Source organism: Medicago sativa, chromosome 3 (genome assembly GCF_051527215.1).
Source record: "Medicago sativa cultivar Bolivia chromosome 3, Bolivia_mono, whole genome shotgun sequence".
NCBI lineage: Eukaryota > Viridiplantae > Streptophyta > Magnoliopsida > Fabales > Fabaceae > Medicago > Medicago sativa.
In genome coordinates this window covers 30,491,387-30,619,398 of record NC_140751.1, presented here as the reverse complement: position 1 = coordinate 30,619,398, position 128,012 = coordinate 30,491,387, and the positions used below count along the sequence as shown (strand labels likewise).

The following is a 128,012-nucleotide window of genomic DNA, read 5'->3' as shown; positions in this document are numbered from 1 at the left end:
AGGGAAGGCTTTGAGGGGTGGAAAATATAAGGGAAAATGGAGAAATCTATCAAAATATTTAAAAGAATAGTTTTTTAGAGAATGATAAATTAATGCATATGATTACTATATTTTTAATTTTAAAAATAATATAACTACATAGATTAAATTTTAAGAATGCATATAAACCCTCCAAAACCCTCCACCAAAACAATTTTTCAGTTCACTCAAATGAGGAGGGTTCAGTATTATGAAGAAAAGTTAACCCTCAAAGCCCCCCCCCCCCCCCCCCCCCCCCCCCTCATTTTCCTCTATTTCTTCCACTTAATCATTCATTTTGTCCTAAGCCTTCCCATCCTTTCCCCTCAAAACTCACAAACAAATCCTAAGTTTCCATACCTTGCATGCTGCAACTAATTTGTTCCTCATACTCTCTTCATGTTCTCGTTCTTTGATTCAAATGGAATAAATCTCAAGTTTTTGGAACTAAAAATAAACTCTTTGTACTTATATAAAAAGAAAATAAGAAGAAACAAAACCAAGTATTAAAAAGGGTATTGGTATAAAATTGTCGAGCCATTAAAGCCATAAGCCCCTGCAACTTCCTTCCTCTGTACTGAATCTGGCCAATGCATTGTAGTGGTTCGTGTCTATGGCGACACCACAGGTGGTATCAAAATTTGAAATAGCATCAGAACCAACTGCTATAGAAGTCCAACCCATGAATGAACATGTTGACGATGAGCCGAAGAGTTCGACAAGCTTTCATCATGCTAAGCTGCCTTGCAATTCCTACACCTACAACTTGGTCCTCGTCATTCTCGTGGTGATGGCGTAAAGCACAACATGAAAGGTTGGGATAAACAATTAGCATTCAATTTTTTGAATCACATAATTACCCTTAACATGTCTTGTTTTTAAAAAGGAAAGATTGGGTATTTTTGTCCATAACAAAAAGTTGCAGAATGTTAAAACACGCCTTCATAAAAATAGGCAGATGTATTGTAGCATTGCCCTTATATATATCTACACATATATATTGCATCAAATTTATTATTTTGTCATGTCCATATAATATTAATAAATAATTAGAACTTATAGTTTGGATATAAAAAAACCGATTGAAATTAAAATGTATTAAATATGGTTGGATTAGTTTTTGTAAAAATCATTCATCCAAAATAGAGTTGAATTGCATGTACCTAAGCATTTTAACTTGACCTTGTAATCTTAACTATTAGTTTTAATATAGTGGTTAGAAAAGTCTCTCTCACACAAGTATATTATTTCCATTTGGTACATATGTATGTATGTATGTATGTGGCTTAGAGACAAAAGGAGAGGTAGAGAAAATATAGAAACCCTGTAATATTCTCAAAGAAATTTGTTATTATTTGAATGTTTTAATGCTTGAATTTTTTAATATGTCAAAACGCACTATGATGAGACTTATTTATACTACTTTAGTGAGGCTCCACATAGAAAGTTCTAAAAACATTTAATGTTACTACTTTATCACAAGAAATATCTATAGAAGCTAATATCTAGTTCATGTGCCTAGAAAGTTCTAGAGATGCTAAGATGCTCCTAATCACTATCAATTTATTTAGTTATATTCTCAAAAGTTCTTCAGCATCTTGAAAGTTCCATAATGTTCTATATTATTCTCCATCATTCTCCTCGGGTTGCAGGAGACTCGTCCTCGAGTCAAGATTTTATTCTTCGTCCTCAAGACAAAATTTGTAACCTTCTGACTTAGGATGAAATTAGCCATTCTTTAAAACATATCTTCAACTACCATTTTAGAATACTTATGTTGCCAAGTCCAAAGTATTCCAAGGACAAAATCACTGCCAAACTTTTCCCAAGGTGGCTTAGGAACTGGACGAAGCAGACATAACTTTGTTTTGTCCTTGAATGGTTTCTTTGCAAAAGAAAGTCCAAGTAGCTTGAATTCCTCTTTTCCATCATTGAATTTATTGACTGGTAGAGGTGCCAACTTGATTTCAATCACGTCTTTCACTAAAGTGCAGGTGTTGGCATAACCATTGTATAATACACGATGATCATATTGAGAGGGCCTCCAAGTATCCATAGAAATAGCATCACACCATAAATTTTCTTTATAATTATTACTAATGGAAAATGGGACAACGGAGTGTTGACATACTTTTACCTCATTATCCTTGTTGAGCTGTTGCAGCTTGTATGGACTTGGGTGCTCAATCGTTGGAAACTTGAACTTTCTGATATATATATATATATATATATATATATATTGATGCAACATTTTTACATATTTGTTATCGATAAAGACAGTACAAACTGTTCTGGACTGGTCAAAAGGATTACTGGCCCATTAACTTAGGCCCAATATCTTTCAAAGCCCAAACTCCACGTTTGCCATTATTGCTCACGACTTACCCCCTCTCCGCGAGGGGGGTGCACGAAGCAAACGAGACTGGTTCAAACGAACCCAACGTCTCTTTGCACGTTCTGCACGTTTCCCGCAATAAACTCTCCGGCGGTTACACTTCCCACGATTTCGTAACCGCCGGAGCCAGGTGTGCCTTTCCAACGGCTCTGCAGCTCTCCACCTCTATAAATAAGGGACTCATTGCAGTCCCCAAGGTAGAATTCTTTCTTCCTCTAAATCCCTCACTCTCTGATCTCTACTGACTTGAGCGTCGGAGTGCCTGCAGGTACACACCCCCCATCCGCTCCAAGAAGCATTCTGACGTATTCCACCACCGTCACAACCACCGCATTCAAAGCACCGGCAATCACCTTCTGATCAGGTACAATCAGTGGCGCCGTCTGTGGGAATATATAAAGCTCCCCCGTTTTTATAATCCTAAAAACCAAAGCTTTCCATAAAAATACAATGGCTGTCAACGGTGCCAAATCCCAGTTACGAAGTGAGGTGCGCATTCCTCAACAGGATGGCATGACATCTTCACCTTCACCTGTGGATACACCCAGGGAGGAACCAGCTCAAGTACTTCCTATCCAACAAAGGCCTCTGCTAGGACCCGGCCGTCCTACAGAGACACCAGAAGATGTTACTTCTACCGGCGTACTCATCGGTAACCTGATCCGCACGGTTCAACGACAGACGTCGTTAATCGAGGAACAGAACCACCGGCTAATGGATCTAGAACAAGCATGCCCAAATGTCCAAGCCCGACGATCTCTCTCCCCAATACGTAACAGAAGAGGAGAGAGCTTCAGCCGGTCACGTTCCAGATCCCCTAGACATTCGGCGAGCATCGGATCTCCAACCTACACCAGGAGGTCAACAAGAAGGTCCCCCCGACGGTCTCCGTCAAGGAGATCCCCTCCGAGACGGGCCCCATCGAGAAGATCCCCTCTACGCGGGTCTCCTCCCAGGAGATCTCCACCCAGGCGCAACGGACGTTCACGGTCGCCTTCCAGTTCGTTGGACACCCGCGATACCCGAACAAATCATAACGCTTACGGTCGGTTCACACGGTGTATCCGGGAAGCTCCTATCCCTTGCAGGCTGGAAAAACCGCCACAAATGGACTCATACGACGGGACTTCCGATCCGGATGAGCGCATCGAAAACATCGAAGCTGTTCTCACTTACCGGTCGGTGCGGGGCACCGTCAAATGCAAGCTTTTCGTCACCACCTTGAGGCGAGGAGCAGTCACGCGGTTCAAGAACTTGAGGAGAAACTCCATAGACTCCTGGAGTGACCTCTGCAACGAGTTCACCACCCATTTCACCGCGTCAAGAACGCAACCAAAAATGGTGGCTTCCCTCGAAGCCATCGTCCAAGGAAGAAGCGAACCTCTCCGAGACTACATCGAGAGGTTCAACAAAGAAGCTGTCCAGGTCCGAGGCGCAAATGAGACAATGAAGTTGTACCTCATTGCCAAGGGCCTACGGGACTAAACGGACGTGAAGAAAGCTGTCCTCCTGGATCGTCCAAGGACTCTCAACGAGTTCCTAGCGATCGCTAAGATCTACATCGCCTACGAATATGCTTTGTACGCGGACAGCCTCAACAAGGTCAGGAAGGAGGAACCTGCTGCTGAAACCTCCAAAAAGCCCTTCCACAAGAAAAAGAAGGAAGGCAAAGTTGCTCGCGAAAGCAAGAGGCCCAATGGCCACTTTATCGAGTACACTCCATTGGCTATGTCAAGGGAGAAAATCCTCGCTGAGATCGCTGTAGCCGATCTAGCAGAAGTCGGCATCAAACCGCCGAAGGCTCCATCTCAGGAGAGGAAAGGGGTCGACAAGACAAAATATTGTCGGTTCCACAAATGCCATGGACATACCACTGACGACTGCATCCATCTGAAGGATGCCATCGAACTCCTCATCCAGAGGGGACGGCTCAAACAGTACATCAAAAGTCCAGAAACAGAGCGGAAAGCTGTCGAGCTTGTCGGTGACGGTTCTGAGCACGGAAGGACCATCGCCATGTTCGTGGAACATCTCGGTGATTTTCCAGACAACGTGGAAATCATTCCCTACTCATGCACCTGGGAACAGTTCCCTACGGCCAACATTATCACCGGTGGAACGCTGAACATCTCCATGGGGAGCATGAAGAGGAAATTTCAGGAGCTCATGGACGTCAATTCCATGGCCCCCTCCCATCGTGGAGGAAGGCCACCTTTGGCGTTCTACGACTCTGAATTACCTGGTGGAGCTTCAAATTCTACCATCCCTTTGCTCGTGCGAGCATCGATGGCCAACACAGATGTTCGACGAGTCCTGATAGACACAGGGGCCTCATGCGACATCATGTACACCAGCCTGTTCAAAACTCTCCAACTAACGGAGAAGAACCTTTCTCCTTACGGATCATCCACCCAACGGGATGAACTCTACGGCTTCAACGAATCATCCACCCAACCATGGGGGTACGTGGAGCTACTGGTCTCTTACGGCGAAGCAGAGGCCAAGAAAACAATAAAGATCCCATTCTTGGTGATCGATTGCCCGTCTCTCTACAACTGCATTATAGGGAGAACGGGGCTCGCCCAACTAGGGGCCGCATGTTCACCCGCTCATATGAAGTTGAAATACCATGCGAAGGACGGCATCATCGCCTCACTCAGCGGAGACATCGAAGCTGTAAGAAGATCTTTCTTCCAAGCAAACAAAACCCAGAACTCGGTTTCCCAACCCAGCAAACCTGCTGAGGACAAAGGGAAAACTTCTGCGAGTACCCTGGACGCCAACTTGGTCGAACTTGACCCCAGGTTCACCAAGGAAGACTGGAAAGAGCAAAAAAGGGAGAAGAAGGATCCGCTCAACGTGAAACTTCTTTGATCTGTTCCAGATGGCGAGTTCGAGCTGGTCCCTTTTGGAGATGACCCCTTGAAGAACTTCCAGATTGGCAAGGATCTCCTAGAGCTTGGCAAGAACCAGCTGATCGCCTGCCTCAGAGAGAACGCTGACCTGTTCGCTTGGAGCGCAACGGACATGCCCGGAATCAACCCCAGCGTCGCCTGTCACCAACTGACAGTGGATCCTGGAGTTAGCGCTGTAGCCCAGCGTCGTAGGAAGCAGTCTCCTGAAAAGTCGGAGGCTGTAGAAAAAGTTGTAAAAGACCTCCTAGAGGAAAAGTTTATTTCTGAGGCCAAATACACTACCTGGCTGTCCAATGTTGTACTTGTCAAAAAATCTAATGGAAAATGGCGTATGTGTGTTGTAGACCAAGATTTTCGGGTGTCAAGCCATTGATTGGACTTGAACCTTCAATCTACCGGACTTGCTCGATTTTATTCTTGGGAAGGGAAAAAGAGATTGAAAAACCCTTTTTGGATCCGGGGGTTGGTTACGATTCGGGAAGGTGTTAGGCACCCGCGTCGTTCACGGTACTCCGTGAGAACCTCTTTCTAACTTTATTTTATTTGAAAAAATTATTGATTAAAGTATGAGTGAAAGAATGGAGGGAGAAGAAGTAGGAGTTTTGGTTATTTTTATTTGATTGATTTGAAAGGAATAAAGCCTCTGCCTACGTACCCTTAAAAGGGATCAAAACCACCGTAGTTCACTCTTAAAAAGTATTTTTGTGGGTTAGGTTGATTTTAATTATTTTTTGAAAATGATTTTGAGAAGGGTTGCGAGACCTCAAAGGTATAGAAGAATAAAATGGAAGTGAGGTTGTTTCATTTTATTTGCGAAAGGTAGTCTAAGTTTGATTAAAGTTCAATTAGGAATTTGATTAAGAAAATAAAGGGAAAACAACTTGGATTTGGATCCAAGGTTTATTAAGAAAAATAATTTGACTTTCACTTATTTGATTTTTGGAATGAAAAAAATTTTACTAAACTAACGGTAAATTGGCGTAACGATGCGAAAAGTAAAGCAAGCATGGATAAAATGGTGTAGTGTCGGTGCTTGTGTCGGTGTGTGCAATTACTAAGCTATTACATACCATTCCTAAATGCAAAGCCCACAACAAATTACATCATTCCCCTAATTATACACACTAAAAAATTATGGGGCTTTGCAATAGGAAAAACAAATGAATAGATACCGAAATTTAAAGCAAGCATGATTAAATGAGATATAGAGAAAGTTAAAGCATCAAATACTAAAATGCAATGCAATGATAAGGCATAAAATAAAGCAAGATGCATATGTGAGAAAATGCATAGGACATCAAAAAGAATGCATGACCTAAAGTTTTAAAGCCAAGAACACAAAAGAATAAAAATATGGAAACCAAAGTTTTAAAATAGATGAGACAATATTAAATAAAATGCATGAAAGAAATTTAGAATATGAAATTATGAAATGTAGTGAAAATATCAACAGTAAAAACAGTAAATAAAACGATAAAATAAACACATATATTTTTAGGAGTTTTTGGAGAAGTTTTGAATGAAACAGGGGTGTAAGTAACACAACAGAGGGGTTTCAGTAGTAAAAGAGTAGAGAAAATAAAGCTGGGCCTTCACTTGATCCATTGGCTTTGGATTTGATCCTGGCCTTTGGATATTCTGATCATAAGGCTAGGAAATGAATATGCACAGCAAGCAAATGACAAGTAAAACCACAGAATATATGGTGTGCTTCAGGAACCGTCAGATCCATCAGAATGATAGATCAAACGGTCCACAATAAAGGAACACGCACCCAATACATGAAAGCACACAGTAAAACATGAACAAGAGCCATCAGATTAAAGGAATATACTGATCTGAAGGTTAGGAGAGAAGGAGGAGAACCCAAAAGGGAACCGGTTCGGTTCAACTGAACCAAACCGGTTCGCTGTAGTTATAAAAGGCCATAAGGCCGGTTTTCTTTCATTTTTACTACTCCCCTCTCTCTCTACAACCATTCTAGTGAGAGAAGGTCTGCAATTATGCAGCCTTCTTCTCCGGCCAGTCCTCTTCCTCCGTCGCGGTGGTGCTCAGCCCAAACGGGCGGCGCCGCCGCGTCGGATTTTTTTTTTTTACCTTTTTCGAATTTCAAACACAGATCTGGACATCGTTTTTCACGTAGAGTTCAAATTCGTCCTTAGTTTTTTCAAAATCAAAGTAAAAATGTCCAGATCTATGTTTTAAATTCGGTTTCCAACTTGAAAATTTTTAAAATATTTAAAACAACAATTACAACTGCATAACCAGATGAGTGATACGAAGGAAACAGTTACCTCTTGTGAACGACCTAGCTTTGCAAAGAAAGAATTCAAGCTGCTGCTCCTCTCCTATATCCTTGCGAGATTCGTTTGTCCCTCTCCTCTTTGAGTTTGATTCGAAATTTGTGACTCTGAGTTCGGATTCGAATGGATCTGGAACGGATTGTTGGAGGTGATGTTTGGATGGTATGAATTCGGTTCAGATTTGAGTATTATTGCTTGTTTTAACTTGCTGGAAAAAGTTGATTCCTCATGTTCATATATTTTCGTGAGTTTTTGTGGTGTTATGATGTAGTTGGATTCGGATTTGAGAAGAAGAGTTGTTTTGAGTTGTTACTGGAAAAAATTGTTCTTAAGTGTTCATCAAGTTCATGATGAACTTCATGAGTTTTGTGATTTTTTTGAGTATTTGATTTGAAAATGGGAAGAGAGAGAGAATAGGATGTGTTTGTAATGAAATCTGCGCAGCTACAGTGTTATTGATTGGCCCCCCATTCTGACACTGAACAGTGACTTAAATAGCAAAAAGTAGGGCTAACCCTGACTCTGATGCAAAAGACAGTATTACCCTTAAAGTCTCTGATACAGGTGAACAGCAAGGCAAAAAGAGGATTGGAGAGCAAGTTTTAAAACTGAGCCAATAAGAGACTGCCACATGGTCACAAAGGGACCCAAGGACTTAACCAATACAAAACATAAAATAAATAATAAAAACAAAAGGAAAACAAAAGGAAGAGGTCACTCACGTGACCAGAAGAAAAAGAAATAAAATAATTAATAATAATAATAATAATAATAATAATAGTACTAAAGGTAATAATAATAGTAATAAAAAAAAATAATTAATAATAATAATAAAAGGATAACAAGAATGAAAACATCATCTTAAATGAGGTATTTTAAAATACCTCTCTGCCGAAATTTTGACTGAAATGTCTAAGATAACGCGGCGTTTTAACGCGCGAACAAAATTCTTTTAAAGCGGTTTAAAAGCTTCTTGAAGGAAATTAAAATAAAAATAGGACGCTAAACACTTAAAAAGAGCGCGTAAAATATTTTAAAAAAGCTGACGCGCAAAAGAAATAATTACACGAAACTTGGACAAAGAGAAATTCACTTGGAACTGTAAAATAAAGCTTCAAAAACAGGTTTAAAAGACGACTAAATGACTTTAAATAGTTAGAACGAGAAAAGAGTTTGACGTTTTAAAATACGACTAAAAAGAAATGACTGGTCCAAAATTGGAGTATGACAGATGCCCCTATTTAAGTTTCTTCGTCACGAAGATTTGAAAGAAGACTTTTAAATCGATGGGTCGAAGAGACTTAAATACTTAAATACACCACTTTTGGACCAGTCGAGATGCTAAGAGTGTAATGTTCATGAGTGTTATGGTATGCATGTGTACAATGTTATTATGAATGCAATGACGACGAACATATACTGACTGGGGGGAACAAACTGATAAATAACACTGGGGAGATAAAGCCTGTCTAATACTGACTGCCATGGTAAAGGCGAAAATGCGGCGAATAAAGCTTGTCTTTTATCAACTGGCGTGATAAAGACGAGAGTACCGAAGATAAAGCTTGGAATGGGCAATAAAGCTTAAGACGGAAAATAAAGCTTGAGACGGGAAGTAAAGCTTGTCCATTACCAACAGCCCGTAGTAAAGACGGAGATACAGAAGGTAAAGCTTGTCTATTACCAACTGACGCGGTAAAGACGAAAGTACAGATAATAAAGCTTGTCGGAATATAAAGCTGGAACAGACGGTAAAGCTTGGAAGATAAAGCTCAAACAGAAAATAAAGCTTAAGACAGGATGTAAAGCTTGAGACGGAGAATAAAGCTTAAGACGGAAAATAAAGCTTATGACGGAAAGTAAAGCTTGAGATGGAAAGTAAAGCTTATCAATTACCAACAACCCGTGGTAAACGATGACAATGCGGAAGATAAAGCTTGGACTGAAGATAAAGCTCAGACGGGAGATAAAGCTTGAGACTGAACATAAAGCTTGAGACAAAAGTAAAGCTTGAGGTGGAAAGTAAAGCTTATCAATTACCAATAGCCCTTGGTAAATGATGAAAATGCGGAAGATAAAGCTTGTCTACTACCAACTGCCGTGGTAAAGACGAAAATACTGATTAAAGCTTGTCTATTATCAACTGCCCGTGGTAGAGACGAAAGAACGGAAGATAAAGCTTGTCTATCAATAATACCGGAGTACTTTAAGCAGGGTACTGGGAAACTGATTAACATTGGTAAAATGATCATTTGATGTGACCTGCCACTTGAGCATAAATTGATTAGTTAACACCTTGGGATTGACATTTTTAAGTATTGGAGTAAAACATGAGAAAATAATGCAGTTATGCATGAATGATATTTGTATGCATGCTATCTATGCATGGATGAATGAATGCATATGAGACTTATATGACGATTTAACAGAAAGATTATCGAGACGAGCATGGGCAGGTCCAAAGAAAGTGGCCCGACATCACATAGCCAACACTTAGTAATCTTCATTGGGGATAACATTGCTGGGGATGAACCAAAATGAAAGCCGGGGTACCACCCTTCAAACAAATCAATGGCAGAAGTCGACATTTCTCAACTGCGGCACCTTCTCAAATTCATGCTCTACATAGTCATTGCTTTCTTTTGAATATTTTTCTTTCAAATCTTTTGAAATCCCTAACTTTTGCCTGGATCGCCCTTTCGGGTTTTCAATCCACCGGGAATATATTCTCTTTTTTATTTTCTATGTCCTTAATTTTTGCCTGGACCGCCCTTTCGGGTTCTCGATCCACCAGGATGCTCATTCTTGCCTAAGTCGCCCTTTCGGGTTTTCAACTTAGCGAGCTTTTCTTTTTTCTTTTTTTTTTTTTAGCAATGACTATGTCCAATTGTGGTATCCACCTGCTTTTAGATCGAATGTTGACACATGCTTCCATGATACATAATTGTAAAGATAATATGTTTGTCATTTTTTTATTTTTTTCAAAGAAAGCAAAAAAAAAATTTTTTAAAAATTTTTCAAAGTTTTTGTTTCAAGTACTAATATTAAAAACGGAAGAAATTTTGCACATAGAATAAACAAGAATTCCAAATAAAAGCACTGGCTCAAATTAATGTATTAGAAATGGTAACCGGCCAAAGGCATGGCACCATGGATTACAAAATTTGGAAAATGGTAATTAAAATATGGAAGATACATTGAACACAATAACCGCTATATTCCCTAACAACTTTGAAATCCACTGCTATGATGCTCTGATATCGGAGAAACTTCTGACAGCTAAGGTGCCCCAAGTGAGTGATGCTTATTCTGATGCAGTTACTTGTCATAAACCCTTAACTTTTGCATAGATCGCCCTTTCGGGTTTTCAATCTATCAGGGTAACTATATATATATATATATATATATATATATATATTTTTTTTTTTTTTTTTTTTTTTTTTTTAGAAACGACGATTTCATTAATAACCAAAAGTACTTGAAACAAAACATAAGGCCCTACAAAGTTTCACTTTCGTCTGGGGCAGGACGAAAGGAGTTTTCTTAAAGAAAAAAAACAAAAACAAAGACAAACATATTACTTAAAGCGAGGTATCACAGAAGGAACATCCACAGCGATCCAATTGCAGCAGACTCCCCCAGGTGTTACGAAGATAGGTGCCACCTCTTCAGATTGATCCTCAATGATCGCATTAGTCTCCGGTGGATCATTGATAAAACCAGCACTGTAAAAAGTACAACTAGTAGGGTTGAATGCCCCAGACTTGCTATTCGGGAAACCAATTCCCTCTTTGCGTTTGTTCTCGTGCAGCTCCACCAACTGACCCCACGCTTCAGTCTTGCCTTCTTGAATAACCCTTTGAGCATCCTTCAAAGAAGCCATACTAGTCTCAGCTTTCTTTGCACTCCCTTCAACGGAGAGACCTTGGAATGACGACCCCTCTGAGCTACTACCACCAATGTAAGAGAAAGCCGACAGATTACTGACCAACAAGGCCGTCTCACCACTTACGGTTATTAACTTTCCATGACTTATAAACTTTAGCTTCTGGTGGAGAGTGGATGTCACTGCCCCAGCATCATGGATCCAAGGCCGGCCAAGGAGGCAACTGAAAGAGGCCTGAATCTCCATAACTTGGAATTTAACTTCAAATTCATGTGGGCCCACTGAGATAGGCAACTTTATTTCCCCAAATACTGACCTTCTAGTTCCGTCAAATGCTCTCACCGTTACTGTGCTGGGCTGCAAGAGAGCTTTTGGATATGAAAGCTGGTCCAAAGTGGACTTAGGCATCACATTTAAAGCGGACCCAGTATCTATCAAGACGTTAGAGAGAGAATCTGATTTGCAGAGGACGGAGATAAGCAATGCCAGATTGTGATTCTTTCCTTCCGCTGGGAGGTCTTCGTCACTGAAGCTCAAATTGTTGCAGGCAGTCACATTCCCCACAATACTTTCAAATTGTCCCAGAGTCACATCATATTCCACATAGGCTTGATCCAGCACCTTCATCAAGGCATCTCTGTGGGCATCAGAGCTGGATAGGAGAGACATTATAGAGATTTTGGCAGGAGTTTGTAGCAACTGATCCACTACCTTATACTCGCTCCTCTTGATTAGTTTCAAGATCTCATCACTATCTTCATAGACAATCTCATTGGGCTGTCTGATAGTTTTACCCTTATCAAGATTTCGCTCTTTCACCGGTTCTTCGGCTGGAGCATTGACTTCTTTCTGATTAACAACCGGGAACACCCGTCCACTTCTCAAGATCTTGCTACTGCCCGCAATGTTGTCTACATGGACTGACGAATCAAGGGGTACCTTTTTTCCATCTTCCAGAATGGAGTATTCGTAGTTATACGGCACAGCTTTTTGGGATGAATAAGGCAACTGTTCTGGCGGGCAGATCACCAGGGGAGTACTGGCTGGTTTGGCACGATTGACCATTATCACAAGTGGCTCCCGAGTCTTGAAAACTGGAGTAACGACACAAACATTCTTATCTTTCTCCTTTCTAGTGACAACAAGTTCTTTCCTGTCCAGTAACCCCTGGACATCGTCCTGGACTTGCTTACACCCGCGAGAATCCACTGAACATACAACACAAGCCTCATGATTATGACTGAAGAGGGTGGCCTCACACATTTTTACATGGATCGGGACCAGAGGAGTCTTGATATCACTTGCATAGAGAACATAGTTGTCTCCTTGAATCATATTGACAGCAGGCCCATGTGGCGGCAGAGGGTTGTTTGGAACAACAGGGTCAGGGTTCGCGAAGGTTAGTTCCTTGTCATTGATTAACTTCTGGACCTCTTCTTTAAGGGCGCGACAATGTTCAATATCATGCCCCGGTGCCCCTTGATGGAATTCACAGGTGCGATCGGCACGGTACCAGGCTGGTAAAGGGTTTTGCATGCGGGGCTGAGGCCTAGTTTGCACCAAATTTCTGGCAAGGAGAGAAGGCAACAAATCCTTGTATGGCATAGGTATGGGAGGGAATTGATTTCTAGGAGGGCGAGGCTGCTGTTGAGCTTGAGGACGTTGTTGTTGTTGTTGTTGTGGTGAGGGTGGTGGAGGATAATATGGGTATGGGTAGAATGGTTGAGGATTGTATGGTTGGTAAGGTTGTTGGTATAATGGTGGATAGTATGGTGGAGGAGCTTGAGGACGTTGTTGTTGTTGAGGTGGGTTTTGTGGGGCTGGCGTTTGTGGTGCGATATTGGCGACATATGGGTAGTTTGGGTATACAGGCTGAGATCCGCCATGGGCCACCATGCCGACCTCTTGAGTGTTCTTCCTTGGATACCCATTTCCAAACTTTTTACCATTAGACGATCCACTTGATGAGCCACCTGAAGAACCATTCGATGAACCATTATCTTTAGCCACGTGTCCTTTCCGGGCCCACTCTTCGATACGCACCCCTGTATCCACCATGTCAGTGAACTTTTGCGAAGCACATGCCACCATCTTCTCTGAGTAAAAAGGGCTCAAAGTTTCATAGAATAAGTCAGACAACTCTCTTTCATTCAGAGCTGGGCGGATCTGAGCAGACTTCTGGATGAACCGCTGAGCATATTCCTTGAATGACTCCTTTTCTCCTTGTGTCATAGATTGCAGCTCTTTCCGATTAGGTGCCAGATAGGAGTTGTACTTATATTGCTGAAGGAAAGCGTCGGCCAGTTCCCCAAAAGTGGTAATACTCTTCAAATTCATATACCATGTATGCGCGGGGCCAGCCAAACTGTCCTCGAAACAGTAAATAAGCAAAGGTTCATTATCTCTATGAGCTGTCATTTTTCTCACATACGTGGTTAAATGCATTTGCGGGCAAGTTTCTCCTGTATACTTCTCAAACACCGGCGTCTTAAACTTAGGCGGTATTACCACATTTGGAACTAAGCAGAGATCATGCACACTTTGACCAAATACCTCCTTACCCTTGATACTCCTCAACTCTTTTTGTACTGCATCAAACTTCTCTTCCAAGTTACCCACTCGATCATCCCCCATTACACTACCAGAGTGATAAACCTGTTCTTCCTCTTGCTGGGTCGCATGGACAATAGGCCCTGCCTGAGTCATAGTAGCCTGAGGAATTGGCTGGCCAGGCTGAACAAATGGTGGTGATTGTTGACCATAAGGAAACGGCATTTCCGTAGCACCAGGACGAACACCGTCATTGATCATTTGTGGCATGCCCCATGGATAACCGGGCGGCATGTTGTATTGGGAAGCAACACCATGAGGACCAGGAGGACGGAAATTCTGGTTGTTCATATCATCAGATGAGAAACCCACCATGAGAGGCTGTGTAGGCCCAGCAGATGTAACAACAGCAGGTATCGGCTGTGAAGTACCATTAAGTGCAGCAGAAGCGACCACAGTAGGAGCTGGCTCGGAAACCGCTGCATGTTCTCTCTCAGTCATCAGGACTTCCATCATAAGTGCCATCTTCTCTAATTCGGCCTTGAGATTACTAACATCTGCTCTGAGCTGAATGTTTTCCTGTTCCGCATTTGCCATCTTCTTCTTAATGTAAGCCCTTGTGTGATGAATGCGAGTAGGCTTGTATTGAATTCGTCGGGCCACTTTCAATTACTGCGGCAGAAAAGGAGTGAAGTGTGAGACTTGATTTTGACACTTTTATGAATGCATATGATGCATGATATGCTAGATGCGAAAACGTGCAGTTTTTTTTATTTTATCGAAGGACTTATAGAAGTAATTTTGTAAACATAACAACTTAAAACATTACATTAATGATAGAAGAGTACTACAAGGTAATTCCCTTTCTAACAACCAAGCCAAGGGATAAACTTACAAATATAAAATACTACAAGATAATTCCCTTTCTAACAGCCAAGCCAAGGGATAGACTCCAAATATAAAACACTACAAGATAATTCCCTTTATAACAAACTGAGCCAAGGGATAGACTCCAAAATACATAAATAAAAGCTACAATGATATCATAAAAGACAAATGAGACACTCTCCAGCTCCTATTCCTCGGAATCTGAATCTGCTCCTGCGAAGAAATCCATACGCTCTTTGTTACTGATGTATGGTGCAAGCCTTGCACTTTGGGCTAAGATCTGGGAATTTTTCTTGATCAGCTGTTGCCCTTGCTTGAGATTCTTACTCTTCAGTCCTCTTATTTCTTCATCCCTTTCTTCCACCGTAACCATAGCTTCATCATACCTCCTCTTCCAAGTGGCAATCTCCCGATCCTTGTCATCCAACTGTTCCTGGTACTCCCCCAGAGTTTTGGAGGGTAAAGGTAAAGAGGATGATGGAATCGTTGCAGATACGAGCCTGGGTGCCTTGTAAGGCATTTTATTTATGATAGCTTTGCTGATAACCCACTGGATGTAAGATCCATGCATAAAATCATCCCTTTTCCCCAACTGATTTCTCTTGAGTCTGTGAATACTACGCCAAGCTTGTGCAAACTTCTTTCTTTGGTCCAGATGACCCTCCTCATTGCAGTAGAACTCATTGGTTAAAGCTAGGCTATTTGGTGCAGTTCTCATTGGGTACCCCAACTGACGCCGGGCAAGAATGGGATTGTAGCTAATTCCTCCCTCCATACCAATAAGAGGCACGTTGGGGTAATCACCACAACGGATGATGGCTGTCCCGTTGTCCCAGGTTGGATGGTACCAAACTATGTCAGATGATGTCAGGGCCATGATTTTCCTAGACCACGGGATATTTTCACGATTGGCTATGAAAGAGCGAGGTAAATGAGAGACAAACCATTTGTAGAGTAAGGGTGCACAGCACAGGATGGCTCCACGACCCTTACAAGTCCGGTCATGGATAGAATGGTAGGTATTAGCTAAAAGAGTAGGGACGGGGTTTTTGGTAAGAAAAATTTCAATGGCGCGACGGTCAACAAAGTCCGGAACGTTTGGGAAAAGCACAAGGCCGTAGATAAGCAGGGCTAGGATGGAGTAAAAGGCATAGTTGGCACCTGCTTCCTCGAAGATGAAAGCTTGATCATATAGGAAATCAGTAGAAAAGCCTGAGATACCCTTTTTCTCGATGAGGTTGTCTTTGATAACGGAGGGTTTGAGACGAAGGGCTTCAGCCATGGTTGAGAGTTTGGGCATAGGTTCCAAGCCACTAAAAGGTACCATGTCAAGAACAGGCAGACCAACCAAGTGAGAGTATTCTTCCAAAGAAGGGACAAGTTGGTAGTCTGGAAAAGTGAAGCAGTGACAATGAAGGTCGTAAAACTGGACCAAAGTTTCCAAGACCCCTTTCGTTGCATCTATCTTAAGGATATCGAGCAATTTCCCATGATGTTCTTGAAAATCATCCCGACTGGCTACCTTCAATCCTAGATCCCTTAGCTTAGACACGTCTGGTCTCTGAAAAGTGTAACACTTGGTTTTCCTTGTAGTAATTTCCATCTACGATGTTTACAAAAAATAATTAAATAAGTCCTTTGATTAAAATTTTGGTGATGGCAAAAGAGTTTTATGAATGAATGCATGCATGTATGATTATGCTAAAATACGGAGAATACATGGTAAGATACAATGTTGGAGCTTAAGGACAACAACGCTATTCGGTAAGGACTAAGGCTTCCAATTGCACAAGTAACAAAGGTTCTACCAAGTTCCCAGAGTTTTCAACCACTTACGAATTTTATCGGTTTACGAAATTACTCTCGTTCCAATATCGTCCGTAAGAAAGTCTCGTCTGAGTGTAGTATCGCGTATCAACTAAATCAAGATTGACTCAAGATTAGCCACCGCACTACGTCCTAAGAAGGCAAAGTGGGGTTAAAGGTAACTAAAAGTCCTCAACTTTTAGCGGTCACTTAAAAATAACATGTCGATCACGAATACTCATGTCAACATAGTATATCTCTAAGATCCCTAAGTTGAGTGGGGTTATCACATGTGCCACAACCAAAATTCACTCTTGGCAGGACACTATGATTATACCACCGTCCTATCCTAAAGTTCCTCTCAAGTCTGGGTCTTGGACTTGTCTCACCACTCACGTTAAAAATAAACAAGTAAACACGTATTTACAAGGTAAAAAGCACAAGTTAAAAGGAAGAAAGGTGGGCTTAACCCGCGTAGGATCCCCAGTGAAGTCGCCATTTTTGTAGACCAAGATTTTCGGGTGTCAAGCCATTGATTGGACTTGAACCTTCAATCTACCGGACTTGCTCGATTTTATTCTTGGGAAGGGAAAAAGAGATTGAAAAACCCTTTTTGGATCCGGGGGTTGGTTACGATTCGGGAAGGTGTTAGGCACCCGCGTCGTTCACGGTACTCCGTGAGAACCTCTTTCTAACTTTATTTTATTTGAAAAAATTATTGATTAAAGTATGAGTGAAAGAATGGAGGGAGAAGAAGTAGGAGTTTTGGTTATTTTTATTTGATTGATTTGAAAGGAATAAAGCCTCTGCCTACGTACCCTTAAAAGGGATCAAAACCACCGTAGTTCACTCTTAAAAAGTATTTTTGTGGGTTAGGTTGATTTTAATTATTTTTTGAAAATGATTTTGAGAAGGGTTGCGAGACCTCAAAGGTATAGAAGAATAAAATGGAAGTGAGGTTGTTTCATTTTATTTGCGAAAGGTAGTCTAAGTTTGATTAAAGTTCAATTAGGAATTTGATTAAGAAAATAAAGGGAAAACAACTTGGATTTGGATCCAAGGTTTATTAAGAAAAATAATTTGACTTTCACTTATTTGATTTTTGGAATGAAAAATTTTTTACTAAACTAACGGTAAATTGGCGTAACGATGCGAAAAGTAAAGCAAGCATGGATAAAATGGTGTAGTGTCGGTGCTTGTGTCGGTGTGTGCAATTACTAAGCTATTACATACCATTCCTAAATGCAAAGCCCACAACAAATTACATCATTCCCCTAATTATACACACTAAAAAATTATGGGGCTTTGCAATAGGAAAAACAAATGAATAGATACCGAAATTTAAAGCAAGCATGATTAAATGAGATATAGAGAAAGTTAAAGCATCAAATACTAAAATGCAATGCAATGATAAGGCATAAAATAAAGCAAGATGCATATGTGAGAAAATGCATAGGACATCAAAAAGAATGCATGACCTAAAGTTTTAAAGCCAAGAACACAAAAGAATAAAAATATGGAAACCAAAGTTTTAAAATAGATGAGACAATATTAAATAAAATGCATGAAAGAAATTTAGAATATGAAATTATGAAATGTAGTGAAAATATCAACAGTAAAAACAGTAAATAAAACGATAAAATAAACACATATATTTTTAGGAGTTTTTGGAGAAGTTTTGAATGAAACAGGGGTGTAAGTAACACAACAGAGGGGTTTCAGTAGTAAAAGAGTAGAGAAAATAAAGCTGGGCCTTCACTTGATCCATTGGCTTTGGATTTGATCCTGGCCTTTGGATATTCTGATCATAAGGCTAGGAAATGAATATGCACAGCAAGCAAATGACAAGTAAAACCACAGAATATATGGTGTGCTTCAGGAACCGTCAGATCCATCAGAATGATAGATCAAACGGTCCACAATAAAGGAACACGCACCCAATACATGAAAGCACACAGTAAAACATGAACAAGAGCCATCAGATTAAAGGAATATACTGATCTGAAGGTTAGGAGAGAAGGAGGAGAACCCAAAAGGGAACCGGTTCGGTTCAACTGAACCAAACCGGTTCGCTGTAGTTATAAAAGGCCATAAGGCCGGTTTTCTTTCATTTTTACTACTCCCCTCTCTCTCTACAACCATTCTAGTGAGAGAAGGTCTGCAATTATGCAGCCTTCTTCTCCGGCCAGTCCTCTTCCTCCGTCGCGGTGGTGCTCAGCCCAAACGGGCGGCGCCGCCGCGTCGGATTTTTTTTTTTTACCTTTTTCGAATTTCAAACACAGATCTGGACATCGTTTTTCACGTAGAGTTCAAATTCGTCCTTAGTTTTTTCAAAATCAAAGTAAAAATGTCCAGATCTATGTTTTAAATTCGGTTTCCAACTTGAAAATTTTTAAAATATTTAAAACAACAATTACAACTGCATAACCAGATGAGTGATACGAAGGAAACAGTTACCTCTTGTGAACGACCTAGCTTTGCAAAGAAAGAATTCAAGCTGCTGCTCCTCTCCTATATCCTTGCGAGATTCGTTTGTCCCTCTCCTCTTTGAGTTTGATTCGAAATTTGTGACTCTGAGTTCGGATTCGAATGGATCTGGAACGGATTGTTGGAGGTGATGTTTGGATGGTATGAATTCGGTTCAGATTTGAGTATTATTGCTTGTTTTAACTTGCTGGAAAAAGTTGATTCCTCATGTTCATATATTTTCGTGAGTTTTTGTGGTGTTATGATGTAGTTGGATTCGGATTTGAGAAGAAGAGTTGTTTTGAGTTGTTACTGGAAAAAATTGTTCTTAAGTGTTCATCAAGTTCATGATGAACTTCATGAGTTTTGTGATTTTTTTGAGTATTTGATTTGAAAATGGGAAGAGAGAGAGAATAGGATGTGTTTGTAATGAAATCTGCGCAGCTACAGTGTTATTGATTGGCCCCCCATTCTGACACTGAACAGTGACTTAAATAGCAAAAAGTAGGGCTAACCCTGACTCTGATGCAAAAGACAGTATTACCCTTAAAGTCTCTGATACAGGTGAACAGCAAGGCAAAAAGAGGATTGGAGAGCAAGTTTTAAAACTGAGCCAATAAGAGACTGCCACATGGTCACAAAGGGACCCAAGGACTTAACCAATACAAAACATAAAATAAATAATAAAAACAAAAGGAAAACAAAAGGAAGAGGTCACTCACGTGACCAGAAGAAAAAGAAATAAAATAATTAATAATAATAATAATAATAATAATAATAATAGTACTAAAGGTAATAATAATAGTAATAAAAAAAAATAATTAATAATAATAATAAAAGGATAACAAGAATGAAAACATCATCTTAAATGAGGTATTTTAAAATACCTCTCTGCCGAAATTTTGACTGAAATGTCTAAGATAACGCGGCGTTTTAACGCGCGAACAAAATTCTTTTAAAGCGGTTTAAGAACGAGCGAGGCGGAGATTTTGAATTAAAAGCTTCTTGAAGGAAATTAAAATAAAAATAGGACGCTAAACACTTAAAAAGAGCGCGTAAAATATTTTAAAAAAGCTGACGCGCAAAAGAAATAATTACACGAAACTTGGACAAAGAGAAATTCACTTGGAACTGTAAAATAAAGCTTCAAAAACAGGTTTAAAAGACGACTAAATGACTTTAAATAGTTAGAACGAGAAAAGAGTTTGACGTTTTAAAATACGACTAAAAAGAAATGACTGGTCCAAAATTGGAGTATGACATGTGTTGACTATACCGATCTTAATAGAGCCTGCCCTAAAGACGCATACCATCTTCCTAACATCCACAAACTCGTTGATAATTCCTCTGGCTCTAAACTTTTATCCTTCATGGACGCCTACTCATGGTACAATCAGATACCCATGGCTGAAGAAGATAAAATGAAAACAGCCTTCATGACCGAATCAGGGAACTATTACTACAACGTAATGCCCTTCGGTCTACGAAACGCAGGGGCTACTTATCAATGAATGATGAACAGAGTCTATGACAAGACACTTCTGGGCGACATTCTAGAGGTCTACATGGACGACATGATCGTAAAATCCCAACAAGAGGTGGATCATGCAGCCCATCTCAAAAGAGTGTTCGAACAAACTCGAAAATACAACATGAGACTCAACCCAGAAAAATGCACCTTTGGAGTCCAAGCGGGTAAGTTCCTCGGTTTCTATCTAACGGAAAGGGGAATCGAAGCGAACCCAGACAAATGCCGAGCATTTACTGAGCTCCCAACGCCCCACTCCAAGAAGTGCATCCAAACGCTCAACGGGATGTTGACCGCTCTCTAGGTTCGTGGCCAAATCCGCTCAACACGCGCTTCCTTTCTTCAAGCTCTTGAGGAAAGAAACGAAGTTCGAATGGACGGACGAGTGCGAGACCGCCCTGAAACATCTCAAAGAAACGCTCTCTGCGCCACCAGTGCTTTCGCGACCCGATCAAGGTGAAACACTATATCTGTACCTCTCCATTTCCTCTGACGCGGTAAGCGCCGTCCTCATCAGAGAAACGACGGAGGGGCAGAAACCGGTGTATTTCACCATCAAAGCGCTATTGGGGCCTGAAACAAGGTACCAGAGGATTGAGAAGGTAGCCCTCATACTCCTTACCGCAGCCAGAAGACTAAGGCAGTACTTCCTAGCACACACGGTGGTAGTCCGGACGGACCAACCCATCAGGCAGAACCTGGGTCGCCCAGACGTGGCCGGTCGGATGATGAAGTGGTCACTCGAGCTATCCGAGTTCGACATTCAGTACGAATACAGAAAGGCACCAAAGGCTCAGGTATTCGCCGACTTTCTCGCCGAGATGACTTTCCCAGCCGAGGAAAGTTCTGAGGAGTGGACCGTCTTCGTAGATGGGTCGTCCAACTCCAAGGGAAGCGGAGCTGGAATAATCATCGAAGACAACAAAGGTATCGTTGTCGAGATCTCCCTCGCTTTGTCTTTTCCTGTTACCAATAACACTGCAGAGTACAAAGCCGTCCTAGCTGGCTTACGAACCGCCAAAGACATGGGGACCAAAAGGGTGAAAATCTTTACCGACTCACAACTAGTGGCTTCTCAAGTCACAGGAGAGTTACAAGTAAAAGAAGATCACCTCCAAAAATACGTCCAGTTAGTACTAGAGAAAATGAAAGGATTCGAAGCCGTCAAAGTGACTCACGTTCCCCGCGAACAAAACACTCGGGCAGACATTCTTTCAAAACTCGCAAGTACGCGAACTGCAAACGGAAACAAAACAGTAATACAAGAGGTCCTTCGCGAGCCCAGCATCCAGAGCAGCGGACCTACACATCAAGAGATTAATTCGATCATCGGGATGGAAGACTGGAGAGGACCCATATCTCGATACATAGAGAATGGCGAACTCCCCACCAATCCACAAGAAAAAACAAGGTTGAAAAGAAGGGCCTGCTCATTCACTCTAGTAGAGGGAGCCTTGTACAAAAGAGGCTTCATCACTCCCTTGATCAAGTGCTTAGGGCCAAATGAGACCCAAGAAGTCCTTGCCGACATCCACAACGGCATCTGCAGACAACACCTTGGTGCAAAAGCTCTCGCAAAAAAGGTCCTAAGAGCAGGGTACTGCTGGCCTACCATGTTGAAAGATGCCCAAGACTACGTGAACCTATAAATACCAGCGACACGGGGACATGCACCTAGCACCTCCAGCTGAGCTAACATCCTTGGTCTCACCTTGGCCGTTCGCGTGGTGGGGCATAGACCTTTTGGGACCATTCCCCAAAGCCGCTGGGCAGCTAAAATATCTGGTCGTCACAATTGACTACTCGACCAAATGGATCAAAGTAGAACCTTTGGCCAAGATCATAGCCAAAAACATACTCCGCTTCTTCAAAAGAAACATATTAGCGAGGTTCGGAGTACCTGCATTAGTGATATCCGACAATGGTACACAGTTCACGGACCAACGATTCCAGGACTACCTATGGAATATCGGCATCAAGCAAAGCTTCACCTCCGCCGAACACCCTCAAGCCAATGGCCTCGCCGAGGCTGCAAACAGGGTCATTCTGCGAGGGATACGAAGGAGGCTAGACACGGCCAAAACTCAATGGGCTGAGGAGTTACACGCGGTCCTCTGGGCCTACAGAACCACTCCCCATTCCACAACTGGCAAGTCACCTTTTCGACTCACGTATGGGACAAAAGCGGTCTTGCCCATTGAGTTAACTGAACTCACATGGCGCACAGACTACATCACTGACTTCCCAGCCAACACAACAAATCTATATGAAGAGCTCGAATTCGTCGACGAAGTCAGAATCAGGGCGACCCTACGCGAAGCAGCGCTAAAACAAAAAATAGCTGCTAGACACAGCAAAAAGGTCATAAGAAGGGATTTCGAAGTGGGCGATCTCGTTCTCCGGCGAAACCAGAAGGACTCCGAAGAAGGGAAACTCGCCGCCAACTGGGACGGCCCCTTCAGGATCCGGATGAAGACCGGAACGGGAGCTTATGGACTCGAAGACCTTCATCAAAACGCAATTCCAAGGACTTAGAATGCAGAAAAACTCAAAATGTATTACACTTAGACGGCAAACAACGCCAATCCACTCTAATGTACATACTTAGTTCTACACAATGAACTCACCGCTCCTCGTCGAGCAAATAAAAGGAAGAGGAAAGTCGTGCCACTCCGAATCCAAAAAGAAAAAGCATGAGAAGAGTTTACACAACAAATTCTCTCACTCCTCAGTATGTACGCTTACCGCTGGGACACTACTGCTCGGCATGTTAGGTAGAACCCCAGCTCGCGATGGGTGTTCCACGCCTCGGTGTGTTGAACTTAGAAGAACTCTCTCGTTCATCCGATGTTACACGTCCATAACTTTGGACACACATTCAGATAAACAATCTCTTGGATGTGCAATATTTCTAACTAATACTCAACGTAAACAGTTAGAATCCTCCTGCCGAACTCTTCCTCGCAAAACTTTTCAAACAAAGTAAATTACTACCAAGGAGGAGAAAAAGCAAAACTTTGATTTCATCAAGTCAAAGAAACAAATGCTAAGCGGGCAGGCTAAAAATCTCCAGCCATTAAGTCACTTCGTCGAAATAATGACTGCGGGGGGTAGTCCACCCCGCCACAGCAAAACACACCTCGGCTTAAGGACTCCGTAAATCAAAGACGAACAAGTCCACAAGTTGAACAGATTGAGAGCATACAAATTATTGCACTATGCCAAAACACAAGATAGATAATTCGCTCTCAACAAAATACTTCAAACAGTATAAAAAGCCTCACACAACGAGCATTCCAATTCAAAACATCATACTTGAAAGTAAATCATGCATTTCAGAAACAAGTATAATTGAGAATAAAGCAATCATATTATAAAGATACTAAAACCACTAAGGGCGCACAATGTCATTACAAGATTTTGAAGAAGATATTAATTACAAGGCCTCATCAGGCCTGGGCGTCATCAACATGCCCGTCATCTTCCTCAGGATCAGAAGGCGGAACGATCACCCCGTCCTTCACCTCGCTAAGAAGGTGAATTCCTTCGACATTCAGCTCAATGCCAGGGTTGACCACCTTCAGCTGGGCCACTGCCCGATCAAAGCCAAGCCGGACGGCCTCCACCAAGCTTCCTTCCAGCTCACCAATCCTGTCCACAAGGCCGGCACACCGTAGGACAGCAAGGTCTTCTGGTTCATCCTCCCCCGGGAGGTCCGCCTTCTCCAAAATCTCCTCCAAGGAAACCTTCTGTAATATCCCGCCTGACAGTATCGGTATATTACCAACCGATCGTGTTAGAGGATTAATATTTCAGAAAGCAAGTTAATGGAAAAATATTTTCTGAGATGTCAGCTTTTTACGGGAAAAGTATTAGAGTCGTTTTAAAACACGCTTGAGGCAAGGGCATACTGGTAATTGCATGTGGAAAGGATATTTATTTGGTCTTACCCAAAAATATCTCATTTCCTCTTCACCTTTCTCTCTCTTAAGGTTGGCAAGAGCTTCCTTCTCCTTCTCTCTTCTTCCATCGATCCTTTCCCTCTTCACACCACATCAAGCATCAAATCTTCTTCTTCTTAGATCAAAGAAAAATTTTTAGTGTCTCTATCTTTCCACAAGAGATTGGTGACTTGGTTTGAGCTTATTTCCAATCCTTCCTTCTCTATAGAAAAGATTCAAGGTTAGGGTTCTAATGAAGAAGCTTTGGGTTGGATCAAAGATGATCAAGCAAGGATCATGAAGCCTTAGATTGCAAGAAAACATCAAGATGGAAAGGTTATGAACAAAAGAAGCAAGTGGTACAAGTTAGGGTTTTGGTTGCTTGGAAGCTTGGGATCTTTTCCAGCCTTGAATAAGTGAGTTCCATAGATAGTTTCCCACCCCTTTGGGATTATGATTATGTTCTTATAGAAAGTATGAAACTATGATCAATTCTAGGGTTTATGTATGAATAAATTACCCCTTTTTATGCCATGCACGCTAAACATGTTTATACTTGCCATATGAATGTTTTTAAAAGTTTTCTATGGCCTCTAGTGTCATACTATGCATATGGATGTTTGGTTTTGAGGTTTTGGGTCAAAAATACCATTTTTAAGTGTTCTGGACTGTCCTAACTTGCCACGGCGAGCTATTACTCGCCACGGCGAGCTAGAACTCCGAACAGGGGGTCCTGCTCGCCCCCAACTCGCAGCTGCGAGCTGCTGCTCGCCTCCCCAGCAAATCTACTCGCCATGGCGAGTAAGGCAGTGAGACACCTCACTGTTTTGCTTGCTTTTGGCTGGTGTGGGGATTCTCGAGGCGGTTTTCTCCGAGGTGTCTTTTTACGAATGTAAACCCCTCAATCTAAGGTCCTATATGATGATCTTTTAAAGAGTTTTTCATGAATGAAGCAAGTATTTAATATGGTTGGTAATGCATGGTATATGATAAGAATGATATGGCTAAATACAATATAAGTTGGGATAGTAAAATAATCCATAAGCAAGGGAAAACTAGAGCCTTGACATAGTTGTCGAGAACTAGCTAGATAGTAAGTATCCCTAGAGTGATAAGACGCGAAGTGTATTCTCTTCGCATATGATCAAGTATGATTTAGCAATCATGTAAGTTGTGGATTGATAGGTTAATCTCTCCACCATGATAAGTATGTACATGAACAAGTATAAGTTTACCGCTAATTGGATCGACTCAAGGGTCCGAGGTAATAAGTAAGCAAGTATGAATATGTTTAAGTATACGTACGACAAGACCATGACAAGTATAAGTAGGTGGCATGTCTCTTGCTATCCACATCAGGGGGATACAAGGGGTTCTCATTTTGAGAACGATTCAAGTCGTAAGGGACCCGCATGTCACCGAAACCGCAAGACTAAGTTTATAACCGCATGGCGGTGCTCGTGTCTCTTGTTATCCACGTCAGGGGGATACGGGAGGTTCTCGACCTAAGGGGAACGGTTCAAGCCGCAAGGGACCCGCACGACACCGAGGGAGTTCGATGTACGTACATCTATCATGTATGGGATTGTTCTCGGGGTTACTCCACCCGGGGCTCTCTGTAAAATGAATCAAGATAATAACTGTTTGTTCAACGCTAACATAATGAATGAACTTAGATACGATTATGTATGATATGATTATGATTATTTTCATGAATGAAAGCACATATGATTAAGTTAAGTACAAGAGCATGAGATGCTATAATACAAGTACAAGTTAAGTATAGGACAAGTAAAGTATATTACGCCGATGACGATCTTAGGTTTCCCCTAATCGTCCAGTTTAGAATCGTGCCATGATATGTTATGTCTAGGCCTCGATACGTAGAGCGTATTCTTGGCAATGCGGTCCTAGGTTCCCTCGGCCGCCATGACACGTATAGGAAGTGAAGCTTATAACAAGTGATATATGCCTATGACGGGTCTAACATGCACTACCGTCTAGGAAACATGACCACACACGTATAATCAACCGTCAGGTTGTAATGTAGACAAGTGGTGACCGTAGGTTTCGCCTGAGGTTACCTGTAGCCTAGGATTTAGGGGAACTCACTGAGACATTATGTCTCATCCCAATCCTTATTTGTTTCAGATAAACAGGTTGGATGGCAAGCTAGTAGCCGAACGGATGTTGCAACAAGTGATCGTTCGTACCCGCAGCAGGATGACATGATTTTCAAGGATGTATATATTATACTATAGAAAGGATGAGTTGTATATCGTGTACGAACGCATGATGTTGTAATTAATATTCATTCGAAAATTTTATTGTTGTATATACTTAATGTATCCAGTACTAAATTAAACGCACGTGCCAGACTTTCTAGATACGTCTGGTATGGGTGTAACATTTGGTATCAGAGCTGGTCGATTCAGACCGTGCCTTGGGTCATTAATGTTACAACTAAGGTAGTGGGACCATTGGGTTCTGGGTAAATGTTCTAGTTGTTGTTGTTAGTTGAGCCTGATCAACTCAATTTAACATTCGACGATTAGGATGGATGCCTGAGAGCTAAATAGGACCCTGGAGGAACGAAGTATGTGATGAAGTAGTTTGATCGTGCCAAAAGGTGGCCGATGAACTAATCAAGTAGAAGTGTGAATCCTCCGGGATGTAAGGCATGTTAAGAAGGAATGTTCCGACAATGTCGGGTAAGATGATAGTGATACTTAATGTACCTGTAAGCGAAGAAGTTGGATATATATATCTAATCATGACCGAAAGATTAGGTAAGAGTTGTTGTTGGAACGGGTTATGATATTCTGGAATGTCAGAACAAGGCTACAAGATAGTGAGAAGTCGACATATGATGACGGAGTCAGCAGGTTCTCAGGAATAGCAATATGTGAATGAAGTTGAGGACATGTATGCTCGGAAGGTTGCGTAAGTGGCAATGTAACGAGGTAAGTTATTCGTAGTAGAGGAAGTTAAGGATTCAAGAGAAAGTTTTATGTTATTAGGAGTAAGGCTTTGATTTCCGACGTGCCAAGAATTGTATCAAAAAAAAAATTGAGGATTGCCATGCATATGTTATAGAATATTTTACGATGATAGGAATGAATGATGTGCATTGTATACTTGAGAATAAGAATTTTATGCAATAAATGTTTTCTGAAAATAGAGTTGGAGAAGCTCACCAATAGCAAGCCTGGGACGAAACTTTCCGTTTTTATGAAATCTTCCATTTCGTTCCTATGGTTTGCAATGACTATTGGGGAGATGTCTTCACCATAATCTTTTATGTGACGAAAAATCTTTTATGACATCAAGTAACGAATGCATATCATATCCTAAGATTTCTAAGGAAAAGACATGGGCAACCATCAGTGAAATCGATACGGTTTAAGGTAGCTCTGGAAGTTAATGTGTTAAGAATCAAGAACGAGCCAAGATCAAGAGTATAGAAGTTCCGGTATCTAGAAGGAAAGTCACAGATGTTTATGCAAGAGGTATGAAGTAAGAAGATTAAGTGGTGCAAAGTTATGAGGAATCACAAGGTTCGCGGATTATGTGGAATTATGACATATCTCTCGAACCTATGTTTTGCTTAATTGACTTGCTAAGGCTCATTATGAAGTTGAACTATAAGATTTAAAGGATTTTAAAAAGAATTACACGTATGGGTGATTGAGGTTGATATTTTGAAAATTTACGAGATCTTCTAGGAACCGATTTGCTTCGACACTCGTAGAGCGGGCTAGACTTATTAGAGTCTAGTTTGATGGAACGTATGTGTTATCAACTCGTTCTATGATTTTAGAGCAACTTCCGGGGCCTAAACTCAATATATATTTATAAAGTTGAAAATTGTCAACGTCAATGACCCGTGCGTTAGTTTATGAAGTTTTCTTTAAAAAAAAATAAAAAATAAAAAATCAACGAGCAAGCATTGGTATGATTAAGCAAAATATAGTATGCGAGAATGCAAAGGTTAAATGTTTGAGAAAGATATGTTCAAGTACAAGACGAGTTTGTCAAATGAATTTAAGTTTGATCGGAAACAAGTTTAAAGTATGTATCTTTACCTAGGTAAGATGAGAAAGACAAGTGTCGCCATATATGAATGGGCTAGGATGCATGAATGATGATAATGGGAAATAGGTAAGGTTCAGAAGGTTACCTTTCGTGACTCAAGTAAAGAATCAAAGCATCAAGAATGATGATCGGTTTATGGAAAAGGTATTAACGCTCAAGCGATAACCGAATGAGATGATGTGGAGAATCAAGTTTAGTGTTCCGAAGAAGAGGAACAAGTTAAAGTCAAGAGGTCCAAGGATTTCCTATGGATATGTAAGTGGTATTAAGAGTATGTATATTAAAAGGGAAGAACCCATCTTTGAAGATTAACCATGTTAACATGAGAAAGAGAAGCAACTTTTGAGTGATGTGTAATGAGATACTTATTTTGTATGCAATACTTGTTGAGTGAAAACGATACTTGTTAAGATATGTCAAAGCATGGTTTTATATAATTTTTAAAGCTAAGATTGGTATTATGGAACTTGGGAACGATGCTTATTTTCAAACTCATGGAATTTTACATTTTCAAAACTGATGAGATACGTTTTAAGTAGACTGGCTTAAGATGAACAAACTTCAGGACCAATTTGTCGTGGACAAGTTTGGGCGAGTTGTTAAATCTTTTTCAAAATATAGAAACTCGTCCGGTGGTTCTGTGGTACCATTACAAATTCAGTTTTGGAAAATGATAAAATCTTTTCAGTCATGTATCTATTCGTTCCAAGAACCCGAATACCAAAGTTTAAGAAAATTTCTTCAAGAAAAATGCTAGAACACGTATCGTTATCATTCATCAAGAGGCAGCACTTGAAAGTGTGCGCATGTTATGGAAACGACAATGTTCGTATGAAGTCAATATCCTACAGGATACACGGAAGTGTGTTAAGAGTGTTGAAGTATGTGCAAGTGGAATTACTATAAAGTTCAAGAGCATGTGAACCACAATGTTGGTTATTAGATTGTCAGACGAAGTGGCAAGTTGATTTCATTCTTTCATGTCAAGCTATGTGAGTTGCTCATTAGTTCGGGTGCAATAAGATTGCAATGAGATAGGAAGATTTCTTAAGACTCGGAAAAAGATAAGTGATTCGTGGAATCTTCTATATGAGTAATGCAAGTAAGAGACATGTGTCTCAAGGTACAGTAAGATTATGTATTCAGGATAAGATGTATGTATGAAAAATTTCTTAATGTTACAAGTAAGCACTGCAGGGAAAACCTGGTCTCCGGTAGGATTCCAGTTAAAAGGCAAATCCTGAGTGTTCATGTTTATGATAAGATACCTTTGTGAGAGGTTTATGTTAAGCGGGTAAGATACGAGTCCGAGACAATACGTCTAGGTGTAGCAAAGTAAGTTCCAAATCATGGTGTACTAAGATGACTTCAAAGATTAAGTGATATTAAGATCAAGAAAGCTATGTGTTTATGTATCTGAATCAAGAAACAAGACGAAACACAAGCAACAATGAACTTCTTAAGAGTCTGTGTTTCAAATAGCTCAGACCATGGATGTTGAGTTTTTGTCATAATGATTGGTAGTCGATCACTAAATTTCGAGGACGAATTTTTTTTAAGGGGGTGGAATGTAATATCCCGCCTGACAGTATCGGTATATTACCAACCGATCGTGTCAGAGGATTAATATTTCAGAAAGCAAGTTAATGGAAAAATATTTTCTGAGATGTCAGCTTTTTACGGGAAAAGTATTAGAGTCGTTTTAAAACACGCTTGAGGCAAGGGCATAATGGTAATTGCATGTGGAAAGGATATTTATTTGGTTTTATCCAAAAATATCTCATTTCCTCTTCTGCTTTCTCTCTCTTAAGGTTGGCAAGAGCTTCCTTCTCCTTCTCTCTTCTTCCATCGATCCTTTCCCTCTTCACACCACATCATGCATCAAATCTTCTTCTTCATAGATCCAAGAACAAGTTTTAGTGTCTCTATCTTTCCACAAGAGATTGGTGACTTGGTTTGAGCTTATTTCCAATCCTTCCTTCTCTATAGAAAAGATTCAAGGTTAGGGTTCTGATGAAGAAGCTTTGGGTTGGATCAAAGATGATCAAGCAAGGATCATGAAGCCTTAGATTGCAAGAAAACATCAAGATGGAAAGGTTATGAACAAAAGAAGTAAGTGGTACAAGTTAGGATTTTGGTTCCTTGGAAGCTTGGGATCTTTTGCAGCCTTGAATAAGTGAGTTCCATAGATAGTTTCCCACCCCTTTGGGATTATGATTATGTTCTTATAGAAAGTATGAAACTATGATCAATTCTAGGGTTTATGTATGAATAAATTACCCCTTTTTATGCCATGCATGCTAAACATGTTTATACTTGCCATATGAATGTTTTTACAAGTTTTCTATGGCCTCTAGTGTCATACTATGCATATGGATGTTTGGTTTTGAGGTTTTGGGTCAAAAATACCATTTTTCAGTGTTTTGGACTGTCCTAACTCGCCACGGCGAGCTAGAACTCTGAACAGGGGGTCCTGCTCGCCCCCAACTCGCAGCTGCGAGCTGTTGCTCGCCTCCCCAGCAAATCTACTCGCCATGGAGAGTAAGGCAGTGAGACACCTCACTGTTTTGCTTGCTTTTGGCTGGTGTGGGGATTCGCGAGGCGGTTTTCTCCGAGGTGTCTTTCTACGAATGTAAACCCCTCAATCCAAGGTCCTATATGATTATCTTTTAAAGAGTTTTTCATGAATGAAGCAAGTATTTAATATGGTTGGTAATGCATGGTATATGATAAGAATGATATGGCTAAATACAATATAAGTTGGGATAGTAAAATAATCCATAAGCAAGGGAAAACTAGAGCCTTGACATAGTTGTCGAGAACTAGCTAGATAGTAAGTATCCCTCGAGTGATAAGACGCGAAGTGTATTCTCTTCGCATATGATCAAGTATGATTTAGAAATTATGTAAGTTGTGGATTGATAGGTTAATCTCTCCACCATGATAAGTATGTACATGAACAAGTATAGGTTTACCGCTAATCGGATCGACTCAAGGGTCCGAGGTAATAAGTAAGCAAGTATGAATATGTTTAAGTATACGTACGACAAGACCATGACAAGTATAAGCAGGTGGCATGTCTCTTGCTATCCACATCAGGGGGATACAAGGGGTTCTCATTTTGTGAACGATTCAAGCCGTAAGGGACTCGCATGTCACCGAAACCGCAAGACTAAGTTTATAACCGCATGGCGGTGCTCGTGTCTCTTGTTATCCACGTCAGGGGGATACGGGAGGTTCTCGACCTAAGGGGAACGGTTCAAGCCGCAAGGGACCCGCACGACACTGAGGGAGTCCGATGTACGTACATCGGTCATGTATGGGATTGTTCTCGGGGTTACTCCACCCGGGGCTCTCCGTAAATTGAATCAAGATAATAACTGTTTGTTCAACGCTAACATAATGAATGAACTTAGATACGATTATGTATGATATGATTATGATTATTTTCACGAATGAAAGCACGTATGATTAAGTTAAGTACAAGAGCATGAGATGCTATAATACAAGTACAAGTTAAGTATAGGACAAGTAAAGTATGTTACGCCGATGACGATCTTAGGTTTCCCCTAATCGTCCGGTTTAGAATCGTGCCATGATATGTTATGTCTAGGCCTCGATACGTAGAGCGTATTCTTGGCAATGCGGTCCTAGGTTCCCTCGGCCGCCATGACACGTATAGGAAGTGAAGCCTATAACAAGTGAGATATGCCTATGACGGGTCTAGCATGCACTATCGTCTAGGAAACATGACCACACACGTATAATCAACCGTCAGGTTGTAATGTAGACACGTGGTGACCGTAGGTTTCCCCTGAGGTTACCTATAGCCTAGGATTTAGGGGAACTCACTGAGACATTATGTCTCATCCCAATCCTTATTTGTTTCAGATAAACAGGTTGGATGGCAAGCTAGTCGCCGAATGGATGTTGCAACAAGTGATCGTTCGTACCCGCAGCAGGATGACATGAATTTCAAGGATGTATATATTATACTATAGAAAGGATGAGTTGTATATCTTGTACGAACGCATGTTGTTGTAATTAATATTCATTCGAAAATTTTATTGTTGTATATACTTAATGTATCCAGTACTAAATTAAACGCACGTGCCAGACTTTCTAGATACGTCTGGTATGGGTGTTACACCTTCTCCTCAGCCAGCTTCCTAAAAGATGCAGTCGCCTTCTCCAAAGCAGCCTGAGCCTCTGACAACTGCTCCTTCAAAGAAGTTAGTTGACGGTCACGCTCCTCCGCAACAGACCTCTTGCTCCTTTGATCCTCCTCTAAAGCGGCCAGCCTGGCGGACAAGGCATCCCTCTCCCGTGCCAAAGCATCAACCCGAACTTCACTATCTAGCGAAGCGTTTTTCAGGGCAGCGGCGACCTCCAAAGCCTTCATAGTGGCAATAACCCCATCAGTTATTTCCTTACTTCGGCCAGCTGGACCCAGATCCTGGATAATCCTCAACTCAGAATCGTCCAAGAAAAGGGTCGACTGGGGACCACACTGCTCCGGCTCGGACCAAACTTCGGGAAGCAGGAGGAAGTCTCCCTTCTCGGAACAGATAGGGACTGCCTTGATCGGCGTGTTTGGATCCTCGGAAGGCACTCTCACCCTCTGCCTCTTGACGAACTCCCGCACCAACTCCTCATGAGGCTCTTCGCCTTCCAAATCCACCACAGGGCTAGAGGTTGAGCCAGAGCCAGAACCGGCTGTAAGATGATCCAAGGACTGGACGTTCTTGCGCTTTTTCTTGGCCGACAGCTTCTTGCTCGCCGCATTCACAAGAGCCCCCAAATCTTTCATCTTTCCTGCAAAACATAAAAAGGGAAGCTTCGTTAGATCAAGGGGACAAAACAAGGATATAACAAGAAAGCAGGAATACAACAAATGAACAAACAGAAGAGAAGATAAACTACCGAGACAATCCTCGAAATCCTCTGAAGTCAACAACTCGTGGGTATTGATGAGGCGGGACTCTGTTACTGGGGTCCCATCCGCACTCATCAATGGGTTACCGCGTTTATCAGTCTTAACCTTCGGCGGAAGAGACTGAACAAAAGCCCAAAGTTATTGACGAAGGCTCTTCTCTTCGTCAGACAGACTGGCAATAAACCGGCCGAAATCCTTCGTTTCATATGCAAAATGGTCCTGAGACCAGCACAAGTGAAAGAAAGGACGTCGCTCTTGCACGCCGCCCTTAGCAACCTCCAACAGGTTGTTTAAGGCAACCTCACTTGTTGACCGAACCAGAAAGAAACGCTCTTTGAAGTTCCGGACCTTCCCGGCAAAACTCTCAAACATATTATGGGTCTGACGAAAAGAAACCCAGTCCGTGCCCCGTTGCACAGTAAAGAAGGAGAAAAAGACGTTTTTGGAGGCAGGGAGGCGAAGGTAATCGCATAATAACTCAAAAGCTCTCATAAAAGCATAAGAGTTCGGATGAATCTGAGTAGGTGACAGCTTGGTCCAACGAAGCACGTCCCTCTGGAAATTAGAGAAAGGGAGCCGGAAACCCATGCTTTGAAAACCATCTCGTACATGGGAAAGACATAATTTTTGTACTCCGAGCACACTCGGTTAGATGTACTCGGCAAAACCAGCTCCCAATCCATCACTTCTCCGATAGTACCGAAGGGGACCTCACCCACTCCATCAGTAGCAAACACAGACTCAGTTTCCAAAGGCTCCTCTCCAGGCCAAGAAACAACAGACGCAATAGCTCCCTCATTAGCCATGATAGTCCTGAAAAAAGCAAGGGAAAAAGTGAATCTCATGTTCAGATCCACCCTTCCTTCACCCCTCAGGTCAGTCACGGCAAGGAAGGGATCAAGTCGCTACCAATAAAAAGTGGGATCTATAAGCCCAGTTCACCTGTTGAGGACACCAGGACTCGGCGAACAGACTCGAAGCTTATGGAAGAAGCATAAGCCTGTCGCTAATGTTCTCTAGCACACTAAACAAAAAACAGACGGCATATCTACGGAATCCTTTGATGCATGGTGGAAACCGCTCCAACAAAAGGCGGAAACCACCGAGTCAAACCTACGTCTACCCTAGAAGCATGCATTCCTACAGTTTCTAAATAAACAGGAACCAAAAACGCAAGAATAAAGAGATGAACCATCAGAACTCTACCTGTGAAGAAGGAAGGGTTGAGATTGCGAGTGGAAGGCGAAACTCGGAAGAACTTTGCTTTTGGAAAGCTGTGGAAAATTTCTAAGTCTCTGAGAAATTTGAAATGCAGTGACGTTCCAAACAACAGTGGAACTATTTATACTCGTTTCAAAAACCACCCCAAAAGTCACGAAGTCTATCCAGTGCTTCCCCTCACGTGCAACTCTTCTTCCAGAACACCACTCCTACGGTCTAGATTCAATCAAGCATATTCATCCAAGGGCTCTGATCCGCCACAACGGTTCTCCAAACGTCAGGATTCAATCAACGGTGATGATGACACCTCGGGAATACTACCCGAGAACACGCTGGAAACTACAGACACTCAAGTGCTTATGCTAGCTCTCACACGTGTCATCCAGAAACCAAAGGTCATGTCTCCTCAACCTCTCACTCGAAACGTTGGCATTAATTACGAAATGACATCCGACCAAACTTCCTGGCGAGGGAATCTTCCCGTCCAATCTCATAAGGACGGACTCGCTCGTGCCGGACTCCGTCACTCTTTCAGGCGAACTAATCTCGTTGGAGGGAGAGAAAGCGCTTCGAGATAGGCGATCCTGGTCGAACCATACTCTCAGTGCTCTCATCAACCTCACAAACGATTCTCCACATCAAGGCATACACGGGCCCGACAAATGAGATCCGTCTCTTCCTCGAACAAGGGGATACATATCAATCGAATTTCCCTTGAGGTCGGCTTCTACCGAGCAGAACGCCCGCACTTAAGTCATCACTCTTCATCAAGAGCAACGATTTGGGGGGCTACTGTTCTGGACCGGTCAAAAGGATTACTGGCCCATTAACTTAGGCCCAATATCTTTCAAAGCCCAAACTCCACGTTTGGCAGTATTGCTCATGACTTACCCCCTCTCCGCGAGGGGGGGTGCACGAAGAAAATGAGACTGGTTCAAACGAACCCAACGTCTCTTTGCACGTTCTGCACGTTTCCAGCAATAAACTCTCCGGCGGTTACACTTCCCACGATTTCGTAACCGTCGGAGCCAGGTGTGCCTCTCCAACGGCTCTGCAGCTCTCCACCTCTATAAATAGGGGACTCATTGCAGTCCCCAAGGTAGAATTCTTTCTTCCTCTAAAACCCTCACTCTATGATCTCTACTAACTTGAGCGTCGGAGTGCCTGCAGGTACACACCCCCCATCCGCTCCAAGAAGCATTCTGACGTATTCCACCACCGTCACAACCACCGCATTCAAAGCATCGGCAGTCACCTTCTGATCAGGTACGATCACAAACCATGTCTTGCGAGGTGCAAAGATTCATCATATTCTGCAAGAACATATTTTTCATCATATATTGGTTCTTCCTTCTCCTCTTTTTCAAAAACTTCATGAATGTCATCGGTATACTGGATCGCCTTTTCCCTCTTCATCAAATACTTCGCAAATGTCATCACAGACATATTCTTCATCGTATATTGATTCCCCCATCACCTCTTCTTCAAAAGATTCATGAATGTCTTCTTTTTCTTCTTCAAAAAAATTTCTTATGTCCCCATTAATGACAGTGGTTACTTTAAGATTGACACAATCCAAGGCTATTTGTCCATACCCTTGACACATGAAACATTTAGGTATCTTGGTATTTCACTTTGTGATTGTGTTATGTTGGGGTGTAAATGGGAAAATAGGTTGATGGGTTAGTGGTTTATGAGAATCCATTTGATTTTTGGTGGAGGAAAGAGGTTGGTATGAAGATCTTTTAGATAATTGTTTGAGTAAAATTGTCTTGTTAATAATGAGGATGTAAAAACTTACGGGTTAGTTCTCGACGCATCTTCTCCCATGTCTGGATCTTTCTTTTTCCTTCAAGTTCTCGTTTCCTTTTAAGATTTTCCACCAAATTAAAACAGTTGATTGTAACAGAAAAATTATGCATACATTAGTGGGAATTCAAAGATGTGTGTATATTACTATTTAGAGTAAAAGGTAGAATGCCAAAAAAGTGGGCAATAAAAAACAAAAAAAAAAATGAGAGCGAGTGACGTGAGAGAGAGACCTCGCGGTGGCCGGAGTTTCGATCGATGGCAACCGCACCGGAGCTTTTCTCCGGTTGAGAGATTCTCTGGGGGGTTAGGGGTCCAGCCTGGGTGGCAGAAATTGGGGGGGATAGGGGAGATTGGTCTGTAGTTAGGTCTAGGAAGCAGAAAGCGACACAACCGGCGGATCGAGGACGGGATAGGTCAAGGGTTTCAGAGCGGCGTGGAGGCAGGGATCATGGCAAGGTTTATGCTCGACAGTATCATGGAGCAGATGAAAAGGAATTACACAGGGAATCACGTTGGCATGATAGGGTTTCTTATGATCAGAAGGGTTCAAGGACGCAAGTGCATGGCAGATTGGATTATGCACCTTTGAAGCGCAAAGCTGGGTCTCATGTTGAGGGGTATCGCAACAGTGGTGTTAAGGCCTCGTTTTACATCACCAACATTCCAGATTTTATGCCACTGTATCGGTTACGACAATATTTTAAGGTATGTGGAATTCTTTCAGATGTTTATATAGCCAGACGCCTCAATGTCCGTGGTCAGGTGTATGGTTTTGTTAGATATTTGAATGCGAAAAATAGAGACAAACTAGGGCAGGCTTTGAATAATATTTGGATTGGTGATTGTCGAGTCTGGGCTAGAGAGGCTAGGTTCGACAGGTTTGCGGTGTTTGACGAGGATGTTGGTGTTGATATGGCTGGTGGCCGAGCTGAAGTGAATGAGGTGGAGGTTCAGCCGGTTGTGATTACACACGGTAAGGGTATTAGGAATGTGAGGATGATGAAGGAGGAGATGGAAGTGAAGGAGAGTGAGGGAAAAAAAATGTGATGATTGGAAGGGTGGATGTTAAAGTAGTAAACAAGAAGGAAAAAAATGAGTTGAAAATTCAAAAAAAAGAAAAGAAGAGTGAGGATGAGGGAGTAGTGGGGAAGGAGGAGAAGGTTTTGGCGTTGGATGCAAAGATGGAAGAAGTGAAAAAAATTTCGGCAATGGAGGATGGGAGGTTGGTGTGGAAGTCGAAGGAGATGAAGGAGGTAGGGTGTGATGGTGTGTGCAATAATCATATGCGGTATCAATCAAATCTGGAGGATTGTTTGTGGGCTAGTAAGGGTATGGTGGCAACGGTGGTGTCGGGTGATTCATCGATTTCGTTACAACAACGGGTGGAAGAGGCAGGTTTTATGAATGTTGTGGTTACACCGATGGGGAGTGATAGGGTTTTCCTTCATTGTTTGGGAGGTGGTGATATTTGGAAGGTTTTTAACGATGCTATTCATTTCTTCGGCATGTTGTTTACTGACTTGCATAAATGGTCGTCGGAGGATGTTAATTATGAGAGGGGCGCATGGCTACGGATTTACGGGACTCCTATGCATGCTTGGAATGATGTGTTCTTTAAATTATGTGTGTCGGTGTGTGGAAGATTTATTCGTTCGGATAATTGCACGTTGGATAGGGCGCGGTTCGACTATGCTCGCGTTCTTATTTCGACATCTTATTTAGAGGTTATTAATTCATCTATTGTGATTGATATAGATGGAATTGAATATGCTATCAAGTTGGTGGAAGAGTGGGGGTGCAATTTAGGGGAAGACGCGTTCTTGTCGGAAGAAGAGTTGGAAGCACCGCTAGACACTTTAAATAATATTCATGATGCAGCTGGTAGGGCGGACTGTCAGAATGAATTTGATGCATTGGTGGATGATTTAAATGATGATTGGTTGGAAAATAATGTTGATCAAGGGAGGATATTAAAGGAACAAGGGTGCAGTGCTGTTAATGTGAAGATGGTTGCGCCTGTGCAGCAAGTTCATAACGCTGCAGTGCAGTTTCAGCAAGGACTGAGAGTAGATAATTTGTTTATTCCAGATGAGAAGCATGCGTCTAGTAACTTTGTTCCTGTGGTGGGGTCAGGTTTGGTTAGGGCAGGCCAGCAGGTGGTGTCAATTTCTGACTTTCTAAGTAACCCGAAACAGAAAAATAAGAAGCATGTAGGGGCTGTTTTTAAGCATTCAGCAGGCTTTATTAAAAGAATTGTGCGGCTTCCTTCGAAAGATAGAAAGCAAATTCTGAAGGTTTTGAGAAAACAGGAACGTAAGAGAAAAGGGGGGGTCAAGAGCTTCAAAAGAAAAGTCTTTGTCAACTTCTAACTCAAATAATTCGTCTAATGTTTCTGTTAACAATGATTTGGAACATTGGGCTATTCTTCATGATAAAAAGCAGTCGGTAGCAGAGGATGTTCAGGAGATAGGTACAGTGTTGGGGGTGAATGTTAACGGTGACAGACATTTAAATTTATTAACCAAGGAGGGTAGAAGAGAGATGAGGGCAGAGAGAGGGAGTATGTTGGAGGAGGGGAAGGAGGTGGGAGGTGGGAGCATTAAGGGAGGGGTGTAGGGTCTGGTGTAGTGGGTGAGGGTGGGGGTGGAGTGTGGTGGAAATGAAGATTACTTCTTACAATGTAAGGGGGTTGGGGGGTTTTGAGAAGAGAGAAGAAGTACGGCATTTTGTTCAAGAGAAGCATCCGGTAGTGGTCTGTTTACAAGAATCTAAGTTGAGTACGGTTGACGGCTTTACTGTTAAATCTTTGTGGGGTACCGAGAGCTGTGGGTTTTCTTATCAGGCTTCTTTTGGGGCATCTGGAGGTTTAATCACTATGTGGGATACGTCCGTAGTGGAGGTTTGGTGTACTATGAGTTACAGACATGTATTGATCATTAAAGGAAAGGTTTTAGCCACGGGTCAAGATTTTATTATTGCTAATGTGTATGCACCGTGTGATACAAATGGGAAACAAGCTCTTTGGACACGTTTGTCACAATTCATTCTTAACAATGGCGAGGCAAATATCTGTGTTTGTGGGGACTTTAACTCTATTAGATGGGAGGAGGAGCGGAGAGGAAGAAATGTGATTTTTAGACAGTTGGATGCAGATAATTTTAACAGTTTCATTGAAGGTAGTTTTTTGTTGGATTTACCGATATGTGGTAGATTATACACTTGGTATCGTGGTGATGGTATTTCGATGAGTAGGATTGATAGATTTTTGTTGTCTGCAAAATGGTGTGAATCTTGGCCAAATTGTATTCAAGTGGCTCATCAGCGGGGTCTTTCAGATCATGTTCCGTTAGTTCTTTATGTTGATGACACAAATTGGGGCCCTCGCCCTCTGCGGTTAATGAAGTGTTGGTCTGAGTATGATGGGTGTGCAGAGTTCGTGCGTGAAAAATTAAATTCTTTTATTCAGGAGGGATGGGGCGGTCATGTTCTGAAAATGAAGTTTAAAATGATTAAAGGTTGTCTCAAGGAGTGGCATCAAAAACACTCGAAGAATATTGACGGGAAGATTCTGGATGTAAAAAATAGACTTTCTATTCTTGATACTAAAGGGGAGGAAGACGAGTTGTTGGAGGAAGAAGCTAAGGAGCTTCGAGAGTTGTCTGTTGAATTGCATTCTATGTCTCGAGTTCATACGAGTATGAATTGGCAAAAGGCGAGGATGAAATGGTTAAGGGAAGGAGATGCGAATTATAAATTCTTTCATAGTGTGATGTCTTATAGACAACGCAAGAATTCTGTAAATATTATAAATGTGGATGGTGTGCTTGTGGAAGGGGTTCAGAATATTAGGACGGCTGTTTATAATCATTTTGCTGGTCATTATCGCAGTCATGATGTCGTGCGTCCTGAGGTTAATGGCTTAAACTATAGAAAATTGTCTTTTGCGCAGTCAGGCAATTTGGTGCGTCCGTTTTCGTTGGAAGAGGTAAAACAGGCGGTGTGGGATTGTGATGGGTTTAAGAGTCCCGGACCTGACGATATTAATGTGGGGTTCATAAAAGATTTTTGGCATGAATTGAAAGATGATTTTATGAGATTTTTTGTGGAATTTCATCGGAATGGGAAGTTGACAAAGGGATTAAATTCGACATTTATTGCGTTGATTCCTAAGGTGGATAGTCCCCAAAGGCTAGCTGATTTTAGACCAATTTCACTTGTTGGTTGTATGTACAAAGTGTTGGCAAAGGTCCTTGCTAATCGACTCCGGACGGTTTTAGATTATGTGGTGTCGGATGCTCAGTCAGCTTTTGTTCGAGGTAAACAAATTCTAGATGGCATTCTTATAGCGAATGAGGTGGTGGATGAGGCTAAACGCATGAACAAGGAATTATTATTGTTTAAAGTTGATTTTGAAAAGGCCTACGACTCTATTGATCTCAATTATTTAAATTCAGTGATGTTGTGTATGAACTTTCCTACACTTTGGAGAAAATGGATTATGGAGTGTATCGGAACAGCCACTGCTGCAGTCCTCGTTAATGGATGCCCGACAGAGGAGTTTCCTATCCAAAGGGGGCTTCGCCAAGGAGATCCTCTTTCGCCATTTTTGTTCTTATTGGCGGCAGAGGGTTTTGATGCTTTGATGAAGGCTTCGGTGTCTAACAATATTTTCCAACCGTATGGTGTGGGTCCTATTGGGGAGGTTAGGTTGTCTCATCTCCAGTTTGCTGATGATACTCTTATTCTTGGTGAAAAATCTTGGATGAATGTGCGTACGATTCGGGCTGTGTTGCTTATTCTTGAGGAACTATCGGGTTTGAAGGTTAATTTTAATAAAAGCATGTTGACGGGTGTTAATATCTCTACTTCTTGGTTGTCAGAAGCGGCTGCGATGTTGAATTGTAGAACTGGCTAGATTCCCTTTGTGTATTTGGGGTTACCTATTGGAGGTGACAGTAGGAAACTAAGTTTTTGGAAACCGGTAGTGGATCGTATTACTGCTAGATTGTCGTCTTGGAATAATAAGCATTTATCGTTTGGTGGTCGCCTGGTTCTCTTGAAGTCTGTCCTGTCTTCTCTCCCGGTTTACTTTCTTTCCTTTTTCAAGGCACCTACAGGTATAATTTTCTCTATCGAATCTCTTTTTAAAAAAATTTTTTGGGGGGGTAGTGAGGTCTCAAAAAAAATTGCTTGGATAAAATGGGATATTGTTTGTTTATCTGTGCCTAGAGGTGGTTTGGGGGTTCGGAGGTTAAGGGAATTTAATATGTCATTATTGGGGAAGTGGTGTTGGAGGATGATGGTTGAGAAGGATGGGTTGTGGTATCGTGTCCTTAAGGCTAGGTATGGGGAGGAAGGAGGCAAGATAAATGGAGGGGGTCGAAACTCATCTAGGTGGTGGAGGTCGATTTGTAATGTGAGGGATGGAAGTGGGTTGGCTGTAGGCAGGTGGTTTGATGATAATACTAGGCGGGTGGTTGGGAATGGTTGTAACACTTTCTTTTGGACAGATAACTGGCTGGGTGGAGTTCCCCTAAAACTTCAGTTCAGCCGTCTTTATGATTTATTTGTGCATAAAGAATGTACCGTGGAGGATATGGCGAGAGTGGGATGGGAGGAAGGTGGTCTTGGGTGGGTGTGGAGGCGTCGTTTGTTGGCTTGGGAGGAGGAGAGCGTGAGGGAGTGTGTGGAGTTGTTAAATAACATTGTTTTGCAGGTTAATGTTCAGGACAGTTGGCGGTGGTTACTTGATCCGATTCACGGATATACGGTTAAGGGGGCTTATCATTTCCTCACAACTTCAGATGTTCCCGCAACTGATGTCGCTGTTTTTGACGTGTGGCATAAACTGGTTCCTTCAAAGGTATCTTTGTTTACTTGGCGCCTTCTTCAAGATAGAATTCCAACAAGATCACATTTGGTGCATCGACATGTTCTTCATCAAAATGACATCGTTTGTGTTGGAGGTTGTGGTGTCCCTGAAACGGTGGATCACCTTTTCATTAGGTGTCAGCTTTTTGGGAGAATTTGGTATCTTGTTTGTTTGTGGATTGGTGTCCCTTGTGTTTTTTCAGGTTCGGTAACGGAGCATTTCTCTCAGTTTATTCATTTGGCGGGTATGCCGCGGTCTTCTCATTTTTACTTGAAAGTTATTTGGCTGGCTTGTACTTGGGCAATCTGGAAGGAGAGAAATAACTGTGTCTTCAGCAATATGGTTATTGATCCTTTTAGTATTGTAGACAAAGTGAAACTTAATTCTTTTTTATGGCTCTCGTCAAACGTTGTTCCTCTTTCGTTTGGTCTTCATGATTGGTGGAGAGACCCTCTATCTTGTATGGGTATCATGTAATTTATTTTTAATTTGTTGTCTTGGGTGCGGGCATCTTTGTTAGATGCCTGTTGTTTTGTTTCAGACTTTGGGTGATTCATCACTTTTAGCACACCTTGTGCGGAATGAATCGCTTCTCTTTTGAGCAATATATTCCATTTTGATTTGTTCAAAAAAAAAGAATGCCAAAAAAATTATTTGCAACTCTTAATCCGGTAATTAGTCACCGGAAACTAATCCTAAACTTCAGGGAAGATATACAAAACACATCAGCTGGTACTAACATCGACTCCTCTTTGCTTCAAATATTCCTTGGCCTCAACAATATCCTGGAAAGAAACAGCGAGCAACATTTTTCGGATGGCTATTATAAACATTCAAATGAAACCCTTCATCCAAATTAGAATTAAAATCATTTCTTCAAAGGCTCCTCAATACATCCAAACTCATTATAATTACTACCATCAAGGTTTTAAATAACGGTCGCGTATAGGATTTCGCGATTTCGGCCGTTATGGGTGTTGCGATACGAATTGCGGTTATCGCAGTGTGCATTAATAACAACATTGCACAACTCTTAAATAATGATAGTAACTTAGATAACTTAAACTAAAGAAAGATTTGGAATTATAAACTAGATTAGTAGATAACTTATGTAATTTATGATCAAATATGTAATAAAAATATATTTTCAATTTTTCATCTATCTCAATTGAAAAAAATATCCGGATTCTATGTCTATTGTCATGAACGGCATTTTTTTGCGGCCGTAACGGTGTTTCGTGGCGGTTGTAACGGCTTTTCGTCGTTATTTTTGTTCACTCTGCATAAATTCGTTATACTAGAAAATTTATGGATATCCATCGAATTGAAAACATGAGGGTTGTTGAAATTGAAGAACAGTGAAAAAACGTGAATGGGGCGATATAGCGTACCGTGTACGATGATGATGTTGTGAGGTTTCGATGGAAACAGCGTTGTTGGTGACCAGAAATGGTGTCATATGAAGATGCAATATATTGTAGCGGTGTTTGATTTGGTCTTAGTGAAAAGAGAAAACCCTGAAAAATTATTATTTTATATTTTAAGATTTTTTTTTTTGTTACTTATATTTTAAGAATTTGTATACTCTATTTTAAGGGTTTTTTTTTTTTTTTAACAAATCTCTATTATTTAAGATTGGAAACATATCATAAGCCCCCTTTAGATCCGAATTCACTAAAGCTCTTAGTCAAAAGATCAGGTGCTCTGATGTCACTTGTTGAAAAATATGAATTGTATCTAAAGAGAGGGGGTGAATGGATACCCCCTTATATTTCGAGGTAAAAAATATTGGTTAATAATTATAAATAAATTATTTATCAAAAAGTCCTTATTTCGATTCAAATGTATTAAAGCACACCCTTAAGAGCACTTGAGATGGTTAAGATTCTTTCCCAACTTAACTAAAGATAGTTCAAATTCAGCCTTAGGATTGCAAAAGTGTTAAATTTCAATAGTGAGAATTTTGTCATCCATTGTGGTCCTATCCATCTCGGGGATTTGTTTATGCAGTTGCACACATAGATGTCCGGTTTGCATAAAATGTAAAAATAAAAATGTATTAAATGCAACAAGTGGTTATTAACTTCTCATTCGACCAATTAAAAAAAAAAAACTTAAATAATTTTGATCCTCCTATTTACATATTTTGAACTTTTAATCTCTCTTTTTTAAAATCAACTTTTTGTTCCTCTATTAGAAAAGTTAACAAAAATTTTTGATCCATCATCAATTTAAGTGATGTGATGCCCGGCTGGCATTAGTGATTTGGAAACTCATAATTATTTTGTTTTATCAAAGCCATGGCTTCCAATACCCAATATCATCATCAACACCTACCTACTGGATGGGTTGCTTTTTTCTCCCATCTATACGTGATGCTTGTTGTGTTTGATACCAATCAATTATATTTGTGCTAGTTGTAGACCTAATTAGTAATCATCTTTGTCTTTCTAAAATTTTGATCCATTCTCATAAAAACACAACAAACAACACACCATTTGCTCTTCCTCGACATTTTCTTTCCCCCTGTCTATTTTGTATTTTCCTTTCTCTTTTGTTTTCATCCTTCCTATCATGTTCATGAGGTTAAGCATAGTGACGTTGAAATTTATAGGTTTGTATAAAGATTGATTTTGATTTTTGGATTTTGAGAAAATGAATAGGTATGAGATGGGGATAATTTATAGGTTGCATAACGAAATAGAAAAAGTGGGATTAGAAGAATGGTGAAATTTTGGAGTGTGGTGATGGCTGTGGATGGTGATGATGAGTATTGCTGAGATGCAGATGTTGGGTTTGGCTTTTGAGTGATATTTTAATTGATTTCTAATAGTTAACTATATTAATAAAATAAATAATTGTATTAGTGACATGAAAATTATTTTATCCAACTCATTACTGCCAAATCAACATCACATTTTTAATGAGGATGACGCATCACTTAAATTGGTGGGTGATCAAAAAAAATTGTCGACTTTTTAAATAGAGATCAAAAAATTGGTTTTCAAAAAAGGGGATTAGAATTACAAAAAAATGTAAATAGAGGGATCAAAATTGCATTTAAGCCAAAAAAAAAAAAACGAGGCAAGTGCAATTTGCTTCTTTACCAAACATTGTTGATTGAACGAATTTCATTCCCTTTCTTTTGGTAATTTCATTCCCTTTCTTTTGGTAATCAATAGATATTATTTTTTGTTGTTCTCGAGATCTTCCTGCCTTAAATAAAAGGGTTAATTATGTTTTTGCTCCCTACAAAATTGCGACCTTGTAAGTTTAGTCCTTACTTAATTTTAATAGCATTTTTAATCCCTACAAAAAATTTCTGTACTCAATATTAGTCCTTACTCAATCCAAATTTGTTTAATTTATGCTTAAACTCTTAAGTTTTTCAACAATTTTTTACAGGCGTGTTAAGAACGTTATTAAAAGGTCCTCCGAAAAAAATCTCGCAAAAATTTGATTTCTACGTCCATATTTTTGTTACTTATATCTTAAACTTTTGTCGTTTTAAAAAATTCATATTTAATTTATTTCATGTTAAAAAATTATAGATTTTAGTAAATGAACCTTTCATAGTGTTCTAAACTTGTATAAAAAGAATCGTTAAAAAATTTAAGAGTTTAAGGATAATTAAACAAAATTTATTTTAGCAGGGACTAAAATTATAAGTAATTTTTTTTTGTAGGGATTAAAAAAGCTATTAAAATTAAGTAAGGGCTAAACTTAGAAGGTCGCCATTTTATAGGGACCAAAAACATATTTAACCCTAAATAAAATAACTTCAAATTGAAATGGTTACATTGCCTTCAAAGCTGGAAAATATTATCAACAGTAGTGCAAGGAGATTAATACTCAAGTTTGTTAGTTTGGGTAGAAGTGAGATTGATTTCATCTACACTTTAACGAAATAGATATTGTTGACGGTAAACCTAGAGAGGGAGAAGACATATTGCTCACTTTGAGATTTATTTTATTGAACAAGTGTGAAATTATGAGTCACTTGAATCATTGGAATTCACAACTAAGATTTGATGCAAGTCTTATGACTTGCACTTCGTGTTTACGAATCATGACTCTTAAATAATATCCTTAAGATACTCTTTTTAGTATTTCTCTAATTATAATTAGCAATGTAATTACTTCACATCTTAGTATGTTATTCATATACTTTAGGAAGAAACAATTTAAACACAGTATGTTACATAGTATGATGAAAAGTTGAAACTTCACATCTTCAAGCACTATTCTACCATCCAAGACACAAGACCCATAGTATAATAATGCTGCTTAATTGACTACCTTAGGCCTAACTTCTATTCCTTCAAGAAAGAAATTCCCCTTGCCCTTGGTCTCATCAGCCTTTATCTCGATAACACTCATTTGGACTTCTTCATTTTCAAGGCCGGAATTAAAGAACTCTCCCATCTCAATCTCCAACCACCCATCACTTCTCACACTAGGAAGCGGCAATCCTCTTACTCTGGCATGAAAGTGAAACCTCGGATAACCGTAAGGTCTTATGTTCTGCCAGAGTTCTGCATTTAGATCCAAACAAACAATTTTAGTGCTACTATGGCCACCTTCGACGCTCACAGATAAATCCACAGGAAGGTTGTCAAACCCATAGCCATCAATCAATTTGTACACAAGATAAGCTGCATACTGAGTATTTGGAGACAAGGCAAGATTGTTTATCATCCCACGAATTTCAAGCCACCACACAAGACGAAGATTAGCAACTTCGGGGAACCTGTCCAACACAAAAGTTGCAGAGATGAGAAAAGAATGCAAGAACTGAGAAAAAGTTGGAAAGGATTCATAACATCACAAATGGAATATTTATAAATGTGTTCGTACCCAAACAATGCAAGCTCATCAACTAAAATTTGCAAGTTGAATCAAAGTTTCCAACATCAAAAAGAGTAATAACAGCAAAATATTTTCACCAAAAAAACTTTGAAACAACTCAACTAATAAAAACATCAATTACCATATATTGTACAATGATAACTAAATTATTTCAAGTGTAACCGATTATGATAAACTTCTCACTTAATAAGTTGTATTAGACAGTGGACCAACATCACTGTTATTGAGGTTCAGATTCAGGTGTATGGTTAACTTTGGGATTGAATAGAAGTATTCACTTAGAAGGAAAAAATGAAGAGACAGTGACAGAAGCTGAAATGAGAAATATTTTCATTAAACTTCTTTATGTATATTCAACCTCACATTGTCGTTCATCTTGCATAGATGAAAGTTTCCTTGATGAGGAGAATAAGATCAATCAACAGTATAAACTCAGATATGAAATATCCAAGGAAATGGAATGAAAGGAGAGAGAACAATGTTAAAACAAACAAAGGAGAAGGTGGAGAAACCAATAAAAATGAGTAAATTTCGGGGGGGGGTATGGCCAACCTGGAATCAGGCGTAGCAGTCCAGATCCAATTGCGGTCATCATCACCCCAAACAATGGTGAGAGATCTAGCAGCAAGCATGTAACACTTTTTACCACTCTTTCTATCCAATTGAAAGCTCTGCATTTCAATATACCCAAAAGGCATATTATTAGCATTCCGAACTAAGCATTGAAAAAATCGCCATATATTTTACAACAATCAATTGAGCATTCGTATGTAGCCAGGGGCGGAGCTATCCACACTTAAGGGTGTGCACCTGACCCAGGAAAAAATATACATGTTATCCTATTTTTATTTATTTTGCACACCCTCAATATTTTACTTCACTCTTGATCCAAATATCCCCTCACATAAATCATTTACAGCTTGTTTTCTATCTCGATGAAACATATTTTTGTCTCTTCTGGTGTATTGATTCACCATTTACTACTTTATTTCTTTTCAAGTAGCTTCTATGCCTATGCCAAGTCATCCATCTGCGTGTAAATCGATCATGCTCTTTTAATTGACTTAAGTTATGTTTACATTTCTTAAATTGGAAGTTCAGAATGCAGCAAAAAGGTGTAATAAACTAAAGTAATTTAAACGATCAATTCCAAATCTTTTATCTGAAGTAGATACATCAAATTACCAGGTAAACATTACATGTATCAGTTGATATATCAACAATTTTCTAATATATATTACCATTTTTTTTAATAAATAAATTACAGTTATTTTAATATTATGGTTTGTGTTTGCATATATTATAATTATTGATAGAAGTTAAAAAAATTACAACTCTAATTCAAAAAAAAGAATCATAAATCAATACCACATATGTGTGTAATTTATTTAAGTATAATACATTAAACTTTATGATTTCAATATTTATATTTATACTTAATTAAAATTATTTTTTAAAATTAAATTGACCCAAGATCATTTAGACGAGATAATAAGGGTCTTGTTAGCTTAATTCGAGGTTATGAATTCAAATCAATTCTTATAAATGTAGTAACATTAATACTTTTGAGGGATAGTTTTGATGTCTATTATAATCTAACTCGACGAGGGATTACTCTTTACAATTGCGTGCAGAAATACCTAATTTACATCACAAAAATTATAGTTAAAATAGTTTGCACCCCTGCTCCAGGTCCTGGATCCGCCTGGATCCGCCACTGGATGTAAGCTATAGAAAACACAGGCATAGTAGCAGATTTTCTTCGGCCAATATACATTTACAGGGCACAATTCAAAAGCACAAACAAATAAACAAAATGGTTAATTATTTTGATTAATTTGTAGGGGTACCCATTTAATAATATATCTAATGCTATGAATCACCGACACAACACACACACACACACACAACACACACACAAACATCGATAGTTACACATTGACAGCGGTAATTATTTAAAAAAGATGACTTAATTGAATGTAATCAAAAGTGTCGGTGACACCAGTCATACACCAAACATGTTTTCAATCGTCATTCAGAAGTGTAACTGCTAGGTAGATCTAATCTAATATCTCTACAAGCTAAACGAACATGGTGGTTCAACGGAACATCGGCTTCGCTGCACTACTCTAATAATAATATATGTACAAGATTATTATAAAACAAGTTATTTGCAAAGCGATCAAGTAATTTATTGATACATGCAGAAGTGAATTCTGATGATCAATGTTCATTGAATATCTTAAGCCCTAACATGAAAGAACAATCAACTAAGTTTACGTACAATCAACGATAATAAACCCTAATATTTTAGACGATGATGAAATATGCGATGATACCTTTTTGCCATTGTCGATGATGATAGGTCGACCAGATAGGGAAAGATAGAGAGCCTTTTTGGAAGGAGCGTTTGCAAGGGAAGGAGAGAGTGAGATGATAGAGTTGATGTCGGAAGGGAGAAAGTGATTCCAGACGGCGTCGGAACCAGCGGCAGAAAGGAAAGTCTTGGAAACGAGAGAGAGTCTGACGGCATCAACCGGAGTCGTACCTGACAGTATGGCGGAAACGCATCCTTCCGCTAAATCTTCAAACCCCGTCATTCTTCTGCTTTTTACGAAAAACAAAAGGTGAAAATGGGTCTTGTCTAATCTTCAAACCCGTCTTTTTAGTGTTATTTTTTTTTTTTTAATCTTCCCATCCTTATACCGTCTTTTTAGTGTTAATTTTTTTTTTTAAATCATCCCATCCACATAATGAACTTTTTTTTTTTTAATCTTCCCATCCACGTAGAAAAAACTAGAGCTGTCAAAACGGGTCGGCCCGTAGTTTAGCCCGATTAATTATAGGGCTTGTGCCTTAAATATTGGAATTATGCTCTTTACCCAAACGGTTCTGCTCATTCCCAAAGTAAATTACTTATATACCCTTACGCATGTTAACTCAGGCTACGGAAGTTAACATGCGCCAGTTATAACGGTAACGTAACTTAAGTTGCGTAGCGTGACTTAAGTTCCGCTACTTGACTTAAGTTGGTTATCAGCAACACAGAACATCCATTTTCCAACTTTTCCATCACGAGAATTGCACCCCAAAATTCGAATTTCATCAATCTTGCGTCATTTAAAGCAAATTTCGTCCACAACATCAAGTAAGTGATGATAATCCTAATTCTTTGCATTATTTTGGTTGTAATTTTCGAATTTGTGTAGAAATTGAACTTTTTTAAGTTTTTTTAAATTTTTCTTGCATGTTAGTTTTGATGATTGCTAGTGATTATTTAACTTAGGAATTGTTGTTTAGATGTTGTTTAGGGTACAATGTGGTAGTTTAGGGTTTCGAAAATGCTAGATAACATAGTTGTTTGAAAAATGCACACTACGTGTTCGGTGAAATGTCTCATTGATAATTTTTTGTTTTATTAGAACTGGCGCGAGGTACCATTGAAGAGATCCCACAAGCCATTTCAATAAGAAGTCTAACAGTATACTTTACCAGTCCCTCAAAGATTTAATATAAGATCTAGAGAGATAACACTTTACAATTACTTCACTATTGATATCATCACTTATAAGAGTAGAAACCTGCAATGTTATTTAATGTTGCACTTTGAAAGAAAAGTAGACAGTTCATACCAACCATAACATGAAGAGCCTTAGATCAAATATAGATAATTTTGAGCAATATGAAAAATGATTATAAAATGACTCCATGATAGAGAATAGCTTCATATATTGATGTACCAAGCCACACCATTATGGATGTGAAATCCATTTTTCATGGCGGTAATTGGTGGCGGCCTGATAGAAGGTGGCCCAGTGGATTTTCAAGAGGCTCTGATACCATGATAATTGTAAATACTGCATTGAATAAGAAGAGAAATGGTGTGAAAGATTTTCTCATTTCTGTAAAACTGATGATACATTAAATAAGTAGCTATACAAGCTATTTATAACAAGGAGAAAGAGTAAGAGCAGCTAATTATGAGGTGATATTGATTGCGATTTTCGCAAGTGTACGAAATCGTTCAAGTAGTAATTTAAATCGGCAAGACCGAGTGTCGAACTCGAGGATCGCGTTATAATATTGAATTGTATTTAGAACTTAATCGAAAAAAAGGTTACGAAGTTGGTTTGTTTTATCGCAATATTGAAAATTAAACAAAGTAAAGTGGTTCAAATTAATAAGAGAAAAGCGTTGGGGATGAGTTTCACCGGATTATTACCTAGACATATTAACCTGATTATCACAATTGAATCGACTTATTTAATTGTTACCGAATTCTCAACAATATTCGTGCCCTAATTCCTTAGTGACAGAACCTTTAATCCTAAAATAAAAACCTAATTCCTTAGTGAATTTGAAGATTAGAATTAAGCATGAACAACAAGAATTCTCAAACAGTTCCAAGGGTTTGCATCTATTCCTAGATTGCAAAGGAAAGGATTTCTTATCTCAAGCGTTTATATATTCCACTTCCGTTTCAAAATATAAACCGTAAATCAATTTAAAGGTCATCAATCAATAAAAGCATTAAGCATGGAGATAAGAAAAACAATTCAATAAGTTTCATCAGAAGTCATAATCAAATTACATGGCAAAGGTATTCATCTAGGTTTACTCATCCCCAACTATGGAGGGTTTAGTTACACATAGCAATTAAACAAGAAGAAAGAGTAAAAGAGAGATTACAAGAATAATTCATGAACTCTTCTTGAAGAATCTCCCCCAATTGTGCTCCCGATCGCTTCCTATGTGTTTTTATGCCTCTAGATCTCCAAAAACGTGAACCCCTAATTCAGAAACACAATTTTCTATAAATAGACGACCAAAAATTGGCCACCGAGTCCCAAAATCGGGGCCCGAATCACGCGAAAACGCGTCCAGGATGGGCCGAAATTGGCGCCCGATTTGCACCATTCGGGGCCCGATTTTTACAGACTGCTGCCCCTTCCTGAGTTCCTGAAATCGGCGCCCGATTGTGGAAAATCGGGGCCCGATTTTTCCAGTATCCAAATGGCTTGGAATCTTCATTTTCTTGTGCTTTCAACTTGAATACCTTGATGAATTACCTTACAAATACATGAAAAATGTCTACAAAACTAGTAAATGACAGAGTGTCATCACAACCCCAAACTTGCATCGTTGCTTGTCCTCAAGGAACACACTAAAAATGAAAAATAATAGTAAAATAACACTTACTCCACCAAGGGTCATGTCAAAAGTTCACTCCTTAGTTAGAAATTGATGAGCTAACTTGCTTGGCAACACATCCAATCCACAACTTCTCGCAACAATATTGAAACAAGGTTCACACAGTCGACATGCAAACTACTATATTACCAAGACTTGAAAAGTTTCTAAGCATCAATCAAAGTCAATATCATGCACACACTTTTAAGGACTTTTTCGGTTATAACGGGGCGTAGGTTCACGGTGGGATAATTTGGAAAGTAGGCTTAAGAAAAATAACTTGGAGTTAAGCATCATCCTACGGTTCTAAAAATACACCACGCATCATAACACCATATCACAATTGAATCCGGGGACTAGAGAGAACTATTAATAACTTGAACAACTGATCACTCGTCTTGAAGCATTTTTTTTTGAGCTGAATTTTTAACGTTCCAGCTTATTTCTAACATGCTTTTCTTCTTTTTTATAAGACAACACAAGATGATCTTCAATTCTCGAGTACCCCTACCCCAAACTTAGAGTGTTGCTAGTTCCATGAGCAACCCCAAACTTGAATTTTTATAACATTGAAACACAAATTATGCCTAACTCCGACAAAATTATTGGGACAATTCTATGGTCTCTAGGCTTGTAATGTGGTTCATCACCGAAACAAGAGGTCTAATCCTAATGGCTCAACTTGGCTTAAACAAAGGAATAATTCAATATAAACTCAGGTTGGCTTCAAAGGCTCAAGGTACAAGCAATTTGCCTTAGTGTGCACACAATATAACCAATCAATAGCAGAGAAAAATCTAAAGCCCTAGAAATAGCATTCACATGGAAACACTCATATTTGTAAAAATTGAAAAATAAAATTTGGCTATGACCTTACAAGTTGAGGTTTCTGGAAGTTGTGGCTACCTAAGCATTCCGTCCGGCCGTACACTTCCCATTGAAAGATCCAATCAAGCAACCATCTACTTTGAACTTTTGACAAACCATTGGCAGAATCTTTGTTACTAAACTGGTACATTTCAAGAAAAGTGAGTTCATCAATAATAAACAAACGCAGATGCATTATAAAATAGGGGACTAATCAATAAGCACCAAGACACTACTCAAGTTTGACTCCATACGACAGTTCATACTAATGAAAATAACAAAACAAATAACAGAAGCAAATACTGAAAGCGATAAAAATAGTAAATATCTGGGCTAGACAATGTGCCCAAATCACTGCTGTGCTCCTGACGACCCTCCTGGTCCTGATGGCGGAAATGTATAGTATATAGGCCATGTGTTTGCATCAGGATGCCTCTCAGCTTGAATCCTAAAGTACTCCGCCCTAATGCGCTCCTATGCTCTGAGCCCCCGATGCCTCTCCTCAGCAAAATAGTTCTCCATCTCAAGTGGGCTAGCAAACCTGTCATAAGCATTAGTCCTTGCATTAGCACTCTGACGGTAGAGGTCAGTTGCCTCATAAAAGGGTTGAGGGAATGCTGGTGGGGGCATCCGATCTCGAGAAGAAATGTCCTGAGCCCAGTTTGCCATGGCATATGTATACTCCATGAAATAGGGTGGAAGACCCTGCTGCTGCACCTGAGGTGGTGGCACTTGTTGTGGAGGCACATATGGGATGTGATCTTGTTCCATAGCCTGATGCTCTTCTGCCTCCCAGAGCTTCCTATCATAAGTTTCCTGTTCTCTCTCAAAACCTTCTAACACAGAATCCGATATAAACCTCAAAGATCTCACATACACATCAGTGGGTTCAACCGGAACCTGAGCTTCCTGACATAGTCTATTAATCAAACAGCATAGAAACACCACTACATGTTCATTCCTTCAAAAACTCTCTATCTTTTTGTTCTTCATGTGGTGTTTTTGTTTTTTTACCAACCTATCTATACACATGGTTTTAGACTCAAGAAAACAGATGCATATCTCAGAGAAGCGGTGGACTGTCGCAGGAGTGTAAATGAGGCACTATATATACATGTGGTGCTTGCTATCGCAAAATATCAAAAATTACAAAGAGCTTGCACTTGCTATATCAAAAATATCACCCTTCGTGTGTGCCTTATTCGTAACTTTCAGCATTATCCATGTATAATAAATGTCCGGTACTTATGTGCCGGAGCTGAAACAAAATTAAATTTAAAAAATACACATTCGGGAGTTATAAACAGGATGTGTTATTAAGGGCATTTTTGTAATTTTAGGGGGCCTAAAGAGATATTGAGGGGGCCTAAAAAGCAACCTTCTAACAAAAATTGCAGTTGAAAAGCAGTAATATGTTGACCCATAATTGCTCTACACCCAGCACAAATCACTCGCACCCTGCAGCCATTCCATTTTTACCCCTGCGCAAGTTAAGTCACGCTGCGCACCTTAACATGTGCAAGTTATATTTTATGCGTGACTTAACATGCGTTGCGCAAGTTAACTTGCGCAGCGTTAGTTAAGTCATTTATCAGCAACACAGAAACACTTTTCCCTCATTTCTCCAACTTCTCAACTTCGAAAATTTTCCCCCCATATCCGATTTTCATCATTCTTGCACCATTCAAAGCCAATTTCTCCCACATTATCAAGTAAGTGATGATTACCCTACTTAATTGCATTTAACTTGTAGAAATTTTAGTTTTTTTTTAAGAAATATGACATTTTTAGGTTTTTATAAATTTGGTTTGCATGTTAGTTTTGATGATTGTTAGTGACGAATTAACTTAGGAATTGTTGTTTAGAAGTTGTTTAGAGTAGAATGTGGTAGTTTAGGGTCTACAAATTGTTAGATTAAGGTAGTTGTTTGGAAATTGCACACCATGTGTTTAGTAAAATGTCTCAATGGTAATTATTTTGTTTTTTGGATTGTGACTTATCAAATTAGTTAGCATATGGTTTGTTAATTTTTATTATAACATGTTTGACTGCAATGTGGTAGCAAATTGTTAATTTTTTTGGATTGAAATGACACTGTCGAAATATGAGTGTTGTTGTTGAATTGTTAGAAATGACACAATGTCCGTGTGAAAATGTGTCATTGATTTTTTGCTTCTTTAAATGTTGTGCAGATATGTCTAGGAGGAATACGTCTCAGAGACCGCCTGAGCCGCCTCAGGATAGGACTGACAGACTTAGGTTAGGGAGACCTGCCCCTACTAGTAGTGCACGGAGGGAGAAGCAAGCATTACGCCCTCCTATGGCTGGTCGAGGGAGAGGTGGGGGCACGAGACTTGCTAGAGATGGATATGATGCTGCAGGGGGGTCAACGTCCCAGACAGGTCCATCCCAGACTATGGACCCGACGCAGTATCAGCAGCATTATGACGTCTATCAGCAGCCGCATGATGCGTATCAGTTTCATGAGCCTCAGCCTCACCAGTACCAGTTTGTTATTGAGGAGCCTGCTGTTGAGGAGCCGCCTGTTATTGAGGAGCCTCAGCAGAATGATGAGCCTGAGCAGCCTCAGCAGCATGAGCAGCCCGAGCCTCGTTTTCAGGGGGTGCCGAGGGTGGTGTACGAGGCCGGTCCGGACGGCTATGCAGGGGGTCCTTCTGAACTCTCGCTTTTACCTAACTTTGGTGGACATGTGGCATGTAGGATATGGGTTGATGCCGATGTAAGTATAATTTAATGTTTATTTTACTTATTTTTTGTTTTAAAATTCAATTAAAATAATTAATGTTGTTTATTTTACTTCTTAGTGTTTATACAACTTATTCTAATTACTAGTTTGGACACCCGTGCCAAGCACGGGCTAGATTGTCGACTATTTACTTCTATTATATAAACATTAATTAAATGGCAAATTCATTGTGTTTATACATAATATATTAATAGCACGTATTGTTATTGTGTTATTAATTAAACATTGTATATTAATATTAACGCATGTAACGCTGAAATAATAATCTTTAACGCGGGAAGATCTCACGCGGAGAAATAAAATCAAGCCGATATTTTTAATATGGATATCGATAATAAATGGAATTATCCAAAAACAAAGCAAAATTGATTATGGAGATATGAGTTTTTTTTTTTTTTGTGTTCTTCCTATAATTGGGGGGTTGGGGTCTTGAACTCAACCACGCATATACAATGAATTATCTCTACCAATTAAGTAAATCTCACAGAAACTTAATAAACTTTTCCGTTAAAAAAAATGAAAGCAACATTCTATATTTTTTGTCAATTGGTCTCCATACCAGATATCCTTATATATATATATATACCCTCCGGTCACTATTATAAACGAAAATTAATATTTTAGATTCATTCATTAAATGATATGTGTGGTCTATAATAAAGATCATATACATTATTAATTGAATGAATCTAAAATGCAAAGTTTTACTTATATTAGTGACCGGAGGGTGTAGTTTCTTTCAAACTCCATGATCTCTTTCACGCATATATTGGATTCACTTAACATCTAACGTGAATTTGTAATTATTCAATCGCGTAAAAAATAAGTATAACAAATAATAATAAAGACACCAACTATTTGAGACCAACAAAATATCGTCAAAAAGGGGTTAAGATAATACTCCATAAAACATAATATTAAAGTTCGACATATAAAAAACCTATATCATCTAGAACGACCAGTTAAACGTTCTGAAATACACCACGGTACACAACATTAGTGGTCTCAGTGGACACACGGTTTTCTTCATCCAGTATAAGTATTTTCAATCCCTTTTTGAAAGTGACTTGAGTGAAAATTGGTTTAGAAAGATAGTTTCCAACATTAGATGACGACTGACCTTGACTTTTATTTATCGTGACTGCGAAACATAAAGTCGGCGGGAATTGTCACCTCGTTCCATATAAGGAGACTTATTTGATGGACCACCTCTTTCATATGATCCCTCACTTATCGAAACACATAGTTAGTGGAAACTGTCTTAACCAAAGACTCATTAAGTGATTGACCATCATTACTCGCAATGTATAATGAAATATATATATATATATATATATATATATATAACACGTTAAAAATATTCGTATGGTATATAACAAAATATGGAAATAAATTTAAACAATATCGAACCTGAAATGCTTGTATTGATTCATAGACTAGTTTTGCGTGTCGTATATATAAATTTGTACAAATTTCGGCCTAGAATCTGACTTCGACATCATACTAACCATGTGATAATAGTTTTGATCTCTAAGAACAAAATATGCAGGTCCATCTCCGTCATTTGTTGTGCGATCAATCTTACCTCGCATTTATGTGAATGAAAACATATTATTGTAAGCTCTAATATTATCCAAATAGTGCTTACCCTTTGGATGATCGCCGCGTAACAAATTAAATAAAAGTTTCAGAGGTTTCTGAAGGTGAGGAAGATGCACCTTTCCCTTCATACAACATAACGAAAATTCAACATTACCTTCACTACCGCTTCATTCAACACGTTCACCCAACAACATCTTTGCGCCACACCAACTACAACACACAATAGGATCTTCAACATCAAACAATATTGTACAATTGTAAAATTTTGATGTCACTAATCGCTTCTGTTTTTTTTAAACAAAAGTAAAATCATATGAAAATAATAACTATATCTAAAATAATAGCAATTGAAAATCATACATTCACACTAAGCCATTTCGTACAAGAGTGATTTTGTGTTGTTGGTAGATCCAACTGATGTAATAAAAAATGCATATGATAAGAAAATAGTTTGTAAGTAGGGAAAATCTCTAACATTTAGAGTTCAAATTTCCAACCAAGCATCACAACATATAACCTTACTTAGTCCTTGTGTTGATACGCTAATTTTACTATGATATACCTTGAGTGGTTGGAAAAACAACTAGTAATTCATCATAAGATATATTGTTGATATCAAGAACCATCGATCTTAATAAATCCCATTGATTGGACATGCGAGTAAAATGTCTGTTATGTGTAGCACTGTCACTGCTTCCAACAATGACCTCATAATTCATATTTGTATATAATTTTTTATGCACAAACAAATTGTATATTTATAAGAATCAATACAAAATATTTTTCAATATATTTGATATAGTTATGTCGGATGGTAAACATGTTATATATATATATATATATATATATATATATATATATATATATATATATATATTTTTCCTTGAATAAGGTATACATTTTATAATTGTCAATAAGTATTTATATATAATACATAAATGTACTTATTCAAAACAAATAATAAAAATGAGCCAATGATAAAAAAAATACATCAAACATATATAGTGTTCCGTAGCGGAGGTATTGCACGACGTTGTAGGATGAGTTTTGGTTTTATTTCTTTTACGACGTAAAGACAATGGGTCCTCAACATCGATGTCTCTATCACGTTTAGGTGTGCAGGTTAAGTTACTTTTAGGATCCTTTGATGTATGTCTCTCAAAACGTGCTTCCACCGTGGTCAAATCTGAACATAAAGAATATAAAATGTAAATTATTAATAATATCTAACAATGTAAATTAGAACCACCAAGATTATGTTGAAATAATCATAAATGGTTTTTCTATTATGTGCAAATTTTCACTTGTTAAGAAATTTAAAATGTTAATTTTGTCTTAGAACTTCTGTATTCTATGTTAAATATATAACTTTTCAATAAATAATTGATGTTTTTCAATAAAAAATTATTACTTTTAGTTGTTTTAACATGTGCAATATTGCACATGTTAAACAAACTAAATTATAAATTATTGTTTAAATACAAAGGCTCAACCATCACATAAATTGAATTAGTTGCAAAATTGATTTTGAGATAGATAGAAAATTGTATAAATTCATGCCCATCCAAATATACAATCTTATAGTTCCAACTAATAATTTTTTCAGAACTTCCAATAAAGTTAGTGATGCAGAATACTGCCATTTAAGAATAAGATTATAATATCAACCAAATCGTAAGGATCGATATTAGATTGAAATGGAATCATGAGGAAACTCTGACACGATCAAGAAAAGTTAAACCAATCAGGATGCCCAATCATCAGGTTTTGAGTTTGGAATCTCGAAGGTAGCCTAAATATACAAAGTGGACGTGTTTAGCAGCAAGCCTGTGTCGATGTCCTATGGGTCGAATTCAAACTACATGATTTTTTCATTCTGCATAGGCGATCGTTTTGCACTTGCCGTTGCTATTGTGAGTTGGTTGTTTGGTGTGTCAGTTTTGCGTATATTAGAGCAACCCTCAGGGTGGACTTAATATAAGAGCATTTTGTGGGCTGCATTAAGCCACATCATCTTGAAGCAACTCATTCAATTTTTACTCCAATGGTGCATCAAATTTAACTTATAATAATATTACAGTCCTCCGTTTGGGTCTATCGATGTTCAGTTATTTGCAATTTTAATAAAAGATTATATTAACTAATGGGTTGATTACAATTCGTTTAATTTAAATACCTAAATAATTACAAAAATCGAAAGCAAGAATGTATATATCCAAACAACCAAAAAATCCTTCAAAAATCGAAATTAAGATAATAAATAAGGTACTTGTCGAAATCTGCCTGAAATTACGATGTTTCTGTTGCTGTATGAGCTTCCTTCTTGCTCGGGCCGCTCTTGCAGCTAAAGTATTCATATCAATTCTTACTATGAACACCAAATACCTAAGGGGATATCAATATTGGCGAAGTTGTGAAAGATTCAATATAGATGAAGTTGCTAATGATTAAGATAAAAAAAAAACATGAACTATAAAGCAAAAAAAAAAAGGACACTTGATGCCAAAATAAGGTCGGGTGTTAGCAGGTTGCAAACTAGTGACTATTTGAAGAATTTTTTTTTTTTTGTTTGTTAAGGGAATGAAGAAATGTCTTCATGTTAGTTGTAATATGTTAGCTGAAAAAATTGAGAAATCTTGCACACTATTTGAGAGAGTGTTTTTTTTTATAGAGAATGATAAATAAATGTTAACATATTTATAATATTTAAAGTATTATAACAATACAAATGAAATTTGAAGAATTTATCCAAGTCTCCAACACTTCTCATCCAACACACAATTTTTTAATTTTCCCACATCAGGAGAATTTTATACCATAACAAAATAAATATGCCTTCGAAACTCTCTCGTCCTAAAATGCTTTATTCCTTTCACATTATTATAGACATTTAAAAAAAATTATATTATCATATGTTTCTCAAAATTGTAGACATTTTTTTAGTAACAATTATTGTAGACTTAGATCGAAAAATACTCCCTCATGTATTATTTATAAGAGAAAGTTGAGTCAACAAAAGTTGATATATCTGGACTAATTTTTTAATCAAATACTTCAACTTTTGTTGACTCAAATTTTTCTTATAAATAGGACCAGATATTGTAGACATTATAAATGTCATTATTGATTCTTCAAAAAAATAATTGATACCACATTATTGTTTTTAACATGTCAAGTGTCATTTATTCAATCATAATTACCATAAATCACTTGATTGTTGTGTTTTTAAATATACCACAACTAAATAGCTAAAAAAAGTCTTTTACGCAATAAATACACCTTAAAAGTTGCAAATTTTTATTATAAATAGAACCAAAGGTTTTTTTGGTACCAAAAAAAAAACAGAACCAAAGGTTTTTTTAAAAAGTTTCTTATATAAAGGGTTGAAAGGAGTAGTACATAACTAATTCAAATTTTTCTTTAAAAATAATAATAATTAAATAAGCAGCCATAAATTTTAAATTATTAAATAGAACTATTAGATTTGAAATTAAAACTGGAATGTGCTTAAAACAAATAAATTTCAACAGAAGGAGGCTTAAAAAAAAAAAGTAACTACTATGTTTTTTTTAAGAAGTTAAATTAGCCCATCTGAACTGATATTGGGGAATCGAACCTAAGATCTTAAGAATGAACATACTTCAAGGTCTCAAGTTAACATCACCAGACCAATCCAAGTAGGTTAAAGTTACGACTATATAATTGAAATTCAATCTATCATCTTATATCAAAATAATAAGACCCAATTTGGTACCTATATGTAAGTGTCATATATTCAAAACAAATTAAAAAAGATCGAGAGCCAATTTTTTTATAATTGTAAAGTAAAATATAATATGCATACTGGTCAGTTGGTGACTATTAAAATTGAAATACTTTTTTTTAGGGAATTAAAATAATTTTTTTGTTTCCTTCAAAAAAATAATACTTTTTTTGTTGGTCAAATGAAATATGTTTTTTTTTTATTATCAAGAATCGATATATTGTATGCATTTATTAGGTTGTTTAATTAGGAATAAATGAGGAATGCATTTTCTATTAAAAATAAATTATGAGAGAATGATAGCCGAGAAATAAGGAGAACATGTTAATTCAAAGAAAGGAGAAAGAGGGAGAGAATGTTAATTTAAAATGTGTTTTCAACACCTAAAATTCGGATTTCTCCTTTAATGTATTTTAATTAAAAATTTGGGAGATCATTTCCTTTAAATCATTTTTTACGGTGAAATCTCCTTTAAAGCATTTACGCATTACAATAAATCCCTTTAAATAAAAAACTAAAAGCAAAAAAAATTTGAAATAAATAAATAAAAACCACTGTGAGCATCTACCTAAAAAGAAATTATGCTTGAGCCATAATGTTTTGTTATTTTTATGTCAAGTAGCCTAAATTAAAAATTAAGTGTTTTTTAGGTGCATAAGTGGAGAGTCCGGAGACCTTGAGTGATGAATGTTAGTCCTCTTAAAAATCACAAAAGTTACAAATCCAAATGTATAGGAGTGTCATGATTGAGAGCATATATAGCCTTAGCATACTTCTATAAAAAAGTTGATTGTTGTGCCCGTTTGATTCAGCTTTGAATATAATTGATTCTGAGAGAATTGATTCTGATAGAATTGATTCTGACAGAATTGATTCTGAGAGAATTGATTTATGTTTGGATACAATTATGTATAATTGATTAAACAAAATGATTTATGTTTGGATGCAATTATGTAGAATTGCTTTTGAATGTATAATTACTAAAATAGACATAGCTAAAGGAGAATTGATAACGAATGAGAATTGATAAAGGGCAATAAAGTAAAATAACATGTTGTAATAATAAAATATACAAACCTATACACGTTGTTCAAGGAGAATTGATTCTAGAAAAGTTAGAAGCTAGGATTTGTAGCTTCATGGAGAATTGCTTTTGGAGGATAAAAGCAATTCTGAAAAGCTGAACCAAACACGATGTTTTTGGCTAGAATTGCTTTTGGCACTGTAGAGAATTGATTTTGGGCTAAAATTGCTTCTCAGAAGCCAAACCAAACATGCCCGTTATCGTACTAATTTCTAAGGTATTAAACCAGTAACAAAAAATGGAGAACATCACATATAATTCAAAACATAGAAAAAATGAAGCACTGATATCAAATAATAAACTGCATTGAAATTTTTTCACTTACTGGTTAAAGTAAAACATTATCTAAAGTCCGGACATCACTTATGTACATCCAAGGTAAACAACATTTATAGTCTTAGAAAATCAAAGTTGCATTCTTATTATTATTTTTACTTCTTTACCACCGCTAGAAACCATCACATCTACCCAAAACATGCAAAAGAAAGGGGAAACTATATAAATATAATTCTTGTAGTATTAATGTATGATTAAATGGACATTTTTTTCTTGAAACCAAAAAAAAAATTGGATAGATATCGGACGGCACGCCATTTTTGCCACACAATTTCACTTTGGTGTTAAACTGGAAATTGAGTTTGTACTCGTGCTTTGTGGTGCGATAAGATCCAAGATTCACAGCAACACCAAAGCCACTCATAGAGTAAACCTTTCCCTCCTGCAGGTCCTTCTCAAATTTGTAGATCAGAGTTCTTCGTACAGTGCGCACGAATCTTGTTTCCCTAAAAACGCAAAGAATAAATCAATCAATATATAATCAATACAACACAAAACAAAACATTAATAATAAAAAAAGCAATGTAATATGCTCACAGATGCATCCATGAGAACCATGTCGAGAGAAAACGGATAAGCATCGCGATTGACATCACGAACAAAACAAGCACGGACAATCCGTACAACTATGCTCCAAGATTCCTTCACCGGACTGATCTCAAATATGTTATCTGATCTTGGAGCCATTTGAATATACCTTTTTTTCTAGGTTGAGAGGGAAGAGAAGTAGACAGATGATTTAACAGAAGAAAACATTGGTATAAATAGGCTAATTGCACAAATAAAATATTAGTGGAAGCAATGTGAAAATAAAAAATAACATTAAATAGTTGCAACATGATTGGTTTAAAAGAATGACATTGACACATGTCAATGTAATATTGGACGAATATTTACAAATGACACGAATGACATGAATTAATTTTAATAATTTTTTTTGCGACAGAGGTATTAGGCAATATGTACTATTAGGAAATTAGGAAATTAGGAAATAAGCACTATATATACTCCTATAAAATTCTGTTAAGGAAATAACAATAATCCTTTTTTTTTCATCATTTCCGTAAAATTCTGTTAACTTTTTCCGTAAAATTCTGATCACTTTTGATTGAAATCATGTGCATTAAATACTCTTATAAAATAGAGATAACATTTTAGGATAATTCATCAAATTATAATTGTTGTTTCTATTATAAACTTTTTCATATTTATTGTGTACATAAAAGAAAACATTGGTGCATTAAACAACAATTTCAAATTCTGACTTTTTGCACAACATTTTTGGTTACCTAATTTGGATTCCAATTTTGTTTGTTTTTTTTTCTATTATAAACTCCATCATATATTGTGTGTACATGAGAAATAACATTAAATGACCCTTTCACTAATAGGTTGCCACGTGTACTTTAAAAAAAAATAGCGCAAATATATATAATGGAGATTATTTTACCTATTTAATGTTAGAATTAACATTTATGTTAGCATATATTTAATGTTTGTTTTACTTATTATTTATTTAACGACTTATTGTTTGTTGTGTTTTGTTTTTGTATTTCAGTTTCGAAGAAAACATAGGGTGAAAGGTATCTCCTACGGGAAGAAGCTGAGCATTAAAAATTTGGCATTGCCTATTCCGGGGGAACAAAATGAGTGGTTTTGGAATGAAGTGAATATGTCCGGTCTGACTCCCCTCCTAACAAGTGGGTATGAGAACATATCTCACGGGTTTGTCTGTGCGATGACAGAGAGATGGCATGAGGAGACCAGCAGCTTCCATCTACCTGTTGGAGAGATGACCATCACACTAGATGATGTGGCGTGTCTCCTAGGCATTCCCATCACTGGGAGACTCCTTCCTGATAGAGAGTTAACCCGTGAGGAGGGGTTAGAGATGATGCAGACAGACCTATTGTTTACAGTGCTTAATGAGTACGCAAGTTAACTCACGCAGTGTTTAACACTTGCGTTACTTAAGTTGCGCAACGCATGTTAACTAACGCATACATTTACACTTGCGTTAGTTAACATGCGCAAGGGTAAATATGGAACGGCTGCAGGGTGGGATCAAAACGTGCTGGGTGGAGAGCAAAATTCTAACAATTGAGCGGCGACAGAGTGATGGATTGGGTGATATTAGAACTGGCGCGAGGTACCATTGAAGAGATCCCACAAGCCATTTCAATAAAGGTTAATAGTATACTTTATCAGTCCCTCAAAGATTTATTATAAGATCTAGAGAGATGTTATAATCCAAAATATCATATGGGACATGTGTCACTTGATCCAATAATTAAGGAAACAAAACTAACAAGAAAATATTCTCTTAACCTTCTATAAAAGGGGACCAATGATGGGAAGCAAAGGCATGAAGAATATTGATGAAATCTCTCCTCTCTTCCTTTGGTACTCTCTAGTAGAGTAATGACTTAGGTCTTTAGACTAAGTCTTCTTCTATCTTTCTAATAGTTCATTAAGTTGTCAATTTACATTCTATTCAATCAATTTCTCTTGTATTGTGTTTTTAGTGAATTCAATACAAGTTATTTCATCCAATTATTTTGTATCTACATTCATCCATTCCAAAGGGCCAAACCCTTACAAGAGATAACACCTTACAATTACTTCACTATTGATATCATTCCCAACGTATGTTCAAGCAAATAAATTTAATTCATTGTTATGTTTAAGCGATGGAAACTTGCTTGTGCAACATTATTTGATGTTTCTTCCTTTGCAAAATGGATAGTAAAATTGAGGAAGTATACATTAACATGTGAGAGTGATATATATATAAGGATGCATCACTTATAAGAATAGAAACCTCAATGTTATGTAATGTTGCACTTTGAAAGAAAAGTAAACAGTTCACGCCAACCATAACATGAAGAGCCTTCTATCAAATATAGATAATTTTGAGCAATATGAAAAATGATAGAGAAAATCACTCCATGATAGAGAATAGCTTCATATTGATGTACCAGGCCACACCATTACGGATGTGAAATCCATTTTTCACGGCGGTAATTGGTAGCGGCCTGATAGCAGGTTGTCCAATGGATCTTAAAGAGGCTCTGATACCATGATAATTGTAAATACTGCATTGAATAAGAAAAGAAAAGGTGAGAAAGATTTTCTCATTTCTGTAAAACTGATGATACATTAAATCAGTAGCTATATACAAGCTATTTATAACAAGGAGAAAGTGTAAGAGCAACTAATTATGAGGTGATATGTAAGGTTATAGTATATCATTAGCTATCCTAGTTATCAGGTAATATATAAGGTTACAATGTAACAATAGCTATCAATTATTATAGGTAATAACGAACCCTCTTTGGGTTTTTGCCAGAATTCTCAACGCCTCCTTCATCTCCTTAACTGCTTTAAAAACCTCTGTGTTTTACTGCCTCTGTTTCTTCGATTTGGTTCTTCTTGTTTTTATGGATCCGGGTTTTAGAAGCTTCATTATCAAGTTATTGAGGTGGAAGTAAGATTGATAAGCTGAGCAAAAATGTTGTTGAGAAGCATAACTCAAGGAGATGAGGGATGGGATTGGTAATACGTCGAGGAGAGGTGTGGATAGTAGGTATTCACAGCGACAGACAAAGTCGTATATTGTTGCTGATATCACTCTAACATCACTTGAACCAATTTAGCAGGGACAATGGGTGAATATACAATCTGAATTGCTACTTGATATAATTCGAAGGGTAGAAGAGACTGAGACTTCTTGGCCTTCTTGTGCTCCTGTGTGTGAATCATGGAGGGCCGTTACACAAGAGATTGTTCAGACTCCCGAAGAGTGTGGAAGGTTGACGTTTCCTATTTCGTTAAATCAGCTGGGTCCTTGTGATTCTCCGATACAATGCTTCATCAGGAGGGATAGAGAAACTTCTGCGTATCTATTGTATTATGGACTGGTGCCATTGGAAAATGAGACTGACAAGATGTTATTAGCTGCCAAAAAGATAAGGAAGACAGCCGGCACAGACTTAATCAATCTATGGTTGCAGTCGATTTTTCTCGTTCCAGCAATGCGTATGTTGGAAAACTCAGGTCTAACATTTTGGGAACCAAGTTCACTATATACGACATTGACAGGCAACCTCCACACGGATCTGGAATTCAACCAAATAGCCGGTCCAGTAGGAGATTTCTTTCTAGGCAGGTGTCTCCAAGAGTTCAAGCATATAACTATATTGTTAGCACCATTCCTATGAGCTGAATTGCTCATATATATCATTAGCCATGTAGAGGAAGGAAATTAGTAAACCCATCAATAAGATCATCATGGCCTTCAAAATGAGTATTATGCAATGGATAAAAAAGGCATATTTGTAATTGTTGTTTAGAGTTGACACCATTATTTTCACATAATACACATTGCTCTCTAACTTTTCAATCACTTCATGGCTTTCTCTTCTCTTTAGAAGGTAGATCTAGAGGAGCAAGTATGTATACACGAGGAGTACATTGTAAATCCTAATCTTTGGTTGATAATATAAAGCATCTCTACCAGGGAAATCATTTGAACTACTTGGTTTGTGCTTGTGGTTTTAATCTTGAAATGGATCCAGAGGGGAAATTATTGATGAATAGATATGAGTTTAGAAAACCATTAGGCCAAGGAAACTTTGCAAAAGTTTACAAAGCAAGGGACTTGAGAACTGGAGACCCATCAATGAGATCATCATGGCCTTCAAAAAGTAAACCAACCTGAAGAATTTAAATCATAATTAGAGCTGCAATTGTGATAGTTGTAATTGTTACCATATGACAAAAACAATGGAACACGTACCTCACAAATGACATCATCAAGACTCTTTTCTCTTTCTCTGTACATAACATGTATGTTGTTTTATAGCCCTGCAACTAAATTTAACCTTAGTGAATTTTCAATCTTATAAAAAAAATATTGATGTACCAATGGGAACTTTGTATCTCATAAATATTGGTTAATACTTTTATAATTTAAATATTGTGTATCTAAAAAAAGTATAAAGTATTATCGGTTAGTCACTAAACCATGTCAAGGGGAAGAAGCAATATATTCAAATTAAAATAAATAATACATAATATTTATATATCGAAATAAAAATTATCAGCTCAAAATTCAATATAGCAAAAAATATGAAGGTGAATATATACAAAATCACACAGCTATTACCTTTTTAAAAAGTTGTCATCTTGATGCTAAAGATATATCCATATTTAATCAAAGAAATCACACTCGTTGGAAATTATGTTGGTACCTATAAAAAAGAACAATAGATCTAAGCATATCATCATAGAAGGAGTAGAAATATAAGATAACATTGATGATTTTCATTCAATCACACCTTTTAATGATACTCCATTGATAAGTTTTGTTTTGACACTTATAAATCTGTCAAGGAGACAACAACAAAAAATTGAATTAGGAGAAAATAATTAAATAAACAATTAGATGACCTCGATGACATGAAAAGATGAACGACGAAAGATTAACCTCATATGTATTGCTGGTCTGGTTAGAATGATGTCGTACGAAATCATCGTGTACTAATTGCATACCAGCATAACCTAAGCAGTGGCGCCGTTCCTCTCGACTTCTGTCAAAATGGTGAGCTCAACCATATTTATAAGAGGCTAACTTGGTTAAATTTCTGTTCTGGACCGGTAAGAGACGTAGGCCCAATAACAAATCAAGCTCAAATGCCACATTTGGTAGTTTACTCGCAACACACCACTTCCTCGCGAGGGGGGTGCACAGAACAACCGAGACCAGCTCAAACAACCTGTAACGTTTCTTTACCCACGTTCCTGCGAATATCTCTCTGGCGGTTACACTTCCCACGATTTCGTAACCACCGGGCACACATGTGCTATATATTACAACGGCTCTGCATTCACTCACCTCTATATAACGGGGGTTCCTCGAAGTCCCCATGGTAGAATCTCTCTCACTTCTAAACCCCCAATTCTGACCTCCACTGACTTGAGTGTCGGAGTGTTTGCAGGTACACACACACCCCCGCCATTCCAGTACTGTTGCATTTCCACCACCTTCAACCATTGCATTAAAGAAGCACCGGCCGTCACCTTCTAATCAGGTACAATCAATTTCGATTAAGATTTTTATATTAAATAAATCTTTAATGAATTTAAGAACAAATTTAGTGATGACAAATATATATTTATAATTAGTCTCTTTAGAAAAAGAAAAATAAAATATTATTTTAAAAACATAAATAAAATACTGTACAATTTTTTTTTCTTTAATCATATATGTGTATTCATACATACATACAAAACGGAAAAAAAATATACTTGTGTGAGAGAGACTTTTCTAACCACTAGATTAAAATTAATGGTTAAGATTACAAGGTCGGGTTAAAATGCTTACGTACATAAGATTCAACTCTATTTTGGATGAATGATTTTTACAAAAACTAATCCAACCATATTTAGTAATCAATTTTTTTATATCAAAATTATAAATTGTTATTATTTATTAATATTATATGGACATGACAAAATAATAAATTTGATGCAATATATGTGTGTAGATATATATAGGGAAATGCTACAATAGACCAGTATATTTTTATGAAGATGTGTTTTACATAAGATTCAACTCTATTTTGGATGAATGATTTTTACAAAAACTAATCCAACCATATTTAGTAATCAATTTTTTTATATCAAAATTATAAATTGTTATTATTTATTAATATTATATGGACATGACAAAATAATAAATTTGATGCAATATATGTGTGTAGATATATATAGGGAAATGCTACAATAGACCAGTATATTTTTATGAAGATGTGTTTTAGCATTGTGCACCATTTTGTTTTGGACAATAATACTCCATTTTTTCTTTTTAAAAATAAGACATGATAAAGGTAATTATGTAATTTAAAAAAAATATCAATGCTAATTTTTTATCCCAACCTTTTCCGTTGTGCTTTACGTCATCACCAAGAGATGAGGCCGAAGTTGCAGGTGCAGGAATTGCAAGGCAGCTTAGCATGATGAAAGCTTGTAGAACTCTTCGGCTCAAGTCAACCAGTTCATTCATGGGATGCGATTCTGCAGTAGTCGATTTTGATGCTGTTTCGAATTTTAATAGCACATGTAGTGGTGTCGCTAGGTAGGAGTGGGCATGGTTCGGTTCGGGATGAAAATTGAACTGAACCAAATTGAATTATTTGCTAAATTCGAAAAAAATGAACCGAACTGTTTTGAACTGAACCGAATTGTTTCGAACCGAACCGAAATGTTATTATTGGTATCATTAAAAAAATATAAAATCCAAAAAAAATCAAATTTTAGAACTTTTAAAACCGAACTATTCTGAGCCAAACCAAACTGTTTTGGACCAAATTGTTTCGAACCAAACTTAACTGAACCGAACAAAACTGTTTCAGTTCAGTTCAAGAATTGTTAGTAATGGTTCAGTTTTTTTGGTTAGGATCAGTTTTTTTCCCACCCCTATCGCTAGGGATGGGTAAAAATAACAAAGAACCTAATTGAACTGTCGAACCAAACCGACGTAATTAATTGAACCATTTCACTAATTCTCAAACCAAACCATTATATTGATAACAATTTACTAACCAAACCAAACTGTTAATAAACTCAATTATCCAAACCGAACCATTATACATATCTCTTGTAATTTTCATAACACAATGCCTCCTATTTCTCTCTAATGTTCAGAGAACCGAATGAAAATTCACACAACTTTTGATTCTGGTAGTCATTGTACGTACAAACCAAATGAAGCTAAGACCAATTATTATGGTGATTTTTTTGGCTTCAAACAATCACCACTTTTGATAAGGATAAGTAACACCAGAATCAACACAAATATCATAGTCATTGTACATACACTTTTGATTCTGGTTCACCTCTTATCACAACAACAAGCTCTTGAAACGTGAGGAAGCTCCAGATTTATCTATAATCATTTTAATAGATTCAAACAATCACTATGAACCGTTTTATGAACTTGAACCGTATTAACCATTCTAATGAAAAGAAAGGACTCTGCAATTACATTAAAAAAAGGGACAAAAAAACACAATTAAATTCACAAAAGACTAAAAAAAACTCAAAATATTGATTTTTGTTCAGTTCGTAAGTTACGAAACGGTTAACCAAACCATAACTCTGGTTCAGTTCGATTCGTTCCAAATCTTAAACATATTCAGTTCAATTTTCTTCAAAAACGAACCATGCCCACCTCTAGGTGTCGCCATAGACACTAACCACTACAATGCATTGGCCAGATTTGGTACAGAGGAAGGAAGTTGCAGGGGCTTGTGGCTTTAATGGCTCAACAAATTTATACAAAGACCCTTTTTAATACTTGGTTTTGTTTCTTCTTATTTTGTTTTATATAAGTGCAAGGAGTTGTTTTTTAGCTCCAAAAACTTTAGATTTTTTCGATTTGAATCAAAGAACGAGAACATGAGAAAGAACAAATTAGTTGCAGCAAGCAAGGTATGGAAACTTGGGAAGGGGAAGTGAACCGACAAGGGCGAAGAGAGAAGGAATAAAAATTAAGAAATTGAAAAATGGATAGGAACTTGTACATTACAATTAAGCCCATTCATTCAATTGCGTTTGAAAAGGAGAGATTGGATAATTTTGTCCAAAATAAAAGTGCACAATGCTACCTTCCTAAAAATAGGCGGCTGTATTGAAGCATTCCCCATATGTATATGACATATCATATTTAGAGTAACAGGTTAGAATGCCAAAATGAATTGTGTATCATGTATAATGAATTAAAAGAAACAATTGAGTGTAACAAAAAGAGTATGAATACGTTAGTGGAAATTCAAAGTTGTTTGTATATTACTATTTAGAGTAAAAGGTAGAATGCCAATAAAATTATTTGCAACTCTTAATCCGGTAATTAATCACCGGAAGCTAATCCTAAACTTCAGGGAAGATATACAAAACACATCAGTTGGTACTAACATCAACTCCCCTTTGCTTCAAATATTCCTTGGCCTCAACAATATCCTGTAAAGAAACAACAAAATGAGCAACAATTTTTGGCATTGTACGAAAAACAACCAACTAATTATTTTACTGCTTAAGGAGCATTTAAGAGGACAGGTTGACATTTATAAGATAATTGAAGCACTATTTGAACCAAGTAAAGATTTGGGGCTTGATATTGAATACGTTACAGTCTACAAATCAGTACAGAAGCCTTATTTAATCGAACTGAGAAGGATGGTCCATTACACCAGACAGTTTTGCAGACAAGGCGAAAAGGATGTGAATCCAAAGTTTTTGTATCCAAAACTTCTTACACATTTCATTTGCAAGAGTACTCAGAAACTTAGTCTGGAGTCTGCAACAATATTTTATGATAAAAATGTTCAATGAGGGAAGGGAGGAAGGATGTTGATGATAATGGTGGTAAATGATAGTCAAACTATGATAATCAATATGGGATACCCAATGGAGTGAATGCCACAACTGGAGTCTGATTTCTTATTTTTGTAGAAATTTTTTATTTAATTGAAAAAAGTAGAGAATATTTTGATAGAAATAACGAGGCCTTAATGAACCCAGTCCAGTGGTGGACATCAAGGAGTTGCCTGCTACCGAGGATTACCCTGTTTATGCAACATGATTTGAAAACTGGTGTTTATTTTCCCCACAATAACATTTTATGTCCCTAATTTCAATCTTAGTAATAGCTAATTTCTAAACTGGATGAACCTCAAAAATAGCTAATTTTTATAGTGTGGGAAATAAACACAAACACTGTTCCAGTCCTGAAATTATTTCAAACAATTGTAGAAAAGTAAACTCCGCGTGCACTTATCTACGAACATATATATTCCATACGAACTATAAAAGCACAACACTTAATTAAGTGTATAACAATGCAATTACTAATGCTCATAGGTGGAACATACCTTTTGCAACAACAGGGCTTCTTGAGGACAAGTAGGAAAATTCATCAGACCAACACCAACCATCAATAGACCGTAACATCCTAAAGACACGGCAAAATAGATTGGTAGCTGCATAAAGAACAGAAGTATGGTTGTCAGCATTATGATGTTTATAACTCTTATCAAAATATAAAAAAGCATAAAAAGGTTCGGTTAAGCTGGAAAAGATCGAAGACTTTGCTTGTAAGGCTTGGGTTTGAATCCATCTTCCAGCAATCTCTTCGGTAGTCTATCTACATGCACATTATAAGTCCTCAATGGGGTGTATTTCCTGTCATAGCTTTGGAACCAGATAAGCTTTCTCACCCCAAAACATCATTGTACCATAGACCACAAAAAAAAAAAAAAAAAAAAAAAAAAAAATTTAAAAGTAAAACATGTGATGGAAATAAACCTACCAACCAAGTATGACTTTGAGGAATGATAGAAGTTTGTAGAAGGCCAACCCATAAAGCAGTGATGGCAATTACCAGTGACAATATCTTTACAATATGCTTCATTTATCAATCTGAAATTAGATGAATAATATAAGCATTTGTATGTAAATGTGTTGTGTATTTTCGAAAAGAGGTTATACTTGTATATGCTTTATCACAAAAGTTAAGTATGTGGGTGCGTATTCATGGTAAAATAGAGGGAGTGCAGAGACGACAGAAGAGACAATAAACGAAGCATACAAAGACATAAAACAGCACACTCAAAAGTTGAAGCTACATTTGTTGCAATTATTATAAGAAAGCAAAACCGTGAGCTAAACGTCTAAAACAATTATTGATACCTTAAGAAGCTGAACTAAAAATTGTCAGAACTCTATTAACAACAACATAAACTATTATAAAACAGATTTTTTACTTCTATTCCTTATTAAATAAGATAGCAGAAAACATTCATTCATACCCATCATCATAACACTATAAAGCAGACACATAATTCAGGTTCCATATTCATGTCAGACACATGCTCAACAGGCCATCACAAAACACTAATGACAATCATTTGAATGTATCAATTTCATTAAATGGCTAGCAATCAACATAGACACAACATGGACACAATCATTTCACACTTAATTTTAATTAAAAAGGAAAAAGAAATTATGGCAAGGATGCCTTAGTCAACACATACGAAGTTGATTTCCGGTAACTTTTACTGCATTTTATCTCAAATTCAAACAAAATAATATAAACCATGAAGCTTATACGTGGATATTATGAATTGTGAAAGTTTTTCCATGAATTTTTAATTTCACCACACAAACAAAACGTGCTGTGTTTTGTCCTACAATATCTGAAATGTAGTGTTTGGATCCCTGGTCGTGCTTCACAATGGAAGCAACAAATTTTTTATGCAAAATCAGGGTATATGTGTACAGCAAGTGATTACTCACAATTTTATTCAGATTACTTTTAAAAGTTCACCCGCAAACCAGAGTTATGCAAATAAATACTAGAACAAGAGGAACAATCATGGCAGTGTTTTAGAACGGGTTAACAACTGGCACATCATAGAAGCTCCAATCAATAATAAGGATGTAAACTTTCTAAATAAATAACAGTCAATTAAAACTTCACTTGAGAAGAAAGCAGTAACAGTAATACATTGACAAGTGAGTAAACTATTTACAACTTCCATCAGGAGGGATCACCATGAAATTCATTTCACAGTTCAATATAACTAAAAGCCCTTGCGGAGTTTCCCAACATCACTTGGACGTTTAAGGAACAAACCCAATAAGCTAAAAGCCGTTGTTGCCAGAACTAGGCAGCTATGAACACAAATTATGACACAAATTAGTAAATATCAAAGGCTTAAAGAAAAGAGCATTCCATCAATTCAGAATCATAACCCCTAAATGAATAAAACAAACATCACGACACAATCTCAATAATAAGAACAATCATTTATGACCACCTAATTTCAGCAAATGATTATTGCTACTACTGCCATCAATAAGTCAGACATCATGAAAATGTTGCAGTCAAATATAAGTAAAAGTAACGGCTCAACCATCCCACATCCATAGGCAGATGTGTCTGAAAATCCTAACCAAATAGATCCAAATTACTAATTTAATTTATAAAATGTTTAAACTTATTATTTAAAATAGTGTTGGATGAAGACCCATTTACTTAAAAGGTAAACTATGTCTATCTCTTAAATAGAAAAATAAATAGCTTAATCAGGAAAAAACATTGTTTGTGATCATAGATTTCTAGATTCCAGTTAAACATTGTTGTCATACATACATTAGACATTTACAGAATGCTCATACATATGTAATGAAGCAAAGCCTAAAAGTAATGGTGATATAATGAAACTAAACTATTTTTCTTACAAAATACTCAAGTAAAAGACTCTTGTTGCCACTGCCACCAGATGGACTTTACAAGCAAATTGTATGTTAGATTAAATTCATATTTATCAAATAACCTAATAAGAAGTATAAGACTCGCTACACATATTGAAGATTTTACATCTTAATCTGCTCTGAATTTCTCTAACCAAGAAAAAAAAAACTTGTGAAACAATTGTATTGCTGGACCTAAAAGAAATGGGCTTTCTGAAATTCAGCAGGAAGATAGATATGAGCCCTATGAAGCACAGACACAGACAAGGACATCAGACACGACACGGACACAAACAAGGACATCAGACACGACACAGACTCCGACACACGGACACAGTTAATAATTTGAGAAAATGACATAATTTAATGTAATCATAAGTGCCGTGTCAGTATGAGACACCAACGCATGTCCGACACCGGGATACATGTAATCCGAGGAGTGTCCGTGCTGAATACTAAAAAAGAAAACAAATAAAGATATAAATAAAATACAAACACATTGAATTAGATCATGGAATTCAATTCATGACACACATCTATAACATAGCAATTGAATTAAAAATTATTGTAATCATATTGCCTTAAAAGTTAAAATTGGTTAACAACCGGTACATCATGGCAGCCCCAACCTATACCCATGCCAATGCAACTAAAATGATAAGGATATACCATTTCTATATATTTTATCAATTGAAACTTTTTTTTGAGAGGATCAATTGAAACTTCACTCCAGAAGATACCATTCATACATTGAGTAAACTATTTGTCACTTCCATCAGGTGGGATCAACATGAAATTCATATCAAAGATCAACAGAACTCATAGCCCTTGCGCAATTTCCCAACATCACTTGAAAGTTTCAGGAAAAACCCTATCATCTAAAATCTATGAAGCACGGATACCGGACACGACACTGACATGCCGATACAGATAATAATTTGAGAAAATGACAAATTTATGTGTAATCATAAGTGTCGTGTCGTGTCGGTGTCGGACACACGTCAAAACACCTAATCCGAGAAGTGTCCGTGCTTCATAGACTAAAACCCATGTTTGCAGGAATATGGGCCAGTTTGGATAAACAGCTTATTTGCAGCTTATAACACAAGCACTTATCATGATAAACACTGGTGTATAAGCCATTTCTATAACAAAAATAAAATCAAATTAATTGCTTTTTGTATAAGTTTGCTTTTGGATCACTTAACACACGGATTCATAATTTTAACAAGGTCATCAAATAATTAGCTACTTCCATCCCCAATTGCATAAAATGAAAAGCGAGAAAACAGATCAAAATTTTGTTTTGATAAATCTTAAGAACAAATTAGAAAAATTTGTAAATGTAAATGGAAAGAAGATTACACGCTTATTGATGAAGAAGGATGTCGAAACAGCTTAGACTCCGGCGGCGGTTACGGTGGACTTAGACTAACGGAGGCATGAGATGGCGGCGACGGTGAGGCGCGGTGGTTGAGATGAGAGCGCGGTGTGATTTAAAAATAAGCGATTTTTAAATTTTTTTTTTTTAAGGAAAGAATAAGCGATGAAAATGAGATTATTTAACAAAAAAATATTTTTTTTTAAAAAAAATAATCAACTTTTCAAAGTATCCCATGCGTTAATACAGTTTTTAAAAAAAATTAAAATCTAAACAAAATTTAAAAGCAACTGTACATGTTGTACCAAAAAAATAGCAACTGTACATGAGAAAATAAATGTTAAAAAATTAAACTAGTTTTGTAGCCAAAAAAACCTTTTTTTTATGAACAAACTAAATTATTTTTTTATAAATGTGATTTTTACTATAATAAACAAACGCAAAGCATAATAATATATGTAAGATCAGGGTTTCGAATCTAAGCCACCACAAAAAAAAAAAAACACAAAATAGATTCTGTTTTTTTAAAAAATGCTAAAAAATAATGTCTAAATTATCCAACGTCAAAATCACTTTATTTTAATCTATAAGAAAAGAACTCAATTACAAATAAACATGAATATCTTGTCAAAAAAAATAAACATGAATATAGAAAAGGAATGATTTAATTCAAACTAAATAATAATGATTATATTTTACCAGAAATAAACGTGAATGATGAAAAAAAGGGAGTACATTCTTGAGATAAATTAGGACCGTTCAATTTCAGTTCATTTACTATAATTTTTTTGATGTTGTTGTACTAACCATTCGATTTTTAGAGAAGAATTTCTGATTTTTAGAGAAGAATTTCTGATAATTCACATCAAAAATTGTCTTACAAAATTTTGAAGTTAGATTTTTTGAACGGTTTGTCTTTTGGTATGACTCGTTATTAAAACAATCATTTGAGTTCAATTTAGATTTTGGTTTTATTAACTGGTTTTATTAAAACAATCACACCATGTGGGTTAACTCCGGCAATATTATTGATTTTTTGAAATATAAAATTCACATTAAAAAGATGGACAACTTGATAATAAGATATTTAATTTATACACCGACTAAGTAAAGAGATTTTACATTATCAATCAATTACAATGGTCAAATCATCATAAATGATTCACTTTAGCATAAATGTCTAATTGGTTTAAATGCACTTTTAATGCACGTATTTTAATTTTATCGGAATTTCAAACCCCCTAGTTTCAAAATCACTATTTAACTTTATCGGAATTTTAAACCTCCTAGTTTCAAAATCACTATTTAACTCCCCTTAATTTTTTCAATCCCCACCAATTTCAGTGATTTGTCATTGTCATTATTGATGTGGCAGTGACGTGGTGGTACGTGTTGGTTAATTAAGTTTTCATGTCACTGAAGGAAATAATTAATTACATACAAAATGCAAAAACTAATTCATTAATAATCCCGGACTTTTATTTTCATCACTTTTCTTTACCACTCTTTCCATTTCTTCCACCAAAAAAAGGTTTAATCAAACTCTCATTTCCTCCAAAGAAAGAGTAAGGAAGGGAACGACATCCAACTTCGATCTCTCCTAAGGAATCAACATAATTTGGTTTTTAAAATACTTCACCACCACCCTTCTCACGTCCAAAGGTGATTTCACCCAACCATCATTCACCTTCAAGCTCTAATACAATCAAAACTCGGCCTCTTTTTAACGCACTGATGAAAGTATTTTGAATTAGCATCGCCTTCTTGAAGCCACTTTATTGTAGCTCTTTGATGAATTACTCTTCTTAATTTCACCTCCTCCTTGTTCAACAAACCCCTCTCCCCTTTTCATCCATCCTTGATATCTCCTCCTACCACTCTCTCCTCCATACTCATGTATTCCGTCTTATTCCACTCCTTCAATCTCGTCTTTAGCGCCTTACTTCTTTTCTTTCAACACTATTCGCATCCATCCTGTAATATTTTGACTCTCACATAACTCTTCCACCGCCTTGAGCTTCCGATTTTCTAACCAATGATTATTAAATCTGAACGGTTTCGGCCCCCAATCCCACCCTCTTACTTTTACCACTAAAGAACAATGATCAGACACATCATGTCTGCAATTTGAGATAATTAATAATCTCTATTGACCCCCTCTTTTTCCTCCTACACACCGCATTAAAGTCTCATAATATACACCAAATGTCATCCCCTATAGTTCTTTTCACCTCCACTAACCTTTCCCACAACCTTCTATTCGCCAAAGAGTCACCTTTTGTGTAAACATTTATAATAACCCATCTATGGTTAAGGACTCCCCAGCCCAAACATACTCCCACAAATCCTTCATCCATAAAAAAAATTGAGTGTATTTGTGATTGTCGAGAAACCACACGGTCTTTATACTAGGAATGGAAATAACCTTTTGATTCAACAAAAAATAACTCATGTCGAGGCTCTGAAAGGTACAATATTGGAAATTCCAACCTTGAATGGAAGGAGTACTCTTAGCACGTTGCTAAGTAGAAGGGCGCTTAACCAAGGTACAATGTTGGGAATTCCAATCTTGGCTAGAACAAAGTCCCTCGCGAAGGAATGCCCTTAACCAAGGTACCAGGGAAGAAGGGCACTTTAAAATTTCAATTACTAACATCAAGTATCCCGAAAAGGTTAAGTCCTCAACAAAAATATCGTTAGAGGAGCGTATTACATTGAATCTAAGAGTGTGAAAAAATTTGGTTAACTAAACCATATCAATAAACTGAATCACAAAAAACTGAAACATATTAAATGGTTCATAAACTGAACGACAAATATAAATGAATTCAGTTAACTAGACTTAATTTAAAAATCGGTTTTAACTTGTTTTGAACTCTTTAATATTTTCTTGAGATTAATTGGAATAGATTGACAGTGTTAAACAAGTTTACATTGTCAACCAATTAAAGTCATCAAATTAAACACCTTATCTTAAGTGTTAAAAAAAGAAAAAATCAACTAAAATCTTGATAATAAATGTCATATCTCACATCTATTTCTCGTCAACAATTCATCACATTATCTCTTACAATTACACTATCTTTCGCCTTACCTTCTCCTACCTTTGTCCGATCAATTTTGTTTCAATTTTGTTCCACGAATGAGTGTTATGATAAATAATGAACCACTATTCCTGAAATATTACTACGATAAAAAAATTAACTACATGTATTCAACATGCTAGGATTATCTTATAATGCCTACTACTAGTTGACAAACAATTCTCATACTATTCATAGCCACCATTGCATAAATAAGAGCAATATTATAAAAAAAAACAATGTAAAAAGAAAATTAATTTTCCATATAAAAATTTGGAGTCATCGCATAAATTTACCGGCTAATAATTTGCATAGTGTTCATTCAGATATTATTTTCTTCACAGATATAGTATTATTTTCTTCACGGAAAATTCCTAATTACTAAGCAAAATCATTAAAACAGAAAGTTTTGTCTTATGTACTAGTATGTAGAGACCAGCCTTGCAGAGATAATGGAGTGGGTGGTGTGGGCGGCAATAGAGATGCTCAAGATTTTCTTTTTTCTTCAAGTCATCATTGTCTCCTTCAACATCTATGAAAACTAGGTTTGGAAGTGGGAAAGTGGATGCATTATCGTGATTGAAAACTGCTAAATCAAATGCCAAAATAAGAGGACGAGATTGAAGATGCTCTTATTTGGTCCCAAAACAAGAATGGTGTTTATACAACTAAAAGTGGGTATAAATGGCTCCTCTCACAATCTGGTTCAGCAAATAATTTAAATCAATCATGGTCCTGGATTTGGAGACTCAAAATTCCTGAGAAATATAAGTTCCTCATCTGGCTCGCTTGCAATAATGTTGTTCCCACTTTAACAGTGTTAAATCACCGCAACATTGCTCCTTCTTCAACTTGTGTGAGGTGTGGTTTGCAGGAAGAAACTTTCTTCCACTGTATGCGTGATTGCAGCTATTCCAGGAACATTTTGCAGCACATAGGTTTCAACGATACTGGTTTTTTCGCTATGGAGGGGGTTGCGGACTGGATTAAAGAAGGCACGAAGGGTCCTCACGCTACAACATTTGATGCAGGTCTGTGGTGGGTCTGGATGTGCCGAAACTCTATGTGCATAAACAATGAGCAGATGCCGATTCATAGAGTGGCAGCAAACATCAGAAATTCATCGCAAAGTATTGCACACGCTTTTCCTTCTCATCAGACTGTCTATATGGATCGTCACATTCGGTGGAATAATAACAATTTCGACGGCAACATTCTCAATGTAGATGGGAGCTGTATTGGCAATCCAACTAGAGCAGGTTTTGGAGGTTTGATTCGCAACAGTGCTGGTTACTATATTACAGGTTTTTCAGGGTTTCTTTCGGCTTCTACAGACATCCTGCAAGCTGAGTTATCTGCCATTTATTTCGGTTTGTGTTCTGCAAAAGACTTGGGAATTGCACCTTTGGCATGCTATTCAGACTCTCTCCTTGCCATCAATACCATCAAGGAAGCCTCTTCCAAGTTCCATGTCCACGCGGTGATTATTCATGAAATTAAACTTTTGTTATCTCAGATGAACGTTTCTTTAAATCACACTCTCCGCCATAGTTTTAAAAATCGGACCGGTCGTCGACTCGGTAATGTTACTGGGTCACTGAGTCATCGGTTGAACCACTGGGTCACTGGTTGAACCGCATGACTAAACCGGATTACTCGGTCGTATAACCCTGCCTCTATAAAAATTTATATAGGTATTAAACCGGATTATTTGATCCCTACAAAATTCTGAAAACTCATGACATTTAAATAAATATCAAAAACATCATTAAACAAATTGGTTTTTTAAATTTAGACCTATTTATAATGAATAGTTAGAAAAAAAAATTACTAGGTAAAATATTTACAATTCATATAATAATATTTTACTAGGTAATAATTTACGAGGTAAAGGCATCACGTGATCCCTATGTCAATTAGAATAAATAATAATATTTTACTAGTTCCCTATGTCAATTAGAAAAATTAATAGTAATAATTTACTAGTAAAGCAATCGAAACATAAATGCATAAACAATTTACTAGGTAAGATAACCCTACTTTTCTCATTAGCTTTTGGCTTCTTGCAGCGCCGTTTGCTTCTTGTTCCCAACCCAAATTTGATAACTTTGATTTGTTCTCACTTTATTCTCTTTAACCAAATCCTACAACTCACTAATCTCAATTGAAAATACACAAGATCTAAACTATTTTCATCATACTCTTTACAAGTTAATCAGATCTGTCTGCACAAGCTTCTTATCCTTGCTGATCTCTCCGTCGAAACATCTTCTTTTCATCTTTTTATTCTTTTTTTCCTCACAATTTTGAATGCTGCCTATTATCCCGGTCCGGTTCGCCAAACCGGCCGAGTCACCGGTTTCCACCGGTTTTTACCGAGTCCCGCCGGTTTTGACCGGTTTAATTGCATGGCCGATCTAATTAACAGCTCGAACCAGTCATGCCCCCGGTTCCCGGTTCGACCGGCCGGTCCGAGCCGATTTTTAAAACTATGCTCCGCGAAGGTAACCAGTGCGCTGATTTCCTTGCCAAGCTTGGAGCTTCTTCCAATGATAGTCTGGTAGCGCACTCGCAACCGCCTGATGATCTTCGTCCGTTGTTAAGGACAGATGCTCTTGGAACTCTGTTCCTAAGAGCTTAGTTTTCCTGTTTTTTCTTCTGTTCTTCTTTTCTGGCTTTTTTGTTAGCTATGTAACCAAAAAAAAATGCCAAAATAAGAAACATGGGTGGAAGGCATTTATTGGAAAAGAATTTATTTGATTTTTGCTTTTTTAACACTTTAGCGCAGGTGTTTAATTGGTTGATAGTGTAAAAAAAATTACACCGTCAGTCTATTCTAATTAATCTCTATTTTCTTTTACAAATGTTTAACCAATAATTTTTTTTTAAAAAAATTACAAATTTGTAAACCAGATAGATTTATATATAAAAAGAAAATATTGTCAATGTAGTGGTAAATTGAAGTTGCATTAAGTTAGGTGGGTTCAATTCTCACTTAAGTTTGGATATTTTTTTAAAGGAGAATGCTAACCATTGCCCTTGGGGCATTGGATAAGAGAATAAAAATAGAAATATAGTATTGGAAAATGGTGAAAAGTGATAAATTTAACTTTTTAAAAAGTCAAAATGTTGTTGAAACCAATGCAAACATTCTACTTTTGGCTTCCTTAACCATTGCCCTGAAGGCAATGGTTAGCAAGACCCTTTTTTAAAAAAGATGATTTAAACCACCACATCCCCACCACCAGCCACCGCGACTTTGCCTGAAATCCGTTGCGAACCATCACTTGTCCCTAGATATCCGTCATCGACTGTCGTGGTTGTCACCTATGCTATGCTCTGTTGTGAACCACCACCCACCATCCTCACATTTATAAGTATTAAATTATTCATTAATTTTTTTTTTAAGAAACTAAAATGGAATATATTAACAATAACGGAGACGCCTCTTAAGTTCAAGGTGTACTAAAAAGGACGCTCAAAGAACAAGATGGCTGTCAAATAATTACAAAAACGAGCATCAGCCGATACCCAAACAAAACAAGGGGTCAGACCGCCACTGCTCGCAGCCATACACAAAAGAGGCGTTATTCGCCTTTAACCACCACCAATAAGAATGAAATTTAAATTTTTCCGAAAGCTCCGTAATGGAAGCATGAACATTATTAAAAATTCTATTATTATGTTCTTTCCATATGAGCTACACACACAAAAGCCACAAAAGCTGAAGAAATGATTGACGACTCCTCATACCGCCTAAGTAATTAGTAAATTGAGTGAAATGAATGCTTAGGACGTTATGATCAAGACCTGAAAAACCAAGCCACAATCTGACATGCAGCCACAAAGAGCCGAAAAAATCACAAGTAATAAACAAGTGTTGCGCGCTTTCAATATGACCGCAGCCCACCACACAAGATATATCATCCACTGGAATAATGCCGCGGTTCAGAAGGTTGAATTTTTTTGGCAGCCTGTCGTGAAGCAACTGCCAAGCTAAGATAGAGATCTTTGATGGAACCTGAGAGTACCAGATAAGTTTCTCGGATTCATCCAACAACAGAGGAACCTAAGCAGAGAGCGTCTGGTAACCTGAGCGCACTGAGTAACCCCCAACAATATCGGGGTGCCACTGCCATTTATTTGAAACATTAATCTACAAAGTAACATTTAGCAAGTAACAACCTACACTCCGCTACCAACTCCTCCTCCCACGCCCACAACCTCCACCTCCACTACCACGCCTTGCCCCCTCATCCCAGCCTAAAGAGAACATCGATGCAACTGAAATCGACTTGTTCTCCGCTAACTAAAACAAATGACCAAAACGCTAATAGAGAGGAACCTCCCCTAGCCACCTATCACGCCAAAACATAGTGGCTACCCCATCACCCACCTTTCTCGACACCTTCTCTAAGAACCAACTCTCTACATCCTCTCCTACACCATCTCTAATCCAAGCCACCTCCCTCCACCAATAAGAACCACTCCGTCCTCAAACCTCCCTACCTCCTCACCGTACCTAGTAGCCAACACCCTATACCAAAAACCATCTCTGTCAACCAACAACCTCCAACACCACTTTCCTAAAAAAGATAAATTAAACTCCCTCAACTGTATAACCCGCAAACCTCTATTATCCTTTCGAAGGCAAACATTGTTCCAATCAATCCAATGTATCTTCCTATGATCCTCACCCCCCCCCCCCCCCCCCCCCGCCCCCAAAAAAAATTAAATAAAGATTCAATGGAAGAGATAATACCTGACGTAGCTTTGAAGAAAGAAAGGGCATAGACAGGCAGAGAGGTCAGAACGAATTTTAGCAGTGTCAAGCAACCCCCAAAAGAAAGAAACCGGCTTTTCCACGCGGATAGTCTAGACTTAATGGTATGCATCACAGGATCCCAAAACTCTAACCTATGAGGATTACCCCCGATAGAGAGGCCCAAGTACCGAATCAGAACATGTCCCACCTTACAATTCAAAATTGAAGCTGCCTCAACCAACCACGACTCAGAAATATTAACCCCGATAAGCATACTTTTGTGAAAATTTACCCTCAACCCAGACATTGCCTCAAACAGTAACAACACCGCCTGCATAGCACGAACATTGGCCCAACTCTTGACACCCAGCATCAAAGTGTCATAAGCAAATTGAAGATGGGAAACAACCATAGCATTGTTTGATCCCACCGAGTATCCCTAAAAAATATTAGCGGTCACCATCTCTAACATCATAACATTGAGTCCCTCAGTGGCCAAGCGGAACTAAAAAGGAGAGAACGGGTCACCTTGACGGAGGCCCCTTTCCAAAGGGAACTCATCAGTCGGACTACCATTTACTAACACTGAAGTGGTAGCTATAAACACACATTCCTTTATCCACTTCCGCCACAAAACCGAAAAAGACATTTTACACATTACCGCATCCAAATAACCCCAATCACCAAACATAGTTTGACTCTCTAAAATAACCTTCCCCACCACCACTCTCAGCTGGTTCGCTAAAACCTTAGCCAAAATTTTGTATAAACATCCCACCAACGAAATAGGCCGGAAATCATTTAGCTTCTGCGGGCTTTCAACTTTGGGAATGAGGGATATATAAGTAGAATTAATACCTCGAGACAATTTTCCATCTCGATGAAACTCTGAAACAAATTGCATTAAGTCTTCCTGCAAAACTTGCCAGAACTCCTTAATGAAACCAAAATTTACACCATCCGGTCCAGGGCTCTTGAAACTATCGCAATCCCACACCGTCGCCTTAACTTCAGTGACTGTAAAAGGCTTGACCAAACCGCCCCCATCTTGGAAAGATAAGGTCTTGAAAGGCAAGTTCCCTACATGTGGCCGCGCCATATTCTGGGCCTTAAAATGATTGCTAAAGTGCGTAAAAATGGCATTTTGAATAGGTTGAACACCCTCGACAATGTGGCCTTCCTCCACAAAAGAAACTATTGAGTTGTGCCTTCGACGATTAGAAAGAACAATATGAATCTTTTTTGGAATTAACGTCACCATCATTCAGCCAAAGTAACTGTGACTGCTGTCAACAAATGCTAGTATTAACACGGGACAAAGAATGAATCTTGTAAGTTATACCACACATTTCAACAATTTCATCGGGAGACAACAAAATCGGAAGACAACAAAACCTCCTCGCCTCTGCCATCTAACCACGCTAACCGGGCTTTTAGAGAGTCAAGCTTTGCTGGAATGTTATTGCAGTGAGACAGGTGCCACTCCTTCAATGCCACTTTAATCAATTTAAGTTTCTCCTTTAAAACATAATCGCCCCATCCATCGACCCGAAAGGACTTCCACTTGTCTGACACAAACTGATTGTACCGTGCATTTCCTTCCAACACTTCAACATACGGGTAGGACGAGGACCCCAGTTTTCCTCGTCCACAGACAACTGAATCGGGCAGTGATCAGAAACACCTCGAAGGAGAGCAATTTGAAGACTATTAGGCCATCGTAAACACCACTCTTCTGATAACAAGAATCTGTCGATCCTACTCGTAGAAATACCATCATCCTTAAACCACGTAAATCGGCGAGCACATAACGACAAATCAATTAACATATTATCTTCAATAAAATTATTAAAAGGCTCAACATCCGGTGTAACACCCCCACTTCGAACTGAACATCTTTCCTCCACCCCACACACCGAATTGAAATCCCCGCGCACACACACACCTTAAGTCCTCTCAAACGAAGTATCCGAGTCGACAAAGAGACCCACAACTCTTGCTTTGGTCGAGCATCAGAAGGAGCATACACAATGAATAAATAGAACTATTCATCCGTCTTAATAAACCTTCCATGAATAATGAAAGCATGATCCTGACTATCCGACGACCACACCTTCACCTCCAAACAATCCCACATCGTCAACAGCCCCCTGAATCCCCCACTAACAGACGAAAAGAATAAGCATGATTTGAAGTACACCAGAAAGATGAACACACTGAATCAACATAAACTGGTAACTTGAAGACAAAGAATATGAGGCCGTTTTTCCGCCACCAACAACTGCACTTCCCTCCTCTTCTCAAATCCCCCTAACCCCCGCACATTCCAAGATAATAACTTCATGATACACACCTGCCCCGCCCTTACCCTACCATCGATCCACCAAACCTACACCCCCTTAATCGCGCCTCCTACATCATCCGCCAACGTCAACACCGGCCCTTTTGGAACATGTTTGTGACGAGACAACACATTAAACATATTATTGGTGTCATCTGGAAAAGACACCCCCAATCTCCTTTCCTATACCCTCAACATCACCAGCCACTGCTTTCTCACTCCCACGTAACACCACCTAACTCTTCCAATCATTATTCACTGATGCCGGAGAAAAAGTTTCATTAGAAGAACCAACAGTAGCCACTTCCACAAATTTTGTTACTTTTTCTCTGAGACGTTGTCGTTTTGTAATTTTTTGTTTCAAAGCTTTCATCATATCAGAATTTTTCAACACCTTCATAACCTCTGATCGGTCTTTGCTAGGAAGTCTTGCCACCTTCTTGAGAGTAAGAACAAGATGTCGTAGCACCCCCCCCCCTTCTTTCTACTAACTTGAAGAGTGTTTCCCCTACTGTTACCCTCACCACCCTTTAAAACCTTCTTTAATCGCTTCTTTTTAGATGAAATAAGACCCACATCATCCTGTTGAACATTATGTAACCACTCCACACTCCAAGGACCTGACCGTGAAGACTGAGCCTCTTTTTGAGAACAAGACTGTGGTTTCACCCTTCGCTTCCTATGAATCACCGTCGGCTCAGCATCAGCCGAAGGAGCACCCACACCATCTCCAGACAACCCAGACATAGAAGCCTTTACCGTGCAGCCATCTCCCATTCCAAAATTGACACAACCATTTTCCAAGTCTACTTCTTTGGATAAGGAAGCGTCTTCTTGAGCAGCGTTCTTTGGACTATCCGAAATACCCTGCTGAAGAAAGACAAATGCACGTTCCTTAATAGGCACTGTAGTCTCCAAGTCCACCCTCTTGTATTTACAATATTAAATTATATAAATAAAAGTATACTATTAAACATTTATAAAATACTACAAAAATCTGGAAAAAAATTGCATAAAAAAACTGAAAAAATCTATCAAAATAAAAAAACGCAAAAAAGCTTGCTTTAATAAAACAGAAAGTTAAAAAAATTAAACCAGTTTCGAACCGATTCCAAACTGAATTGTTTTTTAAAAATAACCAATTTTTTTTAAAATGGTTTTTTAAAATTGAACCGAACCATTTGGTTCAGCCCAGTTAATGCACCGTGACAATACTAGTTTAGTCACATAAATTGTTAAGCACATTGTGAATTTATGATATGCAAATTGTTAAGCACATTGTGAATTTATGATATGCATACTTTGTAGTGTTGGAATAGTAGTGTTCGCGACTCGCGAATCGCGGGGATATAACTCAGTTAGCAGGGACATGCATTGTTATATGCAGAGGTCGGGGTTCGAACCCCAGACCCCTACTTATTCACTTTAAAAAAGGTGAATTCTAACCACCAAATTACTTGAAGAAAAAAAAAAGTAATTCACACTTGATGTGCTTACTTACGTACTATTTATGCATGGGAAGCACTAAGTTTTACTCTAGCTAGTTTTTACTTTTGATTTAACTTGAATACCGTGCGAAATATTTCAATTTGGTTAACAATAATACTGTTTTTTTTATAAAATTTTATAAATAAGTTATTATCTCCGTGTTTGGCACGAGTATCATTCTAATAATTTTTTTTTATTTGAAGAGGATTAAATCCGTGTCTTTTTTTTAATATATCAATAGGGCGTTGCTATTTTTTTTTTTTTTTTAAGGATGAACATTGCTATCTAGTACGACACAAAAGACATAAGAATCGCAAGAATATTCTTTTTTTGAGAGATCACAAGAATATTTTGTGTACCTGCTTTAAGGAAATGGCATTAATTTTTCTTTAAGGGTGTGTTTGGATTGAAGGTTTAGGAGGGGAAGGGAGGGGATGACTTGTTTTTCTTTTTTAAATTACAAACTATATAACATGTTTTTCTAAAATAAGTTAATGGTGATTGAAGTATTATATGATAGTTTATCATGTTAATAAGTTAACTTTTAAAAAACTTTTCATAGTGTCCGTAATTTAAAAATGAAAAGTAAACCATCCCTCCTTTCCACTCCTAAATCCTTCATCCAAACACACCCTAAGGGAATATGTACAGAAATGAATAAATTTTGCAAATAGAGGAAACATAATTAATTTGCGTAAACATAGCTTGTAAAATTATCATTAATTTTTGGAATGAAAATTGTTAAATTAAACTTAGCAAGCGAAATTTCTCTCATATTGATATTCTTTTTGCACACCAAACTTCAACAACCATTCCCATGACATCTACAATTACAATTGACAAATTAAAAAAACTATAAGGTGTTTCAATATATGAATGAGATTTTCTATGGGACATATAGAGTGCGTTTCTTTTAACTTAAAAATAATAATTTTGTATGAGAAAACTCTAGGGATTTTTTGTAGAGATTTTAAAAAATTTGAAGCTATATGTGATTGTTTATTACCTAAAATGAATAATTTTTAACTTAATACATGTGTTAACTTCTTGTTTTTGAAAAAAATATATTTTGAGAAAGACTAATCCTATTTTTTTAATTTTAGAGTCGAAATAGATTTTTTGATAAAATGTTTTTTCTAAAAATCCTAAATAAACACTTAAAATTGGCAAAGATGATTTTTCTATAAAAAAAAAATCAAAAATCTCCTAAAATAGTCTAAGACAAATGCACCCACTGGGTCACTTAAGACCCAATGTTCACAAACAACAATTAATTTAAGAGTATTACTTTTCCCACCCTATGCCTTTCCTCGCGCACCCTATTTTTTTCCCAAAATACCCCTAATCCGGATTATGTAATCCGAACTGATTCCGGAAAATTTAATCCGGATTCTTTCGTGTATTTTGCCACTCCATTCACCCTGATGGATGATGATACCAGTTATAAAAATATTGGTCCGGATTATATAATCCGAAAACGTTAGAGCTATTCCGGAATATATAATCCGAAACATGTAAATCACCCCGTTGAAAGTTAACAAAAGGGGGTGGTGAACGACAGTTCCGGATTATATAATCCGGAATGCGCTAAACATGTCCGGATTATATATTCCGGAATGCATCAGCACAGAGGCAGAAGCCATCTGTTTTGGTTGAGCCTTTGTTTTGGCGCATTTTGCTTGCTTCCAAACAGACATATCATGCCGGTGACATGTTCTAACAGTAAATTGAACTCATAACATTAAAATCATCAACACAACATAATTTTTGAACAAAACATTAATCAAATAACATTAAAAATTATCCAAGATTACATAACATTAAAAATTATCCAAGTGTTACATAATTCAAAATGTAACAAACATAAACATACAAAACAATACTATCAGCCCCTAATAACTACACCCGTACCACCGCCACCTCTGCCACCACCCCTGCCACCATCAGTAGCTGCCCGACGACGGTAAACTTTTGCATCATGCACCTCTCTCAAGGCATCCTCCAAACGCTGCCATTCCTCACTCCCTTTCGGCACCAGACCGCTTCTCATCACAGCATAGATGTGGTCTCTGATGCGGCTCATCTTTCCGCTAAGCTGTAAGTACGCAAGGTCTCCATCATCTTGAGCAGCTTGGGCATCAAGGACCTCACGCTCTGGTGGCCTCGGCACCGGTACCGACATGTCTGGAAGAATCATGCGTGGATGAGACACCTGGTAAAACCACTCGATGTATCCATCTACTACCTCCACACCATGGACTGCAGTCTCTCCCAACTCCTGAGGTGTCAGCGCATAATCAAGTGCACGCTGAAAGCGGTTTGTGATCTCCGCCAAGTTAACATCAACTGGTGCACTCTGAACGGGATGTCTCGGTATGGTCTGAACAAACCCAAACTGGCGAAGCACCCTCTCCGGCAGATACCTCACCATGCTCTCTCCGCATCTCAGCCATCCAGAGTAAAGGCTGACCCGCTCAAACGGACGTGCCTGACGGTGTGCAGCATATGAGACCATGACAACCCTTGTCAAGTCCAGCGCATCTAGATAGTTCCTGTAGTTGTCCACCGTGCCTAAACCATGCAGTGGCACAAAAAGCATCGCGCGTGGATACAAATTCTCCACATATCCGTCCCAGACATCCTTGCTTCCCATACCTATAAAGTGATGAAACACCCAAGCCTGCACCAAAGACAACCACATATAAATATACAAACCATATACACTTAAATTAAAAAAAATTAAACATAGTTCTTAATTTATACCTGCAACAAACTCAGGTATCCTGCCACCTGACTGGTGTTCCAATGTGCAGCATTGTTGAGCTCCTTATACAACTGAGTTAGTGCCGCAACTCCCCATGAATAACTGGCACAAAGATCAAGGTCACTGAAGTACTTCAGGTAGACAACATCCACAGCCCACTGGCTTTTGTCACTGAAGATCGTGATCCCCACCAAGCATAGCAAATATATGCGGACAGCCTGGTCCCGCAACCTCTCCACCTCCTCAGTCACACCATATTGGTCCACCAAATCCCTCTGTTCCTTCAAACGCTCCTTGAATATCCTCTCCAAGTAGTTAAATCTGCAATGTGCACCTTTGGTCTTCTCGACCTCTTTGAGTGCATCACCCAGATCAGACCCCAAGTACTCCACCATCCATTCCACCGCCTCGTCCCGTGATATGGACCCGTGGGACAGGAGCATGCAGTCAATGAGGATATGTAGCAAAGAGGCCACATCATCAAATGTGACTGCCATCTCCCCAAACGGAAGGTGGAAGCTGGAAGTCTCCTCGTGCCACCTCTCCACGAACGTACAAATCAGCCCATGATCAGTAATCGTGTAGCTCATATCCTGGAGCCAACCAAGGCCTGTGCGACGCAATCTGCTTTCCCACCACTGTGCAGCCATGATAGGTCTGGTGTCATCATCATGCATCGCCTCTATCTTCTTTCCGTTGTTGATGCATTTTAATTTGCCACGCCACTGCAAATATTTAAAATTAATAAAGTGAGTTTAAACTCATGGCTTCACAAACATATTTAACAATAAATAAACCAGTCAGATATAAAGTGAGTTTAACAGTACATACCACGCCATCAGCCGCCTTCCTGGCCACGTGCACATGGTACCTCCACAGCAGGTCAGTCTGCTGTGGGCCACCGGGATAGTCTTGTAATGGCTCAGGGTCCACCACCTTCTCTTTCTTCTTTCGCCTTTGACGTGGCTCGACATCTTCCATGTCCTCGTCCATACCCTGCAGCTCCTCCTCAAGCTCTTGCTCCTCCGTATGCTGCAAATCCACATCAGTCTGCTCCTCCTCCATGGGCATATACTGTTGCTGCTCCGGCTGATCCTCGACATCAGGATCGACATCAGCACGGCGTGCTCTAGCACCCCAACGCCTCGGAGGAACAACACCTTCAGCCTCCATTTGTTCCCTATGCGCTCTCCTACGGGAAGCATGCCCTGCCTCCCTTACGCGCTCAGTATTAGACGTTGAACCTTCTGTAACATTCAAATTAGGGTAATCAAACATCACAATCAAACAACACAATCAAACAGCACAAACCAGAAGCAAAACAACATTCTGGGTTTGTCCGGATTTCGAAATCCGGATGCCCAACAACCTAGTCCAGAAAACGTAGTCCGGATTGCATTCGAACAGAATTCAAAAAAAAAACGAACTAATTGAACTTGCATGTGTACAGAAATCAAACTTACCTTCCATGATGTTTAACAAGGGTTGAAATGCGGTGCTTTTGAGCAAGAAAACTCCAAATTTGGACAAGATTTGTGGTGTTCGGAATTTGGGATAATGTAGAAAGAGAGAGAGAGAGAGAGAGAGAGAGAGAGAATGGAAAAGTGAAACTGTGAAACTGTAAAAATGGGGGGTGAAGTTTCTTTTATACTTCGCAATTGTCCGGAATATATATTCCGAAAAATGTATAGATGTTCAGGAATATATAATCCGGAGGGCATGTTGGTCATTTGCATAGGGCGCGCGAGAAGACCATAGGATGGGAAAAGTAATTCCCTTAATTTAATTGAGTAATTCAAAAACAACAATTATAAAGTCCAACATAGCATATACACGTCCTTCTTCAAGGGACATTTTACCATGTACCCCTACACTTATACCTTCACCCTGACAAATTATTAAAAAGTCCAAAAATACCCTTTTTGTCATTTAAATTCTTACACAATTATTTTTCACCCTCCCTTTTAACATTTCAGAAATCAGATGAGTTCACCCCTAAACGGGGTAGCCTTTTTTCAACAATTCCTGTATTTCTTTTTCTGAAAGCATTGAAAACGATTCCAGAAATTTGTTAGGTCTTTTTCATAATTCTTGTATTATCGTTCAAATCATTCATGCCACTTTTGACCAGCCATGGGTTATTGATGCAATCAGATTTACCAGAAAACATGTGAGGCATAACCGATTTAAAAGCTAGCAAGGCAAAATTGATATAGATTTGAATTGAATACAGATATGAATTGGACAATGTAAAATTTCCCTTCCTTATTCACATAAACCACAAATCCAAATTAACATTGATAGCATAACGTGCTACAAGTCCAAATTCACATCGCAGATACATACATAACATGTAATTTGAGATGATCTGTTTTATTATAAAAGGCAAAGAAAAATTGATACAAACCATGTAAAATTAATACATATCTAAATAAAGTCTTATCAGATATATCATAAATTAGTGCTGCCTTTTGCGTGATTATATGTGCAATTGTGAAAAGGAACAATAGATTTGATGTTTCTGGAAAACATAGAATGTTTGCTTTTGCGTTGTTTACGTTTAAGAGAAAGAACAAAGAACAAAGCTTACTGTTTGGGTTTTCCAGAAACAGTTTTTTTTCACAAATGTAGGGGCAAAGGTGGGGTGAATAAGTGAGTGGGTGAAATATGTTTTATTTTATATAAAGGGTAAATTTGGTAGTTTTCGTAAAATGTTGGAGTGAAGGTATAATAGTAGGGGTGTGGGGGTATAACTTCCTTCTTCAAGTCTTATTGGAACTTGCAAATCAATGTCCTGTGTCCAATCCCATAATAAAAATCATATAATGTATAATAGATATTTGAAGAAATTGTCCCTGTGAGCTTAGCTCAGTTGGTATGGACAATTCATAATATATGTAACATTCGGGTTCGAACCCCGACCACAAAAAAAAAAAGATATTTGAAGAAATATCTAGGGAATTAACCTTTAAAAGTGGAATTGTGTAGTGATTGATTAATTGAATAAAAAGTTAGTACATTGTTGATGTATATAAAATAAATCATTCTTAATTATTTTGACAAAATTAAATGACACTAATTTGTGACATGAATAGGTGAACACATAATAGGAAAATATTATTAATACTTCATTGGGTATCAGAAAGAGACTTATAATTTTTAAAGAGAAAGGGAATACCGTAATATGACTCTAAAGTGTCCAGGTATGATTATCTTATATATTTATGACTATAATTAATTAAATTATTTGATTATAAACTTAATTAGACATAAAATATACTCTCCCCTAATGTTTCTCCATAGAATGTGTATCAAATTACGGCGATCGCATTTAATATCATCGCTATATATAGATAGTTCTCTTCTCCAAGATATTCATGCACATTCAGTCCCAAAAAATCACTGCACTTTTTCTATTATTGCACTCAAACCCTAATCTTCTTCTTAAACCTATGCCGCCAATGGAATACTACAATGTATTAAATGTGGATCAAAATGCAACCGAACAAGAGTTGAGAATTGCCTTCAGAAAATTTGCTTTAGCTTATCACCCGGATCGAAACCCTGGAAATAAAAAAGCTGAAAGAATATTCATGTTTGGTTCCAACGCTCATGACGTTTTAATGGATCCCGAGAAGCGTAGGATCTACGACGAATATGGCGAGGAAGGGCTTAAAAATGGTTGGACCCCTCCACCGCGTCAGAACCATTCTAATTATGGCTCGACGCCTGCTTCTTCTTCTCGTCAGTCAAAAAGCACAAATCCATCGTCTTCGTCTTCATCGTCCTCTTCTTCTCGTCAGTCGTATGGCAAATATACACCTGCTCGTACCTCTTCTTTGCATCATTCGTATGGCAACGTATTTTCTTTTCGTCGATCATACGCAAACAATCCGTCTTTCTATAAGCCTAATAGTCAGCATGAGTACCGAAGGACATCGACTGGTGGTGAACCGGTGAAAAAGAAGGATGCTCCTGTTTATAGAAAGTTGCATTGCAGTCTGGAACAACTTTATACCGGGGCTGTTAGGAAGATGAAAATTACCAGAAACGTAATTATAAAAGGGTAAATTAATTTTAAACCTTTCTTAACTATTATTATGATTATTATGGTATGATATACATTGTTTGATTTTGGTTGTGATTGATTTAATTTATTGGTGTAAATGATTTCTTGATTGAAACTACTAACCAGTAATTATTAGTAATACATATACGAATTATCTAAATGAAATTATAAACCCTAAACCCTAAAAAAGTGACAACCATACTCTTTTAGCTTATAGTGATTTATAATAATAGAGTTAAGCCTAATTATATAGTGGTGATGATAACTGATCAGCAACTCAATGTTCGACTTTATTGTTCTTGAGAGTACAAATCCTAAGTTTATGAAATTGAAATTTAATTTAATAACTAATTACTAATACAAATTCATCTAATCACAACCCTTTTTGCTTAGAGTTCAAAGCCCTAGACCATAGAAGAGACAACAGCTAAGGATATGATAGAATAAGACCTGCTTGTTATCTAGTTTCCTTATTTTATGAGTATTATTGAATGATAAGCAAGAATGAATATTAAAAACTTTAGAGATTTATGGCCTCTTGAAGCATTATTAGCATTCCTTCAACAAGAAAAATAGTTTCATGGTTAGGCTTTTCCTCTTTCTATTTTATATATGAAAATCATTTTTAAACTTATGGTCTTATGGCCATGATAATTTATTGTGAAAGGGAGTGTGATATTGTTGTATCTAATGGTTTAAAATATACACGAGTTATTCAATGAACGTGATTTTTTTTTTTTTACTTATAATAGTGATCAAAGGATATCGTTTATTTGATTTAATGATTGTGTCAAAACTTAATTTTTCCCTTTTCTTGTTGTTGACAATCTTACTCGAAGTTTACATGGGCATGCAGAACTTGTGCTGCCTTATAGTTAAGATTGAAGTGGGAATTTGAAAGTTCCGGAAAATAGTTTAAAGTCATTTTTCACTTATATAGGAAATCAAGTGAAAATAAATTTAGCATTTTTCTAATTAATGGTGAAAACAAACAAGATTTTGAAAATAAGCAGCAAAATGCATAAAATGCGACACCTTTATGACAATTAAAGAAAATATGTGAATTTTAAAATAATTTTGAGGTTATGATTTAACTGATTTATTTGTTAATGTTTTGTCTTTAAACTAGGAGACCGAATTTATATAATTACTATATTACACAAAAACAAACAATGATTTTTTTTAGGATCTGAGAAATATGTTTGCTTACAATATTTGTTGGGTTGTGTTCGTGAAGTGAAGTTTAGTTATGATATATTATGGTTAGTCCACTTGATATGATTTAAGACGATGCATTTCCTTTTGGTTACCATTTGTGGTGGCAGCAACCCATTGTTTGTATGGGGATAGGCTGACTGTTTCCTTTGTTTTGATGTATCTGGATTGGTTTCTGTAATTTTGTTCTGCTTCTTTTGGCACTGCTTGTGCTAGAGAGCATAATTGTTTGTTTATATATCTCATTTTGGCTTGTTCAAAAAAAAAAAAAAAGATGATGCATTTCCTTTTGAAATAGTATTTGAATCAAATCAAATGTCCTTTAGGCTATCTCTTTGTTTGTTATTTAGTATAATTTTTCTTTTGCTTAGAAAATAAACAAGGAACTAAGAAATATTTTTGCTTACAATGTCTGAAGTGTGTTATTCCATTTCAGGACTAGTAAGACGAGGGAGGAAATTGTGTTTGTTACTATTAAAATAAATCCTGGCTGGAAAGTTGGGACAAAGGTTACCTACCCAGAGATGGGTAACGAGAAGTCTGACATGATTCCAGCAGACGTTATATTTGTGATTGCCGAGAAACCACACACTCTATATACTAGGAATGGAGATGATCTTTTGATTCAGCAAAAGATAACTTATGTGGAGGCTCTTAGAGGTACAATATTGAAAATTCGAACATTGGATGGAAGGAGTCTCTCAATCATATTGCCAAGTAGAGTCACTCTTGGCTATGTGCACAAAGTTCCCGACGAAGGAATGCCCTTAACCAAGGTACTCGGGAGTAAAGGCACATTAAAAATTACGATTACTGACATCAAGTAAAAGAAGAGTGTTCCTAACTTTTCTTGCATGTAAATACCATTAGGTATAGATTACTAGGGGTGCCATACTTGAATTTTTGGACTCTTGCAGGGCAGGGATAGTAAGTCGTATTTGATGTGCTTACTATTCATGCATGGGAACTGGGAAGTACTAAGTTTTACTTTAGCTAGTTTTTCCTTTTGATTAAACTTTGGTATTTTCATTTGTTTGGATGACAATGAAAAATATATTTTACACAATCTACTTGGACATATTGTTTATAATTTTTATTAGGGGTTATTTGATCAATATGCTGTTTTTTTTTTTAATTAAATGCAACATAGAATTCCTATGCTTTGATTACAAGGGATTCAAGGTTTATAAATCATCCCTTAATATATCAGACTTTTTTTCTTTGACTCAGTAGATATGGGAGTTATAAGATCTAAGGGTTTTTTTTTTTTTTTTTTTAAAATTAAGATCTAAGGTTTTGAATTTGGCATAGATGCAAAGAAATTAATTTAGTCATTAACTTCAGGGAGGTAATTATAAAATGTACACTTTTATTTTTGTGTAAATTATTCTCATAATTCATTTATTATATTGTCCTTGCATAATTGCCTTTACTTATGTATATTTTGATACGTTGCAAACTTGTTACATAATATTTTATTTAGATTTTTGAAATAGTCTATTGTAAATAAAATTTAAAAAGTCATACTTTTTTAAATTTTTAAATCAAGCATTTCACCATGACCATGACCAAGATTAGCAAGACCATTAGCACAACTCTATCAAATTTATTTTTCGACTGCTAGTTCACACCTTGATGATCTTTTTCATTCAGCGATCATCAACACATTGTGTTTCATTTTCTAATTAAAAGAAGAAAAAAAATATGCACCTTCATTGCAACATGTACCGTTGGTAAGTTTTTTTAGGTGATTTATTGTTGGTAACCACCCATTTTTATAATTCATTTTCTCATTTTGAATGGATAAATAAGGATGAGTTGATGGACTGTTTAGGTTTTATTTGGCCTTATTTTCTGTAAAACCATGGGACTAAAAACCCCTTTGTAATGAAAAAGCTGATGAGTAATGGTTCTGATATTCTAGTGACTTCGTTCATTAAATCTTTAAATTGGGCTTGAAATTCCATGTATGAACCCATCTGAGAGAGTTTCAACAGACCCCCCCTTAATGTCTTCATACGTCAAAGAGCCAAAACGATACGGGGGCGAGAATCTTCCGATGTGTCGTGAAAGTCAAAGAATGCTTGAATCTAGAATAACCAAAGAAACGAAGAACATTGAGTTTCAATGTTCTCGACGCCGGTCCAGTGAATCAAGGTGGTCAGTTTGCCTCTGAACGCAAAGTCACGACCTTCAAATTGACTTTCACTACGTGATGGTGGAGCGTGGAGTGAATTGACTCAATGTGGGAGTCGAGAGATGATTAGAGCAGTTCATGATTAAAGGTGATAGTGCTCTTCCACGGATTTCCTTCTTCCATTGTTCCATATGAAGACCAGATCTTTACCAGATCTTTACAAGTAAATTTTGAAAGGAGTTTATCAGGATGGTGGGAACTCAAATCAAGTTTAAAAGCACCTACCATCCACATACGATGGCTAGAACTAGGTCACAAACCATTGTTTGGAAGCTTATCCTGCTCCTTAACAGGAACTAAGCCTACATAGTGGCAGATGTACTATTTAGCTTGAGTAGAACTCTAACTTAATACCAACTGTGATGCCTCTACCAAGACCACAAATGATCCATCACACTCTTTTGCGAGTAACATTACACTGGTGATATCTTGGAATTTGATCCATCAGGCCAGAAATGAAAACGAGCTTAAAATCACACCATGTTAGTTCTGGTAGCAGATCTCATTACCCTCTTTATAATGAAGCATCAATGAGCCATACTAACGGTGTCTGTGTCACTTTGTTAGTGTGTTCACAGCAGAAGTTCAACTGTTCTTTTTCTTTCTAAAGTAAGGCATATCTTGCAACTTACCAGTTTCATTATCAACTTTTGACCATTTGGAAGTGTTATTCATACGATTCATGGAAAATCGTATAAATAAAAACGAATCAAAATTTATGAGTCCTTGTTGTTCCTTGGCAACACAGGCACCGACCATAGGGAAAAGAATACGATTGAACCTGATAAAAAAGGCAAGTTCACTCAGCATAAACTATACTAGGACTTGAACTCGTGACCTTTCAGTCATGTGACAATAACTACTGCCGTTGCGGCAAAGCTCCACCATAATGTTTTTCTTTCTTTTTTTTTACATTATTTCACTATTTTCTTACAAATATTTCTAAATAGAAAGAAGAGTCAATTTAATGCAATATTTTTGCAATTAAAAAATGAAAACAGAAAATGAACTAAAAAATATGCAGCAAAAAAGAGACCATATGAAAGTTTATCTCTACAACATTACCATCTTATAATCATATACAAGATGATAAATTAAACAGATTCAGAAATAAATGACTCAGAGGTAGGAGTTGAAGCAGGTTCTTTGTACCACTCATTTGCCTCTCTAGTGAGAAAATTGGCATCTGCAATTGGAAATATTAAAGGTGAGAAAGTCCACTTTAGAAGCCATGTAAAGTAACTAACTTCAGTAAAAAAAAGAAAAGGAAAAAAATACTCGTAACCAACTATGTGATCTCTATCAGACTGAACTAAGTAACTACATTTTTAGATGTCATTAACTAAATTCAATTCCCAATTTTATAAAAAGAAATTATTTTATCATGTGAAACACATTTTAGCTTTAAGATAAGTGAGATATGTACTGAGATTAGGCTTCAATATATCTTAGAAATGAGCATAAAGCCTAAGTTATTGAAGCTGACCTGACAAGAATACGTCTCGGTATTCCTCATCATCGTAAATGAATTGTGGAGGATCAGGTGAACCAATTCCAACAATTGTGCTTCCGCTGCATGATACATGTTAAGACAACTTACATAAGATGATAAACTTTAGGGGAATCGATGATCTATATTAAAGCAACCATGAGAGCAAAGTAAATATTAAACGACGCTCGGAAAAGAATAAGAAATGCAGTTCTTCGCTGATTTTAGTGGCAATTAATATCCTTCAGTAAACTTAATCTTCGTTTTTATTCCAACCTTTAACAGAATTAGAACTACGATATAAAGGAATAACTTCAATAATCTTAGCACACAAGTATTTCTAGAAAATCCGCTACTGGTAAATTTCATCTCGAAAAGTTATAACTCCAGTATTCAAAGAATGGGGAAAATGCTAGACAAGATATTGAAAAATATTGGGTTTCTAGTTTTTGTTTTTACCTTCCTGACATAAAGACAGCATCATATTCTCCACGACCAGCTGCTGTAATTCGCTGTTTCAGTCGTTTGAGAGAAGGGAGAACTTCAAACGCCGGAGGTTCTACAAATGATAACGAAGGGGAAATGTGAATGTGAGTTTAGAATAGATTTAAGTTAACAATTTCAAAGATAGGAAGGATTGATTTGAAAGACGTGAAGGGATATATTTGATATTCCATGATATCTGTTAGCACCGCTCGATTACCTTCGGGCGAACTATATCGTGGAATAGTGTACAGTATACAATTAATAAGATCAAATCAAAGCCAAAGTAAAAGTGATAAATGTAGAGCTAAAAACATACCTAAATCATTAATGCAAACATCTTGAGATATACCACTCGTTGAAATCCTCTCCAGCAATATTGAAGGGTCAACATTACTAGTCTGGTCCAGCCGTAGACGCTGTATGATTAGAACTCGTTAAATTTGTGATTTTAAAGAATGTGGTAAAAGTACAGTTCCATTATATCCTTGAAATTCAGATAGATACCCTGTACACTTCTGCAGTTGAACAAGCCTGTTGAGGTTTTATGAGAACCATTGGAATATCCGAAGATACTAGCGGGGGAACATTCTGAACAATCTGTACAAGTGAAATGCAAAAAACATGAATAAAAAATATAATGATTAGAAAATAATATCGAGTAATGCTAGCTTCCTGCATTGGGTTAAACAAGTTATGAATGTGTGTGTGAGTTCTTGTAGTCAAGGTTGTCAACTCGAGATTCTAGATATATTCATTTTGTCCTGGTAAATTAAAATTGTAAACTCGACTTGTAGATGAATACCTTCATAATTCAATAGTTATGCTCTTTGATGTCATTATGCTCTTAATTTACCTAAAAAAAATTAAGGAATATAGAAAGCCCTTCCTATCCATGATAAAAATTCTGGGTGTCTTCTAGTAGTAAATTATCAAAGATTACTAGACCAAAGATCAATCTTGGTGATGTGACTATACAGAATTCAGTATGCCACTGATTTTCGCAAAATCTACACTTTGAAGCTTAAAAAATAATCACGGTTCTAGTTCTACTATGATTTGAACATAAATCTATTCAGAGTGGTATCACAAAACAAGACTGTAGACAACATAAGTCTATTTAAATCTGATTGGAGGACACGGTGACAACACACAGAATGATATGAAAATAAATTAGAAGCAAACAAAGATCCTTTGATATTTCTAATTCTTTCAATCTGATTTCAAGAAAGGATGGTACCTAGTATTTGGACTCACCTCGCCTCGACCAGTGCAATAGGCTGCACCGTTAGAGAAAAAGAAGGGAACATCTGATCCAATCTCACTTGACCATTCCTGGAGTTCTTTCTCCGTGGCAGGACAACCATTGAATTGATTTGCTGCCCATAATGCAGTTGCAGCGTTGCTACTTCCACCGCCAAGCCCTGCCCCAGTTGGAACCCTTTTATCTAAATGAATCTGAGAAAATACATTAACTATTGTGCTAAGTAGAGTTGCAAGTAATATAAAGATGCAATTTTTTTTTATTCAAGACAATAAAAATCCGAAGAAAATAAAAGCGCTGTTATTCATACCCAAAAGAACTTTTCAGTGCCCGTCTTCTTCCTGTAAAGATTAAGCGCCTTAATAATCTGTAAAAAGAGAATTTTTGTATAACATATTATCTTATTAAATGTCCGGTAGAAGATAATGTCGAAAATGTATTGTCTTACCAAATTTCTATCATCAAGGGGCACCCCAGACACATTGGTGGACAAGGCATCCTTGGTATTTGAAGGTGACAAAGAGAACTTAAGGATGTCACCTAGACTTATAACCTTATGGTTCAGAAAAGACGAGTTAAGATAAGCTCAAGAACAACATAAAGAGTAAATACACATTTTAGTCCAACAAAATATTTGTGGAACACAATTCTCATCCCTCAAAAAAATGTAAAAGTAGTCAGTAATGGAAAACTGCAGATCGTGGGCGGAAAGTCTTCTTCCAAATAGAAATGCTGCCGTGAAAGGGTTATTCAGCAGCAATTGTTCCGCAATTCGTGGCTACAATCACCACAACTGTTGAGCGTGGATAGCCAGCAAAGAGCAACGCTCCAGAGGTTGTTTCTGCTACGCGACTGCGGCGCAATTAACAACATTGAAGTAGTCCATCAGAATTACCAACTCGGGATAGATTAGTCCCTACAAAAAATTTAAACACCGAAAGCAGTCTCTGGTGGAGGGACTAACATGTCCTGATTTGTAATTTTGATGACTATCTGTCTACTTTTCTCAGTGGGAATACCGAATTCCACATATTAACAAGTAAATGGGAAAAAAGAAAATAGAAAGATACGTTAACAATTTAGCAAATTGTGACTGACTTACATGAAACAGGGATGCCAAATCATGATACCCATCTTCTCTCTTGTTGGTTATTCTCAAGAAAACATTTATCTACACAGTATAGGTTAACAATTTCAATACAGGAAAACAGATTTGTATAGCTTCTAAGTCCTAAGCAACAGAATACTTAGTTTACCTTGCAAGGAGAGAACAAAGTAAGCCTTGAAATGGGAGCCTCCTTATCAATTTGATCAGCTAACTTGTTTATCCTTTCATCAGGGTCATACACAATCTAATTTTACCAACACACAGTTACAAAGAAAAATAGCAAAATTCAATTCAAAGCATGCATACCACAATGTTAATGGTTCTATGGTAGTAAAAATTGAATGCAATTAAATTGATTGTAGCTAAAATTGAATGCAATGTAAAATGATTTATGCTCAGATACATTCATGTGCAAGTGAGATAAACAACAAACTTGAGTGTGAAAATCACGTTCAGAGCTTTAACTTAGAATCAATTCTATAGCAAAAACCCCAAAATATACCAAAATCACTTTTTGGCTCTCCCAGAAGTGAATTTAAAGGATACAAAAATTGATTGTGAGTGAATTGATTCAGACTAAAAGTGAGTTGAAGGTAAAGTAATTTGTGTTTGAGCAGATTTATGTAAAAGTGAGTTGAACAATAAATTTGAGTGTTAAAATCAATTCTAGAATAAAAAACTTAAATTTCTAATTTCAAGAAGAATCAATTGAAGCAAAACCAATTCTACTTGAACACAACCAAACATATTAGCATCAATTCTACACCTCCAAAATCAATTTTGGCCCATTTAAGACTAAAACCAAACATATGTAAAATTGATCATAGACGTGTAAATTGATTTTGCCTTCAAAATTAATTCTAACTTAACTAAAAACTATAGCTTCTGATTCTAGAATCCATGAGTTTACACTCAAATTGATTATTCAGCTCACTTTCTTTTATATGAATCTATCCAAATATAAATAACTTTACCTTCAAAATATTATCAAGAATCAACTTTACACAATCAATTCACTCAAAATCAATTTTCCTCACGGCAGAACCAAACACACTAAGTATGAAGTACGAATACGGACACGGACACCAGACATGATACAAACACTGACACTGACATGCCGACACCACATAATTCAATGTAATTGTATGTGTCGTATCGGTGTCGGACATGTAACACGCCTAATCCGAGGAGTATCAGTGTCGTATACTAACTAACCAATTCAGTTAAACATAAGAAACGGGAGGAGGGGGAGGAGATGCAACAAACCTCTAATTGTTTTCTGGAAGAGTCAGAAACCATGGCTTTGACTTTGACAAACTGAGGTTTATGAAAGTGAAGCTTTGAATGAAAATTGGAAGACCCATTTGGTCTGAATTGAGGTAAATGGATGGTTCTTCTGAAAGTGGGGATGGAGTGGTTACTGCAAAGAAACTGAGAAGAAGCCATGGATAAATAACTACTCTCAAAGATTGCAGTTTTAAATTAGTTGAAGATTGTTAATTGGGTATGTATGAAAAAAGTGTGACAATTGACATGTGTTTTATGTTTTTCGGGGAATGAGGTTTTTGTTCTTTGTTCTTTTACTTGTAGTATCAAATTTGTTGAGATTCTTGTTTCCGGATAATAATCAAATTTGTTGAGATTCTTGTTTCCGGATAATAATTTTAGACATACGAGTTTAGTATTTTTGTTTATTATTTTTATTTTTATTTTTACGGGAGTTTATTTATAACATGTTTTTCAGTTTCATTTTTTATTTTCAACCAACGAAAAGACGGACACGTTTGAAAATTATGAACAGTATTTTTTTATGAAATTTTGATTTTGATTAAAACAAAAAATATAAATGTTTGTTAGTTATAACAAACTAAACTAACCATGATTATGTATTTCAACGACACCAACAATATATCAAAAATATAATATAAATCTTTTTTTTAATGACACCAACAATGTTTATTATAGAAAACTAGTAATAGACCCGTGCTTTCGCACGGGTCGCATAACATCGCGGTAATCATATAAAAAATAATTACATTGTTAATATTGTCAAATATTTAAAGATATTCAATGAAAATTATCACATTAATATAATATTTCTATTGTTTTTTTTTACATAGAGAAAAATATGTTAAATATTTGAATCGTGTATGTTGAGGATTTTATATTTTTATGTACGCGAAAACAAATTTTTATATAAAAAATATGAGAAAATTAATGAAATAAATTTTTTAAAACTCATTATTATTTTCAAAATATCAATATTAATGTAATATTTATATTAAATAACTTTTTTTTTTCGCTAAGAAGGGAGTAAGGAAAGACATCGGGAGGAAACACCTACATCCCAACTATGTTGGCACCCTGGGAAACCTCCGTCCTATGCCGCCAAACTCTCAAAAATAACTTTTTATTTTATATGCAAAACTATGTTCAATGTTTGCATCGCACCCGTTGTAGATTTTATGCGTTTATCTATAGAAACAAATTTTATGTAAATATTTGAGAAAGTTGATATGATAAAATTGTAGAAACTCATTAATATTGTCAAAATATAAATTAATATATTGTTACTATTGAATAACTTTTTATTTTATATACAAAACATTATGCAATGTTTGCACCGCACGCGTCGCGGATTTTATGTGCTTATAGATGCATAAATAAATTTTTATGTACATATATGAGAAAATCGATATGATAAAATTTTAAAAACTCATGACTATTTTCAAAATATCAACATCAATGTAGCCTGTGTTTGGGAACACGTTTGCAATTGGAAAAAACGTGGTTTCACGCTTCCCAATGTGAAAAAACGTGAAAAAGCAGAAGCTTGCTTTCCTAGCTTTTGCGGTACCGTGATTTTCCACTGGCGTTTTGGAAAAATAAAGCCATACCAAACACACACGTAGTGTTTCTATGAAATAACTCTTGTTTATTAGAACAATTCAATTAGGTCTAAGTAGAAAGCTATGGTCAGTAGTCATTCATTCTCACTATGTTTATATTTGAACAGGGTATAAAAAACATTAAGAACAATTGAATTGAATAAAAACTAGATTGTCGTTCACAATAAATAGAGTTTCACAGCAACATGGATCAATTAGGGTTACACAGATTCATCTCGGACCTAATCTCTAAGAGATTTAGCTACTCATAATTGAGTTTACAAATAGCATAATCAATGAAATAATTAAAACATACATGAACTGAGTAAAGGAGGATGAAATCTCCCTTTTAGTAGTCTTCAGGTCTTAAAATCGCACTTTTGCTCTCCAAAACCGTAACCCTTGTTTATGGAATTGGCTTCAGCTTAAATAGGCAAGTTTTTATGCGTCCAAAATCGCGGCACAGTAGGTAAAATCGCTCCACGATTGCTTCAAACCCCTAGATTTTCTTCCAGATTCTTCTTCAACATCGTGTCATGCCACTGGAAATCGTGTCACGATTTCAGTGGCTCAAAATACTTGCTCTCTGCCAAGAAAATTGTGTCATGGCTATGCAAATCGTGACACGATTGGTTGCTTTCAGCAATTCCAAAATTCTTGTTTTTTAACACTCCTCGATACTTCATATTGCCTTAGAACTCTATCAAAATGTCAAAATAAGTCCTAAAAATTACGTAATGACAGCATATCATTACAACCCCAAACTTGAATCATTCCTTGTCCTCAAGGAATTTATTTGCAACATTGACAATCGACAGTGAAATAACAATTACCTGATCAAGTGATAGTACCCAAAAAGTTCATCTCCCGACTAGCTAAAGATGAACTAGTTTGACTTGTTTGCATCCACCAACAATACACAACTCCACACAACAATTTGATAAGGGTTCACTCAATCAACGTGCAAGTTTACATATTACCATACACTTGAAAAGTTTCTAAACTTCAATAAAAATCAAAGTCATTTCACACTTTGAGGTCTTTCAGGTATATAACGGGGCTTAGGTAAAGGTGGGAAATTTTTTGGATAAGTAGGCTACACAAGATTTGAGTTAGGCATTCCTACGGAAGTTAAAACATGGATTCAATCCCTCATTCACCTTTATGGAACAACAATTCTTGTAAGGGTACTAGAGAATATTTGTAATAATTGGGACAATCGAGTTTGAAGTTACTCGGATTTTCAATGTTTTGTCCCTTTTTCATTCTATTTTCTCTTTTTTTTAATACACCATTTTGGCATATTGTTCATGATAATGTTCTTTCTTTATTCTCTAGTACCCCCACCCAAACTTAGTTGGTTGCAAATTCCAATAGCAACCCCAAACTTATTATTTAGCAACATTTTACAATGCCTAACTCAGATATAACAATTTTGGACAAATCCTAAAAGTCTCCAAGCTTGTAATGTAGTTTGTCACCGAACAAAAAGATCTAAACCTACTGACTCAATTTGGCTTTCAAAAAGGATAAACTTCAAATCATAATCAGGGTAGGCTTCAAAGGCTCACAGGACCAAGCACTTCGCCTCAGTGTGTAAATGACATAGACCAATCAACAGTAAAGAAACAATGCAAGTTCTAGAAATGTAGTTGCACGAAACACTCTATATAAGTAAATTGAAAAAATAAAATTTGGCCATGAACCTTACAGTGTTAGATTTCTGGGAGTTGTGACTACCTATCACACATGCCGAACACTTCGCCTTTTTCAACTACACCATGTTCAATTTCTTTTTCAACTACATCCTTAATATTCTTTTCAACTTCACCATTTTTCTCTACCTCCACTACTACTCCATCAACTTTCTTTGGAGCTTTTGGAACTAAAGGTGTTAAAACCTTTTTGCTCCTCAACTCAATAGCATTGCAAGTCTCATTCTTAGGGTTTTATTTGGTTTTACTTGAGAATCCCCCTTTGTTCTGTTCAGCCAATTGCCCAAGTTGAGTTTCAAGCATTTTTCTTGAGGCTTCATTGTTCTTTCTTTCAGCTTCTTGACATTTCTTCATTTATTCAAAATTTCCTTGAGTCATCTTCATGAAATTGATCATAGTTTTCTCAAGAGCTGAAGGCTTTCTTTGTTGCTGTTGTTGAGGGTTAGGTACCAGAGGGTTCAAGGTGTTGTTGTTTGAGTAGCTCAGGTTAGGGTGCTTTTTATAGCCTGGATTGTAGTAAGGGTTTGGATTTTGGTAGTTCACATAGTTAGCTTCCTCACTAAATCCCTCAGGTACACACTCATCATTTGCATGCCCTTCACCACATAAATCACACCTGATTGCAGCTACTTGTTGTGGTTTGTTGGCCATAGTGTAACCATGAAACTCTTTAGTTAGAGTCTCCTGTTGCTTGTTCATGGCTCCTTGGTTGGCTAAGATTGCAGTGTGGTCACTCACCCCAAACACTACCCTTTTCTTCTTTTTAGAATCAACATGGTATTCGTTTTGGGCCATGTTCTCTATTAGTGCTTGGACGTCATGGTCATAGGAAAATACTTCTCTAAGAACTTAAGCTCTAACTCTTCCCATGTTTGAATGGTTCCACTAGGTAAAGATAGCAACTAATCCTTGGCTCTACCGGTCAAGGTGAAGGCAAACAACCTAAGTTTCTTTTGGCTCTCTGTAACTGTGGCTGGGGGTACACAAAACTTACATGTTTCAGCAAAACGGCTCAAGTGTTCATGAGGGTTCATGCTTTCTGTCCCGTCAAACTATTTGTCCCTCAACCCATTAAGAACGGTGGTTTTGATGTCAAAAGCAACAGGATTAGCAGGTTGAAAAGTGTGAGTTAGGCGACCACAGTGATTTCAGGAGAAGTGATTGTTTCAAGTTAAGATGGTGCTGGACTTTTGTGCCTTGTTCATGGACTAGGTGGTACTGACTTTGACAACCGGACCGCTTTTCGATTTTCTCTTGCAGTCTTCTCGATCTCAGGATTGTATTCTAAATTAGCTGAACTGGAATGTCCTCTACCTTGCATAAACAGCAAAATACCTTAGTAGCACTGCACAATGCAAAATAGTAATGAACACCGAAACAATAAAAAAAATTTAACAGGAAATAAATTACAGAAATCCTAAATTATAACGAAATTGCCTTGTTGAAATAATTCAACAGTCCCCGACAACGGCGCCAAATACTTGATAGATATTTGGCAAGTGCACCAAAAATTATCGAAGTAATAAAATAACATCGTTCCCACAAGGACTGTGTTAATCTATATAATTCAATCGCGTTATTAAATAGGATGTATACAAGTTTATCTTGGTTTGCCCTAGGCAGTTTATTTGGTTTGATTTTATGAAATCAAGTAACAGAAAATAAAGATTGATTAAGAAAATATGGAGAGAGATGAGATCAGGTGTGTCGAATCCTCTGATGTTTCCCTAATTGGTATACTGCACCTATTCTTATGAATGATTCTCTAGTTTCACGATAGTTAACAAAATAGTCCTAATGAATCCCTTGAGTTAGGACCTCCTTCTCAAACTACAACCCCTAATTCCTTAGGTGGTCTAATAATCTTTGAAGGTTTAAGCACGATAACCTAATATCACTAACAAACAATTATCCATTCCTAGACTAATCCTGTTTATTATAACAATTGAATTAGGTTTAAGTAGAAAGCTATGGTCAGTAGTCATTCATTCTCATTATGTTTATATTTGATCAGGATATAAAAAGCATTCAGAACAATTGAATTGAATAAAAACTAGATTGTCATTCACAATAAATAGAGTTTCACAACAACATGGATCAATTAGGGTTACACAGATTCATCTCGGACCTAATCTCTAAGAGATTTAGCTACTCATAATTGAGTTTACAAATAGCATAATCAACGAAATAATTAAAACAACATGAACTGAGTAAAGGAGGATGAAATCGCCCTTCTAGTAGTCTTCAGGTCTTTAAATTGCATTTTTGCTCTCCAAAATCGTAACCCTTGTTTCTGGAATTGGCTTCAGCTTAAATAGGCAAGTTTTTCTGCGTCCAAAATCGCGGCACGGTAGATAAAATCACACCACGATTGCTTCAAAACCCTAGATTTTCTTCCAGATTCTTCTTCAACATCGTGCCACGCCACTGGAAATCGTCTCATGATTTCTGTGGCTCAAAATACTTGCTCTCTACCAAGAAAATCGTGTCACGACTATGCAAATCGTGACATGATTGGTTGCTTTGAACACTTCCAAAATTCTTGTGATTTAACACTCTTGGATACTTCATATTGCCTCAGAACTCTATCAAAATGTCAAAATAAGTCCTAAAAATTACGTAATGACAACATTTCGTCATCCATAATTAATTTTTTAAAATTAAAAACAATTAAATTAAATTTTACAAAATGACCATTATGCACATAAAATTAAGGAGATCATGAGTTTTAAAGAGGACAATTATGAAATTTTGTTGTACTTCAACTTTTATATATTGTTAGTAGATATAAATGTTTGTTAGTTATAACAAATCAAACTAACCATGATTATGTATTTCAACGACACCAACAATATATCAAAAAAATGTAATATAATTTTTTTTAATGACACCAACAACAATGTTTATTATAGAAAACTAGTAATAGACCCGTGCTTTCGCACGGGTCGCATAACATCGCGGTAATCATATAAAAAATAATTACATTGTTAATATTGTCAAATATTTAAAGATGTTAAATGACAATTATCAAATTAATATAATATTTCTATTTTTTTTTTTTACATAGAGAAAAATATGTTAAATATTTGAATCGTGTATGTTGAGGATTTTATATTTTTATGTACGCGAAAACAAATTTTTATATACAAATATGAGAAAATTAATAAAATAAATTTCTTAAATATCAAAATTAATGTAATATTTATATTAAATAACTTTTTTTCGCTAAGCAGGGAGGAAGGAAAGACATCAGGAGGAAACACCGACATTCCAACTATGTTGGCACCCCGGGAAACCTCCGTCCTATGCCGCCAAACTCTAAAAAATAACTTTTTATTTTATATGCAAAACTATGTTCAATGTTTGCATCGCACCCGTTGTAGATTTTATGCGTTTATCTATAGAAACAAATTTTATGTAAATATTTGAGAAAGTTGATATGATAAAATTGTAGAAACTCATTAATATTGTCAAAATATAAATTAATATATTGTTACTATTGAATAACTTTTTATTTTATATACAAAACATTGTTCAATGTTTGCACCGCAACCGTCGCGGATTTTATGTACTTATATATGCATAAATAAATTTTTATGTACATATATGAGAAAATCGATATGATAAAGTTTTAAAAACTCATGACTATTTTCAAAATATCAACATCAATGTAGTGTTTCTATGAAATAACTTTTTATTTTATATGCAAAACATCGTTCAGTGTTTGCACCGCACATGATCCAGCCTGTGTTTTATCTCGGTTTTCGGGTGTCAAGCATTGATTAAGCTTGGACCTTTTTAACCTTTGATATCTCCATTTTTTCTTGGGAAGGGCAAAATGAGGAGAAAACCCTTGAGAAACGAGGTTCGGGAGTTGTTTTCGTTATAGGAAGGTGTTAGGCACCCATAACGACTATAGTATCCTATAGGAACCGTCTTTACTTTCTACACCTAACGCGTTACTTTTAAATGCTATTTATTTGAAAATGCTATTCACACCTAAAGGTTTGCTAGGTTAAGAATTGGAGGGAGAAGAATGTGTTTGGATTTTTGTTTTATTTGATTTGGAGGAGTATTGGCTCCTTGCCTACGTACCCTTTTAAGGGATCAAAACCAATTGTAGGTCATTCTCAAAAATTGTTTTTGGTGGGTTATGATTGATTTTACATTTTAAAAATACAAGTTTGAAGAAGAGAAAAGAGGCCTTAAGGCTTGTGATTGGAAAATAGTGAGGTTGGTTCAATTATTTGCAAAAGAATTAATCAAAGTAGAGATTAAGATTCATTTGGATTTTGATTAAGAAAGTTGGAAAGGAAATACAATGGGATTTTGATCCCAAGGTTTCTTTGGAAAAGAATTTGAGTGATGCTTATTTGTTTTCTTGAAAATAGGAATTTTTCTAAGTTTCACGCTTCCTAAACAACTACGTCGCAAAGCGGCAAAAAATCCATACACCGTGTGTGCATTGTGTCGGTGCTTGTGTCGGTGCATTTTCACTATTTCTTTTTGGAGTTACATTGGCCCTAAGTACAAGCTAAAATCTTGCAAGAATTTAAAGACATGGAAGTAAAAAATTACAAAGCCCTAATTTTACATTCTAAATTTTGCAAGAAGATTTAAAGTGCAAGAAACCTAAAGTTATCACAATTGAAGATGAAATGCTATGAGAAAATGCATGAAATGGTTAGTGCATCGTATGGCATAATACGGTAGAGGTTATTGGCAAGTGAAATAGCACTAAATAATAGCAACAAAAAGAAAAAAAATACTAACAACAAATGACAATGTATGCCTAAAATTGATCATAAATTTCACACAAGCACATGACCTATAATTTTCATACCATAGCAATTTTCAAAGGTTCTTTTTCAGCCATGACATAAAAATCATAAAGCAATATCAAGCCAAAAATTATGACTCATTTTAGGCACATTTACATTTTATTTTCACATAAAAGAAAAAGTTCACATGACTTGTAAAACAAGAAGCTATCAAGTCAATTCCAAAACAGTGGAGTGAACACAAAAAACAGTGATAAACACATCTCAAAATCACATATCAAGTACCAATATCATGCATTAAGGTATCATGGTCAACGACATGGCAAAATTTCTCAAAAAAAAAATTAAAAAAGTAAACAAGTAACAAGAATCAATACACATATTTTTTTATCAAATTTTATCATGCAAAAATATCATACAAACACCAAGAAAATTATCAAGAATTCACATAAATTTATTTGGAATTTTTGTGCAAAGTTTTGACATGCATAAGGTGTAAAAAGCAAGATCCAGAGTGTAAATAGCAAGAAAACAGAGAAGGAAACGAGATCCAGTACAAGACTAAGCCCAAGCCCAAACCTAATGGATCTGGATCACAGGGAAAGCTCTCAGCCCTTGGATTGATCCAGATCCACTCCAACCTAGATTTAACGGCTGAGAGGCGAAGGAGAGGTTTATAAAACCCTCTCCACACCAGTCTCCTCACTTTTCTCTTCTCTTTCTCTCTCTCTAGCATTTTCTAGTGAGAGAAGCTCTCACTTATCTCTTTTCACCAGTTCTCTCCCCTCGCCGGTTTCTGGAAAGAAACGGCCGGGGAAGATGAAGATCGGCCGGGATCTTCATAGGTCCGCCGGAATCTTCATCCTCTCCGGCGTGATTTCTAGTTTCCGGCACCACCTCAAACAACTCCGATCTTCTTAATTCTAAACCCTAATCCACTTATTTTTTCAATACGAACACAAATACGAACTCAAAACTGGAAAATAAATGGTGAAACGTTGTAGATCTACATCTGGAAATTCGGTTTCAAATCTTTTCACTCTTTTTCAAAGTTTTTCGAAAGAACAAGTTCTGAGGCTCGTTTATCTACTTCGATTCACCGTTTATTTGTTCTCACAAACCTTCGTTGAGCTTTTGCGATGAAAATAAAGAGGTTCTTTGTGATTACCTGATTTTAATCGGAGATTTGAATCGAAAGATCCTTAGAAAAGCTTCGAATTCTTCTGGTAAGTGCTTGAACCGAAAATAAATCGGTGATTCCTCCTCTTCTTCTTCTCTGGTTAGATCCTTCACCTTCGATCCCTCTTCTTCTTCTTCTCTGATTATTTTCTGTGATCGTGCTTGAGTTCGTCACTAACAGTGGTGGATTCGCACTTGAATTGCAGAGAAGATGATTCGATGATGAAGATTCTTCAATGAATCACTGAGAATCATCGCGAATTCGTTGCATTTGATCTTGAATTTGCATTCTGGAACTTTAGGGTTTTGGATTGTTCTTCACGTTCTTGGTATTTCTCTGGGTTTTGATCTTAACCGAATGGAGAGAGAAAATGGGAAGTGTTTGTGATGTGGCGTGTGATTAATGGGTTCTCCCTCTGACACATGTGATGAGATGGACGGTATTTATAGGACAACTGTGATTTTTTGAGCCAATGGGAGTGCGCCACCTATCCCTGGACCTGAGTGACTTGGCTTTGGATTTATTGGACTTGAGGACCTTTCTGCAAAATAAGAAAACTGAAGGACTAATCTGCAAATGAAGAAAAGGGCTTAAAAATGCAAAAATTTGAGGACTAAAATGCAAAAAAATTAATAAAATTGGTTTTAACAAAGTAATTTGTAATAAACGTAATGTGAAACCAAAGAAATAAAATCAATCAAAAGGACTAAAATGAAACAATTACAAAATGATGTATTTTAAAATACCTCTCTGTCAAAATTTTGGGTGAAATGACCAAAATGCCCCTGGGGACTAAATTGACTCAAAATGACTCAAATGCGATTTTTGAATGGTATTTTAACATGGAATTAAAACAAGATTTATGTAAACTAACTGGAAAGACTCAGAGACAATTTACAGGGACCAAAATGAGTGTGAGTGCAGGAAATGACTAAAATGCCCTTTTTCATGATTTTTACAAATAACTTTGAAATAAAATGTGGAAAAAAATATGCAGTTACTCAGAGGCAATTTCAAATAACTTGGAGTGCAAGAAAAAACCTTTGGATGGTTTCAAATGCAGAAGAACACAGACAAAATCACAATTGAAAATACTTTCAAACACAGACATTAGAAATATGCAAATACAGCAGAGTAAAATATCAGGGTAAACAGTAGCAAATTGGTAATCTCTCAAAGGTCGAAGACACATATCAGAGATAAAAAACATTTTGAGCAAATATTTTTAGGTCCAAAATTAGGATATAACAGCCTGAATACCAAATATCTCCTCAAAACCCTGGATCTCCCTGTGTTCTTCGTACGGCCTCCAGGTAAGGTCATCAAACCCCAGATGATCAAGCAATGAACGATATGTTAACCCCTCTCGATGACCCCTCTGTATCGCCCATTTGGCCGCAATCAGATAGTTTTAGCTTTAATATGGATTCTCATCAAAGCTGAAAAAACTAGGAAAATGAGCCAAAAATCATACCAACACAAACCAAGCAAATCAAATTTATAAGTTATTACCAAGAAAAAAAAAACAAAAAAAAAATGTTAAGGTTCAAAAGTGTTAAACAATTTATTACCATGAGCAGTGTAATACATCCCCCAAGAGCTTTGCCATTAGGCAAAGAGACCTCAGATAGACAGTGGTAAAGGTATGCCAATGTCATCCCTCTCCAAGAATAATCACGCATCCTGGCATAGTCATCCATGGTCGTCAGATATATCAACTCAATGTGTTTGTTGCTTTTATCACCAAACAACAAGCATCCAACCAAGTACAAGAGGTAACACTTCACACAAGCAATCCTACGCCTATCCCTCTCATGTACATCCTCCAGCGTCTGTGCATCCCTCATTCTAATAGCAGCATCGAGGTGGTCCTCATAATACGTCGTCAGCGTCTTATAACTAACGTTAGCACCGTACTCATCCTTGCAATTTTTCATAGCAACAGCTTGTGTCACACCTAAGTGTGTCACCATTAGCTGCACTACATAAGCTTGAGACACCTTCTTTGGATGGCTCAACATGATCCCATCAATGGGAATATGCAACAAACACACGACATCATCCAAAGTAATGGTCATGTCTCCTACAGACAAGTGAAAACTGCTGGTCTCGGTATGCCACCTCTTGCACAAAGTCATAATCAAAGCATGAGGCACATTGGCGTAGCCTGTATAAATTAAATCATGAAGACCGCTCGCCCTCATCGGATCCTAAAACCATTTCTGATTATCATGTGGACGTCGGAGATCCAAAATCTTAGCCCCATGATTAATGGGTTTAACTTTACGGCTTTTACGAATCTGAAATAATAAAAAACACATATTTAAAACAACATAAACATTGTAAACATTTAAATAAAAAAATAAGACATAGAACATTTTAAGAAATAATCACGCATTTAAATTGGTGCACGTATTTCTAATTTAAGACATAACACATTTAAAACATAAAAAAAAGACATAACACATTTTAAAAAGTTAAACATTTAAATTGGCACGCACATGTAATTTAATTTTATATTACGCGAGACATTTTAAATTTAAATTTCGCACGCCAATTTATATTTAAATTACGCGTGCCAATTTTAAACAAAACAAAATATAATATGTTGATATACTATTTAATAAGTATTGCTTATAAAAATTTAATACAATTAAAAATAACACTTACATTATTTGAATTATACCGCAACCGCAATGCAACATGCTCGGCATAATTGGACATCATAGTTGTATTGAGAGGTCCTCCAGGAGAGGGATGCTGATCAGGTAATATTTGCGGGGCTGTCACAGCTGCAATGGCATCCACGTCTAATACAGGTACACCATCATCCTCGCCCTGCTCAATATCGCCACCATCAGGAATATGTTGGTCGTCATAACCACCATCAGTGGCATCTTGTACCTGATCCTAATAATTCAGGTACTGCGTCGGGTCAACCACATGTGATTGTGTAGGCTCTGTAGCCTGAGAAGTCCTTTCACCATCCTCCTTCCGACCTTTATCTCTTCCCCTCTTTGGGATATGTGCATTTTCCCTTGCCCACCTCACGCTATTATTCATAGCAAGTCTACCATATATCATCCTAGTTAGGTTAATCTGCTGCCCCTGCTCCTGATCAGACATATCTACACAAAATTTTAAACAATTAACATCATTGAACAAAGAAAATTAGCATAAAATCTAAAAACCCTTCACAACACAATCTAATCAACATTCACAACATAATATAAATACCATTCAAAACCACGTTGAACTTAAACATAATCTAATCATCATTCCGTGAAACTACAATTATCTATAACTACATAAACTAACTAAATAATCAATGCAATTCTCATTTGGGCACTTTATGTGCAAAGTATCAAATATATTCACATTGTGTTAATTTGATACCTTTCAAAACCACATTCTGCTTAAACATAATTCAAACAACATTCACAACAACTACATTCATGTATAACATCATAATCTACACAGTTGACCGTTAATGTATAAATAAGGACACAACGCCCTTTAGAAGGGTCAAAACGGCCTTAGGCGCGTCCTCTTAATGGCGCCGCCTAAGCATCTGGAATGATGTATGGTGACTTATACGAACAATCGACTTTATAAATTCATCACTTCGCTTTGTCCCAAGACTCGTGCTTGGGGGGCTGTGAACCGTCAATATCTTCCTAAGGACCTAGGAATCCTCCCAAAGGGTCTTAGGACCCTCCTTGAGGCCTCAACACCCTTCAGAAAGGCTCTAAGGCCTAGGGCACACCCTTCCAAGGGCGCCACCTAAAGCAGCTTCTAAAAGCCTCTAGAGCTCGGCAGAAAGACTTAAGTACCCTCATTACTTGTGGCTTAAGTCACAAGAGATCAGTCCCATGAAGGGCTATAAATACCACCCTTGAGAGCCTTCTCAAGGCATCACATAAACAATCTAAACACTATATTCCATTTTTGTACTTTTGCAAGTACAGTTGGCGCCGTCTGTGGGAAAAGGTAAAACTAACCTAGACCGCGCTTCTGAATCGAAAATCACTATTTGGAAACTCTCAATCCAAAAATTTTGAATCGTAACCACAAACCACGATTTAGAAAACCGTTCAAACCGCAAACCTTAAATCACATCTCTCATTGTGATTTAGGAACCCAACTTCGCCATCTCTCTGATGAGTAATTGTTCCGTCGCCGCCATAACTTGCATCTCCTTTCGTTTTAGGTTTCACAAAAAGAAACCATTCCCGAAGCTATACCAGACAAAGTGATCTGGAAAGTTATAATTGCTCAGGTAACAAAAGCAAGCTTGTGAAAATCCTTTGGTTGAAAAAGAATGGGCACGCAATAGGTTTCACCATATTGTTTTTTATGTTACTACAGTAGAAACTCTATAAATTAATAATGTCAGGACCGGAGAAATTTATTAATTTAGAGAGTTATTAATTTATCGATAAATTAATAATTATTAATTTAAAGAGTTTTTAAGTAATTATACTGTACATACCAAACAAAAAGGCAAATTAGTCTCTGCCTCTTAGAATTACTTTGCAGCGAACCTTGGAACTCAACGTAAATTAGTAACTATTGTGTTCATATGCATTGGAAATTAATAATGACTTTTGAAGTACAGTAAATGTAAACAAGAGGAACAAATGTGTTCAATGTATTCTTAATATATTTTTTTCAGTTTCTATAAATTATTAATTTATGATTTTCCTGGAACCGAAAATTATAAAGGGATCTCCCGAAAAATTATTATCTTATTATTTTATCGAGTTTTTCAATTTTTTACATTGGCCCAAGTCGGGACCGGACAAATTTATTATTTTAGAGAGTTTATTAATTTACCGAGTATTAAATTAAAGAGTTTCTACTGTATCTACTGTTCAGGCATATGTGTTTTTAAAAGAGTGGTCTGAAGAATTTCCATTACGCCTACGTTCACACTCTATTTTGAAGAGTCAAAATTTCTTAACCAACAATTAGAGAATTTGGAAAATACTTCATTCTCAAATTCTCACTATTTGTTATATTCCATGCCTCAGTTAAGTATCTAGCAATATGTTCGACAATCAATCAGCAGTGTCCCCTGCAAATTTTGTAAACTTCGGGATTTCCCACCCCATAGGAAGTTCAGTATGTAATACAAATCCAGACATGATTGACACAAAGTTAGGTCTATGTAAGCCTACATTATGGCCATTTTGGGCTAAAATATTTTCGACCATATGGGCCAAATTATTTTGTCCTCCAAAATTATTTTGTTCAACATTTCTAACCACTTCGTAAGCATTCTGATTCCTATTAACCAAGACTATTTATGGGTTTCTTTCGACTCCTTTGTGTATGTGAGGTTCAACTACTTGGGGAACAGGTTGTTGTCTCCCTCGATTTACAAAGATTCCTGCATTGTTGGGCCTGTCCAAATTTTGAACAGGCCTAGTATTTTGAACTTGAGGCAACTGCTGATTAAAAACTTGAGGGGTACAAAAAAAGTCAGCAATTCGACCCATCTGATTGGCTAGGATTTGAAAATTATTGTTTGTGTTATGAATCAAAGGATTGAACACTATACTTATATGTTGAGTAAGCATATTAACCATGTCATGGTTACTTTCATGCATCTGTTGTCTTAATGAAATGAGAGATGTTGTATTCAAGGACGGTTGTATCATTCGAGCAGGATTACTTATTGCAAACATTCACACCAAATGAGTATTATAAGGAGAAAATGTCGTTGTTGTGTATGTAGACACATTTTTCTATAGGCCTGCCATCATTGTTGTTGGCATACCATAAGGGTAATCCCAAATGACCATTGGTAAAGAAAACTGTGGCATAAAAGGGAATCTAGAATCAACATAGTTTTCATTGATCTGATTTGTAACCACTTGTGTTATTGGAACACTCACGCAAAGATACCAGACACAAGAGCGGTTACCCCAATCACTGTCGAAACTAGTACAGGATTAGTTACTCCAATAGTATTTGAAACATTGGCGCCACTATAACCGACGTTATTCTATGTGTTGGATGTGGAAGCGTTGTTAGGGTTTGGTCGTACCATTTCAGGAAGGGCCTTACCACTTCTTAAACGCATACACACTTAAACTTCGAGAATAACTCATGGACATAGAGAATGTGCCAACAAAACGAAAAAATTCTAAGAAATGGAATTATAAAAAATTTGCACAAAAAGGGTCCCACTGGGTGTGCCAATTTGTTTACTATTGTTTTTGGTAAACTATCACCGAAAAAATTCTAAGAAATGAAATTATAAAAGATTTGCACAAAAAGGGTCCCACTGGGTGTGCCAATTTTTTTACTGTTGTTTTTGGTAAACAATCACTAATTTTAAAAAATGTTACTTGCAGGATCAAACTGGTAAATCCTAGGACATATTTGTGAAGTACTTCTCATAAATGTTTGAATCTTCATAAATTTGATAGGAAAAAATATAAGTTCAGAAAACTATTTTGACTAAATCGAAATAGGAATTTTGTTCAAAAGTAAATATTGATGGTCGGATTAGGCAAGTGTACCAAATCGTTTACCAAGTAATAAAGAGTAACTAGAGTATCGTATCAATATGGATTGTCGTTTCTTCCAAACAATTCACGTTACTTATTTGGTTAAAAAAAATATAAAATAAAGAAGTTGACGGTTAGAGATTTCAATTTTATCTGTTTGCAACATAGCGAGTTACCTGTTTTGGTTGCAGAAATGTAAACAGCGGTTAGGATTCTTCGAATCCCCTCTATTCATTTGTTGGAATCAAATAACATTCATGTCGCGTTTAACTATCTTAAGAAGACTATCTAAGTGATGACTCCGTTGGGACGTTCTAAACTACTTGGTTCATCAAGTTGCACCTGCTGATCACACAGTGATCTTTACGTACAGGGCATTACTATCTCAGTTGATTTCGGTCTATCCCTCCATTGTTGAGTTGCACCTACTGGTCACAAGGTGATCATTACGTGTGAGGTCTTACTGTTGGAACAAAATGTGTTTAACATTATCACCTTTAAGTTTTGATGACAACAAAGTATTAAAAAGTCAATTGGATATGCTAATATTTGTTCAAGTGTGCATGACCATAGACAAAAAGTTATTAGTCTTAATTTCAAGTATTAGTTATGAAAGAACAAAAGAGAGCAATGGAATTTGCAAAGGAAGCTTATGTTGCAAGGCAGAGTCTGAAGACCAACATCGTCTAAAGACCATCAGAAGCTGACTGCCAGAAGCTGACATTATCAGAGAGTCTGAAGATCATCAGAAGCTGAAGTTCATCAGAGTCTGAAGACTAGAAGCTGCAGTTAGTTAAAAGTTGTTATTCTGAATTCACATCATTGCAGAAGGAATAGAAGCCTGAAGCAACGACTATTTCAGAGGAATTATAGAGCATTGGATGCTTATCCATTGAAGAGCGAAAGAAAAGGACATAATACAATTGTACAACCACTACTCCACTACTCCACTGTTCAAGGAATGAATTTGAAACTGTTCCCTTATAGGACAATAACCAAATCAAGCAACAGATCATTTGTGATTATCAAGCTTCAACAACGACTCTTCTTGATGTGCTGGCATTCCTCAACGTATCTCTCACACCTCTATATAGAGGAGTGAATAATTTAAGGTTGAAAGAGACTCAAGAATAATTTACAAGTGCCAAAACTATGCTGAATTGTTTTCACATCAAAGTTCACTTAGAATTTCTTAACAACTTTCATACCTTAGAAATTCTAGAGTCTTAAATAGTCTGTATCTGATTTGTATTTGTAAACACCACTGATTTTATATCAAGTGTTCAACCTCAAACATTTTTCTATGTAATTGGGTTTGTTTAGAAGTCTCTTGCTTTTGTGCTTGAGCATTTGTAATTAGATATTGATTTTAGTGAACTCTCCTTGGAAGTGCAAGGGGGACAGGAATACTTCCAGATTGTGGAAGGAACTTGTATAATTGTTTTGTGTCTTTCTCTTCTCTCTCTCTCTCCCTCCCTCTCTCTCTCTCTCTACATTATCCGCTGCATAAGACTCTGAACCCTGTTCCAGAATCTGAACTTTATTAGACTTTGAACATTGGACTTATTTTTAAAAAGAAGAAAAAGCTAACATAATTCAACCCCCGATCTTATGTTTTTCTCACCTTCAGTTGGTACCAGAGCTCTGGTTCTGTTTGTCTTAGCACTTAACAGTGTAACAGAGAAAGATCTGAGAAAAACATGTCAACTGTTGAAGGTTGCAGTACTGGTAATAATACTGTATCATATGACTATGGCACTGAAGATAAGTCATCCAGTTCAAACAAACCTCCAATATTTAATGGAGATCCTGAGACTTTCTCTTGGTGGAAAACCAAAATGTATAGTCACATTATGGGTTTAGATGAAGAGCTATGGGATGTTCTTGAAGACGGTGTTGGTGACTTGATATTAGATGAAGAATGAGCTGATGTTGATAGAAAGAAACACACTCCTACTCAGATGAAGTTGTACAAGAAACATCATAAGATCAGAGGCATTCTTGTTTATGCTTTGCCTCACAAGGAGTACTTGAAGATGAGTGATAAATCTACTGCTAAAGTTATGTTTACTTCCTTGTGTTCAAACTATAAAGGTAATAAGAAAGTCAGAGAAGCTAAAGCTACTATGCTTGTTCATTAGTATGAGTTGTTTTGGATGAAAGATAATGAAAGCATTGAGGATATGTACTCAAGGTTTCAGACTCTAGTCTCTGAACTTCAAATACTGAAGAAAATTTATGTAGCTTTTGATCATGTGAACAAGATTCTAAGAAGTTTACTTGCTAGTTGGAGACCTAAAGTCACTGCTATTAAGGAAGCTAAGGATATAAACACTTTAAGGGTTGAAGATCTTATAAGCTCTCTCAAAAGTAATGAGATTGGTCTAAATGACATGAACCTACTAGAAAGCCAAAAACTATTGCTCTAGCATCTAAAGGAAAGTCTACAAAAGCTCTCAAAGCCAATGAGTCTGAAGAAGAGTCTCCTGCTGGAAAGTCTGATGAAGATCCAGCTGTTGTTGAATAAATGGCTATGCTTTCCAACAAACTTTAGTATATGGCTAGGAAGAACAAGAAATTTTTGAGCAGAAACAGTGGTTATAAAGGTTCAAGAAAAGAAGATAAAAAAGGCTGCTTCAACTGCAAGAAACCAGAACACTTCATTGCTGATTGTCCTGACCTACAAAAGGAAAAATCAAAAAGAAAAATCCAAGAAAACAACCTTCAAATCCAACAAGTTTAGAAGACATATCAAGCAAAGTCTGATTGCCACCTAGGAAGATTTGGATAGTGAGTCAGGGTCTAATAAGGATGAAGCTGGAAATGAAGCAAATGTAGCTGTGGGGTTAGTGGCTACAGTGGCTTCAGATGTTGAACCTGAAACAGACACTGGGGATGAAAATGAGGTATATTCTAAAATCCCCAGAGATGAAATTATTGAATCTCTTAAAGAGTTTCTCACACACTTTGAACACAGAACCAACGAGTTGAAAGATTTAAAAGAAAAATATGTTGAATTATTGAATCAACAAGAAAATACTCTATTGGATCTGAAAGAATCTGAAGAAGAACTTAGGAACTTTGACTTCATTTGTAGAACTTATGAAGGCAAACTCAAGTATCTTTGTCAGAAACTAAAAGAAAAGTGTGAGGAAAAATCTTTAAGTAAACAAGAGATTGATCTTGAAGATTTCATTATATCAGGTATGGACAGAAGCAAGGTAGCTTCAATGATTTATATCATATATAAGAACAATGGTAAATGGATTGGTTTTTCAGAAGGGAAACCTAATGAAATCAATCTTAAATCATGTTGTGAATGCATTAAGGAAGGTTTGAAAACTTATTTTGTGCCTGAAGGCGTTGAGTCTGAAATTGTAATCCAGTCAGAACCTGAAGCTTCTAGCTCTAAGACTATGAATGTTTCAACGTCAAAGAACTCTAAGTCTAAGGTTATGACTAACTCTGAATCTAAGACTCCAAAGATTCAGATTTTGAAGAGACCAGAACCTAAATCTCAAGTTCTGAAGAACTCAGAGTCTGAAGTCTTAAAGCTTAAATTTTAGAGGAGGAAAACAATTGTTGCTTCATGGGAATCAAAAACAAAAGGTGCCAAATCTAAAGTATTGAATGAACAGAAGCCACTCAACTTCAAGCATAAGGCACAAAACAAGAAGACTAAAACTTTTAGTACTAACCCTGAAGGACCCATAAAGATATGGGTACCTAAGTTTGAAATTCTTGATGCTGCAGATATGCTTAAGAGGAATGGAATGTCAAAAGTCATGGTTCCTGGACAGTGGCAGCTCACGACACATGACAGTAGAAAGGTCTATATTCCTAAGCTTAATAATGAAAGAGGGAGGAACTGTGGGATTTGGAGGAAACCAGAATGGCAAGATCATTGGTATAGGAACTATTGATATCTCTTCTATCTCTATTAATAATGTGTAGTTAGTAGATGGACTTAGACATAACCTACTTAGCATAAGTCAATTCTGTGATAGTAGTTATGATGTAATGTTTGATAAGAGTAACTGCACAGTAATCAACAAGAATGACAAGTTCATAACGTTTAAAGGAAAGAGGAAAAATAATGTCTGTAAAAATAATTTTTCCGAACTGGATGATTAGAAGGTAGTTTGTCTTCTATCAGTGAATGATAAGAAATGGATGTGGCACAGAAGGTTGAGACATGCTCACTGAGATTAATCTCTAAGCTTAGTAAGTTACAACATGTCAGAGGCTTACCTGACATTGAATATCATTCAGATTCACTTTGTGGTGCATGCCAGAAGGGAAAAATTGTGAAATCATATTTTAAAACAAAGTATGGAAAAGTCAATTGGATATGCTAATATTTGTTCAAGTGTGCAGGACCATAGACAAAAATTTATAAGTCTTAATTTCAAGTATTTTTTTCTGAAAGAACAAAAGAGAGCAATAAAATTTACAAAGGAAGCTTGTGTTGCAAGACAAAGTCTGAAGACCAACAACGTCTCAAGACCATCAAAAGTTGACTGCCACAAGCTGACGTCATCAGAGAGTCTGAAGATCATCAGAAGTTGAAGTTCAACATAGTCTGAAGACTGGATGTTGCAATTAGTTAAAAGTTGTTATTCTGAAGACACATCATTGCAGAGGAAATAAAATCCTGGAGCAACGACTATTTTATAGGAATTAGAAGGCATTAGATGCTTATCCACTAAAGAGCGCAGGGAAAAGACATATTACAATTGTACAACCACTACTCCACTACTCCACTCTTCATGTCTGCAATAGTACAAGATAACAGTTGTGTCTATGCTGGTTATTCTCTATTCAAGGAATGAATTTGAAATTGTTCTCTCCTAGGACAATAACCAAATCAAGCAACAGATCATTGGTGATTATAAGAGACGAGAACAATTTACAAGTGCCAAAACTCTGCTGAATTGTTTTCACATCAAAATTCACTTAGAATTTCTTAACAACTTTCATACCTTAAAAATTTTAGAGTCTTAAAGAGTCTGTATCTAATTTGTATTGTGAACACCACTGATTGTATATCAAGTGTTCAACCTCAAACATTTTCCTGTGTAATTTTGTCTGTCTAGAAGTCTCTTGCTTTTGTGCTTGAGCATAGGAAGTCTGTTGCGTTTATGCTTAAGCATAGGAAACCTCTTGCTTTTGTGCTTGAGTAGTTGGAAGTCTCTTGCTTTTGTGCTTGATCATTAGTAATCAGATATTGATTTAGTGAACTCTCCTTGGAAGTGCAAGGGGGACAGGACTACACCCGGATTGTGGAAGGAACCTGTATAATTGCTTTGTGTATTTCTCTTTTCTCTCTCTCTCTCTCTCTCTCTCTCTCTCTCTCTCTCTCTCTCTACATTATCCGCTACATAAGACTCTGAACTCTGTTACAGATTCTGAACTCTCTCAGACTCTGAAACATTGGACTTAGTTTTTTTATAGAAAAAAAAGCTAACACAATTCAACCCCCCCACTTGTGTTTTTCTCACCTTTACCAACCACCTAAAGGTGACAAGAGGTTTGAAAAGTCATTATGGAAACCGACGACGACTACCCCAATTGTGGTTTGATGGTGGTGTTACAATGGAGGGCCGAAAACACCGCCGAATATAAATTTATTTAGTATTATTTAAAAAAAATTGATTTAATATTTTTTTAATATAAATCATTTCTTAGTTGATATATTTAAATAAAAAATATTACTTAATACACTTTTCAAGTATAGAATTTTCACTTTAATTTAATGACTTTTTAAAATACTTTAAAATTGATAAATTAAAGTAAAATAACAATTAAAACATTTATTGTTTAATATATTTAAATAATAAGAATTTATATTACTTAATACATATTTTTAAAACTTTAATACCTTTTTAAATATATTTTAATAAAGAATTTGATAAATGAAAATTTTATTTATTTTAATATAGCACATTTTTTAATATACTTTTTTTACTATAAAATTGTATAAATTTGTTTTATTTCATACACTTTTTTAATACAATAGATATATATGGAGAATGTTGGATTTGTTTTAAAACAAAAATTTCATGATTTAATTAGTATTAAACAAAAACAAAACATAACTCAGGTGGGTCTCACGGTGCTCCCTAACACAGAGTAAAACACAGTATCAATATATTGGTATCTTGACGTTGTACAAAACCATATATAAGTACAAGATTGAGAAAAAACCAAGACCAGAACATAAGAAAGAGAAAATAAAGTACTCATCAGGTGTCTAAGTTCATGTTCTTATTTTCTCACTCCATTCACGTCACATCACCATTCACAACACAAGTTTCATCTTATTGTGCTTTTTTATTCTAATACTCACGCCACATCACCTTTCACAACACAAGTTTCATCTTATTTTGCTTTTTTATTCTAACACTCACGTCACATCACCTTTCACAACACAAATTTCATCTTATTCTGCTTTTTTATTCTAACAAATCACTCTCATACCCACAATTAGTCGGATTTAGTTATATTGCAGTTACAAATCTCAATCTTTGAATCTTAAATTATTGATTGAAATTGTTTAATGTTTATTAACTAGTTATATAAATTAAATTATGTATTAAAACAACGATTGAGATTGTCAACTACAATCTATCATTGTACGAACCTGTGTCTAGTGCAGGTGATCCAACAAGTCCTAATTTCTCCATTGAGAAATGCCTAATTAATTGTTTTTATCAATACTTAGTGTGTAATCATGTTTATTAATTTATTTATTAATCTTTGGTTTTGGTTTCAGTGTTAATAATTATTTGGATCTGTGTTAATTTCTGATGCAGAGCGTATCAAGTTGTGGGCATAAATTTGCATTCAAAGGCCGTGAGAGATGACAAGGTTAAAGAATTTTTTTTATAGGGGCCAGAAGATTGCAAAATGTTTGTCATGCAATCTTTGCAACCAACTTCTTTGCAATCTTTGCAATCATTGAGTGCTTTCATACTTGTGAGAATCTCTTCACATCTAAAACATCACTTCAAACTTTTATGTGTTTTTTCATTTTTGGTCATATGTATATATTTTGTGGAATCCCTGCTATCAGAATTTCTCGCATTCATACGGTCAGAATATTCATAATTGTTCAATCAAGATGGTGTGGTCCAAAATATTCTTTTTTTAATTATATAATTCAAAATACTTGGTCCAAATTCAAGCTTAATAATTTTAATTACAAAAAAAAGCATCTTTTTGGACAATCTATCTGATTTGGTTTGAATTATCATCAATGTTATGAACGTTTGAATGTGGGATGCCTAATTTCAGTATCCCGAATTCATATCCTGATAATATTTGATAAATATTTCTGTATAAATAAAAATAGGTCCCATTTGTTACATATTGTAAATAATTAATTTTGATAACCAATAATTTAGAAATTAATTTTTAGGGAACTTGCTCAGAACAACTTCTGATTTGATCTTGTTTTAATTTTGTTTTTCGGATCTCATTTTCTTAACAATCTATAACAAACTAATGAAGTTTTTAAAAGTGATTATTTTATTTTGAATATATTAATGTTAATATTTGTATAGTGTTGTGGTTATTTGATCTAGTTAATCAAAGTGAGATATCTATCTTGGTTAATGTTAGTGTGTAGTTATTTGGCATGTCATGTATCATAATTTTTATTTTACAAGTCATGTATCATTATGTTAGTTAGTGTTGTTTGAATATGTGCGTTTATATTTTATTCCATTATGTTTTGATTATTATACGAAATTCAAACTTCTTAAAAAGGTCTTTGCTAAAAAAAAAAATTATTTACATTTTTAATTCGTTATTTGAGTTTGATATGGTTTTTCTCATGCTCTCTGATCCTCTC

The 128,012-nt window shown here is 36.9% G+C and overlaps 13 protein-coding genes and 1 pseudogene across 13 annotated transcripts; 5 read left to right on the top strand and 9 right to left on the bottom strand.

Moving 5' to 3' along the window:
• Positions 1-11,087: 11,087 nt before the first annotated feature.
• Positions 11,088-14,732, bottom strand: LOC146937075 (uncharacterized). The gene has a single exon (XM_085751550.1). It carries the CDS (start codon positions 14,662-14,664, stop codon positions 11,209-11,211), a length of 3,456 nt encoding a protein of 1,151 aa, XP_085607676.1. The 5' UTR covers positions 14,665-14,732; the 3' UTR covers positions 11,088-11,208.
• Positions 14,733-14,866: 134 nt separating this feature from the next.
• LOC146937074 (uncharacterized) lies at positions 14,867-16,558 on the bottom strand. Its single transcript, XM_085751551.1, has one exon. It carries the CDS (start codon positions 16,556-16,558, stop codon positions 15,143-15,145), a length of 1,416 nt encoding a protein of 471 aa, XP_085607677.1. The 3' UTR covers positions 14,867-15,142.
• Positions 16,559-20,899: 4,341 nt separating this feature from the next.
• On the top strand, positions 20,900-22,404 carry LOC146937073 (uncharacterized). The gene is made up of 2 exons (XM_085749331.1): positions 20,900-20,922; positions 21,060-22,404. The coding sequence occupies exons 1-2, from the start codon at positions 20,900-20,902 to the stop codon at positions 22,402-22,404; spliced, it is 1,368 nt and encodes a 455-aa protein (XP_085605457.1).
• Positions 22,405-24,204: 1,800 nt separating this feature from the next.
• LOC146937072 (uncharacterized) lies at positions 24,205-36,403 on the bottom strand. Its single transcript, XM_085749330.1, has 8 exons — positions 36,229-36,403; positions 34,780-34,876; positions 34,312-34,540; positions 33,715-33,847; positions 33,323-33,606; positions 33,179-33,187; positions 32,942-33,112; positions 24,205-24,501 (listed from the first exon to the last, which is right to left on the bottom strand). The coding sequence occupies exons 1-8, from the start codon at positions 36,401-36,403 to the stop codon at positions 24,205-24,207; spliced, it is 1,395 nt and encodes a 464-aa protein (XP_085605456.1).
• Positions 36,404-46,768: 10,365 nt separating this feature from the next.
• LOC146937071 (F-box protein PP2-B10-like) lies at positions 46,769-50,511 on the bottom strand. The gene is made up of 3 exons (XM_085757767.1): positions 49,841-50,511; positions 48,054-48,172; positions 46,769-47,382 (listed from the first exon to the last, which is right to left on the bottom strand). Exons 1-3 carry the CDS (start codon positions 50,099-50,101, stop codon positions 46,920-46,922), a joined length of 843 nt encoding a protein of 280 aa, XP_085613893.1. The 5' UTR covers positions 50,102-50,511; the 3' UTR covers positions 46,769-46,919.
• Positions 50,512-55,752: 5,241 nt separating this feature from the next.
• LOC146937070 (uncharacterized) lies at positions 55,753-65,052 on the top strand. Its single transcript, XM_085749329.1, has 2 exons — positions 55,753-56,298; positions 64,669-65,052. The coding sequence occupies exons 1-2, from the start codon at positions 55,753-55,755 to the stop codon at positions 65,050-65,052; spliced, it is 930 nt and encodes a 309-aa protein (XP_085605455.1).
• A 1,592-nt stretch (positions 65,053-66,644) lies between these two features.
• Positions 66,645-67,389, top strand: LOC146937069 (tubby-like F-box protein 2 pseudogene; annotated as a pseudogene).
• A 4,514-nt stretch (positions 67,390-71,903) lies between these two features.
• Positions 71,904-76,988, bottom strand: LOC146937068 (dolichol-phosphate mannose synthase subunit 3-like). The gene is made up of 4 exons (XM_085751552.1): positions 76,794-76,988; positions 73,480-73,589; positions 73,043-73,150; positions 71,904-72,131 (listed from the first exon to the last, which is right to left on the bottom strand). Exons 2-4 carry the CDS (start codon positions 73,579-73,581, stop codon positions 72,072-72,074), a joined length of 270 nt encoding a protein of 89 aa, XP_085607678.1. The 5' UTR covers positions 73,582-73,589; positions 76,794-76,988; the 3' UTR covers positions 71,904-72,071.
• A 3,868-nt stretch (positions 76,989-80,856) lies between these two features.
• LOC146937067 (uncharacterized) lies at positions 80,857-81,525 on the top strand. The gene has a single exon (XM_085749328.1). It carries the CDS (start codon positions 80,857-80,859, stop codon positions 81,523-81,525), a length of 669 nt encoding a protein of 222 aa, XP_085605454.1.
• A 2,807-nt stretch (positions 81,526-84,332) lies between these two features.
• LOC146937066 (uncharacterized) lies at positions 84,333-85,756 on the bottom strand. The gene is made up of 3 exons (XM_085749327.1): positions 85,319-85,756; positions 84,655-85,096; positions 84,333-84,478 (listed from the first exon to the last, which is right to left on the bottom strand). Exons 1-3 carry the CDS (start codon positions 85,754-85,756, stop codon positions 84,333-84,335), a joined length of 1,026 nt encoding a protein of 341 aa, XP_085605453.1.
• Positions 85,757-90,256: 4,500 nt separating this feature from the next.
• Positions 90,257-91,170, bottom strand: LOC146937065 (uncharacterized). The gene has a single exon (XM_085757766.1). The coding sequence runs from the start codon at positions 91,137-91,139 to the stop codon at positions 90,372-90,374; it is 768 nt and encodes a 255-aa protein (XP_085613892.1). The 5' UTR covers positions 91,140-91,170; the 3' UTR covers positions 90,257-90,371.
• A 3,532-nt stretch (positions 91,171-94,702) lies between these two features.
• LOC146937064 (uncharacterized) lies at positions 94,703-97,544 on the top strand. The gene is made up of 3 exons (XM_085749326.1): positions 94,703-95,316; positions 96,971-97,310; positions 97,452-97,544. Exons 1-3 carry the CDS (start codon positions 94,703-94,705, stop codon positions 97,542-97,544), a joined length of 1,047 nt encoding a protein of 348 aa, XP_085605452.1.
• Positions 97,545-99,611: 2,067 nt separating this feature from the next.
• Positions 99,612-104,633, bottom strand: CDPMEK (4-(cytidine 5'-phospho)-2-C-methyl-D-erithritol kinase). The gene is made up of 11 exons (XM_085751549.1): positions 104,342-104,633; positions 103,224-103,319; positions 103,070-103,138; positions 102,416-102,520; positions 102,278-102,334; positions 101,961-102,161; positions 101,211-101,303; positions 101,023-101,122; positions 100,680-100,779; positions 100,218-100,303; positions 99,612-99,917 (listed from the first exon to the last, which is right to left on the bottom strand). The coding sequence occupies exons 1-11, from the start codon at positions 104,519-104,521 to the stop codon at positions 99,826-99,828; spliced, it is 1,179 nt and encodes a 392-aa protein (XP_085607675.1). The 5' UTR covers positions 104,522-104,633; the 3' UTR covers positions 99,612-99,825.
• Positions 104,634-114,876: 10,243 nt separating this feature from the next.
• On the bottom strand, positions 114,877-116,904 carry LOC146937062 (uncharacterized). Its single transcript, XM_085749325.1, has 6 exons — positions 116,877-116,904; positions 116,607-116,767; positions 116,310-116,543; positions 115,857-115,939; positions 115,211-115,760; positions 114,877-115,017 (listed from the first exon to the last, which is right to left on the bottom strand). Exons 1-6 carry the CDS (start codon positions 116,902-116,904, stop codon positions 114,877-114,879), a joined length of 1,197 nt encoding a protein of 398 aa, XP_085605451.1.
• Between the last annotated feature and the right edge of the window lie 11,108 nt (positions 116,905-128,012).

Excerpts from the sequence above, each read along its gene's own strand:
- LOC146937065 (XM_085757766.1), bottom strand. The coding sequence starts at position 91,139 with ATGGGAAGCAAGGATGTCTGGGACGGATATGTGGAGAATTTGTATCCA.
- LOC146937066 (XM_085749327.1), bottom strand. The coding sequence starts at position 85,756 with ATGGCGCGGCCACATGTAGGGAACTTGCCTTTCAAGACCTTATCTTTC. Across the intron at positions 85,097-85,318 it reads ATTGGGGTTATTTGGATGCG|GGATACTCGGTGGGATCAAA; the intron begins GTAATGTGTAAA and ends AATATTTTTTAG. Across the intron at positions 84,479-84,654 it reads TTTCTTCAAAGCTACGTCAG|GAAAGTGGTGTTGGAGGTTG; the intron begins GTATTATCTCTT and ends TATCTTTTTTAG.
- LOC146937062 (XM_085749325.1), bottom strand. The coding sequence starts at position 116,904 with ATGTTTAAGTTCAACGTGGTTTTGAATG. Across the intron at positions 115,940-116,309 it reads TGCGGTATAATTCAAATAAT|ATTCGTAAAAGCCGTAAAGT; the intron begins GTAAGTGTTATT and ends TTATTATTTCAG. Across the intron at positions 115,018-115,210 it reads GATGTATTACACTGCTCATG|AGGGGTCATCGAGAGGGGTT; the intron begins GTAATAAATTGT and ends TGGGCGATACAG.
- CDPMEK (XM_085751549.1), bottom strand. The coding sequence starts at position 104,521 with ATGGCTTCTTCTCAGTTTCTTTGCAGTAACCACTCCATCCCCACTTTC. Across the intron at positions 102,521-103,069 it reads ATTTGGCATCCCTGTTTCAT|GTTATAAGTCTAGGTGACAT; the intron begins GTAAGTCAGTCA and ends CTGAACCATAAG. Across the intron at positions 101,123-101,210 it reads CAACTGCAGAAGTGTACAGG|CGTCTACGGCTGGACCAGAC; the intron begins GTATCTATCTGA and ends CTAATCATACAG.
- LOC146937064 (XM_085749326.1), top strand. The coding sequence starts at position 94,703 with ATGCCGCCAATGGAATACTACAATGTATTAAATGTGGATCAAAATGCA. Across the intron at positions 95,317-96,970 it reads AGAAACGTAATTATAAAAGG|GACTAGTAAGACGAGGGAGG; the intron begins GTAAATTAATTT and ends ATTCCATTTCAG. Across the intron at positions 97,311-97,451 it reads AAGGAATGCCCTTAACCAAG|GGCAGGGATAGTAAGTCGTA; the intron begins GTACTCGGGAGT and ends GGACTCTTGCAG.
- LOC146937071 (XM_085757767.1), bottom strand. The coding sequence starts at position 50,101 with ATGACGGGGTTTGAAGATTTAGCGGAAGGATGCGTTTCCGCCATACTG. Across the intron at positions 48,173-49,840 it reads TCATCGACAATGGCAAAAAG|AGCTTTCAATTGGATAGAAA; the intron begins GTATCATCGCAT and ends ATTGAAATGCAG. Across the intron at positions 47,383-48,053 it reads ACTGCTACGCCTGATTCCAG|GTTCCCCGAAGTTGCTAATC; the intron begins GTTGGCCATACC and ends TGTGTTGGACAG.
- LOC146937068 (XM_085751552.1), bottom strand. The coding sequence starts at position 73,581 with ATGAAGCATATTGTAAAGATATTGTCACTGGTAATTGCCATCACTGCT. Across the intron at positions 73,151-73,479 it reads CTCAAAGTCATACTTGGTTG|CTACCAATCTATTTTGCCGT; the intron begins GTAGGTTTATTT and ends TTCTTTATGCAG. Across the intron at positions 72,132-73,042 it reads AAGCCCTGTTGTTGCAAAAG|GATATTGTTGAGGCCAAGGA; the intron begins GTATGTTCCACC and ends GTTTCTTTACAG.
- LOC146937067 (XM_085749328.1), top strand. The coding sequence starts at position 80,857 with ATGGAGGGGGTTGCGGACTGGATTAAAGAAGGCACGAAGGGTCCTCAC.
- LOC146937072 (XM_085749330.1), bottom strand. The coding sequence starts at position 36,403 with ATGAAGAATATGTCTGTGATGACATTTGCGAAGTATTTGATGAAGAGG. Across the intron at positions 34,541-34,779 it reads ACCATGCATCAAAGGATTCC|GACTATCATGGCTAATGAGG; the intron begins GTAGATATGCCG and ends TGCTTTTTTCAG. Across the intron at positions 33,607-33,714 it reads GGATTTCGAGGATTGTCTCG|GAAAGATGAAAGATTTGGGG; the intron begins GTAGTTTATCTT and ends TATGTTTTGCAG.
- LOC146937070 (XM_085749329.1), top strand. The coding sequence starts at position 55,753 with ATGTCTAGGAGGAATACGTCTCAGAGACCGCCTGAGCCGCCTCAGGAT. Across the intron at positions 56,299-64,668 it reads GGATATGGGTTGATGCCGAT|TTTCGAAGAAAACATAGGGT; the intron begins GTAAGTATAATT and ends TTTGTATTTCAG.
- LOC146937073 (XM_085749331.1), top strand. The coding sequence starts at position 20,900 with ATGCACCTTTGGAGTCCAAGCGG. Across the intron at positions 20,923-21,059 it reads CACCTTTGGAGTCCAAGCGG|GTTCGTGGCCAAATCCGCTC; the intron begins GTAAGTTCCTCG and ends ACCGCTCTCTAG.
- LOC146937074 (XM_085751551.1), bottom strand. The coding sequence starts at position 16,558 with ATGGAAATTACTACAAGGAAAACCAAGTGTTACACTTTTCAGAGACCA.
- LOC146937075 (XM_085751550.1), bottom strand. The coding sequence starts at position 14,664 with ATGGCAAATGCGGAACAGGAAAACATTCAGCTCAGAGCAGATGTTAGT.